Source organism: Felis catus, chromosome A2 (assembly GCF_018350175.1).
Source record: "Felis catus isolate Fca126 chromosome A2, F.catus_Fca126_mat1.0, whole genome shotgun sequence".
Taxonomy (NCBI): Eukaryota; Metazoa; Chordata; class Mammalia; order Carnivora; family Felidae; genus Felis; species Felis catus.
The window spans coordinates 2,456,737-2,594,057 of NC_058369.1; the positions used below are offsets into that span (position 1 = coordinate 2,456,737).

Here is a 137,321-nt window from a genome sequence, read left to right on the forward strand (position 1 = left end):
CGCCCTGCTCCCAGTGATCCCACGCAGTCACTTAACTCCCAGTGTCGACTCTTGCCTGGGCCAGTTATTGCTGGAGAGGTCACAAAGAGATGACTGTTCTGACTCTGTTATCGGGGGGACGTCTATCGGTGGAGCTGCAGGATATGGAAAGAGTCTTTTTTTTTTCTTCCCCTAATTGGTTTTATTGGGATCAACTGCACTTGAACATAAAATTGACCATCTTAACCACTTCCAATGCCCAGTTCAATGGCGTTAAACCATCCCAAGTGCTGTGCAGCCGTCCTTCTCTTGTGAAACTGAACTCTGTCCCCATCGAACGCTGGCTGTCCCCCCCCCCCCCCCCCGGCGCCAACCACTACTTTGAGTCTCTCTCAATTTTAAGGTCGCTCAGTACCAATGCCCAGATCACTCCAGGCTTGGCCAGCAGCCGCCCTGTCAGGCTGGCCCCTGTGTCTCTGACAGGTCCCCGTCCTGACTTCCTGGCACACCATGAACTTCCAGGGTCGCGTGGCACTCTCCCTGCCCCGCTCCCGGAATCAGCCATTTCTCCCAGGAGCCCTGGAGGTGATATTCAAAAGCCAAGATCTGATCTAGGGGCTAGATGTAACTGTTGTTATTGGCTGGTCTCAGAGGACAGAGTTATGAAATGGATTTTTGTCTAAATCATCACGGGGCCCGGGGCGCCAGGGTGGCTCAGTAGGTTAAGCATCCGACTCTTGGTTTCGGCTCAGGTCATGATCTCACCGTTCGTGAGTTCAAGCCCCACATTGGGCTCTGTGCTGGTGGTGTGGAGGCTGCGTGGGATTCTCTCTCTCTGTCTCGCTCAAGATAAAGAAACTTAAAGAAATGAAATAAAGTAAATTGTCATGGTCCTCGCTGATACTTTCCCTCCGGGGCTGTTTTGTGTGCTCTCCTATCCACGTTGACGTCTTATATGCTCCTCTGTGAACACCTGCTTTTTTTTTTTAATGTTTATTTATTCTTGAGACAGAGACAGAGTGTGAACAGGGGAGGGGCAGAGAGAGAGGGAGACACAGAATCGGAAACAGACTCCAGGCTCCGAGCCGTCAGCACAGAGCCCGACACGGGGCTCGAACTCACGGACCGTGAGGTCATGACCTGAGCCGAAGTCGGACGCTCGACTGACTGAGCCACCCGGGCGCCCCAAGACCTGCTTCTTACTAACATCAGTACCCTTGCCACTTTGCTCAGTCCCATAATACACATGAGACTTTCAGAATGACTATACCCTGCCAGTCCTGAAAACAAATGTACTAAACAACATCTTTTTTTTTTTTTTTTTTTTTTTTTGGTCAGTTCCTTTTGTCTTTAGAAAAAGTGCCGAGCCCAAAGGTTGCACAGGCTGGTTCTCTATTTCTGGGCGGTCATGGTTTTCATCTGAAACACAGTTCGTTTCACCTGTTTTCTGCTTCCGATCCACATCCTGGAGCTCCCCCCCCCCCACCCTTGTTGAGTTAATTTCATTGTAAACTACGGCACCTATTCTCAGAGCTTGAAAACTATGAGGAATGCCCATAGGGTGTCAGTCCCACCGCTGTCCATTTATTTCAACTCTACCCGCCCCCCTACCCCCCGCAGGGAACCAATTTCACGGGTTCCTGGTTTATCTGTCCCGGGTGGCTTTTGCAAAAGCGAGCAGATCGGGGCCTTATTTCCCCTTCTTTGCTTTGCAGAAGGTAGCACCCTACGTATAGCCTTTTGTATCCCCTGCCCCCGCCCCCACCCCCTTAACCATACGTCCTGGAGGCCACGCCCATCCACTCACTCACCGTTCATAGCCGTGTGGCACTCCAGGCTACCTGCAGCGTCGCTCCTCGGCCTCTCTCCTGGGTGCAGACGTTGGGGCTGCTTCTAATATTTTGCATTTACCAACAACAATGAATAACCATTTGCATGCATACTTTGGGCAGGTTTCTAGAGGGGGGTTGGCTCTTTTGTAGCATGGGGATAATCCTGAGATTAAATAAGGTATGGTGTGCATAGGGCCTTCCACTAGGCGGCAGGTAATTCGCGGCAGAAGGTCATTGTTGGATAGCTTGGCCTTGTGAGTCAAACTCTGCTCTCTTATACCGTTTACTTTGGTCCCGAATTCACTCTCTGAGACCGGGGTCCGAGTTGCAGCTGGAGTGGGGCTTAGGCGGAGGCCCGGCTCAACTAGCATTGGGGCTCAGCTTGAGATCAGAGTTCAGTTCTGGGCCAGGTGTCAGCCAGAGTCAGGGTTGTGGTCAGTCTATGGTCACCCACTCAGCCAAGGTCAGGGTTCAGCCAGGGATCAGGGATCAGTCTAGGATTAGGGCTGAGCCTGGGCTCAGGGCTCAGTCCAGGATCAGGGCTCAGTCTGGGATCAGGGCTCGGTCCAAGATCAGGGTTAAGCCCAGGATCATGGCTGAGCCTGGGCTCAGGGCTCAATTTGGCTTTAGGGCTGAGCCTGAGATCAGGGCGCAGTCCGGGATCAGGGCTGAGACTTGGATCAGGGTTTGGTCTAGGATCAGGGCTCAGGGCAGGATTAAGGTTCAGTCCAGGATCAGGGCTCAGTGCAGGATCAGGGACCATTTCAAGGTCCCGGCTCAGCATCAGGACACACAGCATGTCTCTGTGAATGTGCCTGAGTTCGGTGGTTCCTTGTGAAGTTGAGGCTGAGGCTCAGTGCTCAGCTCTTCGGGGGTGCTCCCTGGCGTGTCCCCCTGCCCCAGCCTCACACCCCCACTGCCTGGGCAGCCCTTGTTCCCACAACCTCCTCCTCAGACCTGTTTCTGCTTGGTCACCTCCAGTGAGAAGATGCTCCTGAGTCCCCAGGCAGCACCTCTGTCTGCGGCTCCCAGTACCTGCCCTGCTCCCAGGGCTGAACACTGAACAAAGGGAAGGGGTGCAGGCTGGTCGCCCTCGGCCCCAGTCTCGTGACCGCCGAGTCTTATGGGGATGTTGGCGCCCCTCGTAGCTACGCCTCCCCGACTCGGATTCCGCAGGACCAGCTAGACTCGTGCCCCAACCCCCGCCCCTCCCCCACCTCGTGCACATGCTCAGTCCTCAGCATCTCCAGGTGAGTCGGCCTGAGTGGGTCAGGATAGACGTGAGGGGGTGAGCTCCCACTTTTCCTATGAGCCCCGCCCCTCCCCATGCAGGGGTGAGGGGAGCAGCCCCAGCTCAGGCACAGGAGAGCCAATCCCGAGGGTCCTGGCTGAGACCTACGCGTGCGCCTGTCTGGGTGTTTACCTCCCGCTGCGTGTTCTCCTGGGCGACTGGGGACGGCTGGCCTCAGTTTCCCCTTCTGTGGACCGCGTACCACAGGCCGGGCCTGGCTCTGTCATGGGAACAAAATGTGCCTATGCCTTCCAGGAGGTATCTGGGGGCGCTCCTGTGTGCGCAGCCGCTTAACACACTCATTAAGCACCTACTGTGTGCCAGGCAGGCTTGGAGCGGTTGAGGAGCATGACGGGGTCCTGGAGGGGGTAGCTTGGCCGGGGGGGGGGGGGGCAGGGGAGCCACCCAGCCCGGGAAAGGGGCCCATTTCCCCTCCCCTCTGGGGCCCTCGCCCCTCCCTGGGCTCTCGGGGGGGTGGGGCGCACCACCGGGGGGGGGGCACAGATAGGGTCTCGCGGCGGGGGGCAACCGCAGCACCCTCCCGGAGCCGGGGTGGGAGCCGACCGTTGGGATGCCCCTCCCTGTCCCCGGCCTCACCCGCGGCCTGGGGCGGGGGGTACCTCGAACATAACAGGAAATTTCAAACAACAGGAAACCGAGGCCCGGCGAGTGGCTCCACCCTGCCCCGGGGGTGAGCCACCCCGGGGCCTCAGTCCGTCCCAGGGGACCGCCATGAACGGCTCGGGGTCCCCGGCCGAGGCCCCCGAGTCCTGCCAGCAGCTGGCGGCCGGCGGGCACAGCCGGCTCATCGCCCTGCACTACAACCACTCGGGCCGGCTGGCGGGGCGCGGCGGGCCCGAGGAGGGCGGCCTGGGGGTCCTGCGGGGGCTCTTCGTGGCCGTGAGCTGCCTGGTGGTGCTGGAGAACCTACTGGTGCTGCTGGCCATCGTGAGCCGCATGCGGTCCCGGCGCTGGGTGTACTACTGCCTGGTCAACATCACGCTCAGCGACCTGCTCACCGGCGCGGCCTACCTGGCCAACGTCCTGCTGTCGGGGGCCCGCACCTTCCTCCTGGCGCCCACCGAGTGGTTCCTGCGCGAGGGCCTGCTGTTCATGGCGCTGGCCGCCTCCACCTTCAGCCTGCTCTTCACGGCGGCCGAGCGCTTCGCCACCATGGTGCGGCCGGTGGCCAAGAGCGGGGCCGGCAAGACGGGCCGCGTCTACGGCTTCATCGGGCTGTGCTGGCTGCTGGCCGTCCTCCTGGGCCTGCTGCCGCTGCTCGGCTGGAACTGCGTGTGCTCCTTCCGGCGCTGCTCCAGCCTGCTCCCGCTCTACGCCAAGGAGTACATCCTCTTCTGCGTGGCGGTCTTCGCCTGCATCCTGGCCGCCATCATGGTGCTCTACGGGGCCATCTTCCGGGTGGTGCAGGCCAACGGGCAGAAGGCCTCCCGGGTGCTGGCCCGCCGCAAGGCCCGCCGGCTGCTCGAGACGGTGCTCATGATCCTGGCGGCCTTCCTGGTGTGCTGGGGCCCGCTCTTCGGCCTGCTGCTGGCCGACGTCTTCAGCTCCAACGACTGGGCGCAGGAGTACCTGCGGGGCATGGACTGGATCCTGGCGCTGGCCGTGCTCAACTCCGCGGTCAACCCCCTCATCTACTCCTTCCGCAGCCGCGAGGTGTGCCAGGCCGTGCTGGGCTTTCTCTGCTGCGGGTGTCTCAGGCTGGGCCTGCGGGGGCCCGGGGACTGCCTGGCCAAGGCCGCCGAGGCCCACTCTGAGGCCTCCACCACGGACAGCTCGCTGAGGCCCAGGGACAGCTTTCGGGGCTCCCGGTCGCTCAGCTTTCGGATGCGAGAGCCCCTGTCCAGCATCTCCAGCGTGCGGAGCATCTGAGCCGGTGCCCGCGCGGGTGCTTCTCTGGGCCCGCGGGACACCCGGGCGGGGTGGGCCGGCGGGGGGCGGGGGAGGGGGGTGCCGGGAGTGCGCAGGGAGCAGGGGGTCCTGACGGAGAGGCGGGAACAGGGCGGCCAGCGGGGGTGCGTCCGGAGGCCCCGTGGTCGTCCCCACGGCGCCTGGGCCTGCTGATGCCGAGCAGGTGTCCCGTGGCCTCCCTGGAGGAGGTGACTGCTCACGGGGGCGGGGAGGGTCCCGGAGAGGGCATGAGCGTCTCTGCTGTGTATGCCCCCAGCTCCCGGGTGATTCTGGGGAGTCCCAGCCCCCCCTCCCCCCGCCGGCCTCGGGGGGGGGGGGCTCCCGGGCATCGAGGGGGCGGCTGCGGGGCTGATGTCCTGGCAACACGTAAGCTCAGTGATGGTTTGTCCTGGCCTCCCTCTCATCCATGCATGGGCAGAGGGACGACGGCGCGGGGCTGTGGGCCGGCCGGCGGCGTGCGAGGAGGTGTGCCCGCGGCCAGGGAGGGCCGTGGGGCTGTGTGGATATGGGGTGTGGTTGTGCGGGCGAGCGGCAGGGTGTGGATGAGAGTGTGTGTGAGGGAGGGAGGCGGGCACAGACCGGGGCGTGCCGACAGTGTGGGCTGGCCTGTCTGCTCGTGCACAGACCCCTCCGTGTGTGTGTGTGTGTGTGTGTGTGCACGCATGAGAGCCTCTGGGGCTGCCAGGTGGGGCCCCCGCCCCTCCCGCTCACTTCCCCTTTCCCTGCCCCATCCCTCATCTTGGGCCCCCCCAGTCTCTTCCCCGCCTCTGGCCTCTGCCCCCTGTGGGGGCCCCATCTGGGGGCTAACCTGGCCCTCCCGACCTCAGGGAATTGCCCACTCCTCTAGAGTTCCCGTTATTTATTACTATTAGTTTTTAAAGTTTACTTCTCTCATAGTTATGCAGCCCTAATAGCTTTCTCTTTTCCATCTTCTGACTTTTTTATTTTAAAGTAGGCTCCACGCCCAGCATGGAACCTAACGGGGGGCTCGAACCCGTGACCCCGAGATCCAGACCTGCGCTGAGATCAAGGGCCGGATGTTCAACCGACCGAGCCACGCGGGCGCCCCTGGGGTTCCCTTTAGCACTAACTGCCTTGTCCTTCCCTCCTGTGACATGGGCCCATCACGGATGGGACCCTGGGAGGAGGCGCTCGCCAGGGCACGCGTGGTAGGAAGGCGCGGCCCATTCCGGGAGCCCCCGTGGCTGTTGAGCACTTGGTAAGTGGTCAGCGCCACGGGCAACCGAACTCAGTTTGGGTTTGAACAGCCCGTGACACCGCAGCCAGCACATTGGACAGCACAGGGCTACGGCCCTCAACGCGGGCCACTTTCAGCTGGCCGGAAGTTCCCTCTCTCTCCCTCCTTCCAGGCAAGCCCCTGCCTGCAAATCTTCCTGCCTCTGTCTTGCCACGTGCCTGGGGGCAGCCCCTGCCTGCCGCGTGGGCACAGGACAGCTCTTCTCCGACCTCGGTTTCCCCTGTGCACGAGGAGGGGTGAGGCGACTGGAAACCTCGCCGCACCGCCCCGTGCGCCACGGCTAGCCGAGGGGCGGCTGTTTACAGTTAACGAAAATGAAACGAAATTTTGAAATTCACTTTCTCGGTGCCTCGGTCAGCTGGAGGTGCCGCGTCTCAGTGGCACAGCCTGAGGGGCTTTATAGACACTCGTCCCCTCGTGGTTCTGGAGGCTGGAAAGCTGCGACCAAGATGCCTCTGGGGCTCCGAGGTGGAATCCGTACCATGCTCTCTCCTAGATTCTGGTGGTTTGCTGGAATCTTCCGTGTCCCCCCGGCCCGTGGAAGCGTCCTCCCGAGCTCTGCCTCCACGTGGCGCTCTCCCTGGGCGTCCGTGCCCAAATGCCTTCTTTCTCTAAGGACACCGAGCGACCTCATTTTTAACGTGATCACCTCTGTAAAGACGCTGTCTCCAAACACAGTCTCATTCTGAGGACTCAGACGTGAGCTCTGAGGGGGACGCAGTTCAGCCCACAACGTCTGGTTGCGCCAGGCACGTTTTAAGCACTCCATAGTGACGTGTGGCTTGTGGCCACTGTCCGGGGTGGTGTAGACGCAGGACATTTCCATCATCACAGAGATTTCTGTTGCACAGAAACTCCAGGCATGTGTCCAGGTGCACAATAAACTGGGATATTCTTATATCTTTCCGACTCTTATTGTCACGTTTATGGGTGACGGCAGCAACCTGGCTGGCTGATGGCAGGGTCTTGGTGGAATCTGCGGTGAGTGGAGCCTGGGCCATCCACCTTGAACCCGCGAGCCCGTGCTCTGGGCCCGCGTGAGCCGGCCCCACTGCCCCTTCGGGTCTCAGCTTTAGGACCGCCTCCTCCAGGGAGTCTGCCCTGATTTCCCCTCCTGCCTAGGTCGCCTCTCAGCTCCCACAGCTGCTTGCGCGTCCCACACTGACGGCGGCTGTGCCCGCTTCTGGTCACTCATCCGTCTCCTCCCCTGGACTGTCAGCTCTGGGGGGGGGGGGGGCGGAGACGGTGGCAGTGTCTGGGTCACTGGTGTGACCAGAGCTCCGAGAGAACTGGGCCCGACAGCACGCCTCCCTCGGAGCCTCAGAAACCTCTTCCTCTCCCTCTCCCCCACCCCAGGCCTCCCCCCTGACTGTCCCCAAGACAGCAGTACTGTCCCCAAGAATCCCGACTTCTGCCGCCTGTAACCTGCTATCAGTTTCCGGCTTTGCCACACACCACGGGCCTCGGTTTCCTCCTGGAAAACGATCATGTTCGTGTTTTTACATGAACGGCAGTAGGAACAAAGCCTCATATATATTACTCAGTGCCTGACACGCTGCTCTCCTCCCTCGTTCACCAGCTCGCTGGGCCCTCAGAAGCCCTCTAGGAGGCAAACGCCACCATCAGCCCCATTTTACAGATGGAGAAACTGAGGACCAGAGAGCTTAGGGGATGTACCCAAGGCCACACGCCTCAGAAGGGGCAGAGCTGGGGTGGCAGGCAGCTGGCGTCTCGATCCCTGCTTGTTAGGGATTACTTGAACCTCTCCATTTCCCAGGCGGGAAAACCATGGCTCAGGGGAGGAGGCGGCGTGAGCCGCTCCAGGGCCCGGGCCTCGTCACCCGAGCCAAGTTCAGGCCCCTTTCTCCGGCTGTCTCTGGGTGAGTGTGTGCGTGTCTTGTGCGTTCATAGCCTGACCCGGAAGAACGGGGGCACATGGCAGAAGCAGGGACGAAAGGCACATGGGCCAGAATGAGTTTCGGGGTGGGGGGGGGCATTGGAGCTCTCACTTCCCATTCATTCCACTCATTCATTCATTCATTCACTTAACCAGTGTGTCAGGCTCTACTCTGGGCATTGGGGTTCCGCCCACAGACACCCTGGTGCCTGCCCCCACAAAGGTCCCACTCTGGTTAGGGGTGACAAACGCCAGGCAGGAAGGTGTTAGCCTTGCAGGAGGGTGGGGTGGAGGGATAGGAGAGGCAGCAGTCGGGAGGCTGCACGAGCTGGTGCATTCGCACATCAGCGCTTACTGAACCCTTAATGTGTGCTGAGCTCTTTCTGAGTCAGTTCCCCTGGGGACCATCTTACTGAATTCTTACCCCTGGCGGGGGGGGGGGGGGTGGCTGGGAAAAGGGCATCTGATTATTTGTCATCATATCGGGTGGCTGAGGAAACTGAGGTTCTGCCAGGTGAAGCAATTTGCCCAAGGTCACACAGCTGGGAAGGGTGGGTCGGCACTGAGACTTGATTCCAGAATTCTATCAGTCAGCACACAGGTCACCTCGCACCTGGGGCAGAACGGGGGGTCCCCCAAGTCCTTCAGGAGCCGTATTGAAGCCTGGATGTCAACTCACTGGGGGGCAGGGCCTTCTTGTTCGGCACCCTGTGGCCTCAGTCTTCCCATCTGTACCCTCACACAGGGGGTATGAGTTATGGATGTTCCTTAAGACCCCTCGCAGGCAGACAGTGCGATCTTAAGGTTGCCAGATTCGAAAAAAGCAAATACGGGACACCCAGTTAAATATATGAACAACGAACTTCAAAAGAATTTTTTTTTTTACTATGAATATGCCCCAAATACGAATAAGCCTAAGTAGAAATCATCCTATCACCGACCCTGCACAAACTCCAGGCTCCAGACTACAAGTCCCATAACCCACTGCACCATCCCTTTAGGAAACTTCTATCATGATTTCTTTCTTCTTGTTTCATTCATTCATCCCCAAACGGTATAGCCAACCCACTGTATGCCAGGCCTCGCACTAAATTCTGGGGATACATCAACGCACGAAGCGGACAAAAGTCTTTGCCCTCGCGGAGTCTAACATCTATGTGTCTTGGTTGTTTCAACGGATTTTTCTGACTTCTGCCAGGAAGACTACAGCTCCCATGAGCCCTGCGCCTGTTTGACCGGACTACAGTTCCCAGGAGACTGCGCGCACTGGGCTGGCCCCTCTCGTCTCTTATTCCAACTTCCTTCCGGGTCGGAAGGTCACGTCCTGCCCCGCGGCTCTCACCGCCCCCCTCGTCCCCCCACAAAAGACAGGGTTGGAGAAAGTTCGACCGCAAATAGTTGTTTTAAAGTCTCCGTATTTCGGGACTCGGAGTTGACGTGACACGCCATCAGTTCTAGCCCAATGGTCCACCGCGGCGTCCTCCGTTGGGAAGTAACAGACTGGGCCTACCACTCCCAGGAGGCTCCGCGCGCTCCAGGAGGACTACAACTCCCCGGAGGCAGCGCGGCGAGCGGGGCGGCCCGTGGCGGTGCCCGCAGGACCCCGGAGCAGGCGCGGGCTGCCCGGCGCGGCGCCCGCAGGACCCCGGCGGCTACCCATGCTGAGGTGAGTCCGCGGGAGCCGCCGCCGCCGCTGCCGCCGCCGCCGCTGCCGCTGCCGCTGTCCCGTCCCCGCCGCCGCCGCCCCGCGCGGCCCCGCCGCCGGCCAGGATGCTGGAAGAAGCGGGCGAGGTGCTGGAGAACATGCTGAAGGCGTCGTGCCTGCCGCTCGGCTTCATCGTCTTCCTGCCCGCCGTGCTGCTGCTCGTGGCGCCGCCGCTGCCGGCCGCCGACGCGGCGCACGAGTTCACCGTGTACCGCATGCAGCAGTACGACCTGCAGGGGCAGCCCTACGGTGCGTGCACCCCGGCCTCGCCGGGCTCCCCGGAGCCCGGGCACCCGCCGCGCCGGCCTGGCCAGCTGCAGTGCAGCCCGCAGACCTCGCTTAGGCCACCCGACCCTTAGCCTTAGCCGAGCCGCAGAGGAGTCAGAGCCTGCGTACGGACCCCTGCGTGGCGCCCAGCTCTGTCCGTCCCGCGCCCCTGGAGCCCTCAGCGCGGCCTCCCCTGGCCCCTGGCAAGGGCAGCGGGCCCCAGAACCCGGGGCTCCGACCCTCAGGCCAAGCTCCCTCTGCTCCTGGACCCTCGGATTCCCAGCTGGGCCGGAGTCGCACTGCCGAGGCCCCCTTCCCGGGACACCACCCCGGTGCCCATCCTCACTGGGCCGTGTCCCGGTGCCCAGAGCTCCCGCTTTGGGGGCGGATTTGGAGGTGAGCCTCCTGGCTTGGTTTCTGCCAGGCGGAGCTCCTCGATGGGCAGTTCCAACCAGCCCTGACCCTGCCCGGCCCAGGTACCCCCACTGTTTTCTGCTCAGTGCCAGTATTGTCCCCTCGGGTCTCAGGAGCTCTGATCTCTAACCCAGACCTGGCCTCACGTCCAGGCCCATCTCTCCAGCCTCTCAGGGCCCAGCTCATGAGCCAGATTCCTTAGCCAAGGCCCCCGGCCCCCACTCCCTCCCATTTCAGTCCCCATGCCTGTGGGCTAGTGGGGTCCCTTAGACCCCGTGTCTTGTCCCTTCCTTCGGAGCACACACCCCACCCCTTCGCCCAGCCTCCTCACCCTGGTCCCCCACTTGCTCCCTCTGTCCAGGAATCCTGGATTGCCTCTGACCCTACTGGGTCCTCTGTCCCAGGCCTCCTGGCCCTGAACGAGCACAGCTCTTTGGTTCCCCCTCCTGCCCCTTCTCCTTCCTCTCAAGGTCCTGATCCCAGCCCCTAAGCCTCAATTCTAAATTCCCTCCTCTCTACTGGACTATAGCTGTATCTGGTGTTCCAGAACCTTCTGGCCTCTGGGTTTTTCTTCCAGCTTGGTGCCTTAGGCCCCTGCAAGTGCAAGTCTGATCTCTCCATAAAGAGCTTCTTCCCCCGTTCTGGTTGTCCTCGCCTCTGACCCAGTCTCCTGTTGGACTGGCTCCTCCTGCTAGAACATCTCAGTCCTAGCCTGAGCCCCATGGATCCCCAGCCAGGCCCTTGGGGAACCCCGGGCCCTGCAGACATGTCCAGACATCCTCTCAGATCCGTCCTTACCCCAAAGTTAGGCCATTTGTGTTTAGAACAGTGGCTGTCAACCCAGGGGACGCTGGGTGATGACTTTGTGGTTGCCCCAAGTGGGGGTGCCCCTGGCATCCAGTGGGTGAGGCCAGGGATGCGACTCACCGCCCCTCAGTGCCCAGAGCGCACGCCCCCACCCCCAGAGAACGACCCTGCCCTGCATGTCTTCGGTGCCAGGGGGCTGACCTGAGTGGGTTGGGGTGATGATCTTGACCTGAGGCCCCAGGCTCTGGAGGGGTGGGACGGAAGGCCAGGAGCCCCTGATGCCCTGGGCATGTTTTCGTGGAATGTTACACGTTCGCGTGGGTGAAGGGCCTTTACCAGCGTTGTCCAGTGGAACTTTCTGTCTTGTGTGTCTTTGTTGTTTATCGTGGGGGCCACGAGCCACAGGTGGCCACTGGGCACTGGAGATGTGGTCCAGGCAAGGGAGGACGGGAGTTTGTAGTGTTGTGTCAGTTGTAATAAACCGAGTCAGCCAAGGGTGGCTGGCGGCTGCCGGAGGAACCTGTGCTCCAGAAGGCGCAGAGCCTGGAACCTGAGACACCCGGGTGCCGGGTGGATCTCCGTCCGCCTCTCTCTTCCTCTTTCCTCCCTTCCCTGGGTCCATCGCCCCTCCTCCTCCTGGGATTCCCTCCCATTCCTTCTCGTGGCTTGACATCTTCCCCCGTGTGGCGTCCGTAAAGACCTTGGGCTCTGGGGGGGTGCCCCCCGTCTCAGCCGAGAGCTTCTGGCGTGCAGCCCAAGGAGGCAGAGGCCCGGTGCGTGGGGGTCACACACCCTCTTGACCCCGTGCCCCTCACACCGGGCTGTGTCCACCCGGGGAGACGCTGGAGGGATTGTCGGTGCCGTTGTTCTGGTGGGACCGGAGGGAGCCCTGGCCCGCTGGCGGCCAGCGTGGTCTCTGAGCGCCGGCCTGCAGGTCATCGCCGGTTGCCGTCTCCCCAGTGTCTTCAGCACCCCCTCCGTGCCTGCGGGCTCCCCGCCTCCTGGTGCAAACCTCGCTCGAGTCTGCCTCCTTTCCCCACTTCCTGTTCTCTCCTCTTGAGAAATGCAGGCCGGCCGGCCGGCTGCTGGGAAGGAAAGGGGTGTGCTCTTTGTGCCCAAGTGCCAGCTGGGCTGAGGGTAATCCCGTCAGGTGCAAGGCCATGGGTGTGACCCCGCCACCGCCTCCTGGAAGACTGGCCCTCCCGAGGTGACAGGTCGCTTTAACAGCCCTTGTGTGTGCGCCTTGCTGCGCGTAGCGGCCTGCTCATACCTGCCTCACTTGATCCCCTAGGCTGAGGGGAGGCCCCGGGAGAGGTGGCGATGTGAGCACCCCTGTCAGGCCCCTCCACCCCTCGTGGTAAATAAAGTTTTATTGGGACACAGCCGTGGCCGCTGGTTGGCGTGCAGAACTGAGTACTTGAGGCGGGGCTGGCGTGGCCCGCAAGGTGAGAGGCTTGGCCTCCTGGCCCTTGATAGAGCAGTCTGCGACCCCTGCTCGGGCCTGGTCCTGTCGAGAGAACTGGCGGCTTCCGTCCCACCCGGTCTTGGCACCCGCCGAGCCTGACCTCTTCCTGTCCAGGGTCCGTGGGGGGGGCAGCTGCACCAGCCACAGCTTTATGTCGGCAAAGAGGGTCTCTGCCCCTGGGGCCCTCGGGGTCCGGGGGGCGGTTGGGGGCCCGTGTCCACCCGTCTCTGCTCTCCCCGCTTCCCTTCTGGGATCCTCCCCCTGTAGCTGATTTGAAGGACTCCGGGAGGCCGAGTGTGGGGCACGGGGGAGGGGCCTTCCCGGACTCCCAGCGCTTCGAGGACGTCCTGAAGGTCTTGCTGCCCTCGCCCTGCCCGGCCCTCCTGGGGCTCCCACGGCCAGTCTGAGTCAGGGAAAAGGCCCCTGGAGGGAGCACCCCACCCCCGGCCCTGGGGACGTGGGTCACCTTCGTGCCTTGGTCACAGGCCCCCTGCTCCCAAGATGGCCTTCCCTTTCCCACCTGGGACGCTGTCCCCTTTCCCCTGACCAGCCCCTTCCCTGGTCTGCCTGCCTTCTCCGGAGGCCGAGTTCCTGGAAAGCAGAGGTGGGGGCCGGGGGGCTGGCTCTGAGCTTGAGGCGTTCGTAGCCGAGCGTCCGTGTGGACACCTGCCCCCGCGGCTCTGACCTTCGGATGGCAAGGCCGGGCTCCCCGTCATGACTTTGAGCATCCACTGTCCGGGTCTGGGATGGGAGGCCCCGGGGCCACATCCAGCCTACCCCCCACCCCCGCCCCGCCCCGCATGTAACATGGTTGCTTGTTTTGGGCAGCCCGGGTTGGTCTGCAGCTCTTGAGGCGTTTTCCAATCGTTGCTTCTGTTTGCTGTTTGAGCGATTTGATGTAAAAATTGGGATTTTTTCTGGAGAGCTGCCTAAGTCCCCCTTCCCACCGTGCTTGGGAGGCAAACGGCCCCTGAGGGCCTGCCATGCACCACGCATGGGGACAGTGCCGCCGTGGGAAGTTACGTAGATGTTAGCGCTTGTCCACGTGCAGGCATTTAGCGTCCGTGTGGCTTCTGGCCGGTTTTCTCCAGTGCGGCCCTCTCAGGGCTCAGGGCTCAGGTGCCTGTGTCTGGGGGAGACCCCTGTTGACCCCAGAAAAGCTCTCCACCATCCTGGTTCCAACCCACCTCTTCTTGGATGGAGGGTGGGGCGGGGGGGATTTCAGTTGCCTGGAAGCTCCGTCTCTAGCTCTCTCCCTGATTTTCTGGAACTTTCTTCAGCTCTCAGAAGAGAGTGAGAGATGGCCCTGGGCTGTAGAGCGGAGGCTCCGATCTGGGGCAGTCCGGCCCCGCAGGGACTCTGGGCCGTGTCTGGGGACACCTGAGCCCCTGGCGCTGAGTGGGTGTGTCCAGGAATGCTGCTCCATCCCCCACGGCACCCAGGGAGGAGGGCCTTAGCTCTTAAGTGGTCCTTAGGGGCCCTGTGACGCACCGGGGTTTGAGTGGGTGCCGCGCCTGTGGGCGGTGAGGCGCAGGCCTTGGCGGACGTGCCTGTGGCCGCTGTGGGACACGTAGGGGGTGAGACCGTGGGGGTCCTCGAGTCCGTGGCTTCCAGGTGGGGGTCCCGGTGCCCCACTGAGGGAGGCCCTGCCCGCCCTCCTGCAGGCACTCGGAACGCAGTGCTCAACACAGAGGCCCGCACCATCGACGCGGACGTGCTGAGTCGCCGCTGCGTGCTCATGCGGCTGCTGGACTTCTCCTACGAGCAGTACCAGAAGGCCCTGAGGCAGTCGGCCGGCGCCGTGGTCATCATCCTGCCGCGAGCCATGGCCGCCGTGCCCCAGGACGTCATCCGGGTGAGTGCCCCCCTCGCCTTCCACACAGGCTTGGGTCCAGAAACTTCCGCAGGAAAAAGATCACTGGGTTCGGAGAGAGCTGTGTGACCTTGGGCCAGGTGTCTGCCCCTGCCGTGCCCTCCGCCCTTCAGAGAGTGGGCTGCCGCCTGTTTGCCTCTTCGTCGTGGCCCCTGCCACCCCAGGGTGATCCTGTCCTTAAGGGGACACACCTGTGATTGGGGAGCCCCTGGCATCCGGGGGGTGGGCTGGGGATGCTGCTCCCACCCCGACAGTGCCGAGGCGGCGACCTGCTTTGAATTAACGGGGTCTCACAGGCCCCCGTGAAACTCCACGGATGAAGAGGCTTTTGCGGATGAGATGCGGGGGTGGGGCTGTGGAGGGGGCTCAGCCTTACCGAAGCCTAGCTCGGGGGTGGGCGGGGGCTGCAGATCGGCAGAGTCTCGGCCTCCGGCCCCAGGACCGTGGCACGGCCGGTGCGCCTCGTGTGCGGGCACCTTGTGCTCACTGTGTGCGGGTCCCTGCCGTCAGCCTAGGGTGCCGACATCTGAGGATGTGATGGTCGTTGGGGCTGGGGCCGGCCCAGTGACGCCAGGTCTGACCCCAGACCTGGCCGGCTCCCTCTCTGTCCTCCCAGCCTACTTTCTCCCCGGCGGGTACCGCCTGGGCGCCCCATGGCGTTGCCACCCTCTCTCAGCCCTCCGTCCTTGTCCCGTCTGTGCCCACCTCCCATCCCATCCTGTCCTCTCCGGTGTGATCCTCGCCTTATCAGCCAGCCTCATGGGAGGCTGCCTGTGCTCCCGGGACGGCCACTGACCCCTGCCCCTGCCCCCCGCCCCCCCTGCAGGCCAGAAGCCCCCTAAACAAGCCTCTCCTCCACAGCAATTCATGGAGACCGAGCCTGAGATGCTGGCCATGGAGACCGTGGTCCCTGTGTACTTTGCCGTGGAGGACGAGGCCCTGCTGTCTATCTACGAGCAGACGCAGGCCGCGTCCGCCGCCCAGGGCTCCGCCTCCGCTGCCGAAGGTAGGCTTGGGCTGCAGGACGGGGCTGACGTGTGGGGTCCTGGCCTGTTGAGGGGCCGCGTCTCACAGCGAGCGCACGGCCCTGCACGCACCGGCTGTGCCACAGACCTGGGGCTGGAGGCCAAGACCCTGCCGTTCCGTTCCCTGCCCCCCCCCCCCCCCCCGCCCCTGGTTCCTGTGCAAACAGAAGCCGGAGAACCACTGACTCGGGGAGGCGTTTCCCGTGTTCAGCCTCTGATGGCTTCTGGGAAACACAGACACCTGTTCCACCTGCCGAGGATTCTGTCCGTGCCACCATATCATGCTGGAGTCTGTCGGGAAGGGGTGGCAGCGTCCTTGGGGAGGGAGGAAACGCGTCCTTCTGTTCCGTGGATCAGGGGCGTCCACGAGCTTGGAGCGGGGCAGGTGGCCGTCGAGAGAGAGCTAGCAGAAGCAGTCAGAGACGCCGGGGAGGGGACCTGCCTGATACTCCCTTCTCACGCGTGCGAGTGGTGGGTGTGACCGGTGCCAGGGCACGAGTGTCTTCCCTGCCAGGCTCTTTGCCCTGCCCAGTCCTCACGCCGCGCCCCGGTTCACGGGGGCGGTCCCGTGTCCAGCTGGCCTTAGACCGAACCCCTGCCGTCTGGGGTGTTGGGGCGACAAGGATGCCGCCTCTGGTTCGGGAGCCCCCCAGGGGCTTGGGCTGACGCTCCCCAACCTGTCCTCAGTGCTGCTCCACACCGCCACTGCCAACGGCTTCCAGATGGTCACCAGCGGGGTCCAGAGCAAGGCCGTGAGTGACTGGCTCATCACCAGTGTGGAGGTGAGTATCTGGCCCTGCCTGCCACACTAAGACCTGGGGAGGGGGGCATCCTGGCTGTCTGAGCTCAGCCCCACCTGTTCCCCACGGAGGGAGCCTCTGATAGGGAAATCGGGTCAGATCTCCCCACCAGCCCATCTCCTGCCTTCCATTGCCAGCCCCAGCCATTCATCAAGTCTCTTCATCCTGCCTCAGGACCTTTGCACTGGCTGTCCCTGCCTCGCAGAGAGCTCCCCTTCCCGCTGCGGCCTTTTCTTTTCATATCATGCTACCTCCAAGGCTGCATCCTCAGAACTTTCTGGGGACACACACCCCCTGTTGTCCACAGCTCAGCCGAGCTGGGAGAGAGCTGAGCTCTGGGTGTTGAAGTAGGCAATTAAAGCGGCAGGCCAAACCTGAAAGAGTTCAGCCCGTCATCACCTCCTGTGGGGGTGGAAGCAAGCGTGTAGGCCGGAGGAAACCCTGACTCGGCTGCTCTGTTCTCCCCCGTGTCAAGGGTCAGCTCTGTCGGCAGCTGTGGGGGGCCTGGACGGAAAGCTCCGGCAGTTGTGTGGACCCAGGGTGGGGAGGGGGCGAGGGGGAGGGCTGGCAGCGGAAAAGCACAAAGTGGGGACTGTCTTCTTTTCATGGTGTCATCGTGTCCGTCGTGTCCCCCACCCCAGTGAGGAGGTCTCCCTGGAGACCGCCTGGGGGACCCTCACAGAGGCCCCAGAAACAAAGGCACAGGGCAAGTGCACGGCCAGGGGCTGAGTGTCCGATGGCAGCCCGTCGGCCTGAGAAACCACATACAGTTTCAACCCGGAGCCGGAGTCGTCCCGTGGCGGGCCTGACCCAGGCCTGGCTTTACCTCGTGTCCAGGGATCGTCCCATCTGACACGCTCGGAGCCTGCGTGTCACTCTTTTCTCTCCTACCGGCCCCAGCGCCGGAGGAGCTGAGACCGTGTCATCTCGGCCTGTGTGGTGTCCTGGGAGCCTGACCAGGCGCCTGTGCACAGCAGGCCCTCAGCGAGCACTTGAGCTGAGGTGCTGGTCGCCCCGGCCTCTGTTTGGGCCAGGCGGGCCTGAGTCCCCAGTGGCTGGCTCACACCAGACGGCGCTGGGCTACTCGGCCAGCCCCTGGTGCCGGCGTGCGGGCTCCGTGCGAGTTGGGGTGCGGCTAGCCCTCCCCTCTCCAGAACTAAGCGAGTCCGCCTCGGGAGTTTAAGCTTTCTCCGTGAGCACTCTGAGCCCTGCTGTGTGCGGGAGGCAGCAGTGGGCGGGATGCCCTTCCTTCCTGGAAGAACTCCCCTGCAGTCGGGGGAGGTCCGAGGGTGACAGGCGGGCACTTCGGCCCAGCGGGAGACGGGCTCTGCCGGGGCAGTCACGCCTGCAAACAATGGCTCATCCCAGTCCGCGCAGGGACCCTCGGGGACGCCAGACTGGCAGGTCTACAGCGGTGAGGGGAGTCGGGGCCCCGGGCGGGGTGGGCCGCCCGCAGGGACCGGGTGCAGGGGGCTGGGCAGGGTGGCCGGTGGGGCTGGGCAGGCCGATGCAGGACGTGGGGACGGCGCTGCCCCGTCGAAGCAGTGGATGAAATTAGAAGAGGAATAGCGCCAAAACCGTGTGACGCATCGCGGCAGGGCCCTTGCCATCGGGCTCCCGGAGGTGGGGCCGAGCAGCAGCCGGTCCGGGTACCAGGGGGTTAATAGCAGCGGGGCCGCCCGGGGTCTGGTGGGTTCTTGCCTTTCAGGAGTCTCTTTCAGCCTGCCAGCCTGGCCGTCCTGGCCCGTGGTTCTAGAAACCTCTGCAGTGCCCTGAGCCCTCTGCCATCCCTGTTATCTGGGTCGGAGCGGGGGGCATGGAGGAAGCGGGGGCGCTCGGCTGCCCCCCTACTCTCCCTGGCCTCCGTTGGCTCACGCAGCCGGTGCTGGGATCAGCCTGTCTTGAGAGGCCCGAGCCCGTGCGGTCGGCAGTGTGCCCGTGGTCTCGGGCGGGGACCCACACCCGAGCTGTGGTCCCGGCTCTCGGCCGGCTCCCCGTGGACGGCAGCCAGGAGGGCTCGCCAGCGGCCGCTTCCCATCTGACGTGGCTAAGGCCCTCGCAGAGCTCGCCCTCTAGCTGGCAGGATCAGAAAAACGGCCTCAGCCGTGTGCTGGCAGAGACCCTGGGCCACCCCGTCCGACCTCTCTGCACCCCGGGACTAGCCTTGGACGGGAGGAGTGGAGGCGGAGGCCTTTGCTGACAAGAGGTGGTTCTGCGTTGTCACCCCCGTGACTTCAGCGAGGGCCAGTCCACACGTGCTGGGTCTCCAGCTGGGGCGCCGGGACCTGGACCCCGGACCCCGATGGGCTCCTGTGGCCGCGTTCTGAACTGGCTGCCTCTCATCAGCAGAGCTCTGCTCCCGCCCTGACGGTGGCTCGGGGCTCAGCCTTCGAAAGATGGGTCGGGTCTCCAGTCGGGGAAGCACGACAGAGCAGTGGTCGGCGTGCCACGGCCCTCGTGACTTCTTGTGTAAATAAAGTTTTATTGGCGCCCGGCCACAGCCATTGGTTCACGTATTGTCCGTGACGGAGCCGGCAGGGCTCGAGAGACTGCCCCACCCCACGGGGCAGCCGGAACTGTTTCTGGCCGTTGGGCCCCCCCCTGCCAGCATGCCCTTCACAGACTGTCTCTCTCTCTGCAGGGGCGGCTGACCGGGCTGGGTGGAGAAGACCTTCCCACCATCGTCATCGTGGCCCATTACGATGCCTTCGGAGTGGCCCCTGTACGTATGCGGGCACTTTGGGGAGGGACCCGGGCATCCCCACCCCCAGCCCTGCTCCAGCCTAGCTCAGAGGTGGAGCGTTTCTGTGCAGTGTGGCTGGGGTCACAGCAGCGGCACCCGCCCTCTGAGGCCCAGGAGGATCCCTGGCACGGGTGGCATCGTGGAGCAGACACGGGCTAATCTGAGGCAGGTCTTGCGGCCAGGGTCCCGCAAGAGATGGGTGGCCGGAAATCGAGCCCAGGGTGTCTGTGCCAGGGTCCTCAGGACCCCTGCCAGGAGCAGGGATGTGTGCAAAGATCCCCAGGGGTGGGGGTGTGCTGGGAGGACCCCAAGGCCGTGGTTTTTATAAGGGATGAGAAGCAAATAATATCAGGGCATAGGCACGGGGTGGGGGACAGCACAGGGACACCAGGCTAAGCTTCCAGAATCGTCTCCTGGGGTATCCCCTAGGACGAGCTTGATCCCCCCCCCCCCAAAACGACACGTGACCACACGTGAGGTGTGGTCTCCAGGGGGCGTAGAGACCCAGCGCCCAGGTTCTCACCGGGGGTCGGTCAGCAGGCCCCTCTGCCGGGCTCGGGCGGAGACCCCAGACCCCAGGAGGGGAGCGGGTCCTCGGCGCAAACCTCGTGTCTGCACAGACAGCTCCGGGACACGAGCCCCCGGCAGGTGAGGCTGGTGGGAGCCCCCTGGTCCAGTTTCAGACACCGCTGAGGGCCAGCCTCGCCAGCAGTCCTCTGAGGAGGGAAGTGTCGGGCCTGCTGAGTTCTGCTGCCCTGCAGGCCTCCCCCACCCCCTCACCCCCTGCTGAGCTGTCTGAGCCCCCTGCACAGTGAGGTCACGGTCACTGCTCACTCTCACCGGCTTGTAAACAGTGCCTGTGGCTTCATCAGGAAAGTCTTGCCTTGAAAGAAAAACTGTCCAAACCGAAGAGGTTGCCAGTGGCAGCCCGGCGTGAGGTCCTGGCCGTGTGACCATGGCAATGGTGAGCAGCCGTTCCAAGGGCCACCCCACCTGGGAGGCCAGCGGTCCCGGATGCCTGGACCCACCGGGGCCCAGAGGCAAGGCCTGAGCTGTCCCCTCAGGATGCTCAGCCTCCTCGTCATTTTCCCTCCCGCCTCATCTGCAGCCTTTTAGATTATTTTGTTTTTAATCCCCCGCCCCCTGCCGTGAAGTCTGCCTGCCTGCCTTCCGTGAGATGTAATTCATTTAAAAATTGTTCTTTTAAAGCAAATGTTTTAGTACAGAGTAGGACACTCAGAGCTGTGAAACCATCACCGTCTACTTCCAGAACATTCTGTCACCCCAAAAGTAGCCCCATCCCCATCAGCGGTCACTCCCCGTCGCTCCCCAGATCCCACGAGCCCCCTTCCTGTCTGTGGATGAGCCTGTTCTAGACGTTTCACACACGTGGACTCACACGCCATGTGGCCTCTGGTATCTGGTTCCTTCCCTGAGCGTCATGTTACCTTTTTCCCTGAATTTTAACGTATCAATATGTGATATGTTGGCTACAGACTGTAACCTGGGGGGTCCCCGAGCCCTATTATAGAATTCGATTTTTTTTCTTATTACCATGTTGTTGGGAGTGTTCCTTCAGATTACAGAATGCGGATGAGTCGGGGGCTTTCACAGCTTGGCGGGGGGGGGGGGGGCGCCTGCACCGCCCTCCTGCCCCCCAGTAGCACAGGGTGGGGGGGCAGGAAGGGGGGCTGCGTTCCTGGGGCAGGTGCTCGGACCAGGCCGCCCCCGTGGGGCAGAGTCTTGGCGAGCAGGGCTGGAGCCGGGGAGCGAGGCGTGGCCCAGAGGCAGGGTGCCGGGCTCCGGCTGCCAGGGCAGGGGTGGCGAAGTGACCTCCGGCCTCGTGTCCCTCCTGCCCGCAGTGGCTGTCACACGGTGCGGACTCGAACGGGAGCGGCATCTCTGTGCTGCTGGAGCTCGCCCGCCTCTTCTCCAGGCTCTACACCTACAAGCGCACCCACGCCGCGTACGTGACAGCTGGGCGGGGGGGGGGGGGGGAGGGGGGCCGCGCACGCCCCCAGGAGTAACTGCACCGAGGTCCCCCGGGCGCCGGGCCTGGAGCTGAGCCCCACCCGGGTCCTGCACCCCAGGGACACCGGGTCCCGTCTGGGGCCGTCTGGCACTGAGTGGGTGGGTCCGGGGATGCTGCTCGCCCCCCACGGAGCCCGGGTCGCCCCACAGAGCGTCCACGGTGCTGGGACAGGGACACCCTGCTCTGAGGGGCCAGGGCTCAGTGCCTGTGGGAGACCAGCTCCTCCTCGGGGGCCCGGTCTCACCTCCACAGCCGACACCCGCTCTCCCCATGCTGCCAGGTACAACCTCCTGTTCTTTGCTTCTGGAGGGGGCAAGTTCAACTACCAGGGAACGAAGCGCTGGCTGGAAGATAACCTGGACCACACGGGTGAGCGGCCCCGGGGGGCTGGGGCCGGGGCCACAGAGGGCCCCCCTTTCTTGCCCCCCCCAACCGCTCTTGCTGCCACGCAGACTCCAGCCTGCTCCAGGACAACGTGGCCTTCGTCCTGTGCCTGGACACCGTGGGCCGCGGGGACAGCCTGCACCTGCACGTGTCCAAGCCGCCCAGGGAGGGGACGCTGCAGCACGCCTTCCTGCGGGAGCTGGAGACGGTAGGTGCCAGAGCGCGTGCCAGCTGCTGCCCGGGATCTCTGGCCCCGCGCGCGCGCGTTGCCTCGCGGTCGCGTCCAGCAGGCTGGTGATCAGGCGCTTGGTACGTGCTGGCGCCCGAGGACTAGGGACTCGGGAACCCTCTTGGCCCCCAAGGCCCTGCGTGAACGTCGGTGGTCTGAGCTGGCGCGGGCCCCCCTCGCGGAGACGGGCGGCATCCGGGGCGGGGGTGTCGCCCTGATGGGCCCCGCCCCCGCACAGGTGGCCACCCACCAGTTCCCGGAGGTGCGGTTCTCGATGGTGCACAAGAAAATCAACCTGGCGGAGGACATCCTGGCCTGGGAGCACGAGCGCTTTGCCATCCGCCGGCTGCCTGCCTTCACCCTGTCCCATCTGGAGAGCCACCGCGACGGCCAGCGCAGCAGCATCATGGATGTGAGGTGAGTGTGGGCGCGGCTGCGAAGCCTCCCCTCCGTCCATGCCCGGTTGTGAGCGATCTTTGAGGGGCGACAGTGTAGGTGCAGGTGCCCGGATGGAGGGAGTGAACCCAAAACGTGGGTGGTCGGGAAGGGGCCAGCGTTGGCTGAGGACCCCAGGAACAGTGGGGGGCCGGGGGCCTGGGGTCGGATTACTGAGTGTCCCTCATTAGCGATGGGGAGGCTGCATGAGTGGTTTGGGGTCCCCTGGCCCCCACATGTGATGTCCAGACCCCACGCGTGACTTTCAGACGCCGGGCACCTCTGTGTACCCTGCTTCCCACATGCTGCAGCATCTGTCCCTGGGCCTTTGCACGGCCGTGCTGAGGCCTGGCGAGTGGTGCCCTGTCTCGTGTCTCCTTGGGGAGCCCTCCCCACCCCTTTCTTCCTCACCATCTGTCTTCAAGACCCTGTGCACCTCTGGCTTCTGCCATTTTATGACTTCACTTCTCGTTCGTGGCTCCCTGTGGCCTGTCGGCCCTCAGTGGGGCCAGGGTTTTATGGTGGCCTTGGGGCTGGGCCCAGCCCTGTTGCTGAACATGTCTGCTGGGGGATGAGAAGCTGGTCCTCGAGGAGGCTCTGCCAGGCAGTGGGTGAGGCCTAGAGAGAGAGCAGGTGTGGGCAGGGTGTTGACTGTTCCTGGGGCATCAGGGAGGCTTCCTGGAGGAGGCGGTGCTACAGTCGGGCGTCTGGAGAAGGGCGTTAGGGGCCGAGAGAGCGGGAGGGAAGGGGCTGGGCCCTGGCTAATCCCTCCGCCTTCCCGGGGGGCCCGGCGCTGCACACACTCGGCTGGGTGGTGTTTTGCACCAGAGATCCTTTTCCGGGTCTGTGTGTTGCCTGCGCGGCCTCAGGAGGGTGTCTCTGGGTGTCTGTGCGATTTCCCCCCTTCGTGTAAGGACCCAGGGCTCATCCCCTCCAGCGCGACCTCGCCTTCACTGGTCACGTCCGTGGAGGCCCCGCTTCTCAGGCAGGGCCTGTCCCCAGGCTCTGGGTGGGCGTGAATGTGGGGACATGTTCACCCGGCCCAGGACATCGCATCAGTGATGTCCGCCACAACCGCGGGGGCGGGTCCCCCCTGAACACCCCCGCGTTCCCGATGAGGAAACTGAGGCCCAGAGCCGCTCACCATTCCAGGCAGATGCTGGGGAGGCGCCCGCCCTGCCCGAGGTGGCGTCTGTGGCTTTTTTTGTTTGTATCATCGTCGGAAATACGACCACTGTTTTTCTGGCGGTTTTAACTGAGGCTGATTCCAGACACATCCGTGCGCTTTCTTCACACCTGCCCTAAGGTCCCGGGTCGACTCTAAAACCCTGACCCGCAACACCAGGCTCATCGCGGAGGCCCTGACCCGAGTCATCTACAACCTGACCGAGAAGGTGAGCCCCCACCGCGCCCGCCAGCTCCCGGCCCGCCCCCGCCGGGCGGCCAGACTCAAGGTGCGTCCGCCCCCCCCACTGTCTCCACAGGGCACCCCCCCAGACATGCCGGTCTTCACGGAGCAGATGGTAAGGGCCGGGCTGGGGGCGGGGCTGGGGGCGGAGGAGGGGGCGGGGCCGGCGGGGGGCGGGGCGGGGCCGGAGGGGGCGGGGGCGGGATCCCGTGACCGCGGCCCCGCCCCGCAGCAGATCCAGCAGGAGCAGCTGGACTCCGTGATGGACTGGCTCACCAACCAGCCCCGCGCGGCCCAGCTGGTGGACAAGGACGGCACGTTCCTCAGCACCCTGGAGCACTACCTGAGCCGCTACCTGAAGGAGGTGAAGCAGCACCACATCAAGGCGGACAAACGGTGAGGCGCCGTCTACCCGCCCCCCCCCACCCCCGCCCGACAGCCGCGTGGGCTGTGGCTCCCCGCTCAGCAGGCACCCGGGGGCTTCCAGAGCAGATGGAAACAGTGGACGGAAGTAAAACAGGGAGTTCAAAGTACAGGTGTCCCGTTAAATGTGATTCCATGTAAATGCTTATTTACATGTTCTTGTTTAGCGTAAGTATGTCTCCTGTACTGTTTGGGATATACTTATACTGACGGCCGATTTTTCTTTATTTAAAATCCGAAGGTAACTGATGTCCTGTGTTTAATTGGGCAGCCTTGTATGCCCCCCCCACCCCCCCCCACCCCCCGCCCTCTGGTCCCTTCATGCTCTGGTATCTAGTGACTCGTACCCCCGGTCCCCGGTCTGCCCTCAGGATGCTCCTCCCCACCACGGGCCAGCTGGGTTTTGTCTTTTTTTCTGCTGCTCAGAGCCCCCCACGTGGGCCAAGCTAGCACCTCAGGGCCTTGTGGCCGGAGGGAACCTGCAGGAGATCTCCCCACACTGCTTGGTGCCCTTTGCCGGCTTTTTATCTTCTCCCGACTCATGGTGTGCCTGAGAGTCAGAGCCCTTGGGCGGAAGAAGAAACCGAGGCTCAGAGTGGACCCACGGCTGTGGAGCCAGGGCCTCTGATTCCCAGACCACCTTGCCCTCTCTCTATGGAAATGCTTTCCAGACCAGTAAATTCTTAGCAGTCACCCTACTCCGTTTTTAAAGAGTGTTCTGACGCCCAGAAAAGCAATAGGAAAGAGGTTACTTCAGGACAAAGAATAGTTCTTCCCCAGGAGGGTGAGTGGCAGCTTTGCCCAAGCACACACGCACGCACGCACGCACGCACGCACGCACGTGCTCCCTCCCCCGTTCTGGGCCCACGGGCCCTCCAGGCGGTCTGGTTTCTGGGCGACACAGAACGTGGCCCCGCTGCTGGGTGACCCCGCTGAGGAAGTGCTCTCTCCTCAGGGACCCCGAGTTTGTCTTCTATGACCAGCTGAAGCAGGTGATGAATGCCTACAGGTGAGCCTCCCTGGGTCACTGCCCGTGGCGTGCGGTCCAGGGACACGGAGGCAGCCCGCACCCTCCCCTGACCCTGCCGACGCCCCGGTCTCCCTCAGGGTCAAGCCAGCCATCTTCGACCTGCTGTTGGCCGTCTGCATCGGCGCCTACCTCGGGATGGCCTACACGGCGGTCCAGGTGAGCCGGGGGAGGGCCGGGAGGGGGCTCACCCAGCCAGGTGCGTGCTCACCCCCACCCTGCCTAGCAGGACGTGACCCCCAGGCAGCCCTTGGGCCCAGCTCTCACTCACGCCCCCCACGCCGCCCCTATAGCACTTCGACCTCCTGTACAGAACCGTTCAGAGACTGCTCGTGAAGGCCAAGACGCAGTGACGCCCCCGCCTGCCACCCCTCCCCACGCCACAGCCGGCCGGCACCCCGAATTACAGAGCTTTTCGTGTTGCTCTTGAGGACTTGGGGGGTTCTTTCTCTTTTCTGTCCCGTGAACTCTATGGGAGGAGCATTTGGTGGAGGCCCCGGGGCCGGGCCCTGGACTTGGGGACAAGTCTGCGGACGAGCCCCCCGCCCCGGAGGCGACCCCCCAGCCCTCAGGGTTCACGGGCTGCAGGATGACCAGAAAGGCGCCCGGCACGTCCCTCCTTTTGCCCGCGACGCTGACCGGCGACTGCAGGCTGAGGGGCAGGGGGCCGCCCCTCTCTGGCCCTGTCTGGCCTCACGCCGCCCCGTCCGCCTGGTGATGTGGGTGCTCAGCCTCTTGTCTGCCGGGCAGCACCAGCCCATCCCTCGGAGACTGGGTCCCCCGCCCTGGCCTCTCGCCTCGGGTGCGGCCTTGGAACACGTGTCCCCCGAGCCCCTGGCTTGTCACAGCCTCTGCCCTCCCGCCGTGCCCAGGGCACTTGAGCCTGTCCCTCGGGGACCCGGCTGCCCCGACGCCCCTGGGGCGGGAGACAGGCGTGGAGAGAGGAGGCACCCTAGCCCTCTGCCCCTTCCCTTGGGCTCTCTGGGCCTCGGTCTCCTCACCTGTGGAGTGGAGGCTGTGTTCTGGGGGCAGCCGGTGCCCCCGAGTCTGAGGACGGCATCCAGGCTGGGGATCGAGGAGAGCGTTTGCTGGAGGAGACGTGGCTGCCCTTCCCAGGACCTGGGACCTGGAGAGGAAGGTCTGGGCCTGAACCCCACAAATCAGGCTCCTTGTAAGGGAAGGGTGTGGAGGGGGCCTCCAGTGCTGCTGAGATTGATCTCAGGGAGACCCAGGCGAACCGATTCATTAGCAATATAATCAGTGAGGTGTTCTGTGCCGAGGGGAGGGTCAGGATGAGGGAGGCTCTGGGCACCTGCCTCAGCCCCCAGGGAGGCCTTAACGGAGGGTCTGGAGAGCAGGGGGACCGCTCCCTCCCACGTGCCCCCCCCCCCCAGCCCCAGCCCTCCCCAGAAGCCAGCTCACCACCCACTGCAGGGACGGGCTCCCGGGGGCTGTGTCTCCGTGTCCACCTTGGGCCTCCTGCCTTCGCCAAGCCAGACCGTCCCTGTCCCAGCCCCCCAGGCACAGGGAGGGGCAGGTGTGGGGTCTACAGGCTCTCCTGCCTCTGCCCCCCTCCCCCCCACCTTGCCCTGCTGGGTGGCCTGTCTCCCCCAGAGACTGTTTACCGAGTGCCCAGCCAGCCCGGCCACCTCTGGGGGCAGGACTCGAGGACCGGTGTTGGCCCGTCTTCCTCACGTGTGCCTGCCCAGCGGGTGTCCCTCCTGCTGGGGCGGCCGTCAGGACTGCTAACTGTTCAGAGCTCAGGCTGGTTGGGGACGGACTTGGACGATCAGAAAATAAAGCCATATCGAATGATCCGCCTCTCGTGTCCTGTCCGGGAGCCGCTTCTAGGGTGTTTTGTGCTCCTTGAGGGGCCTGGGGCCAGGGGAGCGGGGTCGGTCCTTCCTGCCCCCCAGCTGCCAGCTGAGGGTGGAAACCCACTCGCTGTCCAGTGGGATCACGGGGTGTGTTTGATTCCTGGGGCAGCTGTACCCCGACCGGGCACCCTGAGCAAGTTTCTGGTCTCCCAGCTCTGGAGGCCAGAAGTCAGGGGCAGGGCGTGGGCAGGGCTGGCTCCTGGGTCCCCGGCAGTCTCTTCCTGGCTCTCTCGGGTCCCTCGGCTCGTGGGCGTGTGGCTCCAGCTTCGCGCCTGCACTTTCCGTCTGCTTCTCTCCCGCTCTCAGGCCGCCACCCCCGGGGCAGCACCACAACCTCTCTGCTGATAAATATGCAAAGACCCTCTTTCCAGAGAAGGTCACGTGCTGAGGCTCCCGTGGGTGTGAATGGGGCTGGGGGGGGGGGAGGGGGCTGTATGCAGGCTGCCCCCATCATCCCGCCTCCCCTGACCCCCAGTCCCAAACCAGTCTCCAGGGCCGTCCGGGCCGGAGTACAGCCACTGCGGCGCTCGGGCGCAACGCTCCACTTCGGGTTTACAGGGCCCAGGTCTCTGCTTCAGGCCTGGGAGCTCCCGCCAGGTGCCTGCCCCCCAGGCTTACCCTGCTCGGCTCCACCCAGATCTGTCGGCCGGTTAACGGCGTCCGTGTGACCTCTGTGGTGGTCAGTGAGAACAAACAAGGTGTTCTCTCAGGGGCTGGTGTTCTGGATGTGGGAGAGGACAGCCTGCGCGCGGTGTCAGAGCTCCGAGCCGCCGGCAGGTGGTGTAGACGGGCTGCGGGGAGTCCCGGAGGGGGATCCTTCGCCTGGTGGCGTGCTCGCGGGCGCCCTTGCGTGGCCGCTGAGGGGAGGACGAGGGCGGGAGGCGTCCAGGACCCGAGGGCCGCGCAGGTCCAGGCGGAAGGATGGGCGGGGCGGGGCGGGGGAGGGGGAGGGGGAGGGGATACCGGCGCCCGAGGGGAGGGGCCACCGCCGTGGTGGGCTGGGCCTGGAGCGGGGACTGGCCGCGTTTCCCCAGGGACCCCCGGCCCCAGTGTCGGGACCGTCTCCCTTCCCTTCGCCCCGCCCCCCACGGGCCCAGGTAAAACTCCCCACGGTTCAGAGGGAGAAGCCAGACGGTCGTCTACTCGTGTTAACGTACACGGATTTTTCCTTTTCCTCTTTACACACAAAGTTCCACGGCCTGGAAACGGGAAAACGGGGGCGCCCGGGTGGGGTAGCGCGGTCGGTTGAGCGTCCGACTTGAGCTCAGGTCATGATCGCACGGTTCGTGGGTTCCGGCCACGCGTCAGGCTCTGTGCTGACAGCTCACCTTCAGATCTGTGTCCCGCTCCCTCCCCGCCCCTCCCCTGCTTGTGCTCTCTCTCTCTCAAAAATCAACATAAATAAGTAATTAACTTTAAAAAGAAACCAGGAAAACAAGCCACCAATCACTGTAGCTGGACTTTTTTTCCATCCTGTTTCCTAGAGTGTGTGGTGTATATGAAACCCCATTTTGAAAATCGCGTAAGTTTTAAGTACGGTTGACCCTTGACATGGGTGTTAGGGACACTGTCGAAAATCCGCATACAACTTTTGACTTCCCAGAGCTTGACAACTGATAGCCTCCGCTCGACCAGAAGCCTGAGCAATGATGCCAGCAGCCGATGAGCACAAGTTGGTGTGTTACGAGTTACCGGCTGTGATATGTGTGTTACGTGTGTTCCCTGCTGTGATGTGTATGTGTTAGCCGTGTTCCCTGCTGCGATGTCTGTACATTATGCGTGTTACCTGCTCTGATCTCTGTATGTTTTGTGTGTTACTTGCTCTGACCTCTGTATGTTATGCGTGTTATCTGCTCTGACCCCTGTACGTTATGCGTGTTACGTGCTGTGATCTTTGTATGTTATGCGTGTTACTTGCTCTGATCTCTGTCTGTTATGTGTGTTACCTGCTCTGATCTCTGTGTGTTATTTGTGTTACCTCCTCTGATCTCTGTATGTTACGCGTTACCTGCTCTGATCTCTGTATGTCATGTGTTTTATCTGCTGTATTCTCAAAGTAAGCTGGGGAAAGAAAGTTAACTCTAATCACGGTCACGAGGAAGAGGAAACAGATCCCAGCGCTGTGCTGTAAAAGTTGCACGTGCAAGGGGACCCACTTGGTTCAAACCGTGTTGTTCAAGGCTCAGCCTTGTTTCTCTTTGGACAGCTCTGTAGGCGCTGGGTGTGAAGTGTGGTGTGAGGTACGAAGATGCGGTGTCGACACCAACTCACGTGTGAACCTACGAGTGCTCTGGAATGATCCCTCACTCTCCGTCGCCACCCCTCTCAGGGCCCTCTTCGTCCCCGGGTGACTGCCGATCATGTCACTGGGGACTAGTGTCATTAGGCTGTGGAGTCAACCAGTACCTGCCCACCTGCCATGTGTCAGGTGCCACGCTGGGCTGGGGGAGACACGGAGGGGAGACACTCTCCCAGCCACCCTGAGGCTCGCTGTCTGCTGGGAAGACGGGTGACTAAGGAAAGAATACATGGGGACTGGATGGTGAGAGGCCCTAAACTAGGCCTTTGAGTAAAGTCGGAATGACAAGGATTAAGCCATGTGGAAATTAGGGACGGTGGTCCAGGCATCGGGCACAGCCTGTGCAAAGGCCCCGGGGCAGGACGGTGCCTGGTGTGTGGGAGGAGCAGTGTGAGCCATGGGGAGAGAGGGAGGCGGGGAGGGCCCTGCGGGGCCTCCAGGGAATCGGCAGGGCCTCTGCCTCTTACTCCCAACGTGATGGGGAATGTGGGGAGGAGGTGGGCCGAGGAGAGGAGGGATGGGGCCCGGCTTGCATTTGGAAAGGTCACTGGCTCCCAGAGGATGGTCGGGAAGGTGACTTTGTTCCGTGGGGCTCCTCGGTGTGGATAAGTGAAGTGTCATTAGCCCTGGGCAGCGGCAGCAAATGATTTGGGCGAAGGTGAAATCCAACAAGCATCCTGCAGCCTCCGTGAGGACCCCACGGGGGTCACACGTAGCTTTGACCTCTACCCCAGGGGCCTTTGTTTTGAGGCAGTAAAACACAAGTGAACCTCCTTCCAAGCCACCTCGGTCTCCCTGGAGTCACCGTCCCCAGCCTGTATCCTTCCTGTTCTTTAGAAAGCATTCTTACATGCATCCTTACAAACCCGGACACTTTTCAGCAGTGTTGTGTGTGCGGCTTCAACATTTTACACCAACAGCATCAAAGTGTCCTGGTCTGGCGTCCTCTAACACACGCACGTCCCTTTTTTGTCGCCGTCCAATATTCCGTCCCGGGAAGGTGCCTGGAGTGACCCACTTTCCTGCTGACGGACGCCTAGCTTTCCCCAACCTTCGGCCATCACAAACCTTCCCGGGTGCCTTTCGGAGCCCTGGGGGGAACACGTGCACCCGGAGGTCAGCACGCTGGGGCCCGTGGCCTAGTCCGGCTACCCGTGATCGTAAATAAAGTTTCACTTGCACGTGGCCACGCTCAGCTCACTACGTATCAGGGGCACTCCCAAGGGCGGAGCTGAGTGGGGAGTGGGGGGACCCTGTGCCCCCCCCAAGCCCAAGATGTTTGCCCCCCAGCCCTCTCCAGGAAGAGCCTGCGATCCCCCACCTCCACTCTGGCTTTCCTCTCTTAGTGGAGAGACTGTCCAGAGAGCCGTGGTTGTTTGGCACTGAGCACACACTCGCCGCCTCTGAGAGACGCTCCTGCTTCTGATCCGTCCGGAGGCCCGGGGAGGGGTGAGCCAGCTGCTGAGGACACATGGTTCCAAGGGGCTGCAGAAATGTCTCCACCCGTCGTGGCTCAGGACTCCAGGGGCCGGCCCGAGGACCAGAGAGATCTCTGGGAAGAAGGCATGAGAGAGAGAGAGAGACAGAGAGAGAGGCTCATGGCGGGCACGGCTCTAAAGGGACAGATGGGGGTGCTAACCCCGTGCTTCCCAAACATTTGCTTTCTGTTTCCTAACTTTAAAAAAAATTTTTTTTTAATGTTTATTTATTTTTGAGGGAGACAGCCTGTGAGCAGGGGAGGGGCAGAGAGAGAGAGACACAGAATCCGAAGCAGGCTCCAGGCTCCGAGCCGTCAGCACAGAGCCTGACGCGGGGCTCGAACTCACAAACCGTGAGATCATGACCTGAGCCGAAGTCGGACGCTCAACTGACCGAGCCACCCAGGCGCCCCTGTTTCCTAACTTTTTATCTGGACACCATTTCAGATTTACGGAAACGTTCTAGAAACACCCGGAAGTTTTCAAAGCCTCCGTGCAGTCTGCAAACGCTGACATTTCACATCTGCTTCCTGCGTTTCTCCCTCTCCCTGTCTGTCCCCTCACCCCGCTCCTAAACCCACACGCGTTTCCTAAAGTGCCCTCCTCACAGAGCACCCGCCCAGCTCAGGAAGCAGACACCAATACAGATGACAGACTGACTCCAGCATTGGTCATTGTCCCCAACAGCATCCTCCGTGGTAAAGAACGTTCCAGATCACGCCCGCCTTCCGGGATTCTGTCTCTCTAGCCTCCTTTACCCCTGGAGCATTCTCCACCTTTGTGTCTTAGGATCTTGACACTTTCAGGGGGCCTGGCCACTCTTCTGTAGAACAGCCCCCACAGTCCTGGCTTTCTGGTGTGTCCACAGGATGGGGTTCAGCTTCTGTGTTGGGGGAGGGCACGGGGATACCACAGACAGAAGTGAAACCCGGGTGCCATGTCCCGCCCGGGGCGTGAACCCTGGTGGCGTGGCTAATGTGGCATCTGGGGTTTCTTCCCTTGGTGACCCCTAAGTTGTGGGGAGGTTCTGTGTGCAGACCCCGGTGCTCCTCAAAGGCCACCCTCCGGTCTGGGTGACACTCTGATGGCCACGGAGGGCGGGTGCCCCTCACCCCATCCCTCCTACATTTTTTTTTTTTGCTTTGTATTTTTTAAGTAAACCTTTAAAAAATTTATTGTTTTAATTTACATCCAAGTTAGTTAGCATCTAGTGCAACGATGATTTCAGGAGTAGATTCCTTAATGCCCCTCCCCCATTTAGCCCATCCCCCCACCCACCACCCCTCCAATAACCCTCAGTTTGTTCTGCATATTTATGAGTCTCTTCTGTTTTGTCCCTTTCTTGTTTTTATGTTATTTTTGTTTCCCTTCCCTTATGTTCACCTGTTTTGTCTCTTAAAGTCCTTATATGAGTGAAGTCCTATGATATTTGTCTTTCTCTGACTAATTTCACTTAGCATAATCCTCTCCAGTTCCATCCACGTAGTTGCAAATGGCAAGATTTCGTTCTTTTGATTGCCGAGTAATACTCCATTGTGTGTGTGTGTGTGTGTGTGTGTGTGTGTGTGTGTGTATACCACATCTTCTTTCTCCATTCATCCATCGATGGCCATTTGGGCTCTTTCCAGACTTTGGCTCTTGTCGATAGTGCTGCTATAAACACTGGGGTGCATGTGTCCCTTCGAAACAGCACACCTGTATCCCTTGGGTAAATGCCTCGTAGTGCAATGGCTGGGTCGTAGGGTAGTTCCATTTTTAATTATCTGAGGAACCTCCACACTGTATTCCAGAGTGGCTGCACCAGTTTGCATTCCCAACAGTAGTGAAAAAGAGATCCTCTCTCTCCGCATCCTCGCCAACATCTGTTGTTGCCTGAGTTGTTACTGTTGGCCACTCTGACAGGTGTGAGGGGGTATCTCATGGTGGTTTTGATTTGTGTTTCCCTGATGAGGAGTGATGTTGAGCATTTTGTCATGTGTCGGTCAGCCATCTGGATGTCTTCTTTGGAGAAGTGTCTATTCATGTCTTTCGCCCATTTCTTCACTGGATTATTTGTGTTTTGGATGTTGAGTTTGATAAGTTCTGTATAGATTTTGGATACCAGCCCTTTATCTGACGTGTCATCTGCAAATATCTTCTCCCATTCCGTCGGTTGCCTTTTAGTTTTGCTGATTGTTTCCTTCCCTGTGCAGAAGCTTTTTATTTTCATGAGGTCCCAGTAGTTCATTTCTGCTTTGTTTCCCTTGCCTCCAGACACGTGTTGAGTAAGAAGTTGCTGTGGCCGAGATCAAAGAGGTTTTTTGCCTGCTTTCTCCCCAGATTTTGATGGCTTACCACAAAACTCACCCTTTTAAAGCGTCCTTGGCCGTGGTTTGTAGTACATGCACAGAGTTGTGCATCCGTCACGCCTAATTCCAGAATATTCCATCACCCTAAAAGACACTGGTCCCCATCGACAGTCCCTCCGCCAGCCTCTGGTAGCCACGGTCCGCTGTCTGTCTCTGGATTTGCTGTTCTGAACATTTCACACGCACGGAATCCTACAGGAGACGACCCCAACCCGTTCTGACAGGCACTCAGTCCCATGGAGGGCTCCCCTCGCTCTCAGCCTCAAATTCCCACAGGAAGAATTCACTGACCCTCCGGGGCAGGTGTCCATGCCTGGCCACATGCGCGGTGGCCGGAGGGCAGAGCCCCACCCGGGGAGGCGGAGGGAGGCCATGCCCCCTCCTCCCAGGCTCACTGGGCCGAGCGGAGTTTGTTGAGAGGGGGCATCGAGAGGTTGACCCAAGGAGGAATCATTTTCCATCCCAGGGGCCACAGGGCAGGGATCAGGGACTTGGGAGAACCCCAGCGGAGATCGGGGTTCCCACAGGAGGGAAGGGGTAGCTCCTTCCCAGCACAAGGGAGGACGGTTGAGGTGGGTCGGTGAGGACCAGAGACCTCTGCTCTGTGTGGATGTGTGGAGGCAGGAGGCATCTGGGATGAGTAGAGGTGCGACGTATGTGCCCAGCGGACACATCACCAGCCCCTAGATCCTCTGGAATGTGCTAGAAGAGTGGTGGGCAGCCTGAGCAGTGAGGGGCTGGAGGGCGTGGAGGGCAGAGCAGGGCCAAGAGGCATCAGGGTCCAAAGGGACACGTTCAAGCTGACCATCACCCAGGGAGGCACTCAGGCTGGCCGTTCAGAGACCACCAAAGGGCAGAGGCCCCACTCTGCCCGTGCCCGCTGACCCGCCATTTCCCTCCACGAGCAGGGTCAGAACCCACATTTTGGGCAGGATGCCCAGGTGGGCACACGCCCTTTCCAGGAAAGACTCCGCCTTAGCCGACAGGAGCAGATTGTCCTGCGGGCCCCCGAGACACACGGCCCTGGAGGGGGGCTGTGTGGTGAGGAATGCGGGTGGCACCTGGGGCCGAGCCAGAAAGCGTGGACGGCAAAGCCCCGAGCGTGGAGAGACCTTGCGCTCTGGATGCCGCCAGGCTGAGCCCTCGATTGCAGCTTCGTGGGACTGGGGAGCGAACCCAGTCGCTCGCTGTGCTCCAATTACTGGCCCAGGGAAGCCACGAGCAGGAGACACGTGTTCCGGGCCAGTGAGTTGGTTGTAAGTTGTTACACAGCTGTAGCTAGCTGATACAATGGTCGCTGGTGTCGATCCCGCTCTTGGCCTCGGCATTATTCCCTGGGCTTGGCTTTCCTGCCCCCAGAACGTTCCTGCTGTGCCTCCCAAGTCCTTCTTGACGTCTCCTTACCGTTTACAAAGTGCCCCCTTCCAGTTGCTCTCGGGAAGGATCCTAAGCAGAGGTGGGGGGCAGTTCTCAGGGCACACACGGCCTGGAGGGGGTGCCCAGGGCCGCCTCCTCCATGCTCGGGGAGGAAGGGGTTTTGACACAGGAAAGTCAGTCCCAGGGGCTTCCCACCAGCCAGGGGAAGGATGGCAAGAATCAGGATTTAAGTAAATTTGCAGGGAGTGTAGAAACTCGGTGTTTCTTGGGCACCGTTATTTCGGGACTGGGGGGCTCACCCCACTCCCCACCCGTGGTATCACTTGAGCCTCACAGATTCCCTTCACAGAACTGTCACTGCCCCTCCCCACGATTTATTGATGATGGAGCTGGGGCCCAGAGAGTTGAGGTGACTCACCCAAGGCCACACAGTGCAAACCGCTTTTTATTAGGGTTAGAGCCCTGTCCCCTAAAGCAGGGTTTCCCAAAATGGGGGGGAAACCCCACTGGGATTTTCAGAGATGGATGGAAAAACCGTAGCGCGAGAAAGGCCCACCTTTTCCAAGCCCACTTGCTCTTCCATTTAAGTCAGAGGAAGTTTCTCCAGGGCTAACGGGTCTGTAACGGTTCTCACGCAGAGTGAAAGCGTCAGTGTCCAGTTGAAACCTTCTACCCGCATATCTAATAAACCGTGTTTCTTTTATTTTTTAATTTTTATTTTATTTTTATTTAAAAAATGTTTAATGTTTATTTTTGAGAGAGAGAGAGAGAGACAGTGTGAGCAAAGTGGGGGCGGGTCGGGGGGAGGGAGAGGGAGACACAGAATCCGAAGCAGGCTCCAGGCCCTGAGCTGTCAGCACAGAGCCCGACGCGGGGCTCGAACCCACGAGCTGTGAAATCATGACCTGAGCTGAAGTCAGACGCTTAACCGACTGAGCCCCCCAGGTGCCCCTGAACCTCGTTCCTTTCAAAGGCAACAATGTAAATTTGCCTTTAAGATAAATTTATTTAAGGTTTTTTTTTTTTTTCAAGAGGCGACTGGTAACAAGGAAAATGTCACATAAATAGTGCTTGTGCATCTCACACCCACCAGGGTGGCGACTACTTAAAAAAAAAAAAAAAGAGGAAATAAGAGAATAACAGGTGTCAGCGAGGATGGGGGGGAGATCGGAGCCCTCGCTCCCGGCTGGGGGAACGTGAGACGAGGCAGCCGCGGTGGAAAAGTCTGGCGGGTCCTCACAACGTTAAAGATAGAGTCGCCATCGGACCCATCGATTCGGCTTCCGGGTTTATACCCCAAAGAGCCGATTGCTGGGCCGTGAACGGATGCTTTGCACACCCCTGTTCCCAGCAGAGGACTCACAATGGCCGGGAGGCTGAGGCCACCCAGATGTCCACGGCACGTCGGTCCACACGATGCCATGATGAGGACATTCTGACACCTGTCTTGGCAGGCACGGGTCCCCAAGACCGGGGAGCCAAGGGACTTGCTGGAAGCCTCCCCCCAACCCCCAACTCCCCCCCCCACCCCGGGCTCTGCTCCCGCCGCCCCCCCCTCACCCCTGCTTCTTCAGTACCGTCCCAACCGGGAGGATGCTGATGGTGACCGGGTCTCCCAAATTGGAGCATCGGCCGTGTGGGCTCCAGATGTTTCCAGGTGCACAGGCTGCTTTGTGACCCCACCCGGGTCAGGGAATGAGCTCCAGGGACGGGTATCGTTCAGACGGTGGGATGCTGGGTCTAACGTCCCCAAGGTCAGTCTGGAGCGGGGCTGGGCTCTCTCTGGCGCCTTCCCCACCCCTTTGTTTGGGGCAGAGGTAAGAGAGTGAGGAAAAGGCATCTCTGGCTCCCGGGGGGGCCTGCTGGGTTTAATTTCTGTCCCTTCCCCCCTCTCCTGGCACATCAGAGGCCCACAGGGCTCCGGGCATCAGGCTCAGATCTCCATGGAGACGGTGCCTGCCTCCAGCTCGGCTCCGGGAGCCCATCCTGGGGCTGAGCGGGACAGGGAGGGGGGGGGGGCTGGTCAGGACCAAGGGCTGGAGGCTGTAAGAGGACCCGTGACCCCTCCCACCCCCGCTTCCTAGCCAAGCCTGATGTCCTGCTCCAGTCTGGGGGCGGGCAGGTCCCTGCCAGTAATAGTCCTGACAACAGCCGTTTATGGAGGGGCGGGGGGGTGGGGCTGAGAATGTCCCAGGCGCTGTACGGAGCCTCACCCATGAGCTCGCTGAATCCACGCCAGGGACCTCACCCCGTTCGCTCTGGGTTCAAATCCCGGCGCTCTTTGTGCGTGGCCTTGCACCAGCGGCTCGACCTCCCTGAGCCTCAGTTTCCCTTTTACGGCTGCTCTGAGGGTTGGTTGTGCAGGGAGGGACTGGGGTGAGCTCGCCTGCGGAGCGGTTTAAGGGGGTGCAGGAAACTCAGTCATCAAGATGGGGATCCTTTTCATGCAATTTTAAAAATCAACACTGATGAACAACAAATCCGTAACGAACAGAATGTCAACATTTTATTTTATTTTTTAATGATTTATTTTGAGAGAGAGAGCGTGCGCGGGAGGGGCAGAGAGGAAGGGAGAGAGAGAGAGAGAGAGAGAGAGAATCCCAAGCAGGCTCCGTGCTGTCAGCACAGAGCCCGATACGGGGCTCGATCCCACAAACCTCAAGACTATGACCTGAGCTGAAATCAAGAGTCAGACGCTTAACCGACTGAACCATCCAGGTGCCCCGAATGTCGACATTTTCAATAGAATCAGTATTGCTGATTTTTTCCTTTGGCTCAGCGTGACATTGTCACTGATACCGTCTTGGTTTTGAAATAACATTTTAAATTTAAAATGAATAAAAATACAATAAATTAAAAATTAAAATCAGGGATCAGTAACACTGCCATGCTGAGTCAACGGGAAAACTCAGGAATACTAATTCTGCCTTTATTTAAATTTTTGATATCGTGTCCCTTGTATTTTTTGCGTTTTGATCTTTTAAACATTACACTAAGTGTTTTTTTTTTTAAGTTTATTTATCTAATTCATTTTGAAGTCATCTCTACACCCGACGTGGGGCTCGAACTCACAACCCCGAGGTCAAGAGTCACGTCGTCTACTGACTCTGACTACAGTCTGTGAGAATCTGTCTATGTGTACCCACCCAAGGGGTTGTTGTGTGGATTAAATGAGTTTGTACATGTCGAACACCTAGCACAGAGCCTGGCACCTGGAGAGAACTATGTGGTTTATTAATAAACAATTAAATATATGGCATATTAGAATTAAGTTAAAATGGGTGTAAATGCTATGGAGGAAAAAGCAAGCCTGAGGAAGCGTGTGATGGGGGCCGAACGACTTTAGATAAGGTGGAGAGAGAAGGTGACGAGGAATGAAAGAGTGAGCCATGCACCATCTGGGAGAGGGCACGCCAGACAGAGGGCACAGCCTGTGCAAAGGCCCTGGGGCAGCACTGGGCCTGGCGTGTGGGAGGAACAGCCAGGAGGCCCATGTGGCTGGAGCAAAATGGGCAAGGGGGAGAGAGGGAGGAGGGAAAGGCAGGGAGGGGACGGGGCAGGTCCTGCAGGGCCTTGTGGGCTGTGGAGATGACTCTGGCTTTCATCTGGGGACATCTTTGAAGACTTTTAAGGCAGGGTGTCATGATGCCCATAGAGCACTCGGTCCAAATTTGTGTCACTATCCTTTGAAAAATTTTGAATAGTATGTGCACACACAGCAAGTGTGAGGGGAAAAAAATGTTATTTCTGGTTACCGTTAATAAAAACACAACGGTTGCTATTTCTTCTTCTTTTTTTTTTTTTAAATCTTTGTTCTTTGGGGTTTTTTTGTTTTGTTTTGTTTTTTTGGTTTTTGGGAGGTTTTTGCTGCCAAATCCCTGGAGGACGATTGCTATTTCTACTCAGTAAGCTATAGACTTAAAAGTCCCGAACACAGTGCCTCGCCCATGGTAGTATCGAAGTGTTCCTTTTTGGATAAATTCCTCGTAGTGCTGTTGCTGGGTCATAGGGTAGCTCTATTTTTAGTCTTTTGAGGAACCTCCTCACCGTTTTCCAGAGTGGCCGCACCAGTTTGCATTCCCACCAGGAGTGCAGAAGAGATCCCCTTTCTCCGCGTCCTCGCCAGCATCTGTTGTTGCCTGAGCTGTTAATTTTAGCCACTCTGACCCGCGTGAGGTGGCATCTCAATGTGGTTTTGATTTGTGTTTCCCTGATGAGGAGTGGCGTTGAGCATCTTTTCATGTGCCTGTTGGCCATCCGGATGTCTTCTTTAGAAAAGTGTCTATGCATGTCTTCTGCCCATTTCTTCCCTGGATTATTGGTTTCTTGGGTGTTGAGCTTGGTAAGTTCTTTATAGAATTTGGATACTAGCCCTTTATCTGATATATGTCATTTGCAAATACACCCAGAGGATACAGGGGTGCTCATTCACAGGGGCACATGCACCCCAGTGTTTATAGCAGCACTATCGACAATAGCCACAGTAGGGAAGGAGCCCGAATGTCCATCAACAGATGAATGGCTAAAGAAGATGTGGTGTATATTCTACAAGGGAATATTACTCAGCAAAGAAAAAGAATGAAATCTTGCCATTTGCGCAACGTGGATGGAACCGGAGGGTATTCTGCTAAGCGGAATAAGCCAGTAAGAGAAAGACAGATAGACGTTTGCACTTATGTGTGGAACTTGAGAAACTTAGCAGGAGACCATGCGGGAGGGGAAGGAAAAAAAAAAAACAGATACGAACTGAGAGGGAGTCAAACCATAAGAGACTCTGAAATACGGAGAACAAACTGAGGATTGATGGGGGAGAGGGGGAAGTGGGTGATGGGCATCGAGGAGGACGCTGCTTGGGATGAGCACCGGGTGCTGGATGTAAGGGATGACTCATGGGAATCTACTCCCAAAGCCTAGCGCACACTGTATACGTGGTGTGTTAGCTAACTTGACAATAATTTTATACATATATATAAATATAAATATATAGAAAATTTATATATATATAAATTTTTTAATTCATATATGTGTGTATATACGTATATGTATAGATACATAGATGCATGTATACATGCATAGACGCATAGATGCATAGATACATAGATGCATCTATCCATATATGCATCTATGTATATATACATGCATCTATGCGTCTATGCATCTATACATCTATGGATCTATGCGTCTATGCATCTATCCCTGTATCCATAGATGTATATATACATATATATGCATGTACGTATATATATATATACACATATATATATGTATATATATATATACACATATATATATATATATACATATATATATATAGTGTTTCTTTATGTTTTGCTGCGGGTATTATTACTTTCATTACTATTATTAGCATGATCCTCTTAACTATCACCACCGTTACCGAGTTAACGCGCTTACCAGCGCCGAGGACGGGGTAAACGCCCAGGAGGCACCCCACAGGACCGCGCGCCACCCTTAGCGTTCTTCCTGTTGGTGGCGGTGGGGGCCGCGGGGGGTGCCCCTGGGCGCCGGCCGGGCACCCCCCACACCCCCACCCCCACCCCCACCCCCCACCCTCGGCCTCGGTCCCCCCGCCCGCTCGGGGCGCGGGAGGCGCCGCCGCGTCGACGCGCGCTCCGGCCGCCAGGGGCCGCTGCGGAGCCGCCCTTTTGTGGTCCTGATGCTGGAGCGAGCGGGCGCGCGGAGGAGGAGGGAGGAGGGCGCGGGGACGGGGCGGGAGGGAGGCGGGAGGCGGCGTCCGTCGCTCCAGCTGCGAGTCCGCCCGCCGCCCGCCGCCCGCCGCCGCCGCCGCCGCCGCCGCCGCCGCCGGCTCGGTCCCGCGCCCGCCGCCCGCCCGCGCCCGCCATGGCCCGCCTGACGGAGAGCGAGGCGCGCCGGCAGCAGCAGCAGCTCCTGCAGACGCGGCCCTCGCCCGTGGGCAGCAGCGGGCCCGAGCCCCCCGGGGGGCAGCCCGACGGCATGAAGGACCTGGACGCCATCAAGCTCTTCGTGGGCCAGATCCCGCGCAACCTGGACGAGAAGGACCTCAAGCCGCTCTTCGAGCAGTTCGGCCGCATCTACGAGCTCACGGTGCTCAAAGACCCCTACACGGGCATGCACAAAGGTGGGCGCCCCGGCCCCCTCCCCGCCCTCCCCTCTCCTCCCTCGGCCTCCCCACCCCACCTTCCGGCATCTTCTCTCCCCCAGCCCTCCCCTCCTCACCTCCTCCCTCCGCTCGCCGCCGCCACAGCATCATTGCTCTCCCCCTTTTCCACCTACCCCTCCTCCCCCCTCTGGGGGTGCAGCTGACAGATTCGAGCTGGCCCCCTCCCCTCCTCCGCCCCCTCTCCCTCCCTCCCCACCTTCCGGCATCCTCTCTCTCTCTCTCTCTCTCTCCCTCTCCCTCTCCCTCTCTCTTTCCTTTTCTCTCCTCTCCCATCTCCCTCTACCTCCCATCCTCTCCCCCCCCAGCATCCTTCTCTCTCTCTCTCTCTCTCTCTCTCTCTCTCTCTCTCTCTCTCCCTCTCTGCCTCTCCCTCCCATTCCCCCTGGACCCCCACCCCTTCCTCCCTCCCTCACCCACTCTTTCCTGCCCCTTTGCTGGAGGAGCTGCCCGGACCTCACCACCCCTCCCTGCCCACCCCCTCATTCATTCGGCCTCCCCAGGCCCCGTCGGGGAAGTTTGCACCTCTGGACTCCATTGCTTTGGTCATTTTCACAAAGCCAGGCCAGCGGGGCAGGTCCGGCCAGCCGCAGGGGACACGGATGCCCAGGACCCCGGGCTAATCGGTAACTACAAAGAAAGCGGGGTGGGGGTATCAGGGAGCTGAGCCAGGCTAGTGGGGGGGTGGGCGCCAGCCTCCCCAGCCCTGGGTGGTTAAAATGCTATGATTTGCCCTCCCCCCCCACCCCCGCCGCCCATCCTCTCTGTTTGGATCAGCATCCCCCCTCCATTGCTCTGCCCTCCCCCTCCCTGCCTCCACCTTTGGCTCAAGTTAAAACTGGCCTAGCCTGTTAGCAATGTGTTGAGGTCTGAGGCCAAAGACGATGCGCCTGGACCGTCCATCTGGCAGAGCCCAGATCCTAAGGTGGACGGGGAGGCGTGGGCGACCCGGGAGCACAGTGGGGGAGGCAGGAGGGGTGGGGAGGCCTGCCCACCTCCCTCCCACCTGATTCTCCCTCAGATGGGATGCTGGGAGGAGGCGCCCAGGGACTGGGGCCCCAGCCCTGGGCTCAGATCATGGGCCCAGTGTCTGAATGACGGTGGCTTTGACGGCTCTCCCGTCAGGTGTCGGTGACCGAGGGTGGGGACAGTGAAGGCTTTGTGCTGGACACCCCTGGCAGGACCCTGGAGGCTCCTTGGGGATGGAGCGGGGCTCATGACCTATTTCAGACCCCGTTGTGCCCCTTCTTCTCTGTGGCTGCCATGGGAAGCATGAATACATGTTTGTTGGATGGATGGATGGATGGATGGATGGATGAATGAATGAGTGAATGAATGAATGAATGAATGGGTGGATGATGGACCCGGGCGGGCCATAGGGAGAGTCTGGTGGGATGGACCCAGGGCCTGTCACTGTAGCTAGACCCTCCAGCTGGTATCCTAGGGGGAGGAAAGAAACCCCTCCCATCCCCCACCTCTTTTCAAATCCAACCATCACCAAAAAAAAAAAAGGGGGGGGGAGGGAGCTTGGGAAATCGAATTCCTCTGTGTGAACTAGGAGGGCAGAGGGCTCCCATTTGCCCATGAGTCAAGCTCAGGGGTCCATGGCTGCATGGAGGGCGCTTTGCACAAGCCCCCCGCCCCCGGTACGGCCGAAGGGCCCATTTCTAGAAAGATTCTGATGGGGGCTGGAGGGGGTGTCCACGTGCCCCCCCCAAATGTTGAACTGATAGGCTGTTGGTGGGCTCTGAGTGAGGAAGCTGATGGGGTGCAGGGGGTGCACACACTGGGTGGCCCTCCTCCCTTTGCTCATTTTTAAATCTCCCCTGGACACCCCCCACCCCCACCAGGGGAAGGGACGGACTGTGGCTGGGTTTCCGCCTGGGCTGGAGCCTCAGTTTCCCCCACTGTCGGCAAAGCAGGGCCTCTTGAATGTCGGGTTATTTTTTTTCTGGCCGGGGATTGTTAGGCTTAGGGGCGTCTCGGGGTCTTTCCCAGAAGGGTGACAGTTAGGCAGCTGGGTGTCCGTGACACCCAGCTCCCACCCTCCACTTCCCAGGGGCCCCCGGCTGCAGGGGGTGGGGAGGGGGACGTCTCCTCCCGCCCATCCTCCAACACCGGATCTCTCTCCTGACACCCCCTGTGCTGGGCCTGGCTGGGCCTCACCTGTGGGAGGGAGCTGGAGGTGAGGGGGTCTCAAGGACCAGCAGCTAGGATGATGGCTCCGCTGTGTGACCTTTGGCCAGTGGCTGCCCCTCTCTGGGTCTCAGCCAAAGGGAGGTGCAGTGATGAATGGGAAGTACAGGGGGTGTTCAGGCGCCTCCTGCCAACACTTCCCTGGTTTCATTTCTGGGGAGCCAATGGGCACAGGATGCCTGCTGTTGGCGCTGGCTGAGAGCAGCGAGGGCTGGGGGTGTGGCCCCGGCGGGGGTGAGGGGGGGGGGAGATTCCCCCCTCCCAGCCCCAGAGCCTTCTGGGCTCCCGGATGCCAGGGGATCCCATGACGACGGACGCCAGGGGTGCTAAAAGGGACAGCAGCATGGGTCATCATCATCCCTGTCCTGACCATCATCTCACCCTTAACTGTCATACCTGGGGCCTGTTCAGTCCCCCACCGAAGGGATAGCCACTGGGGTGGGCTTGCGAGCATCAGCGTATTTCACATGGAAGGGAAACTGAGGCCGGGAGGAGTCAGTACTGGCTCCCAAACACCCACCAGAGCCTGGGCCCTCACTGTCTCCCACCTGTGTCCCCTCCAACCCAGGGAATACAAAAGTACATCTGTGTGATGGAGGGGTGACAGGTTCCCCCCCCAGCCAAGAGTCGGGCCCCCCTCAAAGATGGTGTTGGGGAGGAAGGGGCTGTGGCATGAGGCACCCCGATGCCTGATGGCCTGTGGGGCCCCCGTGAGACCGAGTGACAGGTGGGAGGTCCAGCCGTGCCGGGGGAGAGGGGGGGCTCTGGGAGCTGAGTGTCGGGGTAGGGGGCAGGATGGGAAAGACAGGGTCCTCAGCAACAGGGCAGGCCCTTGGGCGCTGGCTTGTTTTGTTTTTAAGATAAGGGATGGAGACAGACAGAGAAATGATTTAGAGACACAAGGAGAGACCACGAGAGACACAGCAAGAGCAGGAAAGGAGACAGACACACAGACAGAGAGAGAAACCGAGGCAAGTGGAGCCCCCCCCCACACCACACACACCCAGGGAGAGGCAGGGAGGGGGAGTCAGGGAGAGCCACGGAGAAGGGGGAGCAGGGAGGCCGCAAGGCCGCTTCCTCACTCAGACCAGAAAGGGAGCCCAGCCAAGAGCTCGGGCCGAACTGGGGGGCTCCCACCAGCCGGTGTCCCCATGTCCCCCCACCTGGCTCCGGCCAGGGGACAGCTCCCGCAGAGGGGGCCCGCGGGGGTGCCTGGCGTGGCCGGGCTGTCCCTCTCTCTCCCGATGGGGGCCGAAGGAGCGTCGATGCCCACCCCGGCCCGGGGCAGGCTCCCACGATAGGGCTCCAGGGCTCGGCAGCCACCGCCGAGAGGCCCCCCATTTATGGTAATCACATATGCATTTGCATGTTAATGACAATATTTGTCTTAAAGCGGAGGTTGTGAGGGGGGCCGGTGCAGGTGGGGGGGCCGGGTGGAGGCCTGTGGTTTCCATGGGAGCCCCAGCTGCTCACTCCTCGGCAGGAGGGGAGGCTGGAGCACGCTGAGCTCTGAGGCGTGAGATTCCGAGGGTGACGCGCCAGCCCCAGGGAGATGGAGGGCTGCCTGGCGGGGGCACCGAGGGAGGAGTTGTGAGCACGGCGCGTGGGGGGGGCGGTGCTGGGGGCCGGCCGCCAGGGCCGGCTGCCTGACTCTGAGCTGGGCGTGCCCCTCCCCGTGCCTCAGTTTCCCCAGCTGCCCATTCTTCCCCGATTTAACAGGGGCCTTACAGGCCATACTGTGACATCATGTCTGCCCTCCTTCGGGCAGAGAGTGTTGACTAAGCACCTACTGTGTGCAGCGTTCATGGGGAGATGGGAATCCGTGCAACCAGGCATCCCTGTGGATTCACGATGGGTTGAACAAGACACGAATCCATCTCCCCATATAACCAGCATTTATTGAGCACTTGCTGTGTGCCAGGCGCCGTTCCAGACCCAGGATATGATGTTGGGCATCACAGATTACCCTCCCCGGCCAAGACCTGACCTGCCTTCAAAGCCCAGTCTGGTAGGAGGGACTCAGTGAGGAAGGAGGAGGTTAAAGGCATTGATGTTCAGGCTGCGATGGTGGGAACACAGCCCAGAGGAGCCCCTGCAGGTGTGGAGACCAGGAGGGCTTCCTGGAGGAGGTGGTCAGTATAAAAGAGCAGTTCTGAGCTTGGCATTGAGATGATCTGGTTTCTCTAATCTTACTGGCAGACCGTGCTCTCGCCTACAGGGCCTACAGGGTCGGGAGACAGCGGGGCTTTCACTCTCAGAGCAGTGGGGAAGGGGAGGACCGCGAGCCGGGCACAGAGTACATGCTTGGTCAGGAGGAGCTGGGCTTATCGTGGGACTGGGCTGACGCCTACAGGGTGAGAAGGATCCGTTGGTGGGGACAGGTGTTCCTGGCACAGAGAAAAGCATGTGCAAAGGCCCAGAGCAGTGCTACCTCTGGAAACTTCTGGCGAGGGGGGTGGGGGGCTTGCCCTGGTGAGAAAGGAACAAAGGGTCTTGGGAGCCCCAGCGTCCCCTTCTGTTGTGGGACTTACCCGGGGGGGGCTCTTCTGAGAGGCTCTGGCACTTGGGGTGTCTGACACAGGCTCCTGTCTCCCTCTTTCACCCCTGACATTGGCAGATGAGAGCCTGGCCACTAGGCAGGGCCATGCCTACGCGCCCATTCGTTCGTTCGGCCAACGCTTCCTGAAAGCCTTTTGGGGCCGCTACTGGGCACGAGAAATGTGAAGGTCTCTGATGGCAAGGCAGAGCTAGGCACTAGCACTCAGAGTGATGGTCAGGGCTGGGTCGGAGGGAGGGAGGCAAGGTTGAGGGAACCGGACAGGAATCTGGGGCTCTGCCTGGGAACTCCGGCGGCGTGGACGAGGGGCTGTAGAACCGAGGCTTTGAAAGGAGAACAGGAGCCTGCCCGGTGAAGGAAGCGCTTCGTTTGTTTATTCGCCGAAACAAGTACTGTGTTCCTGGCCCTGGGATGGGCATGGCTGCGAGTCAGCTAGGCAGACGTCCTCATGCATGTGGGCAGAGGGAGCTGGGTTTACAGAGGCCTGGAGGTGTGGAGGGCACACCTGGAGGAGGGAAGGAATTAGGTGGGACCTGGGAGGTGAAGCCAGAGGTGAAGCCAGAGGGTCAGCATGGGCTGAACCCCAGAGGGCCTGTGATCCTAGACTGAGGGCACTGGGGAGCCATGGAAGAATTTAGAGCAAGGGAGGAATTCAGACTTGGGTGGAAAGGGCGCTTCATGTCTGTTCACCTGCCATTGCCAGCCCCTTTCCAGCCTCCCAGCCTCATTCAGGATATGCCTGCTTCTTACGCAGAAGGATGGAAAACGAGGAAGCTTCCCCTTGGGGTGAGCCCACACTGTGGGGAAACTAGAAATGCAAAGAAGCAGACCTGTGTTCTCAGGGGACCAAGTTCCCCTCCCTCACATGGATCACATGATGAGTTGGGGCTCAGAGAGGCGTAGCGCTCAGCCCCAAGTCACACAGCAATATAGCTAGGCGTTCCACCTCCCAGACTGAGTCTTGACCCACTTTGGAAGAGGAGTAGAGGAGGCAAAGAAAGAGATGTGATTGTGGAGGTGAAGATTCAGGGTGAGAGCCATCAAGGGAGACTGGCTGTCCTTGGACTGAAGGCGACCAGTGCCAGAGGAAGGGGCTGCTGGGTTGGGAAGACACTGACCTGGCAATAGTCCTGTTGGCCTGGGGTCATAGGGATTTCACTGATATGTAAGCTCTGTGGGGGCAGGGACTGTGTCTTGTTTGTCATTTGGAAGTGGAACATGTGGATGGACGAGGGCATGAGGGAATGAGAGGTTGGGGGGTGGGGATGGGGAATGGTCGGATATGGGAGGGTGGGCTGGTTACAATACGGACAGATAGATGGATAAGTGACTAGATGGATGCAAGGATGGATGGAGGGATGGAAGGATGAATGGATGGGTGGATGGATGGATGGATGGATGGATGGATGGATGAGTGGGTAGATGGATGGGTGGATGGAGGGATGGAGGGGTGGATGGATGGAGGAATAGATGGATGGATGGATGGATGGATGGATGGAGGGATGGAGGGATGGATGGGTAGATGGATGGATGGATAGATGGATGGAGGGATGGAAGGATGAATGGATGGATGGATTGATGGGTGGATGGAGGGCTGGATGGATGGATGGATGGAGGGAGGGATTGATGGGTGGATGGGTGGATGGATGGATGGATGGATGGATGGAAGGATGAATGGATGGATGGATTGATGGGTGGATGGAGGGATGGGTTGATGGATGGATGGATGGAGGGAAGGAGGGAGGGATGGGTGGGTGGGCGGATGAATGGGTGGATGGATGGAGGGATGGATGGATGGAGGGATGGAGGGGTGGATGGATGGATGGATGGATGGATGGATGGATGGAGGGATGGATGGGTGGATGGAGGGATGGAGGGGTGGATGGATGGATGGATGGGTGGATGGAGGGATGGATGGAGGAATGGATGGATGGAAGAATGGATGGATGTATGGATGGATGGATGGATGGATGGAGGGAGGGAGGGATGGATGGAGGGATGGATGGGTAGATGGATGGAGGGATGGAGGAATGGATGGATGGATGGATGGATGGATGGATGGAAGGATGAATGGATGGATGGATTGATGGGTGGATGGAGGGCTGGATGGATGGAGGGCTGGATGGATGGAGGGATGGAGGGATGGGTGGGTGGATGGAGGGATGGATGGATGGAGGGATGGAAGGATGAATGGATGGATGGATAGATGGGTGGATGGAGGGATGGGTTGATGGATGGATGGATGGAGGGAAGGAGGGAGGGAGGGATGGGTGGGTGGGCGGATGGATGGGTGGATGGATGGATGGATGGATGGGTGGATAAAGAGATGGATGGGTGAGTGGATGGGTGGATGGAGGGATGGATGGATGAATGGGTCGATGAGTGGATGGAGGGATGGATGGGTGGAAGGATGGATGGATGGTAGAAGGATGGATGAGTCGATGGATGGATGGATAGATAAATGGATGGAGGGAGGGAGGGATTGGTGGATGGATGGGTGGATGGATGGATGAGTGGATGGATGCATGGAGGGAGGGAGGGGTGGATGGATGTATGGATGTATGGATGGGTGGATGGAGGAATGGATGGGTGGGTGTGTAGATGGATGGATGGATGGATGAGTGAATGGATGGATGGAGGGAGGGAGGGGTGGATGGATGTATGGATGTATGGATGGGTGGATGGAGGAATGGATGGGTGGGTGTGTAGATGGATGGATGGATGGATGAGTGAATGGATGGATGGAGGGAGGGAGGGAGGGAGGGATGGATGGATGGGTGGGTGGATGGATGGATAGATGGATGGATAAGTGGATGGAGGGAGGGAGGGATGGATGGATGGATGAGTGGATGGATAGAGGGAGGGAGGAAGGGATGAATAGATAGATGGATGGAGGGATGGATGCATGGATGGATGGGTGGATGGAGGAATGGATGGATGGGTGGATGGAGGAATGGATGGGTGGATGAATGGATGGACAGATGGATGGAGAGAGGGATGGATGGATGGATGAAGAGAGGGATGGATGGAAGAGTGGATGGAGGGAGGGAGGGAGGGAGGGAGGGATGGAGAGATGGATGGATGGATGGGTGGATGGATGGGTGGATGGATGAGTGGATGGAGGGAGGGAGGGAGGGAGGGAGGGAGGAATGGAAGGGTGGATGGAGGGATGCATGGATGGATGGATAGATGGATGGAGGGATGGAGGGAGGGATGGAGAGAGGGAGGGATGGATGGATGGGTGGATGGAGGGATGGACAGATGGACGGATGGATGGATGAAAGACGGAGGGATGGATGGGTGGATGGATACGTTCCCAGCATTTGCCACCTTCCTCCACACGTGATGAAAGGGAATGACCCATCAGGTCTGTGGTCTCACAGGCTTGGTTTCTGTTCCTGGTTGTGTGTGTGTGTGTGTGTGTGTGTGTGTGTGTGTGTTTTGCTTCTCTGTGATCTTGAACAAGCCACCTCATCTTTTCTGAGTCTTGGCTTCTCATTTGTAAAAGAGAAGGAATATTGAAAGCTGTCTTCCAGAGTGGTTGCAGAATTTGGAGTTCACTTACATAATGTGATTAATGCACGTACTCTGAGCGATGTCCTGTTGCAGGTGTCCTCAGTACATGGTCAGGTAGTCAGATAGTCAGCAATTGTTTTCCATATCTCTGTTAGGTGCCAGGCGCTGAACTGGGGTCTAGGGACACAAGCCCTTCCAGGGGAGAGGGGAGCTGATAATAAACTGGGTAACAAACAAGTAAGATTTAGATTGGATTGAGTTGCCATGAAGAATAAAAGTAAGATGTGTGTTGGGAGGTGATAGCTTGGGTGGCCAAAGATGGCCTCTCTGAGCAGGTGACCTGAATGACAGATGAGAAAGCTGTGATTCTGAAGCCAAGGGAAAGGCATTCCAGGAGAGGAAACAGCACATGCCAAGGCCCTGAGGTCGGAATGAGTTTGACCTGTGAGAGGAACAGTGAGGAGGCCTGTGTGGCTGGAGCACAGAGGGCAAGGGGAGAGAGGAAGGAGGGAGGGCAGGGAGGACACAGGGTAGGTCGCTCAGGGTCTCATGCGTCTTGGAGAGGATCGTGGGTTTTACTCCGAGTGAGGTGAGAGCCCTGGAAGGCAGTGGGCAGGGAAAGGACAGCATCCCATACGGAGCTCAGAATCTGGAGAACATGGACTCCGGGTTCTCCGTTTTCTAGATGGGGAAGCTAAGGCACAGAGCGTCCTAGAGTGTGGGATGGAGCTTCCTTCCATCATGGCTGCACCCGGTCCCTCTGAGGGGCTCCTGAGGACAGCAAACTGCCTGGAGGCGTGGCCAGCGCTAGGGGAGAGACTCCTTGTCCCTGACCCTCTGCAGATGATGCCCCCCCCAGCTCTAGGGCTGGGGGCCCTAGAGCAACCTCATGCACAGTGAGAGACAGAGGCTCAGTGAGGGGGGAAGACCTCCCCCAGGACACCTGGCATCATCTAGAGCGACCCGAGGCGGATGGCTGGGGCTGGGGCTCATTTCTTCACCCACCTACTCGCCCCCTCTCTCCACTATTTCCTGAGTCCTGCTACATTCAGGATCGAAAGCTGCCGTGTGTCCGTAGGGAGTCCAGTGCTCTGAGCGGTGGACAGGATGTCTGCGCTGGCCTGGACGGACAGACGGACGGAGGTGATGAGTGGCGGGGGGGGGAGGGGGGGGAGTGGGAAGGGGCAGCGCTGAGGGAGACGTCTGGCGGTTCCTCAGGGACCTTCATGCGGAGTTACCGTGTGACCCGACCGTTCCACTTCTGAGGACAGAGCCGAAGAATTGAAAGTCTCCGAGAGCTGTTTGCACGCCCGTGTTCACAGCAGCACCAAAGTGGGAACGCCCCAAGGGTCCCCTGGTGGATAAGTCAGTACACACAGTGTGGTCCATCCACACGCCGGAATGTGACCCAGCCCCAGGGAGGGAGGACGTCCTGCCACCTGCCACCGCGTGGATGGACCCGGAGGTCACGGTGCGTGGTGGCAGGAGCCAGGCACAGAAGGACACGTCCTGCGTGACCCCACTCCTAGAGGCGTCCCGTCCACAGAGACAGAGAGCAGGGTCCACAGAGACAGAGAGCAGGCGGTGGGAGCCAGGGGTGGGGCAGGGGGCGGGGAGTCCGTGCTTCCTGGGGACGCAGTCTCAGTCTGGGAGATGGAAAGTTCTGGAGACGGGTGGTGGGGGCGGCTGCACGACAGCGTGAGCGTGCCTGATGCCAGTGCACTGAGAGACGGTTAAGGTGGCACATTTTACGTGATGTATATTCTACCGCAATTTGGGGACGCAGCCCCGTCCCCGCCCTGGCCGCCCCTCCTCCCTCTCGCCCCCTCGTTCACTCTGCTGCAGCCACACGGGCCTCCTGGCTGTTCCTCAGGTCGGTCCTTCCCCAGGGCCTTTGCATGCGCTGTCTCTGCTGCCTGGAATGCTGTTCCCCCAAATCTCTGCAGAGTTCACTCTCTCACTTCCTTCAGGTCTTGGCTCAGATGTCACCTACTTGGTGACTGTTCCTCTTCCCCCAGAGACTCACATGCCTCCTTCCTCCTGCCTTTCAACCTTCACCTTCTCAGTGCCGCCTCCCTGCAGAAATGATTTATAATCACAGCCACCCTCCAGCACTCCAGACCCCTCTTCCCTGCTTTCCTTTTTTTCCTGGGAAAATGAAGACTCCTGACACACCATAGATCATAGGTTTTGTGTTTATGCTATCTGTTTTTCCCTCCCCCCACCCTTAGAGTGAATACAGCATTAGGGTGGAGGCTTTTTGCCTTCTGTGTCCACCGCTGTGTCCCCAGGGCCTAGAACAGTGCCTGGGACACAGCAGGTGGGTGGGTGAACAGATGGATGGACCAGTGAGTGGGTGGGTGGATGGATGGATGGACGAACAGATGGGTGGATGAGTGGATGGATGGATGGATGGATGGACAGGTGGATGGGTGAATTGATGTGTGGATAGGTGGCTGGACAGGCGGGTAGATAAATGAATGGAAAACAGATGACGGGATGGACAGGTGGAGGGATAGACGGACGGACAGGTGGATGGGTGGGTGGTTTGTGGATGGACCCGTGGTGCAGCAACAGTGAGAGTCCGTGGGAGGAGTCAAGACGGCTGGGGGCAGGAGACTGAGGGTGTGTCCAGACGAGGCCTGAGAAGCCCCGGTGTGTAAGTCTGGGGCAGAGGAGGTGTCAGCAGTGGAGGCTAAGGAGCCCGGCCAGGGAGGCAGAAGGTCACCCCAGAGATGATGCGCTGGGGTGAGGGGTCCAGGGGTGTGAGCCATGCGCACGAAGTCATGCCCTCTGCACAGGAGCCAGTGGGTTTGCAAGTGAGGGGAGGGGCGATGACTACGGGAGAGGCTGTCCGCCCCACTGTTCTTAGCAAAGTGGGGACAGTCTGGGGCTAAGAGGATGGGGGGAGGAGAGAAGGTGCGGGGGGGGGCAGGCGGTGGGTGAAGGGTGGCCCCACAGCACAAGGAGATGTCTTCCGTAACCCGTAGTGGAGGCTCAGAGAGGTTAAGTGACCCGAGATCACACAGCAGAGAGGGGCACCGGGCAGGGTTTGAGCCCATCTTTAGCCGCTAGATCCCAGAGCCAAGGTTAACGGCCAAGAAGGTGGGCCGCCTGGCATGGAGGGGGCTTGGGAGCAAAGGGATTCGACCTGTTGTGGTGCGGTCCTTGTTGGCGATCAGAGACGAACAAGGGTGTCTTTCCTGCGTCTGTTTCTACGGTACAGCTGGCACATAATAGGTGTTCAGGAAATATCGAATGGCCCCGTGCTGGGCGTGGGGGAGGAAAGGGGAAGGATAAACAGGGATCGAATGTCGCTGCCCTCAGAGAGATTGTCTCGATGTGAGCAGGTCAGTTTGAAAACACATCCATTCAGTCCACAAGTATTCATTGAGCGCCTACTGTGTACCTGGCAACTATTTAGGTCCTGGGAACCCTGGGGGGGAAAAAAAAAACCATGAAAAACTGACTGTCCTTGTGGACAGGACATTTCAGTGGGCTGGGGGAGGCGGGGAGACAGAAATAAATATAATACAGGTACCCTCTGCTCCTGGAAAGTCCGTATTATGCTACTCCCTCTGCTTTCATGAAAGGCCTGCATGAGTACCTTTTTTGGTAACCGAAAGAAATCTGAAGGAAGTTTGTGCTTTTATGAAAAAAGGCAAAACGCTAAAACAGCACTCAGCTCTGGCTTTGCACTCGGGGAAGGCTTAGAGAGGCAGTGCGAGGCCCCAGCAGCGAGGGCAGCCCCACGGAGCGCCTTCCCCGGGACCACACTCGGGCAGGCCTGCAGCCGGAGCTCTGAACTGTGTCTGCAAGCATCCGGGCCTTGCCTCGTTTAATTCTGTGCCTCCGTTAGCAAGATGTGTCCTAACCTATCAGAAAAGCCTAGGAGAGGCCAATTCGGGGGTCTGGGAATGTTCCAAAGTTTTCCACATAAACCAGTGGCAATTGCTTCTTTACGGAAAGTTACGGGGAAGTTTCACAGGAACGCTCTGCTTTCGGACAGCGAGGGAAACCTGTATGCGGCCTGTAAGGGCCCTGGAAAAACAGAGCAGGGTGAGCGGATGGTTGAGGGCCGTCACTTTAAACAGGGTGCTTAAGGAGCCTTCACTAAGGAGGTGCCATCTGAGCCAAGACTTGAAGGAAGGGAGTGAACCGTGCAGAGATCTGGCAGAGCGCATTCTGGAGCAGCCCATGCAAAGGTCCTGGGGCAGGACTGGGCCAGGGTTGGAGGAACAGAGGAGGCATGTGTGGCTGGGAAAGAGTGAACGAGGGGGAGAGAGGAGTAGGGGAGGGCAGGTCCTGCTTGGGGGCCACGGAGAGGACCGAGGCTTTTACCCCCAGGGAGGTGGGAGCCCCTGAAGGCTGGGGGCAGAGGAATGCTCACGGGCGCCCTCTCGTGGGGGGCGTGGCGAAGACGGTGGCGGCAGCAAGGGGGGACCCGGGGCCGGAGGGGACCGCAGCTCCAGGAGGGCGTGGATGGGCACTGGACCAGCCTGGAGGCCGTGAGCTGCCCCCAAGTGCTTGTTGTGCACACAGCGCGCTGGGCGCAGTGCTGGGCTCTGGGGACACGTCGGTGACCTGCACGCTTGGTTCCCACCCGCAGGGAGCTCCCTGTCCTGTGGGGAGAATGAATGACTCCCGACAGGATAGGCGGTGAGCGCCCCGCACAGTCTCGGGAAGAACGGTAGAGCCGCCGGCCGCGTGCGGGGCGGGGGTGGGGGAGGGGAGATGCCGAGCGTGGGGTGCAGGGGAGGGGGACAGGGTGCAGCCAGGCACGTGGCCATGGCCGGTGCCCAGACCTGCCCAGCTCCGCGCAAGCGGCAGAAATCCCAGATTTACCCACGTAAGTGACGACCATGAGCAGTAAGAAGGAAAAAAAACAACAATTTCTGTTGTTCTATTTCATTTTCAAACAAATTTTTCTTTAGGCCCCTTAAGGCCTCTTCCCTGCACTCTGGGATTTTCTGAAACCCAGAAGCTCTTTCCCCCCTCCCCCTCCCCCCCAGCCGCAAACCCTGAGTCTGGGTTCAGCTGAAGGGCTCGTTTCTGATTTGCTGTGTGACCTCAGGAAAGCACTAAGCCTCTCTGAGCCTGGGTTCACGCATCTGTAACACGAGATAAAAATAAATGCCAGGGGGAGTGAGGATTCCAGCTAAGGGGCGGGGGGAGGTCTGACCCAGGACTTGGCTCTGTGTGATGGTGGCACTTCCTTGCGGGGCCTTTTGGGGGATTTTTAGTCAGTCCTGGGGGGGGGGGGAGTCCTTCCCCTGATGCCCCCCAGACCTCCAGGTGGATCTGGGACCCACCTCATTACCTGATCTCCAGATCCTTAATTACATCTGCACAGTCCCTTTTTCCAAGTTGGGTCCCACGCACAGGGTGTGGAATGCACACACGACTTTTCCGGGGGACAAGACAATCCACGACACCCTCCCAGGGACGGCCAGGGCGTCCGAGCCCTGCCTGGAGTGTCCCATCCGTCTTTCCTCTCTGCCCCGCCTGGCCCGGGCTCAGTCTTTGCCCTGCCCCATGTTGCCCTCGGCTCTGCACCCCCCCTTGACTTCTGTCCTGTGCTCTAGTCCTCCCTCTATGCTGACCACACATGGGGGTGCGTCGATGTGCCTCTTCCCAGCCTGGGAGCTGTCAGCGTCACCCATTAGTCTGGGCATTGTCCCCAGAGCACAGAATGAGCAGAGACGGGTTGCAATGGAGGGACCATACAGCCACCTTTGCTCCCTTCCTCAGAGACGGCATTTTCAAGGCCGGAGAGAGGAGTGTCCTTGTGGGCTGGGGAAAGAGCCCTGTGCAAGGGGGTCATGCGGGTATGGGCTCAAGTCCTAGCTCTGTCGCTACCTGTGGGTGACCTGGGCCACTGTGACCCTCAGACTTTTCGTCTGTAAGTTGGGCACTATTCTCGAAGGCTCTGTGGAGTTACCCCAGGGCCCCACGTTTGGGAGGCCTGTATCTTTAGGTAACCCCCTACTGATTCAGTCTATCTGGATACAAACAGTCGGTGTCTACACTAGATTGTAGGTGGAGTACGATTGTCGTTTTGTAGATGCTCTTAAGGCCACCTTTGTCTTAAAATATTAAAGGCTTCGACTTTCAGGGAAGATGGCAGGATTGGGTGCCCCTGTGGTTCCACACCCTGGGGATCAAAGCCTCCAAGCACGGTGGATGGCAGGGAGGCCCATGATGTCATATCCCAGCCCCCCCCTCCCGGGTTCAAATTCCAGCTCAACCCTTACCCACTGCTTCCTGCATGCTCTGCATAATACCCGCCTGGTAGGGCTCCTGCAGAGAGGAGGGGTCCTGGAGCCAAGTTCCCAGGATAATGGCCACCCTGTCGAAGTGCTCTGTGAATCAGCTGTTATGGCTACTACTGTTATCTTTATAAGAGGGACAATATTGGCAGAGGAGGCACAGACTGGAGTTAGTCCTCCGGGGTTCAAATCCCGCCTCTGGCCCCGATGCGCTGTAACCTCAGGCGCATTCCTCACGAGGTGCTGTCTCAGTTTCCCTATCTGTGAAACGGGGATAATAATGAATACAATCATGCCATTCTCTTGGGCTGGTCTGAGGATTCAAAGGGTTGCAATGGGTGGGGAGCCCCTGGAAGATTCCTGGTGCTCCGGGGGGACATCGACTCTTATCATTATTACAGGTTTGAGCCATGAGATCCCCAAAGGCTCAGAACTGAGAGTAGAGAGCAGGGCATCTCAGCATGAGCAGGGATTCTCAGTAGTCTCTGGCAAGGAGGTTTCCTGTCTGGGGAGCCGCTGGTGCTTACCTCCAGAGATGGGGAACTCCCTCCTTTCCCAAAGGAGCCGTGATGAGAAAGATCTAGTTATTAGGAAACTTTCATATATACAGTGATTCCCTCGTTTTGGCCTCTGCTCTGCCCTTGGGCCCAGAGACATCTGCAGGCCTTGACCCCACCCCACCCCCACCCCCCAGATCAACCCTGGTCCAGGCTTTGAAAATGCATGTGGGTGTGAAGGGATGGTCAAGAGCCAAGCATTCTGGGAAGAACGCAGGGCTTGGCCAGCATGGGAGGGAGCTGCTGGACACAAGACCTGGCCCCCTTGTCATTGATGAGGCCGGTGGGGGGTGGGGGGGCGAGGGGGGGCCAGGGCTGGAATTGAGATGAGAGGTTCATCCAGCGTAGGCTTTGCATGGGCTGTGACTTCTGTCAGAAGGTCCCTCTGGGACTAGGATGTAACAGTTGAAATGGGGCTCGTGGCATTTGATCCAGCATTGGATCCTGGCACTATCTGAAAGTTCCTTTCACGGAGAGGCAGGTCAGGTGCCTGTGACCCTCCCCTAGGCCTTGGGGAAAATGTTAGAAAAGATGCGAGCTCGAGGCAGTGTACCCCAGTGGTTAGCACAGCCCATGGGGCCTGGATATTCCATTCCCCATCTGTGTGACCTTGGGCAAGTCACACCCCCACTCTGTGCCCTGGCCCCTCATCTGCAGAATAGGGCAACACTAGCAGCTACTTTGTGGGTTTGTTGTAAGGACTAAGTAGTCGCTACGGAGTACGAGCTTCTTCGGATTAGAAGTCAGTGAGCTTTATTAACATCACTAACAAGTCTGGGCTGACTGGGGATTGTATTAGTTTGCGAGCGCTGCAGAAACAACCTAGCACAAGCCAGGGGGCTTCAAAAACAGAAACGTGTTTGCTCACCTTCCCGGAGGCCAGAAGTCTGCGATCAAGGTGTTGGTTGAGTTGGTTCCTTCTGAGACTAAAGGAGAATCTGGTCTAGGTTAACTAATTTCATCCGCAATGACTGAATTTCCAAAATGGGTCTTATTCTGAGGTCCTGGGGAGTTAGGACAGCAACGTATGAGTTTTGGGGAGGGGAATACAATCCAGCCCTAATAAGAACTGGAAATCAAGGCTGTATTTAGCCAGAAAGGGGTAAACATCACACATTTTCACCAACCAGAACAGAGAAAGAGGCCAGGAAGAGAGCGGGTCAAAAGAACAGGGAAGCGTTTCAGCACCGAGGACAGCGGCACGCAATCCGGTTTGCGTCCCTCTGGCTGCAAACCTTCCAGACCCACAGGCTCATGGCCTTGAAGGTTGCTCGGGGGTCCCACCCTCCCCTCCCAGGACCAGCACACTCCATGTTCTGCAAATGAGGCCCCACGGGCAAGAGAGGACCCAAGGAGGAAGGGTTTTGCCTCTATTTTACATCTCCCTGCCGTCCAATTTCTTTCTGGCTGTGCCTAATTTCTCTCAGGCCCTAGGCTGGTTGTCTTAGCGCCTCTGGTTTCCCGGAAGACCCTGGGGGATTAAATTCAGAAAATAGAAACACCAAAAAAGGAGTAGAAAGACCAGCCATGGGCTGGGAGAAGATGTGTGCATCAGATGTAACCATAAAAGAATACAAAGTATTCTTTATTTACACACCACATAAAGAACTGCTGCAAAGCCACAAGGTGCCCAACTTTATTAATAACTACAGCAATGTATGTTCCAATCTCAATGAAATACAATGATACACCCACCATAATGACTAACATCTAAAAGGCTGGCAAAACCAAGGGTTGGGGAAAACGAAGCATAAATACTGTCAGACCCGTTGGTTGGACAATGCTCTGGCACAACCCACTTTGGCAAACTGTTTGAAAGAATCGATTAAAGCTAAACGTAAGCCTACCTTGTAACCAGCAATTCCATTTCCGGATATGCCTTTGCGCATCAGAATACCTGTGCAAGAACGCTCCACAGCACGTTTATTCATGATAGCCTTTAACAGCGGACAACCCCGACGCCCATCCACAAGAGAATGGATAGCCTTGCTGTATATTCACAGGGCAAAACACTACAAGCCAGGAAAAGGAATTAACCCCCGAAACACACAACCACCTGTTGTTGAGTGGCAGAAGCTAGATACAAAGTGTGCATATGCTATGATTCCATTTATATAAGTTCAAAGGCAGGAAGCACTCAGCTACACTGATTAGTGACCCCCCCCCCCCCGCCCCGGCAGGAAACCAAGTGACGTGATTATCATAAGAGCTAGGTAGCAGTGACTTCTGGGGGAGATTGTCATGGGATGGGAGCACCCGGGCTTCTGGGAGCGTCTGTGTTCTATTCCTCGACCTGGAAAATGGTTACGTGATTTTATAATTATAAAATTATTATATATTACGTGATTTATAATCTAAGTTCTGCACTTTTTTGGCATATATATATATTTTTTTAATGTTTGTTTTTGAGAGAGAGAGAGAGCACAAGTGAGGGAGGGGCAGAGAGAGAGGTAGACACAGAAGCCGAAACAGGCTTCAGGCTCCGAGCTGTCAGCACAGAGCCCGACGTGGGGCTTGAACTCACGAGCTGTGAGATCATGACCTGAGCCGAAGTCAGGAGCTCAACCGATTGAGCCACCCAGGCGCCCCACGGGAGGGGGGTTGTTTTTAATATATCTCCATTACAATTTTTTTTATTGGTAAAATACACATAAGATTAAATTCGCCGTCTTAACCGCGTCTAAGTGCACAGCTCAGTGGCATCAGGCATGCTCACACTGTTGTGTAACCATCCCCACCGTCCGTCGCTGGAATTTCTCATTTTCCCAAATGGAAACTGGCTCCCTGAAGCACGGGGTCCCCGCCCCCGGCCCCACCCCTGGCTCCCACCGTCTACTCTCTGTCTCTGGGGACGGGACTCCTGTAGGGACCCCCTGTGAGTGGGACCAGACAGTCCTTGTCCTTCTGTGTCTGGCCTATTACGCTGAGCATAATAGCATCCTTCAAGGTTCATCCGCGTTGCAGCGGGGGTCAGAATTCCTCGGTTTTTAAGGCAGAATAATATTCCAGCGTATGGATGGACCCCATTGTGTTTCCCGTTCATCTGTTGACGGACACTTGGGTGGTGCCGCCTTTTGGCCGTTGTGAATAATGCTGCTGTGAACATGCGTAATATCTGTTTGAAATATCTGTCGAGTCCCTGCTTTCAATTCTTTTGGGTAGAGACCCAGACGTGCAGTTGCTGGGTCCTACGATAATTCTGTTTAACTTTTCTGAGGAACGCCAAACCGTTTTCCACGGGGGCTGCACCATTTTACGTGCTCACCACGAATGTTTTTTGTACGCTAGAAAGCCCTGCTCCCCAGGGCACCAGAGGACCCCTCGGGCCTGAGGCAGACCCCTCCCCAGCAACCGGCCCAGCCGGTGGGAATGGCAGCGTGGTGACCACATCCCAGAAGGAAGGACGCGCGGCTTTAATTAGCTCCTGCCCGGAGCAAAACTGGGCACCACGGGGCTGTTCCCAGGGGCTCTCTCTGCACAGGGGGCCCTAGGGGTCGGAGGAGGCAGAGAGGCTCCAGGGGGGAGCTGGGGGTGGTGGGCACAGGGTCCACGGCGCCAGAGCAGACGACGAGGGTCTCGTTTCACACGCAGTGAACGTGGGGTCCACAGAGGTTCGAGGCAGAGTCCAGGGCTGAGGCCCGGCCCCCTGGGTCCGTCTCAGGGGACCTGACACCTGCCTGCATCCCACACCCCGCCTCAGGCAGACATCTTTCAAAACACCATTGGTCTATCCCACCGGTCTTTCTCTGGGGGCCTCTCTCCGTCTCTCTCTGTGTCTCTGGTCTCTGCAGTTCTCACGCTTCGCACCCCTCCCCAGCCCCCACCCGGCCCAGGACGGCGTCCAACCAATCACACCCTCGCTCTGGACCACTTCAGGGCTGGCCCGCCCCCTCTCCTCTCCTGATTGGCTCCGCTGCACCACGCCCCCTCTAGCCCCGCCCCCGCCCCACCCATCCTTCCCAGCTCTGGGAGCATCCTCTCGGAGCGGGGAAACTGAGGCCCGGAGAGGGGCGGCGCCCGGCCCAAGGCCACGAAGCAGGTGCGTGGCAGAGCCGCCGTGCTCCTCCTCCCAGTGCTGGAGCACCTTCTGCATCCTTGGGGCTGCAGGTGCACTCCCCACCGTCCTCCCCGGGCAGCCGCGGCCTCACTGCCCCACCGGCCCTCACCCCGCGCTCTGCCTATCTGTTCATCTGGCGTCGGACGCGGGTTTAATTAACAGCTACTCTCCTCTCCCCTTCCCTAGCTCACCGAGGGGGAGGGGCGGCTGGACCACGGCTATTGTCCCCCCCACCCCCCATACCCTTGTCTCAGTGTCCTGTTTGTTTTTGGCTTGTAGTAAGAAAGAACATAAAATCTACCTCGATTTTTCCTTCTTTTCCATTTTTTTTAAAATGTGGTTAAATACAATTAAATTCACCCTCCTCACCCTTTCCAAGCGCACGGCTCAGCGGCATCAGGCACACTCACACTGTCGTGCAGCCGCCCCCACCACCCGTCTCCAGAACTTTCCATCTCCCCAGACTGAGGCTCTGTCCCCATGAAACACGGACTCCCCGCCCCCTGCCCCAGCCCTGGCTCCCACCGTCCACTCTCTGTCCCTGGGGACGGGACTCCTCTGGGGAGCCCCTGTGCGTGGGGTCACGCGGGGCGTGTCCTTCTGTGTCCGGCTCCTGTCACCGCACAGTGTCCTCGGGGTCCGTCCACGTGGTGCCAGGCGGCAGGACGTCCTTCCTTTTCAAAGCGGAATGATATTCCAGGGTGTGGACGGACCACATTGTGTTCGTTTGTCCATTGGTGGACACTTGACTCCCTTCCCCTTTTGGCCGTTGGGATTAATGCTGCTGTGAACTTGGGTCTGCGATCTCCTTTTCTCTTAACGCCCCCATTTGTCTCCCTTCCAGGCTGTGCCTTTCTCACCTACTGTGCCAGGGACTCCGCCATCAAAGCTCAGACTGCCCTGCACGAACAGAAGACCTTGCCCGGGGTGAGTCCTGGGTGCTGTCTGGGGTGTGGGGACGGAGGGGACGCTCTCACCCTGGGGAAGGCTGAGGCCCTGCCTGGGGTCAGCGGTGAGGCCCGGGTGCCTCCGGACTCAGAAAGAGGGATAAGGTGCAGAGGGACAGAAATGACCAGGGAGAGCATTTATTGAGTGCCTACTGCCCGCCATGTTCCCTGCTTCACACCAGGGTGGTTGTGTGTGGTTGTGCAGGTTGCACACGGCACAAAGGCCTGGCCCAGCGTGCAAGTGTCATTGTGCCGAGACCTGAAGGACGAGGAAGCATTAGCAGAGAAAGGGAACAGCATGTGCAGAAGCCTTGAGGCAGGATCGTGCCTGGCACGTTGGAGGAACAGCAAGGGGGCCTGTGCGGCTGGAGCAGAGTGGGCGAGGGAGCCAGGGGGAGGAGGGGAGGGCAGCGAGGGGACGGGGCAAGTCCTAAGGGCCTTGAGGGCCTCCAGGAGGAGCTTAGACGCTGCCTGCTTCTCCATATGAAAAGGAAAGGGATTTTCTTATCCTTCATCCTTAGGAGCAAATAGAGCTACGGCCCCTTGATGAAGGGGGTGTTTGGGCAGCTTTCCACCCCCAAGGGAGGCTAGCCCAGGCTCCGTCTCCGCTGGCTCTCCCTCGTCAGCCCTGCCTTCTGGGGGTGGACAGGAAGCCCCTGTCCCCGGTGCAGGCAGGGTGGTCTGCCTGAGCCAGCTGAGCCCGGTCCCCAGGCAGCGTCTGTTCACGGAAATCGAAGGAAGCACAGTGAGACCCATGGCATCCCACGGGCTCTGGGGTGTTCACCCTTCCTTCTGGGACTCTCGTGGACTCTTCAGCATCAGGGACATTTGGGGGCTGCTTGGGTGACATCTGCAGACACAAGTGCTGGGGATTGGGGTGCAACAGGGCTGACTGGGTGCACCTGCCGGGAACATGCATCATGGCAAGGGTTGACTTGGGTCTGAACAAGCACCAGAAATGGCCCAGGGGGTGGCCTCAACCTCATGGTCAGGAACAAAGTGCCCCTTTTGGGGTGAAGACAAGAGGGGTGGAGGTGATGTGGCAGCAAGCAGTCCTTGCTGAGCAGCAGTGGGCCAGTGACTTAACCTCTCTGATCTTCAGCATTGGAAGAGTACAACGGGGTGGGGTGGAGGGAAGAAACTGTAGAGAAGGGGGTCACGGAAGGCTTCACGGAGGAGGTGACATCCAAGAAAGGATTCACAGTTCTCCCTCCATTGGACCTTCTGCCATCACCTCCCCGAACCAACTGGGGACTGGAGGGCAGGTGCATCCATGCAGGCTGGCCCCCGGGGGCACAGTGGAGTTTCTGTGGACCCCATTAGTTGTCTCCTGTGGCCTAACAATTGTTCCACAACCTGGTGGCTTCAAACAGCCAGCATTAGTGATCCCAGTGGCCGGGGGGCCAGAATTAGGGAATGAGTCTGCCACACGGCCGTGGCTCAGAGTCTCTCCTGACTGTGACTCAGGGATCCGCCTCCGTGCTGGCCCCTGGGGCAGCCGTGGACAAGAGGCCTCAGTTCCTCGCAAGGGGGACAACTTGAGCAGCCTCACAGCATGGCGGCCGGCTTCCCCCAGGGCGCAAGGAGGGCACCACCTCGCGCCTCGTCTTGGAGCGACACGCTGTCTGCCCGCTCCCTTTGGCAGGAACCTCTGGGGACACTGGGCACCTAGAGGAAGAAACCGGTTTCGTAGTGGATTTGTCCAAGGTCGAGCAGCCAGCAAACGGCAGAATGGGGACTTGACGGCCGACCCTGTGCGGGCGCCCAGCCCTTCCGTGTCCGTGGACCGTTTTTTGGCGCGTGGCACCAGGTTCCGGCTGGGGGCTCTGAACCATCTGTCCGGAGAAATCCGTACCCCCCTGGAGATCTGCTAAGATTTCTAGCTGTGCCCCCAGCTCAGTCCTTCTTAGCTCCCTTCTGCTCCTATTTTCCTGGTGGAATCACTGGGAGCCAAAGCCAGCCTCCGTCTCCACTGCCTGAGGCCCTGGGGGCCTGGGAAGCAGCGCCCTCTGTGTTGGGGGCCGAAGCTGGGCTCTGGGCTCCATCAGCAGCCGGGAGGGAAGCCAGAAGAAGGCGGGGGGGGGTGTCTCTCCCTAGAGTGGGGGCCCCTCGAGTCCTCAACACCCATGGGTTCACTCAACAGACATTTACTGAGCACCTGAACGAACAACCCAATGAAAGGACTTCCGGTGGTGAGGACACCACGGAGCCCAGAGGCGACGGGGGCGGGGGGGGGGGACTTTCAGTGCGATTTTCAGACTCAGGATGCGGGTTCCGTTTCGACAGGGAGCTCAGGGACCTTCTCTGAGCATCAGGGGCCAGAGGGACCGCAGGGAGCGGTGGTTGTTCGGGCAAGCGGCTCGGGCAGGGACAGCGCAGGTAGAGATGGGGGTTCGGGATGCTTTTGGAGCAAAGCTTTCTGGGTCGGAGCGAATGGGGGGGGGCGGGTTAGTGACCCGGGGCCACTGTAACAAAGCGCCACGCACTGGGGAGCTGAAAGCGACAGACATTTATGCTGTCACACTTCCGGGAGCCAGAAGTCTGAAAGCGACGTGGCAGGAGGGCCACGCTGTGGGGAACTCTGTTCCACGTCTCTCCAGCTCCCGGTGGCTCTCCAGCTTGTGGACGCATCGCCCCAATCCCTGCCTCTGTGGCCACGTGGCCGCCCTGTGTCGATACGTCTCGCCTCCCCCTCTGCCTTTCTCTTATAAGGACACCTGTCGATGGGTCTAGGGCTCACCCTAAACCTCATCTCGAGATCCGTGACTTACATCCGTAAGGACACCTTTTCCAGATTCAACAGGTTCTGGGGGTTAGGACTTGGACACATCTCAGGGAAGTCCCCGTTCAACCCACTATGACGGGCGAGCACAAAATGAGCAGCGAATGTGTGGCGGCCGGGACAGCATCGCGGTGGCTCTAGGTGGGGGGAGCCGGGGCCCCCGCACTGGTGACCTCGTGCGGCAAACAAGGCGGCTTCTCGGAGGAGAGGGCATTTGAGCCATGTCGTGTCTCGAGAGATGGGGAAGATTGTGGCAGATGGAGACAGGGGTGGCGTGGGGACGGCGTGTGCCGAGCCGGGAGGTGGGAATGTGCCAGGCGGGCTGCTGAGTGACGTCTGGGGACACTTGTGATTGTCATGACTGGGAGATGCTGCTGGCATCCACTGAGCAGGAGAATAAGGAGCAGCGAAGGTTCCAGAGCAGTGCGCATTGATCTAGAACGCGAGCCACATTTAACATTTAAATGTTTCCAGGAGGGGGCGTCTGGGTGGCTCAGTCAGTTCAGTGTCTGACTCTTGATTTGGGCTCAGGTCATGATCTCACAGTTCGTGGGTTCAAGCCCCGCACTGGGCTGCCCACTGAGCATGGGGTCTGCTTGGGATTCTCTCTCTCCCTCTCTGATCCTCTCCCCCCCCAATTAAAAATAAATAAACTTGGGGGGCGCCTGGGTGGCTCAGTCAGTTAAGCATCCGACTTCAGCTCAGGTCGTGATCTCACGGTTCATGGGTTCGAGCCCCGTGTCGGGCTCTGTGCCGACAGCTCGGAGCCTGGAGCCTGCTTCGGATTCTGCGTCTCTCTCTCTCTCTCTGCCCCTCCCCTGCTCGCGCTCTGTCTCTCTCTCTCTCTCTCAAAAATAAATAAACTAAAAAAAAAAAAGGTGTTTTTTAAATGGCATTCTTTGTTACTAAAACAATGAATATATATTTTTTAATGTTTTAATGTTTATTTTTGAGAGAGAGAGAGAGAGAGAGAGAGAGGCAGAGCACAAGCAGGGGAGGGGCAGAGAGACAAGGAGACACAGAATCCGAAGCAGGCTCCAGGCTCCCAGCTGTCAGCACAGAGCCCGACGCGGGGCTCGGACCCACAAACTGTGAGATCATGACCCGAGCTGATCATGATTGGACGCTCAACCAACTGAGCCGCCCAGGTGCCCCTAGAATGTTCTAGGTCAGGGGATAACTACTGTGTTAGGCAGCAGATGTAGAATGTTCTAGACTGGGGGTCACCTCCTCTATTGGAGCGTTCAGACTTAGAATATCCTAGATTAGGAGTGAGCCACTGTTTTGGATAGCACAGATGTAGAATGTTCTAGACCAGGGATCAACTACCACGTTAGACAGGGCATTCTAGACCTAGAATGTTCTAGACCCAGGAACATGATGCAATGTCATCACATATCTAGATTGTGGAGTCTGGGGGTCTCTTTTTGATACGGGCTCGTGGTTGGGGGGGGGAGGATCTCTAGCAGTCCCCAGAAACCATGCCTGTCACGTCCCCATGCCTGAGCCCCCGTCTTCCTGTTGGAGGAGTCACCATCCTGACTTTCACGGTAACCGACCCCTGTTTTTCCTCACGTCCTTCGTGCTTATAAATATATCTCTAGAAGACCGGGTAACCTTTTCCCATTTTGCTTTTTACCTAAAGCGACTGGAATCATATCATATGTAGTCTTTACCCCCTGCACTTTTTTCTGTCACTGACTGTGCTGCTGCTGAGACCCAGCGTCCCCCGTCGGCACCAGGTCTCTCAGCGGCTGGTGCTTTTTCGTGGCCGTGTAGTATTCCACAGCGGGCCCACACAACTTGCCAGTGTCCTGTGGGTGGGCCGTTACCGACGGGAGAGATCTCTACCTTCCAGAGAGATCCTGCCGTGCTTTGTCTCGGATGGACACGTGCCGCGTCTCCTTTGGGCGCCGACTCGGGAGTTCGGACCCCCGAGGACCTAGGCCTGCGGCCTCCGTGGCCGACACCCCCCCCGCCAAGCCACGAAGGGGGTTGACTCGCGGGCGAACCTTCTCCCCCCAGGGCAGCGGTACCGGCAGCCTTTCAGAGCCAGCGCTGACGCCTCGTCCGCGGGTTGCAGGAAGAGTGACGGGGAGGGTGGGGGGGCGCCGGGTCCTGCGCTGGCTCTGTGCTCCAACCCCCCCCCGCCACGCTGCCGCTGCTGCAGCAGACCGGTTCCCATGTCGCGTGTGACAGCGGTGTCCGTGGGGGATGCGGTTTAATCAAATCTCAGCATTCTGGAGTAGGATCCTAAATTAATCACAGAAGCCCAGAATAGGACCCGGAACGGACCGCAGGACCCGGGAGTCCACGCTGGGCAGATGCCGCAGATCGAGCTGATGTTCTCCGCTGGGCCGTCCGACCCCAGGATGGGGTTCCTGGACCTGGAACGGGGGGCCGTGGGGACAGCGGGTCCAGCTGGGTCTCTCGGGGGCCGTGCCATCAGAGACGACACCATCCGTCCTTTCTTCATGAAGGTCTCGAGGGGCGGAGGACACCCCAGTTCTGCCGGCTGCCCCCCTGTTCTTGTGTGCACCCTGGAAAGGGATAGGTTTGTCCGTCTGGCTGCGGATCCCCCCGACGGACCCCTCCTGACACCCCTTCTATGCACACAGGGGTTTCTGAGGTGACCCCCCCCCCCCGCAAGACCCCCTCCCACATCCCACGACTTGGCTCAGAGCCAAGCCGAACCTGAGAAGGCGCAAGGGGCCCCACGGTGGCTTGACCTTCCCAGGCCTCAGTTTCCTCATTTGTGGATGGGACTGCAGAAGTGTTCTGAGGGCCCTGGGCGTGACACCTGCCGGCTGCTGAGCCTGGCGACAGGAGCCTGGCACATCCGCGATGAACGAATGAACGAACGAACGAACGAATGAACGAACTGTCGCAGACAAGTCAAGCCTGAAGGACTCTGGGCCAGTCTCGTCTTCCCCAGCCCGGCTTCTCCCCCTGAAGCGTAGACACAGCTGGGCACAAGCTCTTGACTTACTCCCCGCACGGGGTGCTGGGCCCAGCACGGGTCCAGCTTGCTCTTTGCCCACGGGGACAGGGACTGGGTTTCACTTTCTGCGGAGTCTGGAAGCCATAGGTTTTGTCTCATTTCATTTCACTTGCCATTTGGGGACCCCGGGCCGGGCCTCCGGTGGGGAAGGGGTGCACAGCCCCTCAGCCCCTGCCCCTAGGAAGTCACCCAAGAGGGACAATGTGTGTGTGTGTGTGTGTGTTGGGGCATGTGCCACAATCAAGGTGATGCCTGGACAAAGCATTGAAGCAGATGCACTTGGAGAGGTGGCCTTCAGGGAGAGGTGGCCTCGGAGGGGCCTGTTCGCACTGAGGGTGGGGTGTGTGTGGCGGGGGGTGAGTTGCAGTGATGTCCCGGGGGCATGGGAGGAAGGCAGAGGAGGAAGGCAGAGGAGGAATGCCAGGATGCGACTCCCGGGGCAGTAGGGAGCCACAGCAGCGCCTAGAGCAGGAGAGAGGCTTGCTCTGGGTGTTCGACAGAGGCTGGCGGGGGCCCCCGCGGGAGAAGGGGAGGCTGTAATGGTGGCTTGGGCTCCACCTTGCTTTCTTCTCCTCCATACTACCCAGAAACAACCCGGTTGGGGCCTCTCCCGGGCCCCCACGTCTTCTAAAGGACCGTCTTCGGGGCCCCAGCCCGACTACCAGAGGCGCCTCCTGCAGTCCCTCCCCCAGTGGACTCAGTTTCCCCATCTGTAACACACACAGGTCAGACACAGGGACCCTGGTTTCTCAACGATGTACGACTTGGTTGAAGTCACCCAGCAAAAGCTGGGGGCAGAGCAAGGACTGGACCTCAGCTACGTGATGTATGCCCCCCCCGCCCCCAGAGACACAGACGCCCCCCAGAGCCCCGGCCCACAGGACCCTTGGCTGAAGGGTTGGCTGGATCCTAAGGGGACCCTGAGGAAACCATCAGGCGACCCAGACTCTGCTTCTGACGTTCTCCTCTCCCTTTCTGATTTGCCCATCTGTAAAATGCGAATGTTTCTGTCTCATAAAGTTGTTTGGAGATTGAATGAGTCAGGGGGTGTAGGTATTCCTCCAGCATGAGAAACTGTCTCCCCCCCCCCCCCCACAAAACTCTTACTCATACTTCAAAACCCACTGCACCATTCCATCTCCAGTGTGGCCCCAGTAGCCTTGGGCTCTTCACTGGTCTGAGCTCTGGGGTCTCCAGGAGCCATTGATCCCTAGCTCTGGCTCAATCCTGACCTCTCAGGTCTGGGAGTGCCCGCGTCTGCCTGTGTCTCCCCTTGGGTGGGCCAGATTACTGGGGTCCTCCCTGGGGTTGCAGACTGACTTGGCATGGGGCACGCTGGGAATGTTGTGGAATAAATGAAAGGGGGACGAGATGGGGGAGGGAAGGGACGCAGCGATGGGGAGCCAGAGAAGGTGGAGGAGGGAGGGAGGGCACTAGGCAGAGACCTCGGTGGGACAGATGGAGAGAGGGAGCCGGAAGGAGGTGGGCAGAGCCAGATGGGCGGGCAGGGGCGACAGGAGGGGTGTGGGGAGACCCAGCTCCCCCCCCAACCCCCCCTCCCCCCCGCACGCCTCCTCCCGGCTCCGGCGGGCAACGCCGTCAGGGCCCGGCCTCTGGCGGGCGGATCGTCAGCGCCCGCCGGGCGTCGGGCGCCGGGAGCGAGGCGCGGGGCCGGTGCGTGCGTGCGGCGTGTGCGCGCCTGTGCGCCCGGGGCCGGGCGGGCGGCGGCACGAGGCCAGCCTGGCGCGCGTCTCCAGGCCGGTGGGTAAGGCGGGCCGCGGGGTGAGGACGGCCAGGCCTCAGAGCCTCGGCTTTCGAGTGGGGGACCGGGGAGGAGGGGACTGACTGCCCGCCTGGCTTCTCGGGACCAGACCCAGACCCCCGCGGCTGCCCCGCGCCGAGCTGACCCAGGAGGGGGAAGGGGCCTCCCAGGAGGCGGAAGGTCCCAGGCTCCGCAACCGGGCTGGGGGGTGGGGGGGAGATGGGGCGCAGGTATCCAGGCCACGAGAGTGGGGCGGGGGTGGAGGGTGCGGGGATGGGCACAGGTTCCCTCCCCGTGGCCCCCCCACCTCGCTCCCTCCCTCAGCGCATCCATCTCCAGAAGATTATATTTAAATATCTCTTTTGTGCAAGGCAGGAGCTGGGCTCGCCCCTAAGAGGCGGTTTCCATGGCAACAACAATTGCCAGCTTCCGTGTGGTGAATCAGCGTTGCCATGGCAACCCCATCCTCATCTGCCCAAGGTGCTGGGCGGCAGGGGGGGGGGGGGGGAGGTGAGGGCCAGCGGAGGCGGGGTGGGAGGGGTGGGGGCGAACAGGAGGCTGGAGCTCAGGTGCCCCCTGTCCCCCCACCTCCCTTCACAACCTCAGTCTGCCCGCAGCCCAGAACCTGGTCCCATCTGGTTGAACAAAATCTCCCCTCCTGCCTCCAGCTAGCTGGGTGTGGTACCCAGGTGGAGAGGGCCCGGTGTGTGTGTGTGTGTGTGTGTGTGTGTGTGTGTGTGTGTGGACATGGTGGGGGAAGGGAGAGCCTTTCCCAGGTGGTCAGGGTCCCTCTGAGGATGTGGCTGGGTGGGTGGCAGGAACTGGGGACACTGGAAGGCCTCTCTGCTTCTGGGGCTCCCAAGGCTGAGTTCAAATTGAGGCCGCCCATATGCGCGCAGAATGGGGAGGGGCTCAGAGAGGGTAGGGAAGCTGGAGAGGGGGAGGGGGCGCAGGGAAAGAGGGTGCAGGGTGAGGGAGGGGACTCAGACTGGGGGTGTGGGGCAGTTCGGGGTCTAAGAGAAGGGGAAGGAGATCTGGGGGTTCACCGTTGGAGAGGGGTCTCTACTCACGGGACCGGGTAGAAAGATCCTTAGAGTTGAAGTCTAGGGAGGCTTAGTGCCTTCACTCACCCACCATGACCTTGGACAGACAACCTCTCCCGGCCTCGGTTTTGACATCTGTAAAACCCGGGGAAAGCTGCAGCTCGCTGGGCAGCTGCACAGTGACCAGAGGGCTGACGTCCCCCAAGCACCTTCTCCCAATGGCCATGGGGACTGTCTGACCTTGGAGGGGGTCTGGGACGGGCACGTGTTCCAACCCCAGGCCTGGTGCCCTCCTATGCTGTTGTGTGTTGGCCGCCTCCCCCTGGTCCGTTCAGTTCGGCAAGCTTCTCTGGTTCTCCCTGCTGCCGGGAGAGCCCAAGACCCAGGCACTCGCTGCCCCGAAGCAGAGGGAGGAAGGGTTGCCTGCGTGGGGCTTTTGAGCGGGGTTTTGAAGGATGAGTAAGAGTTCGCCAGAAGCACCAGGCTTGGAGGAGGATCCCGTTCTCAGACCAGTGGAGAAGCAAATGTCACCCACTTCCCACATCCCTTGAGTTGGTTCTCAGAGATCCACATTAGCTCCTCCCCATGGCTGGGTGAGTTTGGGGGTGGGGATTACGGGAGGATTTCTTCCATCGAACATCATTTTCGGTGCTGGAGGTGGAGGACAGGAGGGTCCAGAACACCGAGTCCACATTGAAAGCGGGCCCACTCAGGTACGACAGTCCTCCCAGCCAAGGCTCAGAGAGCTGGCTAAAAGGAGTTGCCTTGGTATCAGTCAGCTGGTGCTCAGTAACAAACCAACCCAACCCTCTTATTTGGTCGTGATTCCACGGGTCGGCGAGCACAGACGGGGCTCAGCTGGGCGGTTCTTCTGCTGGTCGCTCCAGGGCCACTCGTGCCGTGGCAGTCAGTCAGGGCTTGCGGGGCGAGCCGGGAGAGGACCGCCTTCCTCCCACAGGCAGCCTGTCATTGGGCCTCTCAGTGCTTGAGGTCTCCCGTCCTCCTGTCCTGCCTCGGCTTGTCCAGCTGGCAGTGCGCGGGTCCCAAAAGAGGAAGCTGCAAAGTCTCTCGAGGCCGGGGCTTGGAACTCCCCCCACTTCCCCGCCACCACACGCCACTCGCCAGAGCAAGTCACAAGGCCAAGTCCAGATGCAGAGGGTGGGGAAATAGACTCCGGTCTTTGATGAGAGAAACTGCAAGGTCACATCACACACAGGACCAGAGGAGTTGGGCATCTTTCCAAGGAGCATACAGCACTTGGGAAGGCAAGGAGGCTTCCTGCAGCAAGAAATATTGTTACTGGGTTTTGAAGGTAAAGTAGGAGTTTTCCAGGCAGCATGAGTGAAGCCCTGTACCCGGGACCGTGTGTCCGTTGAGTTTGGCTGGTTTGCTGCTGGAAGCTGGTGGGGTGCTGAGCCCGGGGAGGGGGGCAGGGTGCCCGGCGGGGCTCGGACGTAGCCTCCCCCCGCCACGCCGCGCTGCCAGCCTTGACCTCCTCCTCCCCTCTCTCTCCACAGATGGCGCGGCCGATCCAGGTGAAGCCTGCGGACAGTGAAAGCCGCGGAGGTAGTTGTCATCTGTCCGTGGCCACCAGGCCGGGGGTCGGCGGAGGAGCCGGGGAAGGAGGGGAATCTCTGATCAGGAGGATGTAGCCGTCACCTCTCCGCTCACACGCCTAATGGTGGTGGGAGAGGCAGAGTCCCCTAGCTAGGGTACGGGCAGGAGAGCAGGGGGGCTCTGTCCTCTCTTCCAAGCCCAGGAGTCAGGAGTAGGGGGTCTGGCTGGGTCCCGCCGCTGGCCCCTAGAGCTTGAAATACACCCCTCCCCTAGGGTGCAAAACTGGGGGTCTTCTGACGCAGAGGGGATGGGATCCCTGAAGGGGTCCCTGAGGGGAATCGCTTTTTTCCGTGCGTGGGCGTGGGCGTGTGAGCACGCATGCCTTGGCACGCCTGTGTACAGATGTGCGTGAGCACGTGCACATGTGCACGCGCGTTTCTGCGGCCCCTGTGGTGGGGGTGCCTGCCTGCCGGTGCGCGTGTCTGTGCGTGTTCGAGCGTGTGTGCTTGACCTTCGAGGCTGGGCGAGTGGGTTCTCCGGCTGCAGGTCTGGACCGTGTTGGGGACCTGCCCACGGGGGCGTGCTCGGCTGTCCCCAGTGGCATCGGGGCTAGTCATTCTTGGAGAGTTTCCTCCCCGCCCCCCCCCCATCTCAGGTGGACTGGGTGGCGAGCCGGGCAGGGCCGTTAGGACTCCTGTGTGTGTGTAGGAGCCTGGAACAGCCCATCTGGGTTGGGGCCTGTTTTCACACTCTCCAAGCTGGCTGCGAGTGTAGGGCAGGGGTTGGAGAGGGGGTCTGTGTTTCTCCATCTCTCCCCTTGTCTCTCACTCTTTTAGTAATTCTTCCCCTCCTCCTCCCCCTCCTCCCCTTCTCCTCCCCCTCCTCTCCTCCCTCTCCTCCTCTTCCTCCCCTCCCCTCCTCCCCCTCCTCCTCCTCTTCCTCCTCCTCTTCCTCCTCCTCCCCTTCCTCCTCCTTCTCTGCCTCCTTCTCCTCCTCCCCCTTTCCCTCCCCCCTCCTTCCCCTCCTCCTCCCCTCCCCCTCCTCCTCTTCCTCCTCCTTACCTCCCCCTCCTCCCCTTCCTCCTCCTCCCCTTCCTCCTCCTTCTCCGCCTCCTTCCCCTCCTTCCCCTCCTCCCCCTTTCCCTCCCCCCTCCTTCCCCTCCTCCTCCCCTCCCCCTCCTCCTCTTCCTCCTCCCCTCCCCCTCCTCCTCTTCCTCCTCCTCCCCTTCCTCCTCCGCCTCCCCTCCCCATCCTTCTCCTCTCCTCCTCCTCCCCTTCCTCCTCCTTCTCTGCCTCCTTCTTCTCCTTCCCCTCCTCCCCCTTTCCCTGCCCCCTCCTCGTCCCCCCTCCTCTTTCACTTCTTCCTTCCCCTCCTTCTCCTCCTCCCCTTCCCCCTCCCCTTCCTCTCTCTTCTTCTCCTCTTTCTTCCTCTCTCTGTTTCACCCTCTCTCCCTCTCCATACCTCTTTCTCTCTCCTTATCTTTTTCTCTCCTTGTCTCTCTGGTTCTCTCCGTACTCCTCTCTCTGTGTCTCGCTTTGTCTCTTACTGTCTCTCTCTGTCTCTCTCTGTCTCTCTCACCTGTTTCTTTCCCTGACTCTCAGTCTCTCCGCGTCTGTCCCTCCTTCCCTCCCACCCTCATGAGTGACAGCTGCCAGAGAACAGGTTTCCATAGTAACCCAGCTCGGCATCCCTGGGAGACGGAGCTGCCATGTTCCTGATTACAGGGGGGCAGCGCAGTTACCGGAGGGAGCAGGACTCTGGTGCCTCATACGGCAGACGCCGGCCCAGCCAGGCCTGCAGCCAGGCACCCACCCCAACCCCACCAGACGGGGGCTCCGGGCTTCCAGGCACCCGGTCCCGGGCGCACACATGCCCTCACTCATTCGGCAGGCACCTGCCCGGCTCCTTTTGGGGATGCGGGAGCCAGCGGCGCTCACCCCCGACGGGGAAATCTAGGTGGCAGACAGACAGACAGGGGCCCAGGCCAGGCAGTTCTCACGCCAGCACTGTGTGGGGGTGCTCTGAAGGCAAGGAGGGAGAGCATCTTTGCCCGAGGGTGGGAGCAGTGAGCGGTGGCCCTGAGGACTGAAGGGAGGACGTTCCAGGAGGGGCGCACTGCGTGAGCCGAGGCTCCAAGATGCGCCCGAGCAGCGCACGTGGGAGGGGGGACAGACCCGGGGCGGGGAAGCTCGTGGCTGTGTCCTCCCGCGCACAGGCAGAGCAGGGGCCGGCAGTGCTCCCCCCGGGCCCTGCTGCCTCCGTTCGGTTGGCGGGACCGAGAAATTCCCGGAGGCCAGGACTCGGCTGAGGGGGTGTCTCCGCCCACAGGGGACCGGAAGCTGTTTGTGGGGATGCTGAACAAGCAGCAGTCGGAAGAGGACGTGCTGCGGCTGTTCCAGCCCTTTGGGGTCATCGACGAATGCACCGTGCTCCGCGGGCCTGACGGCAGCAGCAAAGGTGACCGGGCGAGCCGGGACTGGCCCTGGGGAGAGGCTGGGCGCGTAGGTGGGGATGGGACTAGCTCCTGGGGGCGGAGCTGGGCACCTGAGGGGGCGGGACTGGCTCCTGGGGGCGGGGCGGAGCACTTGAGGGGGCGGGACTGGCTCAGGGGGCGGGGCCGGGCACGTGGGCGGGCGGAGTTGGCTCCTGGGGCGGGGCCAGGCACGTGAGAGGGCGGGACTGGCTCCTGGGGGCGGGGCAGGGCACTTGAGGAGGTGGGGCTGGGCACTTGAGGGGGCGGGACTGGCTCCGGGGACGGGGCCGGGCACGTGGGGGGGCGGGACTGGCTCCTGGGGGCGGGGCAGGATACTTGAAGGGGTGGGACTGGCTCCAGGCGGCGGGGGTGGAGGAGAGCACGTGAGAGGGCGGGGTTGGTTCCCGGGGGTGGAGCTGGACACTTGAGAACAGGGGACTGGCTCCTGGGGGCGGGGCCAGGCACGTGGGAGGGCGGGGTTAGCTCCTGGGGGTGGGGCCTACAGGTACCTGATGGGCCGGGACTGACTCCTGAAGGCAGTGGGGCAGGGCGTCTGGGGGCGCGGACTGGGTGGCCGGGACTGTCACGTCCCACGGGGTCCTAACTGTGTGCCATGTCCCGATACGCTGCCTGTGTCCACCTGGCTCTGTGGGACAGTTTCCTGTGGACTGTCGGCCTGATCCTGGCTGTACCATCCAGGAAAGACTTTAATGGTCTCCGATGTTTCCCTGTCTGCCCATGTGGCTGTATGTGACTATGGACGCCTGCCTCTCTTAGTCTCTGACTCGTTATGCCTGAGTGTCTAAATGACTATTGCTGTCTGGGTTTTCATGAGTCTGGCGGTGTTTGGTGTTTGTCTGTCTACCTGATTCTACCCGTTTGGTCCATCTGTCTGGCACCAACTCTCGGCCTGCCTGTCTCTGGCTCTTGCAACTTTTACTCTTCTAGGACTGAATGTATCCCATGGTCCCTATTTGCTTGGCGCTCTCTCTTTTTTAAAAAATTGATATCCATATACTGTAAAACTCCCCTTTTTAAAACGTACAGTGAAGTGCTTTTCAGTATATTCAAAAAATTGTGCAACCATTGCCACTCTCTAATTCCAGAACATTCCATTGTCTCACCCCACCTGCCTGGCTCTTCCATAGTACTCTCTCTGGAATTATGTCTAGTGGTCTCTCCTATGACTGTGTGTCTGAATTTACCTATGTCTGGTGGTCCCTGGCTATCTGTCTGCCCGATTTCTGATTCGGTCCTGTGTGACTAGCCAGCTGGGTCTGCCCTGTCTGGTTTCTTTCTTCCTTCCTTCCTTCCTTCCTTCCTTCCTTCCTTCCTTCCTTCCTTCCTTCCTTCCTTCCTTTTCTTTCTTTCTTTCTTCTCTCTTTCTCTTTCTTTCTTTCTTTCTTTCTTTCTTTCTTGTCCCCATCTCTCTAATTCTGGTGACATGGGCATATCTGTCTGGGTCTGAATGTATCTGTGCCTGACTGTACCCACAGGACTGTATCTCTGTGCCTGTGTCTGAAGGTTTGTCACCATCCCTCTGCATATCTGATTTCAGCTCTGGATCTCATGGTGCCAGGGGCTGGCGGGTGTTCTCGAAGCCCGTGCCCTTCCCTTGTTCCAGCGGGCAGGGCCTGCCTCCCCGACTGTGCACCCCTTCGCGACATCCGTCTGACTGTGCGTGTGACAAATAGCTGTGTGGCTGCCTGGCTTTCTGAGTGAATGGACGGCCAACTGGCTGACGTCGACCTCTGTGGCTGGCTGTGTGCTTGTCTCGTTGCCTGATCCTTTATTGTCCAGCTGTCTGTCTGGACACGACTGCTTGTCTCTCTGTTCTGACTGTCTGGCCTTCCGGCTGCCTGTCTGACACTGGCCGTCCGGGGCTCCCGGTCCCCTCTCCTGCGGCCCCTGCCCCCCTCCCCCCCGGAAAGACCCCGTTGCCCTCACGCACTCTCCCTCCTTCTCTTGGGGCAGGCTGTGCCTTTGTGAAGTTCTCCTCCCACACCGAGGCCCAGGCGGCCATCCACGCGCTGCACGGCAGCCAAACCATGCCGGTGAGTAGGACTGTCCCGGGCCCTGGGGCGGGCAGGGGGGAGGGGGGAGGGGGGAGGGGACAGGGACGGAAACGCTCGCGACCGTCCCAGCCGTCCTCGGCCTCTGGCTGGTGGGCCGCGAGGCACAGGCGGAGGAGGAGCGCGTCTCTGATGGCGCCGTGGGCGGGTGCACGCACACGAGGGTGACTGCGCACGCGCGGGGCGTACGAGGACGCGAGCGTGCGAGTGAGTGTGGGGCTGCGCGTGGACTAGCGCGTGTGTGCCTGTTCACGTGTGTGCGAGGGAGAGAATACGTGGGTGTGCGCACATGCCCGTGGGTGTGAGTGCGTGTGTGTGTGCCTGGCAGTGGGTGATTGTTAACGTGCACGTGAGCTGTGTGCGTGTGAGAAGATGTGCGGATAAGTGTGTGTGCTGGCACACGTGTAAGTGTGTCGAGTGGGTGTTTTTGTGCGAGTCGACGGTGCAGTACGTCCGTGGGTGGGGGCACGTGTGTGTATTGAGTGCATGCGTGTGTATGTGTGAGTGTGCCTGGGGGGGCGCGGGGGGGGGCAGGGGCGTATGTGTGCATCTGCAGGAATATGTGAGGGCAAGTGTATGCGTGTGTGTGAGCGTGTAGGTCTGCGTGGGCGGCATTTGTGTGCACGTGTGTGAGTATGCGTGTGTGTGTGTGTGCGTGTGTACGCGTGTGGGTGTACAAGAGGGTGTCCTGGAGGGGTGAGATCCCGAGAGGTGGTTTGGCTTTGTCGAGGCCAGCAGGGGGACGTGTGGGGCGTGGGGGATGACGACACGGATGGGAGGGGCAGCGGAGGAGCAGGGGGGCGGCTGGAGGGGCTGCGGTCCAAAGCTGAGGAGCACGGCTTCTTAGGGCAATGAGAGCCACGGAGAGTTTTGACAGGGGAGGGAAGGCCATTTGGACACGTCCCCTGGGCCAGGGTGGGGATGGGCAGGGGGCAGGACTGGCGCAGGGAGAGGCCGGGGAGGACCAGCCGGGCTCTGGGAGTGGCCCTGCCCTCTAGGAAGCAGGCGCCGGGGGCCACCATCACTGTACGTGAATGTCCAAATCTGCCAGGGGACGACAGGCCTTCCGGAACCAACTCTGCTCTCAGCTGGTCTCAAAATGGGTGTGCGGGGGGCGCCTGGGGGGCTCAGTCGGTTAAGCATCCGACTCTTGATTTCGGCTCAGGTCCGGACCCCAGCGTTCGTGAGTTCGAGCCCCATGTGTGTGCTGTCAGCACAGAGCTGCTTGGGATTCTCTGTCCCCCTCTCTCTGCCCTTCCCCCACTCAGTCTCTCTGTCTCTGTCTCTCTCTCTCTCAAAATAAATAAGTAAACCCCAAAAAACTAGGTGTGAAGGGCAGGGCGGTGTCAGAGCTTCCGGTCCCTTGCCCTCTGGGTACTTGGGCATCAGTTTTAGTCCCTAGGGTGGCAGGATTCATTGAGGCTTTCTCCTGCAGGGAGCTGACCGGTGAGGAGGTGTCTCAGGGAGTGAGCTCGCCATCAAAGGGGGCAACCTCTCTGATGGTCGGTGTCTCACCTGTTCTCAGGTGTGAGTCAGTTATAGATCCCCGTCATTCCTCTCCAGCAGTCGGCTTCTCCACTTTTGAGAGCGTGGCTGATAGTCCGGGTCCTCTCCTGGGCCCCAGACACCACCCCCCGGGCCCAGAGGCCCCACCTGTGCGCACAGGCGGCCGCAGGGTCAAGTGCAAGACCCGGGAAGCCGAGCTCTGAGCTGTTCTCGCCGCGACGTGCGTGTCCCGCGGCGGCGGGCCCGTGGGCGGGATCGAGAGCGCCCGGCATCTACACCGCGCGCGGCCAAGGCCCTGAGGCGTCGTGGTTCCGGGAACCCAGAGTCCTGGCTACCTCCCTCCTTCTTTCCCTCCCTGCCCGCCGCCGCCCCTGCAGGGTGCCTCCTCCAGCCTGGTGGTCAAGTTTGCCGACACGGACAAGGAGCGGACGCTCCGGCGCATGCAGCAGATGGTGGGCCAGCTGGGCATCCTGACGCCGTCCCTCACCCTGCCCTTCAGCCCCTACAGTGCCTACGCCCAGGCCGTGAGTGACCCCGGCAGACGCACTCTGTCTCCCAAGGCCACTCTGGGGCTCAGCTCAGTCTCTCTCTCTCTCTGCGTTCTGTCGAGGGCCGCTGCCTCTCTGCTCCTCTTCCCGTCTCTTGCCCAATCTGTCTGACTCGGGGTCCTATCCCGGCCACGGCCGAGTCCCCAGATCCAGGCTGACTCCTGAGCCCCAGCCCCGGCTGAGCCCTCCAGCCACGAACCGAGCCCCAGGCCCAAGCTGAACCCCCAACTCTGGACTGACACAAGCCCATGCTTAGCTCCAAGAGGAGCCTCTAAATCCAGGCTGACTCCCAACTGAGACCCGACCCTGGCTGACTTCAGTGTTGGCTGATCCCCGATCCGGGACCAAGCCCAAATTCCTGACTCAGCCCTGACCTGAAGACTGAACCCTGATCCTAGACCGACCCTCGATCCCAGGCTGAGCCCCACCATTCCTAACTGAGGCCTGAGCCACGATAGCCAGGCTGACCGCTCCCCCACCCCCGCCAGTTACCAGAGGGCCAGGCCTCCCCCAGGGCGTCATGACCTCAGGGCAGGTGCCACCCCGACTGTGCACGCTGACTCCCTCTCCACCCCCAGCTCATGCAGCAGCAGACAACGGTCCTGTCCACGTCGGGCAGCTACCTGAGCCCTGGCGTGGCCTTCTCACCCTGCCACATCCAGCAGATCGGCGCCGTCAGCCTTAACGGGCTGCCTGCCACACCCATCGCCCCTGCCTCTGGTGAGAGTCCGCCAGGGCCTGCGGATGGTGGGCAGGGCAGGGCGGGGCCGGGGCCAGGGCCAGGCTCAGGCTCCCCATCGCGCTCCTCTGCCCCACAGGACTGCACTCGCCCCCGCTGCTTGGTTCCACTGCCGTGCCCGGGCTCGTGGCTCCCATCACCAATGGCTTCGCGGGTGTCGTGCCCTTCCCTGGGGGGCACCCTGCCCTAGAGACCGTGTATGCCAATGGCCTCGTGCCCTACCCAGGTAACGTGAGTGGTTCCCCCAGGGGCCGAGGAGAGGGGGTGGGGCCGGGAAGGCATCTCCGGGACAAGCGCGAGTTCCTGTGCCCCCTGGTGCCTGGGAAACAGAGGCGGTCTCAGCTGGACGGATGTGAGCGGTGGGCACAGAGAAGGGGGCTGTAGCCGGGTGCGTAAACATGGGAACTTTATACCCAGGCATTTATGGGTGCAGATTCCAGTTTGGCGGCCCTAAATGGTTTCTGTGAGTCTCTGGGCCTCAGTTTGCTCACCCGGAAGATGGGGCAGATAACATCAGACATCTCGTGAGGTTGCACGGACAGTGGAATCAGTATATCAAATGCTGAACGTGTCACCTGTACTGAGAACAGCAGCACCACCAATCTTAGTTATTAATCATTGCTGTTTAGGAAGACATCAGTAGCCTCATTCATTCATTCATTCATTCGTTCGTTCAGTATTAACCATGCCCTGAGCTAGGCTCGGCCCTGCCTTGAAGCAGGGGCCCCATCTTTCGCTTTCTTAGACCACAATCCCCAGGCAAGCATCTGCCAGTATCTGGCAGTCTCTGTGTTTCCACCATTGAGGAGAACTTATTTTTACTTTGAAATGATTGGAGCTCACAGGGAGTTTCAAAAATAGTACAGAGAGGTCCCGGTACCTCCAACCCAGTCCCCCCCCCAACCCCCCACCCCCGCCCACCATGCTAACATCTTACATAACCGCCGCACATTGTTGAAACCAGGAAACTGACGTTGGTGGGGTAAGATGAACTCAACAGGAGTTGGAGATCTTACTCAGAGGGTGCCACTTTGTACGTGCACTCGCTTGTTGTATGTGTGTTGGGGGGGCATTCTGTGCCATTTTATCACAGGTATAGATTTGGGTAACCACCACCACAATCAAGATACAAAACTTCTCCATCAATACAGAGGGATTGGTGCGTGTGACCCCTTTAGGGGCACACCCCACCACCACCCCGTCCTCTAGCAGCCTCTCTCCATTCGAGCAGAATCTTTTTGGCTGAATTTCCCCCCGGAGGCACCAGCTCTAGTGGTCTGGACAACCTCTCCCCTCCCCTTACCTCCACCATGGCCCCCGCCCTGGGGCAGTTGGGTGGTGGGTGGTCACAGCCACATGAGGGATCCAAGGGGTGTCTGATGAGTGACATGTGGGGGTGCGAGAGACGGAAAGGGTTGGGGGTGGGGGGTGATGGGGAGCAGAGGCCTGAAGTCCTGGAGAATCCAGAGAATAAAAGGGAAGAGGGAAAGGGTCCAGATGGGGACAGAGAGATGGGGGTGATGGTTAACCTCTCTGGAGTCCTGTTCGACTTCGCCATTATCTATCTGAGTGGCCCCGTGCCAGTTGCTTCACCTCTCTGAACCTCAGTTTTCCCACCTGTAAAATGGGGGCCACACCTGTAAAAGGTTAATGCGGAGGTGAAGCTGGGGCGGATGTTGCTCTCCTTTTGGCTCCGAAGTTTCGGGGGGTAATTGGAAGACTTCTGCTGCCCCCGTCCCACTCAGTCCCTCCGTTTGCCCCGCAGCTCAGAGCCCGACCGTGGCCGAGACCCTCCATCCTGCCTTCTCCGGAGTCCAGCAGTACACAGGTACGGAGGGCAGTCCAGCCCAGTCCGGGCGTGGCCCCGCCCCTGGGTCCCGGCTTTCCCGCCAGGCCTAGCCACGCCCCTAGCCACACCCCGCCTCTGGCCCCGCCCCTCGGCGGTCGCCCTCTCATTCGGCCTTCCCGCCTGCACCTAGCCACGCCTCCTACTTCTGGCCCCGGCCCAATCCCAGGTCTTGGCCCCGCCCCCTGCAGCTTCTGGTCCCGCCTCTTGGGTCCTGCCAGGGCCCCGCCCTCAGCCGTGGCCCTGCGGTCAAGCTCTGGCCCCACCCACTCGGATCTTCGGTGGCCTTGGCCCCTCCTTCAGGCCCGGCCTCGGCTGTGGCCACGCCCCCTCCCGCTAGGAGGCTTTGCCCCCACGCCGTCGAATCGTGGCTCCGCCCCATTCTTCCCCGTGCCCTGGCCCCTCCCTGGGCCCGCCCCCCCGTCGTGGGCACGCCCCTCTCCGCTCCCAAGGCAACTGTGGCCCCACCCCATCGTGGCCCCGCCCCCGCCCGCCTCGAGCCGCCCCGCCCACCGGCCTTACACCTGCCTCCGCCCTGTGTCTCGCTCCCGGTCTCCGCAGCCATGTACCCCACCGCGGCCATCACGCCCATCGCGCACAGCGTCCCCCAGCCGCCGCCCCTCCTGCAGCAGCAGCAGCGAGAAGGTGAGGGGGCCGCGACCTCCCCCGGGCGCCAGCCCAGCCCTCTGACCGCCCCCTCCACCTCCAGGACCCCGAGAGCTCAGGGAACCGCGGCTTTCTAAGAGTGCGGCCCGCGGGCCAGACAGACCCGGGTTCCTCTTCTGGAATGTGGGAACCGTGCTAGCTTCGACCCCCTAGGACTAGCGGTGACCCTCCTCCCACCCCACCCCCACCAGCCTTCCTCTGCAAGACGGGACGGATGGTTCTCTGAATTTCTGGAAAGGACACTCGTTTCGAGGTGGTGGGGGGCGGTGGTGATGCGGTATCTGGGGTGAGCTGAGGCCTCCCCAGCAAAGTGGAAGGAGGGAGGAGGTGGATTCTGGAGTCAGACAACCGGGGTTAAGATGCACCCGGTTCTGACTGTGACATCATAAGGAAAGCGCCTCGCTGCCCTGTGCCTCAGTTTCCTCACTTGCAGCGGGAGCAGCCATCCGCGTCAAGAGGCGCTACTGGGAAGTAGACGGGGCCCGTCCTGGCACAGAGTGTGGCTCAGCACCCCCAAGGCCCTTTCTCTTGTCATGCAGCTAGTGAGGGTGGGGGAGAGGTGACCGGCTAGAAAAGCCCCCAGACACTCCCATGGCCAGGGGAGTCCCGCAGACTGAGTTCTTTGAGGCCCTGCCCCATTTCTCCCTTGCCCTTGGCCTGTGAATAGCGGGGAGGCATTGCCAGGGTCCAGGCGCTGAGCTTTGGAGGTGAGGCCTAGGCTGAGGGGTCCCCAGCTCTGCCCAGCAGCTGCTGCCCGTTCCCAGATTTTCTATCTCCAGGGGGCTCTGTGGTCAAAGTCACAGACAGGAGGATCTGGCAGTGCCTCCACCTCCGCTATGACTTTCAATAACCTCCCCCCCCCCACCCCCCACCCAGGGAGGGCCGGTGGGAGCTTCAGAGAGGGCCCGGGTGTCTCAGGTCTGATGGCTCGGACCTGGGTGTCTCCCTTCTCCAACTTCCCTCAACCCTGGGCCGAGGAGGTAAACGTTAGTTCAGATGCAGCCAAGCGCGGGTTCTGGAGAGTCTGCCCAGCATGCAGACCCTCGCAACACAATCTACAAGGTTCCTGCTTGAATGGGGTCAGGATGCACCATTCAAAAGCTGTGTCCGTGACACAACAAAACAAAAGACAGAACCCTAAGAGAAATGATAGCACAGCGGTATGCATGTTAGCGGGCTTAAAAAAAATACAATAGAGGTGGCACTTTCTCTTGGAAGAGACCTCACGTTCGTTCACGCGTGGACGTGGACACAGGAAGGGCTGCAGCTGTGAGGTGCTGTTAAGTGACAGAAAGAGGCTTGTCTGAAGTCAGAAGGGGAGTCGGATCCCCAGAGGGGGATGCGTGTGGCTCGCAACACGCTTGGGGGCTGAGAAAGTGGTAGGTGTTGGAGCCACCTGTGTGTCGGGGTGGGGGGTGTGCACACTGTTTTCCCAGGAGGTCCCACTCAGCTGGGTGCGGCTTCTGCATTCACCTCCCACGTCGTAGACATGAGATAGCACACGAGCAAACGTGAAATTTGTGTTACGGTCAAAACCGTGCCACCCGCGTCAGTCGCGATGATCACGTTGGAACACGCTTGTATTTTAAAAACAAGCATGAGTAGAACTCGGGTCCTAATCAGGAAGGAAGGGTTGGATGTGAATGTGTCATCTGGGATTTAACATTTGCCAGGGCGGGGAGTGCTCATTTCCGGGGTGAAGGGAATTCTGGTGGTTTGGGGATTCTCCCTTGGTTTGTGGGGGCTGTGGGGGAAGGGCATCTGTTGGTTTGGGATTAGGGGCAGGTTTGGAGAATGTTCGTGACTCCAGACAATGAAGGTTTTTTAATTGGATTATTATTTACAGATTCTACATGAGTCATGCGTTGGGGATTATTTGGAGAGGGGATGGTTTGGAGAGGTGGCTGTGCCGTTGGTGTATCATTTTAAAATGACCTGGCGGTCTCGGGATATGTGGGTCTGGGGACTAGAGAATTTTCTTTTTTTTATTTTAGTTGATTTTACTTTTGTGTCGTCTGAGTTTCGAAGATGATTCAAGGTTTGGAGGATTAGCCAAAGTTTTGAAAAACATCTAGATATTTGGGGTTTGGGACCAGGAATTGGTTGTCGTACTGTATTCTGTGATCATCGGACTTGTAGGGGAAAAAGAAAATGAACATTTTATTTTAAAACCAGTTTTAGATTTACAGAATTAGTGCAAAGCTAGTACAGGGTGTCCGTCTACCCCCCCCCCCCCAATTCATCTCATGTTGTAAACGGTCTGGAGTTTCAGGGGTTTTTCGGGGGGTTCAGGTTGTCTGGGATTTGGGGATTATCCAGGGTCTGGCATTGAGGGATTTGTCTCAGGTTTGGGGGGAGGGACCGGCTGAATTTTGTAAATTATCCGGGGCCTGAGGGCCACCGGAGGTTCGCAGGCCCCAAGCGTGGGATGAGACAGGCAAACGTAGGCACACGCCGCGCCCCTCCCCGCCATCGCCACGCCCTCCCTCCTGACGTCACGGCGCCGTCCGCCAACAGCTGGAGATGCCGGATGTGGGCTCCGGTCCCGCGCCCCTCCCCCGGGGGGGTCCGCCTCCTCTCCTTGGGGGCTTTATGTCTTTCTCTCCCCCACCTGCAGGTCCCGAAGGCTGTAACCTGTTTATCTACCACCTCCCCCAGGAGTTTGGAGACACGGAGCTGACGCAGATGTTCCTGCCCTTCGGCAATATCATCTCCTCCAAGGTGTTTATGGATCGGGCCACCAACCAGAGCAAATGTTTTGGTGAGTCCCTGTTGCAGGCACCCCCCCCCCCGGCCCGCCCCCGCCCGCCCTGTCCCCCACTCCAAGGAACAGGGGCCAGGGAGGGCGTAGTCAGCCAGGAGACAAGTGTGGTGCAAAGGGATCACATTTGTGAATTAGAGTCAGCACTTATGAAGCACCTACGGTGTGCCAGGCCCCGTGCTGGGTGCGGACACACGGCAGTGAAGGAAACCAACAAAGCTCCTGCCCTCAAAAGCTCGCAGTCCTGCTGCGCCGTCCAACAGAATATTCTCCACCGGCGGGAATGTTGCGCGTCTCTGCCACCCGAGCCTCAGCCACACATGGCTACCGGCCACCTTAAGTGTGGCAGTTCAACCAAAGAACGGAATGTTTAATTAAATCTAAATTTAAATAACCGCCTGTGGTCAGCGATGAGGGCGTTGAAAAGCACAGGTTTCTGGGTAGGAGCTGGAAATAAAGCGGGACATAGGCCAGGGGGCTATAGATGGAATGCAGAACGCCATCAGTAAGGAAGTAGAAACTGATCTGCAGGGGGTGATGTTTCAACTGAGACGCAAATGAGGAGATTTTCCAGCCAAGGGATATGTGGGGTAGAGGGTTCTAGGGAACAGCACATGCAAAGGCCCTGGGGCAGGACCTGTCTGGCATGTTGGAGGAACAGCGAGGGGGAGACCCATGTGGCTGGAGCAGAGTGAGCAAGGGGAAGAGAGGGAGGAGGGGAGGGCAGGGAGGGGACGTCGTGCAAGGCCTTGGGAGGACTTCCTTGTCCCCGGACACAGGAAATTAAGGCTCAGAGAGGCACTGCAACTTGGCCAAGTTCACACAGCAGCAAAGAGACAGAACCTAAATTAGAACCAGTCTGTTTGACCCCAAACTCGGGACTCTTAATCCCACCCTGTGTTATTCAGAAGGCTAACTGTTGCCTATTAAGCACTTCCTGTATATACTCCGTGTCCAACCGTAAAATAGAAGACTTGCCCCCAGAGGTGCCTGGCTGGCTCAGAGGAGCTGCAGCCTGTGACTCTTGATCTCGGGGTTGTGAGTTCAAGCCCCACGTCAGGTGGAGAGATTATGTAAAAATAAAAAATCTCCAAAAAAGAAAAAAGAAGCTTTGCCCCACTATCCCTGGAGGAAAGAGAGGCAGAGTGGCCCAGCAGCCGCACCAGGAAGGACCCTCTGCCAGTGCCTAGGTCCCTCCTCTGCATCCTGCTTCCAGGAGGAAGACAGAAATGGGGGGGGGGGGCACTCAGTCCCTTTCCACAGTGAGGGGTCCTATGCCTTCTCTGAGCCTTAGTTTCCTCATCCGTATGATGGGGGACAGGTGTTAGGGGAGATGATAGATAAGATGTCACCCCTCCCCAACTCCTCATTCCCCCATGGCTCCCCATGGGCCTCAGCAAGACTGGTCAGCCCTGCCCCCAGCTCCGCCTGACCTCCCACCCGGCCTCCTACACGGAGCTCAAGGACCCCCACCTCCAAATGCTTGTGCATGCAGACCCTCGCCCCAGAGGGCCCCCCAGCCCCTGTGGCCTCCACACCATCGAGGACCAAGAGGTGAGGGGCCAGGAGTAGGGCAGGGTGGTCTGGGGGGTGGAAGTTTGAGGAACCCCAGGCTGGAATGTTTCTCATGGCCTCAGGGGAGACGGGGGTAGAGAGACTGTCAGAGACAAAGACAGAGATAGAGAAAGAGGGATAAAAGGCAGAGGGAGGGAGAAAAGGACAGAGAGAAGAGACCCAGGACATTTGCAGAGAGAGAGAGAGAGAGTCCCATGCACGGTCAGGACCCCAGAGGGATAGTGGTCTTGGAGGGGCCACACGGTTAGCATCCGGGGTCTAGATGGAAGCAAGCATTCAGGACAGGGAGGGAGGGAGGATGCGGCCTCACCTGTCCCCACCGCCGGTCGGGAAGTCTCAGCACAGCAGACCCCAGGTAAGGAGCAAGCGTCCCATCCCCAGAAGCAAGTGCAGAGGGGGACAGGACCGGGCCCGGGCTGCTGTGCGTGCCTGGCCAGCCCTCCCCCCCCGGCCCCATCTGCCCCTGCCAGCGCACCCCCCGCCCCGCCCCCAGGACCCCAGGGAAGCCTGGGCTGCCGCCCTGGAGCCAGCAGAGGACGCCCACGTGGCCCACCATCGCGGCTCCGCCCCGGTCTCCACAGGCTTCGTGAGCTTTGACAACCCGGCCAGCGCGCAGACCGCCATCCAGGCCATGAACGGCTTTCAGATCGGCATGAAGAGGCTCAAGGTGCAGCTGAAGCGACCCAAAGACCCGGGACACCCCTACTGACCGCGCCCACAGCCGCCCGGAGGCTGCGGCCTGGCCCAGGTGAGCCGCCAGGCGGCCCCACCCGCCCCCACCCCCGCCCCCCACCCCCCCGTCTTGGCCAAACACCCCCTCGTTCTCCATGCCCTCCCCACCCCCCAGGGGGGATGCCGCTGGAGACCACAAGGAGCCCCCAGGTTGGGATGGTGGGGACGGAGCTAGAGAGTCACCCTCCAATCCCCCCTTTGATCAGGGCTGGGACAGAGGGTGGAACCGGGGTAGAAGGGGGTTGGGGAATCCTTCCAGAAGGTTTTGAAGGATGAACAGAAGTTCACTTGAGAGGCCAGGTTTGGTCTGGGGTGGGGCATGCTGCGAGGGAGGGGCTTCTGTCCTGTCCTGTGACTCTCCCAGCTGGGCCCCTGTCCAAGTTCCTCATTTGGTGTCACCGCGTTCAGTGAGCTGGCGAAAAAGTGGAATGTTTGCCCCGCTCACCAGCATGCCCCCCCCAAAGAGACCCCCCCCCCCAACAAATCCCCAAGAGTGTATTTTGCCACCAGAGAGAACAACTTTATCAACAACTAAGCACCTTCTTTGGGGGAATGAACAGTGAGCCTAAGGGGCCAGTAGGGAAACATAACTGACCACAAGCCTTGATGAGCCTCATCTGTGAAATGGGTTCACGAAAGTCGCCTCCCCAGAAGCAGCAGGGAGGATCCGCTCGGGGATGCGGTGTTTTCCCAGCTGAGCCCAGGACCCGCCACCTGGAAAGCTCTTGATCATTTGTTTTCATTTTGTTTTTGTTTTGTTTTGAATCATGAGCGCCGTCGTCATCAAAGCGCCGCGCCTGGGGTCTGGCGCGAAGTAGATGCTCAGTTAGGGGCTGCGCATGCTTTTCAGACCCTGCCAAATCAGCACGCGCAGAGTCGAAGGTCACGGGATCAGACAACTAACAGGCGACCCATGCACTTTAACACCCTGGGACAGCAAATCCTTTCTGAGCACCTACTATGCGCTAGGCACTGTTTGGGGACAGCGCTCGGGGACACAGCTGTGAATGACCAGAAACGGGGCGGGGGTTGGGGGAGAACTGCCTTTGTGGCAGGGAGCAGGGGAGACAAGATGAGACAAGAATAAACACAACTGTTTGCCCCCGGGGGTTGCCAGATGAGGAAACAGCCTCGGTGGCCAGTCCTTTTCCAAGGCGGACCGCTGGCCTCTGAACCTGAGCAGACAGGGGCCCTGGGGTTCCTGGAACCCAGCCTGGCCAGGGCAAGGGGGCGGGCGGGGGGCGATGTCGTCGGCCTGCATGCCCCCCCATCACCGCACCCTAACGCCCCTCCCTTCTCCGCCAGGTGAGGGGCCTTCCCACCCCAGGAGGGCCTCCCGCTTCCAACCGACCCCGGACTTTTCCGTAAATTACAACCAAGTTTGGACACCAGCCCCACCCCCTCCCGTCTCCCCTTGCCCCCCCCCCCCCGCCCGCTCCCTAATGTGAAACACTACTGCGGGCCACACGGAGTGGGAAGGGGGCTTCGTGGTCCGCCCCAGCTGGGGAGGGGGGCTCCTGAGTTGGGGGCCGAGGGCTTCACTGCCCCCACCCTTGGTGGCTTCCCCAAATTAAATCACAACTTTTCCTATATATATATATATGCATATATATATAGAGCTATAGACAGTATATATATTTTTTGAGTATAGATCATGGGACCAAACTTTTCCGACTTCCTTCCATCCAAGAGAAGGTGACCCTGGCCCGGTCACTCAGCAGGGACATAAGAAGGGCTGAGGATGACCGGGCAGCCCAGTGTGTCCCCACCTCCCGCTGTCATGTCAGACCAGGGCACGGAGAAGCACTGGGAATCATCAGCCAACGCGATATACCTCCAGGACATTGGGCCCCTGCCACCGACGTTCTCGCAGGCCCTTGGGCTCGGCCAGCTCGAGTGTCCCTGGTCTTAGCTGCAGCTTCTGGAACCCCTACCCCCTCCCTCACCCCAGGGCCCTGCCTTCCCCGACGTAGGCAAAGAAGAGACCCCCCTGGCCTCCCACCCCCACCCCCGTCATAGCCTTACTCATGTGACCAATAGCCCTTAGCTTTCCGTCAGGGGCAGACAGGGTCGGGGGAGCCCCCCTGCCCCTCGCGCCCCCTCCCAAGGGCAGGCAGCCGCCCTCCCTGCCTTCGGATCACCAGCCTGGAGTTCACGATCTCATGACCAAGATCGCCACGCGCGTTGGACAAACCCAACCCGCTCTGGCCCAGCACCCCTTTACCAGAGATACCTCTACAAATAATTTTTTTTTTTGAATTTTGGTCTTTCTGAGAAGATACAAAGAAGAAAAGAGAAAAAAAAATGGGGAAAAAAAATCAGACAACAGTGGATTTTTGTTTCCTAGTTGGGGCGGGGAGGGAGGTCTTGTGGGGCGCCTCTGTATAGCTACTCAAACCGCGAAAACCCATCTTGAAGCACAGAGTCAAGTTCGTTGGACGTCCAGTGGGGCCTCTTGCCAAATGAGGCACCAGAGAACTTCATAAGCTCAAGAAAAAAAAAAATTTGTAAAGAAAAAACAGCCTTCCCTTTTGTTTCTACCAAAATGTGTTGACTGACCCAGAAAAAAAAAAAAAAAAAGAAAAAAAAAAAACCACATAGCAAAAAAAAAAAAAAAAAAGGAAAAGAAAAAAAAAATCTTATGACCAACTTGTTTCGATATTCCAGAGTTTGATAATTGTTCCGAGACACTCTAGCGTGCCTGTGTCCTGTGCGTCTGCGTGTGCAAGCGTGTGCTCAGGGGCCACGAGGGGGCCTCGTCCGCGTCCCCGGCACCTGCCCAGCCCCGGCCAGGCCTGCTTGGGAGAGCGTGCTGGCGTGCAGTGGCGTTGTGTCCTTCTGGTCCATGTTTACTGGCTGTAAATACCATTTTTATACTCCACATCGAAGACCTACGTGATTTGTACGATGTACTTTATTTCTGCTACGAGTAATTTCATGAAGTTTCAACTTGCAAACCGACTTTTGGAGACAAATCGCCACACACACACACACACACACACACACACACACACAGAAAAGGAAGACAAGAAAGGAACTTACAGGGAACTTTGGGTGGACTGGGTTTGCATTTCTGGCTGGAGAGGTCCTTGGCACTGTGGTGTGTTTCAGGTGAGAAGCTGCAACCATCATCTTAATGTCCAAACGCCTCTCTTTGGTCTGGAGAAACTGAAAGTTTATTTAATAAAAGTTTTACTTGCTAAAGGACCGGGTCCTCCCTGATTTTCCCTCTCTCGTCCACAAAAGCCCGCGTGCGTCTGGCCCCAGCGAGTTTCCCCGGGGCCAGAGAAAAACCCAGGTTTCAAGTGGGGATGCGGGAGGAGATATTCCAAGAAGGGAGGTCTGCAGAATCCATCTGATTCTCCCAGAAGTTGAGGAAATGGAACCTTTCCTCCTCCAGGAGATCAGGTGCCTGTGTTCGTGGGTTCCCGCGCTCATTCATTCTGCAAACACTGAGCACCTACTGTGTGCCCGTCCCTGTCCTGGCCACCAGGGCTGCCGCAGTAGCAGACCGGAGACCCGGTGGCTCTGGTTTCGGCCCTCGTGGAGGTGGCCCAGCGGAGGAGAGAGACGCTACACAATATGCATTTTCTTTACACGGAAGTAAAACCGGGGCACCTGGGTGGCTCAGTCGGTTGAGCGCCCGACTCTTGGTTTCAACCCAGGTCGTGATCTCATCAAGCCCCGCGTCAGGCTCTGCACTGGCAGCATCGAGACTGCTTGGAATTCTCTCTCTCTCTCTCTCTCTCTCTCTCTCTCTGCCCCTCCCCTTCTCACTCTCGCTCAAAATAACTACATAAACTTAAAAAATAAAATAAATTGAAGTAAAATGTATGGAACATAAAATCCACCATTTTTCCTACTTTAAAGTAAGTTTACAACCCGGCATTAAGTACATTCACAAGGTTGTGCAGGCATGACCTCTAATACCAAGCAAGACATTCTGACCTGCGGAAGCAACCCCATTAACAGTCACCACCCCCCCCCCCCAAGCCCCTGGTTCCCACGAGCCCCCTTCCCGTCCGTGGATGAGCCTGTTGTGGACATTTCACAAATGTGGACTCACACCCCGCGTGGCCTCTCGTGGCCGGTTCTCTCCCTGAGCGTCGTGTGTTCAGGGACCGTCCGTGGGGCGGCGGGTGAGGGCGCCTCGCTCCTGCTCGCGGCCGAGGGATGTGCGCGTGCGCAGTGGACACGTTCATCTGTGGACGGGCGCGTGCGCGGTGGACGCGCGTCGCCATTCGTCCGTCGGAGGCGTGGGGTGTCGCCACCTCTCGGCCGTCGTGAATCGTGCCGCTATGAATACTCGCGCGTGTGCGGGGAAGCTCCTGCTTGAGTCCCCTTGGGTTCAGCGCGGGGACCTGCTGGGTCGCTGGGTGTCGAGGTCTCTGAGGCGCCACCAGGCCAGTCTCCGAGGCGGCCCCGCCAGCCTGGCCCGGGGCTCCGCCTTCTCTGCACCCTCGCCCGCGCCAGTGGCGCGGTAGAGACAAATCCCGCAATTGGACCGAAGCAGCTGAGGATCCAGTGGTGTTCCGGAGGTGAGGCCTGAAGGAGGGGCCTGCCATGCTCCTGGGGAGGCCTCGCGGGGGGGACGCCAGGCTCTGGGACAGGGTCTGGCTGGGCGGGGGCGTGAATAGTGGAGACAGCCACCCCCCCCCCCACTGATGCCCCCACCAATGAGGCACTTAAGACCCTGCCAGGCACCTGGAAGTAGCCTTGTCTTTCAACCTTATCGATAACGCATCCCATTTTGGAGTTGAGGAAATTCAGAAACAGGGAGCACTGCAGAAAGAACGAGGCCCAGTCGGGGCGGGAGCTGGAAAGATGAGTCTGAGTCCGCCTGGAAGGGTTTTCTGGGTGGAAGGAACAGCCTAGGCAAAGGCTCGGAGGCCGAGATGTTGTGGCGGTTGGACGGTGGGCTAAGACTTGACTGCGGCACTGGGTGGAGAATCGGATGCAGAGGCGATACTCAGTTCCAGACAGCCTCTGCTGAGTAAGCATCTACCCAGTGCCAGACCTTGTCCCCATCCTCCCAAGCCCCTGGTCGAGGAGAAAGGTGGGCAAAAAGCAGAACTGCCCATCCCTGCAAGAAAAAGTACTTGCAGAGTGTGCCAAAAGTCGTAACCACGGTGAGGTTAGCAAAGCTGGGCCATCATCTTGAGGGCGGTGAGGAGCCACAAAAGGGCTTTGAGCGGGGGAGAGGCTCTTGATCAGAGTCAGGTATGAGAAGGACACCTGGGTGACCTCCATGCTGCCATGGGATGGAAATCGGCACCCTGGCAGATAACTTGGCAGGATAACATTCCTACCCAGCATTTATTAAGCGCTTACTATTTGCCAAGCATTGTGTCAAGCCTGAGCCATACGCTACAGTAGCCGCTCGCCACACGTGGGCATTTAAATTTATTTAAGATTTATTTATCTTTGAGAGAGAGAGAGCACAAACGGGGGAGGGGCAGAGAGTGATGGGGACAGAAGATCCGAAGCGGGCTCTGTGCTGACCGCAGCGAGCCCAACACGGGGCTCGAACTCTGGAACCCTAAGATCATGACCTGAGCTGAAGTCGGACACTCAACTGACTAAGCCACCCAGGTACCCCTTGGCTATTTAAATTTAAATCAAGGGGCACCTGGATGGCGCAGTTGGTTAAGCATCGGACTCTTGATCTCATCTCTGGTCATGATCTCAGTGTTCATGAGTTCAAGCCCCGCACTGGGTTCTGTACCCACAGCGTGGAGCCTCCCTGGGATTCTGTCTCTCCCTCTCTCTGCCCCTTCCCTGCTTGCATGAGCGCTCTCTCTCTCTCTCTCTCTCTCTCTCTCTCTCTCTCTCTCTCTCTTTCAAAATAAATAAACAAATTTTAAAAAATTAAATTGATTTACCGAATCATAGATTCACTTCTTTAGCCAAGTTAAGCCACATTTCAAGGTCTCAATCGCTCCACGTCTTTCCGGACAGCACTGGGCTGTGTTTTATGTGACTGAACTCACTTCACCTGCCACCACCTTGGGAGGTATGTCCCGATGATAGCCTCATTCTATGAGCTACTAAACTGAGGCCCAGAGAGATTAAGCACCTGCCTGAGGCAGCACAGCAGGAATCGAATCCTGGCTCTCTGGCTGGTCTCTTAACCACTGGGCTATCTCACTTCCGTGTGTAGTGGCTAAAATTCAAATGTATGAGATTGTAATACAAGTCATTATAACACTCCAATTTAAGCTTTGAAGTGTAGCTCAGAGTTGTTGAACGCTTTGGAACCTGCAGCCATACAATACGGCCGTTCCGGCTGGCTGTCTCCATGGAGCGAACAGGGGGATGCTTGGGGCGGCCGAGCCCTGCTGCGATGTCACTGTTCATCCAGGGGCATAGGCAAAGTGACACCCAGGGTGTGTTGGTTCGCTGTCACTCAAAACAAATCTCTCCCCACCCCCAGTTTAGCAATACACATTTATTAGGTCACAGTTTCTGTGGGTCAGGAGTCCAGGAGTAACTTCACTGGGTGGCTCAGGGTCTCCCACGAGGTTGAGGTCAACACAGACCTGCCGGGGCTGCCTTATCTGAAGGCTGGACCGGGGCCGGAAGAGCCGTTCTTGCTGACGCCCTCTCGGGGCTGCTTGTGGGAGGCCTCAGCTCCTCACTACGTGGACCTCTCCGTGGGGCTGCTCGTGACCTGGCAGCCGGCTTCCCTGTGACCTAGAGGAAGAGTGGGGGAGGGGCAGAGAGAGAGGGAGGCACAGAATCCGAAGGAGGCTCCAGGCTCTGAGCTGTCAGCACAGAGCCCGATGTGGAGCTCGAACTCAGAAACTGTGAGATCATGACCTGAGCTGAAGCGGGACACTCAACCGACTGAGCCTCCCAGGCGCCCCTCATTTTAAATACATTTTGTAAAGAATGGAAGAGGCAGGTATGGGAGGCATTTTGGGGAAAGTATCTATGTTTCACATACCTGCTCCACTGCCCTACGGGGACGCCCACATGGCCAAGGCTAGCTGCCCGTGAGGAACTGAGTCCTGCCAATGACCACACGCGGTTGGATGTGGGTCTTTCCACCGTCGAGCCTTCAGATGAGACCCAGCCCCGGCCACCCCATTGACTGCAGCCCATGAGAGGCCTGAACCAGAATTCCGCTGAGCACCCCCAGATTCCTGACCCACAGAAACTTGGGTCATGCGTGGCTTAAGCCACTGAGGTTAAGAGAAGTCACTATGCAGCTATGATAGCTAACACATCAACAAAACCTCATCAAGCACAGCAAAAGCTTCGAAATGCCCAGGATGACCCTCAGAAGAATCTGGAGAGAAAATGATAACATTTTATTGAAAGACATAAACGAGGAGCGCCCGGGTGGCTCAGTCGGTTGAGCGGCCGACTTCGACTCAGGTCATGATCTCGCAGTTCACGGGTTCGAGCCCCACATCAGGCTCTGTGCTGACGGCTCAGAGCCTGGAGCCTGCTTCGGATCCTGTGTCTCCCTCTCTCTCTGGCCCTCCCCTGCTCGCGCTCTGTCTTTCTCCAAAATATAAACATTAAAAAAAATTTTTTTTTAATAAAAATGTAAAAACTACACGTCCTAAAAGCATAGTGGTTAAGGCTGGAGGCCTTCTGCCCAGGGTTTCGATCCCAACTATGACACTTGTCAGACCAGTGGCCAATCCCTCAGCTCAGATCTCTGTGTCCCCCCTCTGCAAAATGAGGCTAATCGGACACCACCTTTTGAGGGTTGTTGTGGGAACGAATGAGTTGATGTTAAGGAAGCCTGGAGCAAGCGCTATGCAGGTGTCAAATCAATCCCTTTGAAGTTTCCTTTCCGAAGGCTTCTTCCCAAGACACCAGCAGGGGGCAGCAGAGACCCACGCCTTCGTCCAGGATTGGCGTCACCACTTTGAAATGCCACCAAGCATTTATTGAGCACCCACTGTGTGCCACGCAGTGCTCCGCGGGCTGCAGGGGGTGGTGAGGGGACCCCTGGACTCTCTGCTGGGTACAAGGGCTACCCTATCCCTTAAAGTCAACGGGATCAGCCCCACCTCCCGCCTCGCCGTGCTCCTCCCCACGTTGACAGTGGTCCAGCTGCCAGCCCTTCTCTCTCCTCCCCGCCCTGGCTTCTGAGATGCCGGGTTGGGATGGAGGCACACATAGTCTCTTGAGCACAGAGAACACCCGTGGCTAAGGTGGACAGGTAGGGATTTCCCAGGTCCTAGTGACGGAACAGGGGGCCCTTGGCCTGGCTGGCCTCAGGACTGCAGAGAGGGCGCAAGCAGGGTGCATGGTGGTCAAACGGGGCTTGCGGGCCCCCCCCCCCAGGACACGGACTGGGACCCTCACCTCTGGGTTCTCAGTACGTGCAAGTCGGGGCCTGCCTGCCCTCGAGCAACCTCTTTCTCTCTCCAAACCTCAGTTTCCTCATCTGCAAAATGGGACTCACGATAGTGCGCCGCATCCAGGACTGTGGAGACCATCAGGGAGATTAATTAAGGCACATAAATAACAGCCGTTGTCAACTTAATGTAAGGTGACAAGGCAAAACAGAACCTCCTTCCAAATCAGGAAAGTGAACTCTCAGACATCAGCCCTGCTGGATTGCCAGCATTTATTGAGCGCCTACTGTATGCTACACGCGGTGTAGGTCCTGGAGGTCCAACAGGAAACAAAATGCACAAAATTTCCAATTGGCACCTCCAGCATCTCGCCCGGCCCCAGCCCCGCCTTCACCCCGCCCCCTCTCTTTCCCCGAGCCTACCAGAGTGAGGTGGAGGTGGAGGTGATCTACATATTCATGATTCACCAGCCAATCCGCAGCCGGAACTCGAGCCAGTCTATCGACCCTGGGTAATTGTGACATCAAGAGTGATGCAGTGACGGGCTCTGGGCTGATGGCTCGGAGCCTGGAGCCTGTTTCCGATTCTGTGTCTCCCTCTCTCTCTGCCCCTCCCCCGTTCATGCTCTGTCTCTCTCTGTCCCAAAAATAAATAAACATTGAAAAAAAAAATTAAAAAAAAAAAGAGTGATGCAGTGAGTGATCCTTAAAGGTACAGTAACCGCCTGTAGAGAAGGGAACCTGCCTCTCTTTGGAGGTCTGTACAGTGCAGGTTGGGGTGTGCCGGGCATAGAGACCGGCTCAGACCAATGGCGCCTGGGTGAAGCCCTGGGATAAGTTTCGAGCGCTCACTCCCTGCCAAGCACTTCACTCCAGCACCGGGTTCGCTGCGTGCAGCCGGAGCTTCAGCACCGGGGGTCGTGGACAGATCCAGGGCCTGGCTGGAGGGTCCTGTGTGGGTGGGTGGATTGTGTGGCGAGGTTCTGGGGACAGGATCCAGAAAGAACCCCAGGCCCTCAGCCAGCCCAACAGGAACAAGGGCCTATTCTTTCTCTGCCTGTCTGCCCTCCATCAAAGCCTCAAATGAGCCCAGCTCTTGATTCAGGAATCTGCCCGACATCTCCAGGCGGATGTTCCTCAGGACGAAACTGATGGAGAAAATAGTGCAGGGGGAGCTGAGTAAAAAGAGGAAGCTTATGTTGGCTTCCAGGCAAACAGTGGTGTGATGAGGCTTAGATGTGGCTTAGATGAGACCAGAGCTCCCCAGAACCCCCCCCCCGGTCAGGATTTGTCACCTTTATCATTTAAATATGACAATAGACAATTATCTAATGTCCATCTCCCCCAACATACTGTGAGCTCCCTGAAGGCAGGCTTGGGGTCTGCCTCAGTCTTGCGGTGTTCCCCGGGGCTCAGTACAGGACCTAGCATACAGAAGGTGCTCAATAAAAGTCTGATGAATGAATAAATGAATGTCTCACGCCCAGAACCCTGGTTAGGAGGCATCTGACATCGCATTGAATCTCACAACAAAGCTGCAAAGAAAACATCATCGCACCCATTTTACAGGTGGGGAAATTGAGACTCAGAGAAGGGAAGAAGTTTGCCTGAACAAAGCCAGGCAGACACAAAAGAGCCCTCTGGTGGTCATGGAAGGTCCCAATCCATGGGAGGTGGCATTTCAGGGGGGTCTGGAAGGGTGAGGGTAAGGGGTCAAGGGCCAGCACAAGGGCTACAGGAAGGCACGAGCAAGCGTTGAGTCATGTGATTGCAAAGGATGAAATCCAGCTGGCCACCCAACGGGAAGGTCATGTGGGGTTCGAGGGTCAGGGGGAAAGTTCCTGAGCTGGTAAGTCTGTCCCGTGCGGAGAAGAGCGCTGTGCGCATCTGATCCCCTGAGACCTGCCCTTGGATCATGCCATCCCTTGGGCAAGGGCAGGACCTGCCTCTTGCTCCAACCAAGAGAATATGGCAAGGGTGATGGTTTCCTTCTCATGGCCAGGCTACTTTCTCCCTCTTGTGTTTTTCCTTCAATTGTCGTAAAGCAAGTGTGACATAAAATTTACCATTTGAACCATTTTTAGGCATACAGCTTAATGGCATTAAGCACTTTCACACAATCTATGATATAAACATTTACTGCTATAATTTTTCACCAAAGTCCTGTTTTGGCTGCATCCCATAAGTGTTGATACATTGTATTTTCATTGAATTAAAAGTAGTTTCTCCGGGCACCTGGGGTGGTGCAGTCAGTTACACATCTGGCTCTTGTTTTCAGCTCAGGTCATGATCTCACAGTTCATGAGTTCGAGCTCCGCATAGGGCTCTGCATTGACAGTGCAGAGTCTGCTTGGGATTCTCTCTCTCCCTTTTTCTCTGCCCCTCCCCAACTCATTCTCTCTCTCTCTCTCTCAAAAATAAATAAATAATTGTATTTGAAAGTATTTTCTCATGTTTTACGCTTTCCTCTTTGATCTGGGTTATTAAGAAGTTGGTTGTTTGGAGAGGGTTTTTTTTTTTTTCCCCACATGTCTTCGTGTTACTGATACATAGTTTTGTTATGGCCTTGAATTCTCTTAAATTTATTAAGGTTCTTTTGATGCCCTATTTTGGTGAATACAATGAAAGAATAGGGTCTCTCTTGGGGAATGGTCCAGATGAACTTGGAAAGGATGCACACTGTCCTGTTGTTGGATAGAATGTTCTGTCCATGTCATTTCAAGCTGGTTGACAGCGTTATCCAGGTCCTCCACAGCCTTGCCGACCTCCTGTCCATTTTCCCCATCAATTGTCGAGGGAATAGTGTGGAGGCCTCCAAGTATAATTGTAGGTTCGCCAAACTCTCCATTAAGCTCTATTCATTTTCATTTCCTGTATTGCAATTGTCCTTTGTGAGATCGTTTGCTGATTGTATGTGTGTAAAAACACACACTTTCAGGATTGGCAGATTGACCCCATCATCAGTGTACATACCTTGCTACCATGTCTGCTTTGTCTGGCTTTAATGTATCCACTCCAGTATATTTTAAATTCGTGTTCTCTCATACATTTCCCCCGTCATTTCACTTTATCTGTCTTTATATTTAAAGTGAGTGTCTTGCTAATCACGAATTTTTCCAGTTGTTTTGTTTGCTGAGAAAGCCTTCCTTTCTCCTTCATTTTCAAATGATACTTTCGTTGGGTATAAAATTCTGGGTTGACAGTCTTTTCCCATCCACAAGATATCAGTCCATTGTCTTCTCGCCTGTGCAGTTTCAGATGAGAAATCTGTGGTGACTCTTATTGATGGTCCTCTGTATGTAATGTGTCTTTTCGTCCTCGGCCGCCTTCAAAATTTTTCTCTGTATCTTTAATTTTATGCTTTTCGAATATGACACCTGAGTATGTGCTTGGGTGGGTATTTATTCTGTTGGTATTTTCTGAGCTATGGGATCTGTGGTTTAATGTCTTTGACTTTTTAAAGTTATTGGCCATTCTCTCTTAAAATACTCTTCAGCCTCTTGTCTTCTTCTTCTGGGATTCTTTTTTTTTTTTTTTTTTTCCTTCTGGGATTCTGATTACACATGTGTTAGATCACTTGCTCCTGTCCCACAGCCCCTGGATGCTCTTGACCTGTCTGTAACACCTCTCCAATGTTTGGTTGTCTTCTTAACGAAGAGAGAGCAGGCTTTAGGCTTGCTCTCAGGTCAGAGTTGGATAAGATTGAGGTGTTTGTTACATTTACCTTTACAGCTGACCTTGACTCACGGCAGCCTGAGTGGTGAGTTATCCTTTTTTCTTTAAATACATCTAAGTCTCGAGGTGCCTGGGTGGCTCAGTCAGTTTGAGTGTACGACTCTTGATTTCAGCTCAGTTTGTGATCCCAGCGTTGTGGGATCAAACCCCCAGTCAGGCTCCATGCTGAGTGTGAATCCTGCTTGTGATTCTCTCTCTCCCTCTGTCCCTCTCCCCTGCTTGCTCTCCCTCTCTCTAAAATGAAAATAAAAAGGGAAGGAAAAATAGATCTACATCTTTTTTTTAATATAAATAGCTTGATCAAAAGAAAAGTGTTTGGGGTGCCTGGGTGGCTCAGTGGGTTAAACGTCTGACTCTTGAGTTCAGCTCAGGTCATGATCTCATGGTTTGTGAGTTCGAGCCCTGCATCAGGTTCTGCACTGACAGCATGGAGCCTGCGTGGGATGCGTGCTCTCTCTCTCTCTCTCTCTCTCCCTCCCTCAAAAATAAATAAAAATGAACTTAAAAAACAAGAAAGAAAAATGTTCAGTGGCGCCTGGGTGGCTCAGTCGGTTAGCACCCAGCTCTTGGTTTTGGCTCAGGTCATGATCTCACGGTTTCTAAGATCGAGCCCTACATTGGGCTCTGTGCTGACAGCCCAGAGCCTGCTTGGGATCCTTTCTCTCCCTTTGTCCCTCCCTTTCTCTCTCTCTCTCTTTCAAAAATAAATACATAAACTTAAAAAAAAAATGTTCAGTTATACGTGGGCAACATGGGGAGAGTAGTCTGTGGATGACAGAAGACAGCAGGGCTTCCCTAAGCTAGCCTGCTCATTTGGCAGCTGGAGAAACTGAGGCACGGAGTGGGCAAAGGCTTGTGGACCTGGGCCCTCTGTCCTTGGTATGGGGGGACAGGTCGTCAGGGCAGGGGAGCTCGCAGAGGCCCAGGCCCTGGCCCAGCTCAGGTGCTGCTGAGGGTCTGGGCCGGTCCTCAGGGGTCTCAATTTCCTTGAGCAGAAACTGTAGCTGAGAAGCCAGGCCCGTGGGGCTGGGAGCGGAGGGTATGTGACCCAGCAGCCCCCCAGCCTGCCGCCGTGGCCGGGGTGTGCCTGTCTCCTGGCCTTCCTGGTTCTTTCTGTGTTTCGGTCTTTCTCTCTGTTTCGTGTTGTCTCTCTGTCTCTCCTCGTCTCTGCCTCTTCCTGTGTGTCTCCCTCTCACTCCGCCCTCTCCTCCGTTCCCCCGTGTGCGTGTCTCTGTTCCTCACCTTCTGTGTCTCTCTCCCCCACTCTCTCTCTCTCTCTGCTTCTCTCGCGCACTCTCTCCCCCCTCCTTGTTTGAAGCCGGCTTTCCACATCTGCCTTCCGCCAAGGCCCGGGCTCTGACCCGCCGTCTGAATGCCTTACTCCGACCGCACATCTGTGGGGTAATTGTCTCCTGCGACCACAAGGTACTGAGGCAAATTATAGTTACGGGCGGGGGCCCGCATGTGGGCGAACCGCGTCCGCTGGGCGGGGCTGCGCTGGCCTCTGCTGGGTGAGACGGCTGGGGCGTGGCCTCGCCTGGCCCCCGGCCCCTCCCCACCCCTCTTGCCAGACCTGCATCTTCTGTGGCAATATGAAAATGCCTTTTGTAACAGTCAGCAGGAAACGCCATTGTTGGCAAAGGCCTGACCCCTTATTTATTCCCTCATTCATCCATTCAACAAATATATTACTGAGCGTCGACTCTGTGCCAGGTGCTGTTCCCGACACTGAGGCCAAAGCCGGGAACAAGACGGGCGAAGGCCCTCGCCCTCCCGGAGCTGACACGCCACTGGGGGTCACAGACAAGAAATAATCGCGACAAAGAACAGCGAAGCTGGGAGGGGGCGCGATTTTAAACGGGGTTGGGGGGGGTCACCTCCCTTTGGAGGTGACGTCTGAGCTGAGGCCCACAGGAGGGGAGGGGAGTTGCTGGGTGGAGGTGCCGCCCTCCCACACCTCGGGGGTGACTGCTTGCCGTGTGTCCCTAGGCTCCTGACCAGACTTCTCTGAGCCTCAGTTTCCCTGTCTGTACAATAGGGACACCCAAAGTCCTGGCCTCACACGGCCCTTGGGAGGGTGTGATCGTCGGCCTGGAGCAGAGCCAGTGGTTAAGAAATGGCTGCTGCGAATGACGAGGGTCCCAATAATTGGGTCTCTGGAAGCAATCGCAGCCCACTGCACGCACGGCCCCCCCGCCTGGGTGATGCCAGAGTCCCGGCGAGGACTCAGCTCCCCGTCCTGTCCTCCACGGGCCCCCAAGCTGGCGCAGATATTCTCAATCTGTGTGCCCGGGGTGGGGCCCGGGGACCGGAGGGAGTGGGTCACAGTGGGCATCGTCTTGCGAAGGAAAATGTGGCTGAGAACCCAGGCCTCTCAGGGTGGGAGTTAAGAGTGTGTGACCCAGACGGTGGGCGGGGCGGGGCTGGGTCTCTCTCTCTCTCTCTCTCTCTCTAACTCTCTCATGAGTGTATCTCTGTCTCTCCCTTTGTTTCTGTATCTCTGTTTCTCTTTGTCTCTAACTTTCACCCTCAGGGGGAGGTGGGGGATGTCGGGCTGGGTTTTGAAGGATGCACAGGAGTCCCTAGGTGATAAAAGAACAAAGGTGTACCAGGCAGAGGGGACGCAGGGAAGCCAGGCCTGGGGACTGAACTGGGGGACACTGGGAACCATGGAGGGTTGCAGGCAGATGAGAGGGCCAGTCAGAGCCCCGTGTGAGGAAGAATGGTCCAGGTCGTTGGGGGACAGAGCAGAGAGGGTGAGCGTGGGCAGCCACGTTCCCCGTGTACGGGCAGCCTTGGTCCCCATGTACGTGCAGCACCTGCTGAACCCCGCCTGCTTCCTGTGCGGGGTCCTGACCGGCACACCGCCAGGCCACCCGGAAACCCGAAGGCAACGCTTTCCAGCCAGCCCCTGTCCCTGCCACATCGGAGCGCCTGGGCAGCCCTCACTGGGAAGTCCTTCCTGCCGTCTGCCTTCAGCCCCCACCCCCCAAACACTCCCAGTGTGGGGCCGGGACAACGGACTTACACAGAACATTGACGGTCTCGTGGAGACGGGGCACACACTCGGAGCTCCATAAATGCACGGCCACGATCAGGCTGTGGAACGGAAGGAACCTCCCAGGCGCGCCTCTTCTCAGGGGCTGGGACAAGGAAGGAAAGGCTGAAATCATGAGAACAGCAGCCCCTTCTCTGAACCCCCAACCTCGGCGATTCTCTGCCCGCTTCCAGACGCTTCCAGGCGGGGAGCCCAGAGAGGGACAGCGACTGGGCCGAGAGAGATCAGAGATCCGCGCAGCCGGAGCTGAACAGCCCTCGCCGCCCCCCAAACCCAGGGCGCACCCTCCTCCCCCACGGCGCCTCCAGCCCCTCAAGACGTGCCCTCCGCCGTCCCACCGCCTCAGGCCTGGGGCCTGTTCCCCGGGCGGCCGGGATGGGGCGGTGGGCGGGTGGGAGGGGGCTCCCCGTGGCCCCGGGCGCTCTGCCCTGACGGAGGCGACGGGGGAGGCAGAGGGGCGGGGGGCAGCCCGGACAAGCCACACACGCCTTCCGGGGGCGGGCGGGGGGTTGGGGGGGGGGGCATATGCCCAGTCGGAGCCTCATTCACAAATCCACGCTCGGGCGGGTCGCCGCCACACGCGCGCGCACACACACGCGCGCACACACACGCGCGCGCGCGGCCTCCTCCGGCTGCGGGTGGCCCCTCGGCGGGGATGGCCCGGCGGGTCTCGGATTAGCGCATCCTCGTCCCCGCCGCCCCGCCCGGCGCCGCCCCCCACCCCCCACCCCCCACCCCGGGGCCGCCGCAGCCTCTTCCGACGCCCCGATGGGAGCCGGCTCCCCTGACCCCCAGCCCCGGCGGCCGGCCCAGCCCGCGCCGCTCTCCGAGTGACGCGCGCCGGCCGCCCTCGCCCCCGGCCGAGCATGGAGGTGCCCGGGCCCCCCGTGTCCAGCAAGCCGGGAGAGACCTCGGTCAAGTGGCAGCTGTGCTACGACGTGACGGCCAAGATGTGGTGGATGGTGAGTGGGGCGCGGGGCGGGGGCGGCGAGGGCCTCCCCGAGACCCGAGACTCTGGGGGCCCGGCGGTCCGGCGCGGCTGCGGCCGGGCCGTCCCGCCCCGGGAGTCCGCAGAAGGGGGCGAGGTGGTCAGAGCGGGGAAACCGAGGCCGGACCACGGAGGGAGCACCCTGCCGGAGTCCGCCACCTGGAAGCGTGGCCGAGGCCGCCCGGAAGGCGCCCGTTTGGTGGCCGCGGAGGGCACGGCGGGCGGCGGGGAGCCAGCCAGGGTGCAGAGCTGGTGTTGGCGCGGCCGTGACTCCTGTCGCCCCGGGGGCCTGTGGCACGAAGTTCTGAGCGCAGAGAGGGCTGGGGGCGGGGGGGACGAGGGGGGCCCCCAGGTGGGTGAACCGAAGGCGACCCTGGCCTCGCTTCTGGGCCCCCCTGACCCCAGGGAGGGAGTGGATGCCTTGCAGCGTCCACCCCTAAGACCCAGCACCCTTCCAGAAGCTTCCAGGCAGTGTGACCAGGACCCGGAGAGGGGATCCAGCCGGGGGAGGGGGGGGGACGGCCAAGGCCATGAGGCCAACACACCACTGCCCGCTCCACCGTCCCGCTCCCCGTCCCCCCAGGAGCTGGCCCATCACCCACAGCCAGACTCTGAAAGCTTCCGTCAGCCATACAGCCCTGGGTTTGAACTGGACGTTCTCTGTGACCTCGGGTCAGTGGCTTCCCCTCTCTGGTTCTCAGGCTCCGCCACTGGGAAAACGGTTTGGGGCCTGGATGTCTCGGGCTTCTCTGCCAGGGCCCTGCCGCTTTCTGGGGAGAGTCGGGACTTGCGGGGGGGAGACGGGGCCTGGTGACCTCCGCGACCCCTCCGAGCCGCTGCCTCTCAGGTCCATCTGACCTGGGCGGGGTTGGGGGCAGTGGGGGCGCCTTCCTCAAGGTCAGGGTGTCGCTATCTTGGGATCCACGAGGGCAGATTTCCCCACACTTCTGGGGAGCGGCACACGTTGGTTTTATGTGTCATTCCCCATTCAGCCAACATTTATTAAACACCTACCGCCTTCCCGTGCTGGGAGCACAGCAGTGACCCAGACAAAGATCCCTGTCCCCTTGGGGCAGTGCAAAGTAAGACAACCACGAATGTAGAAAGGGTTATAAGGATCCGGAGGCGTTCGATAAGACTGGGCAATCCAGGAGGGCTTCACTGAAGAGGTGACCTCTGCTCTGAGACCTGATGAGACCCGAATGAGACAGAATTCATTAGACGAGAAGGGGGACCATCATTCTAGGCAGCAGGAACAGCCCATGCAAAGGCCGTGGGGCAGGCCTGGGCCTGGCCTGTTGAAGGAACAGCAAGGAAGCCCATGTGGCTGGGGGAGAGAGGGAGGAGGGAAGGGCAGGGAGGGAGCAGGCCAGGTTGTGCAGAGCCCTGGGGGCCCAGGGAGGACTTGGGCTTCCACCCCAGGGAGGTGGGAGCCCTGGAGGGCTGTGGGCAGAGGAGGCCTGTTTCACATTTTTAAAAGCTCCCTTGGGCTTCTGTGGGGGAGAAGTCGTCCAGGGCTGACGTGGCAGCCAGAGACCAGGGGGGAGGCTAGGACAGCGTCAGGCCAGTGATGATGGCGACCCGGGGGTGGCGGAAAGAATGGCGGGAACTTCACAATGAACTTGAAAACGCAGATCACGGGGTGATGTGTTCAAAGTCCCCCCTGCAAGTGAAGGGCAGAGCTGGGAACGGGAGAAAAGGCCTGCGGCCCCAGATCAGAGGTGAGGGCAGCGAGTCCCGAGTCCCCCTCGCCCAGCTCCCAGGTCCCCGGAAAGTCACGCTGCACTGGCCTTGTGAGACTGAGAACGTTCTTGTACAAACTTGCGGTGTTATCAACAGAGGTAGGAGGGCCGAGGCAGGGGGGATCGGGAGCCAGGGCAGGTGTCACCCCGGAACATATGCTGAAGAGGAAAGAGGCCGGGGTTCACCGGCCTGCAGGGAAAGATTGAGAGTCAGGGCCTCCGCCCAGAACACAAGCCAGCCGGGCCAATTCTGTCAAATTGGCCACGTTCTCCTCAACCTGCCTCCGGGCTCAGCCCCAAGCTGGGTCATCCGGGAATCCCAAACAAGACCAGCCCCAGCCCCACCCGCGAGGAGCCCCCAAACACAAGAGCCGACCGCCCTTGGGCGCAGGAAGCCGGGCAGGGCCGGCGGGAGGGTCCGCACAACCCAGAGGGCAGAGCTTGGCGTCTGTCGGGCTCAGCTCCACTAGGGTAAAGACTTTCTCCTAAGTGGGTGGAAGGTAGTGAGGCACCTGAGACAGGAGGCAAACAAGCCCCAGCTGGTGGGGATCCCCCCGCTCTGAAGCAGAGTGTCTGGATGATTCTCAAGAGGTCCCCTTATGCTCAGAACATCAAAGCCCCCAAGATGACTGAGGGGCGCAGGCGGGCGTTCAGAATGGGGGCCCGGATGGGAGCGGGATCCCAGCCTCAGCGAGGCTCGGTGTCTCCGAAGTCAGGGGAAGTGGCGGCGCCCGTGGCCCAGAGACGCTCAGGGACCCAGGAAGTGGTCTAATTTTCACTCCTCGTCCAATCAGAAGGAAACCGTGAACATGGCCACTGTGTGTCCCTAGCAATGAATGCAGCCTCGATACGTGAATCATGTCATGTCCGTCGAGGAGTCAGGAGTGTGTCAGACCCTCAAACGTCATCAAGCCGCCAAGTTCATTCAGTCCCTGTTCGTTTGGTCAAAGAGCAGGCAAAGCGGGGCGGGGCGTGAGTAACGGCCTCCTCCCCGCCGAGCGGTGCAGGAAATCCGGTCAGCTGCTGACCCCGGGGACGTGTCTTGCAAACTGTCGAGGGCCGTGCCCGGGTCGCAGCGACGGCAGGACAGACCATGGTTAGACTCCAGGAAGGCTGCCCAGGTCGTGCGGCCCATTCAGTGAGTGCACCAGGACCACCCAGCCCCGCCCTTCCTGGGCCGGGGCACAGGAAACAGTAAGAGAGGAAATGAATAAACGCATGAGATTATTTCAAAGTGGGAGGAGGGCTGGGAGGACGTTGGAAGAGGGTGTTAGAAACTGGGTGAGCCAGGAAGGACTCTCTGAGGAGGTGACATGGCAGCCTGAGTGATCTCGATGGGCCAAAGGTCTGGGGGTGGGGGGGTTGGCAGAGAGCACAGCACGTGCAAAGGCCCTGGGGCACCACCGGGTCAGGTATGTTGGGGAGAACAGCGAGCAGGCCAGTGTGGCTGGACCAGAGTGAAGAGCGAGGGGCAAGGAGGGGTCACGGTAGGTCCTGCAGGCCTTGTGGGCCTCGGGGAGGGCCTGGGCTTTATTCAGAGGGCACTAGGGAGCCCTGGGAGGGCTTTAAGCAGGGGAGGGCCTCCCCCATCTGCCCATCCGTGAGTGCTGCCCGCCACCTCCCCCGTCGTGCGCCCGGCGCTGGGGTGGGGGGTCGGGGGGTGCACGGTCTCCCCAGCCCCCAGCCTGCGCCCGCCCAGCCGCCGCCCACTCTGCCCACATCTGAGGCTCCGAGGAGCCGGACAGTCTGCTGCAAACCACGGAATGTTTCCCGGAGCGCCCGGGCCGGGAATGTCGGCGGCGGGGAGGGAAAGGGCGGGGAGCCCCGGAGAAGAGAGTCGGGGAGACACAGAAGGCAGGACCAGGGTGGGGGGCGGACCCCAGCATCGCTGGGCGCTGGTGGTGTCGACGGTCGGGACCCGCGATGCCCCTCACTTCAGAGACGGGGAAACTGAGGCACGGCGCTGTGAAGGGACTTGTCCACAGAGCTGGGGAGAGGCGGCACCGCGACTCGAACCCGGGCCACCTGGCTGCGGAGCTGGGGCGCCACCGTCAGCCTACAGTGACGGAGTCGGGGTGGTACTTTTCGGTGACCGAACGAATGGACTGCGTCCGTAGGGGAAGGCAACACACAGCCCCCAGTTCAGCCTGGCACGAACCTGAGAGCCGGCGGCATCCATCAGCCCCCGTCCTGCCTTCTAGAAGCCCTTCCTATAGGGCACCCAAATTCTCCTTGCTGCTTTCTTCTCCGGGGCAGACAAATGCAGTGTCAGACCCTCCCCTGGGGGCACCTGGGGCTGCCCCTCCCGGAGAGGGTGGAGCTGGGGCACTGCTCCTTCTAGAAGTCATCAGAGAAGGGCAAGCCAGGACCCAGAGAGTCTGTGCTTCTGGGCCGTGCCCCAGCCCCAGGCCAAGCGCTCACAAGCTGATGACACTGTGCTTCTGTTCACCTTTGTACTCGGTGGCCTTGCAGACCTCCAGGGCTCTGCCTCTGGAGGGCCGAGCAAATGGCAGCGTGGAGGCATCTGGTCCTTTGATAGAAACTCACGGAGCAGGGAGTGCCCCTGGCCAGGGGGTCCCTGGAGGAGGTGGCATTTGAGCCAGGCCTGGAGGGATACTAAGGTTTTCCACACAAAGAGATTGCAGCAGGGCATTCCTGGCGCAAGGAACCGTTCAGACGAAGGTGTGGTCCAGGCGGGAATGTTCTGGGTGCAACAGAGCCGCCATAGGGAGAATGTGAGGCAGGGGTGGGAGGGGACAGTGGTGTGTGGAGCCAGACCTCGGTGGACCTTGAATGCTGAGCTGGGAAGCAGGGCCTTTCTCTCTCTCCAAGGCCATAGGGAGCCATGGCAGATGTTTGAGCGGGAGGGACACGGCCAGACAGAAGGCAGGTGTGGGGATTGGAATGAGGACCAGGAGGGGATGGGAGCAATGCTCTGGAGGGAGAAAAGAAGACCTGAGTCAAGGCCAGGACCAGGGGATGGATGAGGGAGACGCCCCGGCGGGGGAGAATGCACAGAAAATGGGACCAACAGTCCATGGGGAGTGACAGAGAGGCGAGAGACGAGGGTGGCGCTCACATTCCCACCTCAGGGTTGGGGAGCGATGGCGGGATTATCCATGAGATGGGACACTGAGGGAGGAGCAGGCTTGAAGGGGAGGATGCTGAGGCTAGGGACCCTGGGAGATGCTCTGGGGAGGGGGGACGCTGAGTAAGGTGTGGAGAAGTCACCTGGGGCCTAAAATGGTACCTGGTGCGTCTTTCATGATCAATAAATATTTGTCAACGGCATGGAGGGAGGGGTGAATTGAGGGAGGGATGATGAGTGGATGGATGGATGGATGGATGGATGGACAGACGGATGGACGGACGGACGGATGGGTGGATGGATGGATGGATGGACAGATGGACGGATGGATGGATGGATAGATGGGTGGACAGATGGGTGGATAGACAGAGGGATGGATGGATAGATGGACGGATGGGTGGATGGATGGATGGATGGATGGATGGATGGATGGATGGACGGATGGACAGATTGACAGATGGATGGACAGATGGACGGATGGATGAATGGATGGTTAGAGGGATGGATGGATGGATGGGTGGGTGGATGGATCGATGGATGGATGGATAGATGGGTGGACAGATGGGTGGATAGATAGAGGGATGGATGGATAGATGGACGGATGGGTGGATGGATGGATGGATGGACAGATGGACAGATTGACAGATGGATGGACAGATGGACAGATGGATTAATGGATGGTTAGATAGAGGGATGGATGGATGGATGGATGGATGGATAGATGGGTGGACAGATGGGTGGATAGATAGAGGGATGGATGGATGGGTGGGTGGATGGATGGATGGATGGATAGATGGGTGGACAGATGGGTGGATAGAGGGATGGATGGATAGATGGACGGATGGGTGGGTGGATGGATGGATGGATGGATGGATGGATGGATGGACAGATGGGTGGATAGATAGAGGAATGGATGGATAGATGGACGGATGGGTGGGTGGATGGATGGATGGATGGATGCACAGATGGGTGGATAGATAGATGGATGGACAGATGGGTGGTTAGATAGAGGGATGGATGGATGGATGGGTGGACGGATGGATGGACGGATGAGTAGATGGATGGACAGTGGGTGGATAGATAGAGGGATGGATGGATGGACAGATGGACGGATGGGTAGATGGATGGACAGATGGGTGGTGAGATAGAGGGATGGATGGATGGGCGGATGGAAGCCAGAGAAATGGTTGTCCTGAACGTGCGCGGCGAAGAGCTCAGCAGGGCCCTAAGAAGCCCGCACTTCAGGCAGGGGGCATAGACTTGGGGGTCCCAGAAACCAGGCCAGTTGACCTCGCAGCTGTCTCTCAGTGAGGCCCTCCCACCCAAGCCCTTTCCTCTGCCTTCACTCCCCGTAATCGGCTTTGGGATTCGAAGTTCCTCTGCACACATACACATGGCTCAGCTCTGGGGGGCCCACCGCAGACAAATCAGTGGAAAATTAAAATAGTGCCTGTATGCTGGTGATCGGCGGCCTCAGCTGGGCCACTTAATGACCCCTTTCTGGGGATTGTTACCAGCTGGAGGTGGCTGGGGGAGGGGGGTCAGAGCCAAGCCACCCAATCTGAAAGGGAGAGGGAGGGGTGGTCCCTGGGAACAGTGCTGCCGGGAGAGGAAAAGAGCCATGTGGTGGTCGTAACGGGCAGGGGAGGGTCAGGGAAAAACACGCCCCTGCACTCACCCGAGCCCCTGCATCCCTGCGGGTCCTCTCCCAGGGTCTTTCCCTTGCAGTCCCTCCTGCCGGGCCGCTCTTTCTCCCCCAGTTTGCCCCGGGGTAGCTCCAGCTCAGCTTTTAGGTCTCAGGCCCGTGTCACCACCTCCAGGAAGCCCTCCCAGACTAGATGGACTCTTCCAGGCATTTGCTCTGTGATCTTATCTTCCTGGACATGCAGGGGTTAAAAGCAAGACCTCCACTCTGCCAGTCGCCTGCTGTGTGTCCTTGGACAAGTCCCTTCCCTCTCTGTGCCTCAGTTTCCTCATCTAGAAACCAGGATAATGATAATCCCTTCTTCATAAGGCCGCGGAAAGGACTAAGTGAGCTCTTAAGAGGCAACTGGGATCTGTCGAGCATTTATCGTGTGCCACGCAAAGGACTGAGCGTGGCCACCAAACCCCGGCAATCTCATTTTAGGGGTGGGGTCACCGAGGCCCAGTGCCGCCATTGTGCGCCTGGACCAACACAACCTCTTCAGCTCTGAGCCCCAACCCCCCACCCCTCCGCCCCCGGCAGCTCTGGTCCTCACAGGCAGAACTCGCCTCAGCGGCCACCAGAGGGCACCCATGAGCACCCAAGTCAGGTTACCCCCTCCTTCCCTGCTCACCGCCCTCCAGGGCGCCCACCTCCCTCAGGGTAAAAGCCCAAATCCTCCCCATGGCCCCCAAAGTCCTGCACGACCTGCTCTGCCCCCTCCCTAGCCTCCCCTCCTCCCTATCACCCCTGGCTCAATGCTCCAGTCACACGGGCCTCCTCTCGGTTTCTTCAACGGTCCATTCAGGTCCTGCCCCAGGACCTTCGCACGGGCTGTGCCCTCTGTTTCATACACCGTTGGCCAAATTGGTTTCGTCTCATTCCTCTGATCTCAGCTCAGATGGCACCTAGGGAACTCCCCCCACCCTCTCAACTAAAGTAGGTGTTTCTGCTGTTCTGTCTCTGGCCCCTCCCTCATTATTCCCATGAATGCAGTAATCACACTTTGAGATTATACTCTGTGTAGCTCTGTATCCCCTCGCTCGATGGGAGAACGGGAGCAGGATTCTGCCGTGGCCTTCTCTGGGTCCCCGGCACTCAGCATAGGGCATGGCACACAGTAGGTGCTAAATAAACGTTTCCTGGGTAAATGAAGAGACGAATGCATAAATATCACACAAATAGTATGGGGCGAAACGGTTACCTGAGCTCCAATCAATCACCTTCGTTTCCCCCAACCCTGGCTGACTTCGTGATTATTTTCTTTAATTTTTTTTTCAACGTTTTTTATTTATTTTTGGGACAGAGAGAGACAGAGCATGAATGGGGGAGGGGCAGAGAGAGAGGCAGACACAGAATCGGAAACAGGCTCCAGGCTCCGAGCCATCAGCCCAGAACCCGATGCGGGGCTCGAACTCACGGACCGCGAGATCGTGACCTGGCTGAAGTCGGACGCTTAACCGACTGCGCCACCCAGGCGCCCCACGTGATTATTTTCAAATTAGGGCTTCAGGGAGTTCATTTTCCTTATTTTAACTTTCTGAGTTTTTTACATTTTCAATGTGTTTATTTGTTTTTGAGAGAGCACGAGCAGGGGAGGGGCAGAGAGAGAGAGGGAGACACAGAATCCAAAGCAGGCTCCAGGCTCCGAGCTGTCGGCCCAGAGCCCGACGCGGGGCTCGAACTCGTGAACTGCAAGGCCATGGCCTGAGCCGAAGTCGGCCGCTCAACCGACTGAGCCCCCCGGGCGCCCCTTAACTTTCTGTTTTTAAGAACCGGTTCTATAGGGAACGAGACAGATCCAAAGGGCAGAAATAGACCCCAACACATCTGGAGGCTTTTCAGTTAGTGGAAAAATGACAATTTCTTTGATAAATTTTGATAAGACAGCTCTACGGGGGAAAAACCCACAAATGTTCTATTTTAGAATAATTGTATATTTAGAGAAAAGTTGCACAGAGAGCACAGAGACTTCTTATATGCCCTCCACCCTGATTCCCCTAACGTGAAAATCTTTCTTAATGTTACACTTTAGTTTATTGTCCGATACCGAATTATTTGCTTTTTGCCCCCAATTTTTGTGGCTCTGCCTTTGGAGCCGTTTCACAGGGCTCCTGTGGTAGGACAACTTTTGAGCTATTCTTTGAGAAAAAGCCTTAAATTGCTTCCCTATACCATATCATTCACCGATATGCATTACAAATAGGTCAAATATTGGGCGCCTGGGGTGGGAGGCGCTCTGTCGGTTGAGCATCTGACTCTTGGTTTCGGCTCAGGCCATGATCTCATGGTTTGTGAGTTCAAGCCCCGTGTCGGGCTCCATGCTGACAGTGGGGACCCTGCTTGGGATTCTCTGTCTCCCTCTAACTCTGCTCTTCCCCACTCGTTTGTGCTCTCCCCCTTTCTCTCTCTCTCAAAATAAATACATATATATATATATATATATATATATATATATATATATATAATTAAAACATAAAATACTGGAAGAAAATATGAGAGAAACTGTTTATAGAATCAGAATGTGAGGGCCTTTCTAGGCAAGAACAAAGCCCCAGAGACCATGAAAGACTTGGAAGTTTCACTACATAAAATTTAAAATGTTATGCCTGGCAAACAGTCCAGAAAACAAACAAACGTGAGAGAAATATTTGCAACATACTTGCAAAAGATTTTTACAAGGCCACGAATATGTAAAGAGTGCCTACAAATCAACGACAAAACATTAACAGAAAAGATATGCAAAGGACATGAATAGACCACCATAGGAAAGACTTGCAATAGATCAAAGGGAACAAAACCTATGAAAAGGGGTCTGACCTTAGTCACCGGAAGAGACACTCACGTGAAATCAACAATGGATAGCTACCATCCAGATTGCAAACGAGTAACAGTCTTGTGCTCTAGCTGTATAGACATGGGGCACTGGTTCTCAACCAGGAGCGATTTCAGCCCCAGGGGTATTCGGCGATGTCTGCAGACATTTTTGATCATTATAACTCAGGGGAGGAGATGACTGAAATCTAGTTAGGGATACCCCTCAGCACGCTCCAATGCACAGAGGGCCGCCCCCTCAGCAAAGAATGATCCAGCCCAAAGTGTCGATAAGGAAAAAAGCTCTTTTGTGTGCTGTTTTTGAGAGCATACGTCTTTTTTAATTTAATTTAATTTAATTTAATTTAATTTAATTTAATTTTTTTAAATTTACATCCAAGTTAATTAGCATACAGTGCAGCAATGATTTCAGGAGTAGATTCTTTAATGCCCCTCCCCCATTTGGCCCATCCCCCCTCCCACCACCCCTCCAGTAACCCTCTGTTTGTTCTCCATATTTAAGAGTCTCTTATGTGTTGTGCCCCTTTCTGTTTTTATATTATTTTTGCTTCCCTTCCCTTATGTTCATCTGTTTTGTGTCTTAAAGTCCTCATATAAGCGAAGTCATAGGAGTTTTGTCTTTCTCTAATTTCACTTCACATAATCCCCTCCGGTTCCATCCACATAGTTGCAAATGGCAAGATTTCATTCTTTTTGATTGCCGAGTAATACTCCAGTGTGTGTGTGTGTGTGTGTGTGTGTGTGTGTGTGTGTGTGTATTACACATCTTCTTTATCCACTCATCCATCGATGGATGGACATTCGGGCTCTTTCCAGACTTTGGCTATTGTCGATAGTGCTGCTATAAACACTGGGGTGCATGTGTCCCTTCGAAACAGCACATCTGTATCCCGTGGATAAATGCCTAGTAGTGCAATTGCTGGGTCGTAGGGTAGTTCTATTTTTAGTTTTTTGAGGAACCTCCATACTGTTTTCTAGAGTGGCTGCACCAGCTTGCATTCCCAGCAACAATGCAAAAGAGATCCTCTCTCTCCGCATCCTCACCAACATCTGTCGTTGCCTGAGTTGTTACTGTTGGCCATTCTGACAGGTGTGAGGGGGTATCTCATGGTGGTTTTGATTCGTATTTCCCTGATGATGAGTGATGTTGAGCATTTTGTCATGTGTTGATGGCCATCTGGATGTCTTCCTTGGAGAAGTGTCTATTCATGTCTTTCGCCCATTTCTTCACTGGACTATTTGGTTTTTTTGGGTGTTGAGTTTGATAACTTCTTTACAGATTTTGGATACCAACCCTTTATCTGACGTGTCGTTTGCAAATATCTTCTCCCATTCCGTCAGTCGCCTTTTAGTTTCGCCGATTGTTTCCTTCACTGCGCAGAAGCTTTTTATTTTGATGAGGTCCCAGTAGTTCATTTTTGCTTTGGTTTCCCTTGCCTCCGGAGACGTGTTGAGTAAGAAGTTGCTGCGGCCAAAGTCAAAGAGATTTTTGCCTGCTTCCTCCCTGAGGATTTTGATGGCTTCCTGTCTTACGCTTAGGTCTGTCATCCATGTCGAGTTTATTTTTGTGTCTGGTGTGAGAAAGTGGTCCAGGTTCATTCTTCTGCCTGTCGCTGTCCGGTTTTCCCAGCACCGCTTGCTGAAGCGACTGTCTTCCTTCCATGGGATCTTCTTTCCTGCTTTGTCAAAGATGAGTTGGCCATACGATTAGTTGTGGGTCCGTTTCTGGGCTCTCTATCCTGTTCCACTGATCTGAGTGTCTGTTCTTGGGCCAGTGCCATCCTGTCCTGATGACTACAGCTTCGTAATACATCCTGAAGTCCGAGCACACGTCTTGTAGAGGTAACTTGGTAACCTCTGCCCCAGTGTTCAATGCAAACACGTTTTCACGAGATTCCACCTCTTGGAATATATCTTAAATGTCTGCAAAGACACGTGTGTGAGCATATGCCCCTCAAGCTCATTTATAGGGGCAAAGGGCTGGAAATAACCAAAATAAGCCTCAAGGGGAGACGAACTTGAGGAAACCGTGGTCTGTGCTAAACAGCACGGCAGGTCCTCAAAGCCTTCAAAAGAGAATTACTACATATATGGTATATACTGTACCCAGCAATTTCTCTCTGGGTCTTCATCCCCCCAAACCAAAAGCAGGTTCTTGGGGACACACTTCCACACCCATGTTCACAGCAGTGTGATTTACAATCTGCGGACGCCGGAGTATCAGCCAGCCTCAGGAAGGAGGGACGTCCTGCCACCTGCCACCACGTGGATGGATCTGGAGGTCACTGCGCGTGGTGACAGGAGCCGGACGCAGAAGGACACGTCCTGCGTGACCCCGCCCACAGGGGGTCCCCCAGAGGAGTCCCGCTCACAGAGACAGAGAGTCGATGGCAGGGGGCAGGGAGTCCGTGCTTCACGCGGGGGGGGGGGGGGGGACGGAGTCTCGGTTTGGGGAGATGGAAAGTTCTGGAGACGGACGGCGGGGGCGGCGGCGCGGCAGCGCGAGCGCGCCTGATGCCGCTGAGCTGCGCAGTTAAAAGTGGTTACGATGGTAAGTCATAGATCATGTATAGTTCACCACAATTTTAAAAAACAACTGTCGTGCACCCATGCAACGCGCCCCTGCAGCGGTGAGCACGCTCCGGATCTTTCTAGCTGTCTAAGGGCTGCAGTGCTCCCAGTGCCCACGAGAGGGCAGCACGCGACCAGCAGACCCGCCTTCGTGCTCGGCTCCAGGGCTTGTTTGGGTGGTGGTGTTCTGTTCCTTTTTGTGTTCTTTTCCTATGTATTTTCTATCCTTTCTTCTCTTTACCCCATTTTTATCCTTTATCCCATTACCTTCCCTCCACGGACAAACGTCTCCAGCGTTCAGTGTGCGGAGGCGCCTGGGTGGCCCGTCGGTCGGGCACCCAGCTCTTGGCCTAGGCTCTGCTCATGATCTCACAGTTCGTGGGTTCGAGCCCTGCGTTGGGCTCTGCGCTGGCAGTGTGGAGCCTGCTTGGGATTCTCTGAACGGATGTTGTGGTCTTGAGTCTGAAGTGTGTAGGGCAGCCTGGGAAAGCTGGGAATTCAGGCGGGATTTCTTTACGGTCTTGAGGCAGAATTCCTTCTTCCCCAGGAACCCGGTCTTTGCCCTTAAGTTCTTCAACTGATTGGGTGAGGCCCACCCACATCACAGAGGCCCATGTCCTTCACTGAAAGCAACGGATTGTGGGGCGCCCGGGTGGCTCAGTCGGTGAAGTCATGATCTCACGGTTTGTGAGTTCGAGCCCCGCGTCGGGCTCTGGGCTGACGGAGCGGAGCCTGCTTCGGATTCTGTGTCTCCCCCTCTCTCTCTGCCCCTCCCCTGCTCATGCTGTCTCTGTCTCAAAAATAAATAAATGTAAAAAAAAATTTTTTTTTTTTTAAGCAACAGATTGTAACCGCGTCGCCACAGGTGTTTGACCGAACGGCCGGGCACCACAGCCCGGCCAGGCGGACACATGAAACCTGACCAGCACAGGCTGGATGCGATCCACGGGCCGCGACGTGCCCACCCCTGTATATCCGTTTCCCGGAGCCGCTGCCACAAAGCGCCCCAAACTGGGCCCCTTGGGGACCAGAAAGGGAGTGACCCGTGGTTCTGAGGCTTCCAGCCCTCAGTCAGGTGTCCGCCCGGGGGTCTCATGAGCGCCGTCAGAGGGGATCAGCTCCAGACCTCTCTGCCTGGCCTGTAGATGCCCGCCTCCGAGTCCCCGCGGTGTTCTCCCTCCTGCACCTCTCTGCCCACCTTTGCGGGGCACGAGACACCAGGAGTTCGGCTCAGGGCCACCCCGACGATCTCGGTTGTAGCTTGATCACGTCTGCAAAGCCCCTGTCCCCATTGGGGCTCCGAAATATGAGTTTGGCAGGGGTGGGGGACACAATTGGCCTCCCAACACCCTGTGGTAAATGCGGTTGGCCCTTTCTCCCCGCTGTGTAGTATTCCCTCGTGTGAACGTACCTCCCCTTTTCATCTGTCCTGAGGTGGGTGGGCCCCCCCAGGCTGTTTCCAGGGTGGGGTTCTCCCCACAGCCGCCGGTTTCCCCCGAGGCCGTTGATAGAACCCCTGTGTTCCCCGCACGGGCTGCAGAGCTCGGGTCGCCCTGGGGGGTCTATTTGATTCCCGTAAGCATTTTGTCACCCCCTCCCCCCCCCGCCCCGCTCCAGGATGCCATCTGTGAGGCCGGGACTCTCCTACTGCGCGGTTGACAGGTGGGGAAACTGAGGCTCGGGGGAGGACAGTACTCCGAGTCGGGGAGGGGGAGGGTGGAGGCAGGATCGGAAGCTGGGACAGAGTGACATGTTTTCGGTGGTTTGATCTCTCTCCGCTAGTCTAAGGCAGGAGTCGGACCCCTTCTCTGTCAAGGGGCCAGATAGGCAGTAATTTCGGCTTTGTGTGCGGGTTGTGGTTGCCATGGCAACACAAAAGTGGCCACACGATCGCATGTGAACAAATGGGCCTGGCCACGTACCGATAAAACTTTATTTGTGAAATCAAGTGATCGGCCAGACTTGGGCCCTGGACTCCAGTTTGCTGAGCACTAGTCTAAATGTGTATGAAGCTCCTCACTGGGTACTGAGCCCTGTTCCAGGCACTGGAGATCGGGCACGACAGATCCAGATCTGTGTGACCACGACAGACACGACAGACACGTAAACAGATGGGATAACATCAGACAGGCACGAGGCTGGGGAATAAAGCAGGATGGGAGGAGGGGGGCAAGGGGGAGGGGAGAAGGGAGGGCCGGAGAGAATGTTCCTGAAAGATGAGCAGAAGGCAGCCTTGAAGACACTGGGGAAGGTGTTTCAAGCAGAGGGCACAGCCCGTGCAAAGGTCCTGGGGCGGGACCGGGCCTGGCGTGATGGAAGAAGAGCCAGGAGGCCCGTGTGGCTGGAGCAGAGGGAGCTCCGGGGCGCGAGGGAGGAGGAGAGGGCAGGGAGGGGAGGGGGCAGGCCGTGTGGGGTCTTGTGGGCCACGGGGAGAGGAGATCCGATTGTATCCGAAGGGCAATGAGGAGCCATGGAGAACTTAAGAGGCATGTTTCACGGATGGGGTGGGGTGGAGGCAGGGGTGAAACCCAGGAGGCCAGGGAGGGGCTGGAGCAGCGTCCAGCGGGCACATGGCTTCGTTTCCAGCCCCTCCATAGAGTGGAGGTCATGGCACCCACTTACACAGCAAAGCAAGAGGCCACGGGGTGTCCCCGGCCGACGCAGACGCCAAAGGGTGGGAGCAGGAACCGCGCAGCGGCGCCCGGGGACACAGGGGATGAAGCAGCCAGCGGGGGAACCCCGAAGGTTGAAAGGGCCTGGGCAGGACCCTGTCCCGCCGACCTCCCTTCCCGCTCTCGGGTTCTGTGCCAGCCACGGGGAGGGCCCCAGAAGAGGCTGCCCTCCCCCCACCCCGGGGTCCCGCTATTGTCAGGGGCAGGGTTTGGAGTCTGGAGACAGGTGGCCGAGAGGGGACCAAACGGATGGTGGGGTGGAGCGCTCGGGGCAGGGGCGGGGGCACCCTGTGGGACCGTCCGGGGCGTATCTGGGGTCAGGGAGCCTCTGCTGTCCCCTCCCCGCTTCCAGGAACGCCAGACACCTGCCGGGGCCAGGCTAGGAGCCGGGACAGAGTGACTTCCGGCCACTCCCTCGCCCGGTCCAGCTCCCGGCTGGCAGAGGGGAGGCCGTGACCTTTCTCCCAGATCCGGGAGCTGAGTAATGGTGACCGGAAGAGTAACTCAGCCAGCCGGGTGGCTGCAGAGCGCCCTCGGGAAGGAGGGTGCACGGGCTCGGTCCCCAGCCCCGCTGCTGGAGGCGAGGGCCGTGGGACCCGGCTGAGGGTCCTCCTGGAGCACAGGCCATGCCCCACGCCGCACCCACACTCCTCGCGGCGACACTGGCCACTCCCCGCGCCCGAGCTCCCCGCAAGGCTGATGGGAGGGTGCAGAAAGAGCCCCAGGCACCCCTGGCTGCCCCCCACCCCTGCTCCTCACACCTTGCTCCTGTGTCCAGGAGGAGGAAGTCAGCACCTTGGCCAGGAGCCTGCACATCAGGGGGTTCTGGGTTTAACCCCCCAGCTCTGTGGCTGTGTTGCTGGGTGACCTTGAGCAGGTGACCCCCTTCTTGAGGCTCGGTTTTCCTCCTCTGGAAAATGGGAACTGTGAACCGGGCTCCATGAGGCCCCCGTGCGGTAGGGGCCTGCCACTGCAGAGCGTGGTCCTGAGTGGCTATCCAACACACACGAACGGATGGGCCGCTCGCTCCCAAAAGCCGCGCGGGAGGGGTGGGGGGGGTCCCCTGGGTGCCGGGTCCTGTTCTGGACGCTGATGACAGCGGCCAGCGGGACACGCGGACGAGCGCAGTGGCCAGGAATGCTGAGCACCGCTCAGCGAACAGGCACGATCCTCGCATTTGGCACCGTTGTGACCGCGGCTGCTGGTACCCGACTAACCCAGCCCTCCAAAGCGTGCGATTATTTAGCGCCGACTGTGGACCGCGCTCCGGCCGCGGAAGGCGGCAGGCCCGCTTCCCGGAGGACGAAGTGAGGTCTCGGGTCGGTGCGAGGCTGCAAGCCGGTTGTGCAGGCAGGGCCTGGGAGCCATCTGCCAGGTGGCGTGCTTCCGGGACCCCACCCCCTCCCCGGGCAGAACTGGCACCCTCCCAGCGGCACCTGGCCCTCCACCCCAGCTCCCCCAAGCGGGGGTCGAGTGGGCGGTGGGCCCACAGGGCTGCCTGGGGAGCGCCAGCGCCTAATCCTGGCTCAGGAGGACACGTTGTACCAGGGATTATATAAGCCGGCCTCTCCCTTTGTTTGTTTAATTCTTTCAGGCCTCCCCCCCTCCCCTGCCCCGCCGCCCCTCCCATCCTGCCACTCTTCAATCACCCTGTTCGTGGGGGGCTGGGGGTGGGGTACTTGGGGCCTGGCCTCTTAAAGGAGGAGGGTCTGCAGCCCAACCCACACTCCTGCCTGCGCCCTGACCACCCCCTTCCCTCCCCATGAAGACCCAAGCGGGGCCTCTGACCCCCGGAGACCAACCAGGTCCAGCTGGGGTAAGGGGTGGGGGCTGGGTAGGCTGCTGGAACATATCTGAGAGAGGGGCGCATGAGGGCCCAGAGCGAGGGCACCAAAGTCAGGCTCTGGCCCCGCTCCGACCCTGGCCGTGACTCTGCATCCAGAAAATAGGGGTCGCGAGGGTCCCGACCTCCAGGCCGTTGAGGAGACCATGCAAGGACCGTGCGTGGCGTGGACTAAGTGCTCACTTAGCACAGGCTGTTCGCTCTTATTATGAACCCCCAGAGTGCTGACGCCACCCCCCCACATGCACCCCGGGGGGGGGGGGCGCTCGACCCCGGTGGTCCTCGCCAGGACTCGGGGTTTCCATCTGCGGAGGGGGGAGGCCGGCACCAAGCCCCCCACGGCACAGCTTCCGGGCAGTTGTCTCCAGGGAGGTCTGGGCTCAGGTCTCCACCAGCTGCGCCATCCAGGCCACTCGGCCACCCGGTGTCCCTGTCTGCGACGCGGGGATCGTGCTGACACCCCCTTCCCCTCGGGGCTCCCCGAGAGGGTTAACCGCATTCAACCGTAGAAGGTGCCGAGAGCGAGCGCTGGACACTTACGCACATGCGCCAAATAAAAGGAAGCTAGACCCGAAACGTAAGTAAATAAACCAGCCCCATTGGCCAGGCGGGCAAACCGAGGCCGCGGCTCACGTGGATGCCAAGGGCGGGGCTGGGAGCTGGGAACCTAAGCCGGCTGCCTCCGCCCCCACCCCCACCCCCCACCCCCGTGGTGCCCAGTGCAGGGCTGGAGGCACGGAGCCAGGGGGTCTGGCCCCAGCTGGCCGGATTCAGACCCCTGCGCGGTGGCCTCGAGCCAGTAACCAGGCTGGGTCACATGGGACCCGGATGGGCGGTGGTGTCGGGGTGCCCGCCCCCCCCCCCGGCCGCCCCGCCCCTCGGCACAGCCGGAAGTCGCAGTGCCAACGAATCTCTCCCTCCGTAACCCGCTTCCTGCCGTTAGGGACCTACCTTGGCTGCCCGCCCCCACCCCCTCCCCTGCACCCCGGTCCCCGCGGGGGGCAGGGGGCTCGAGTCCTTCACCCTGACGCCCCCACCCCAGGGGAGGCAGCCCCCCAGGTGGAACAGCCGCCTCGCCGTGTCCAGGGGCCCGCCAGGCTCCCCTCCTGCCACTCGGCGGGGACACGGCTGGCTGGCCGCCTTCTCCTTGCGGCAGGAAGGGCAAGGGCGAGGGGCAGGGAGCCCCCCTGCGCAGATCCAGAGAAGCCCTGTCTGTGCCCCAGAAGGGAAGCGAACCTTTCTTTCAGAGCGGCTGCGGGGGGCGGGGCGGGGGGGGGTGATGCCCTCGGGCTCCTAAGAGGCCAACCCGGCCCTGCCAAGGACGACAGCCGCAACCATCCCGGGGCTGTGCCCATTTTACAGATGGGGAAGCAGGCACGGAGCGAGCATGCTGCCTGCCCCAGGCCACGCGGTCTGTAAGCAGCAGCAGGCTTTGAACCCCCGAAGGCCCGGCTGCCGCGGTCACGGGTGGGGAGGGGGGGGGGCAGGGAAGGAGGCTTTGGCGGGGGCTCTGAGGGGCCAGAAGCCACACCGGCAGCCCCCACCCCACGTTTCTGCCCCAAAGCGGATGGCCTTCTCTTCCCTGCGGCGACCCCTGCCGGGCTCGTGAGTGAGCTCCTGCTGGACAGATGGGGAAACTGAGGCCAGGAAACCGGAAGCAGCTCGTCCCCGGTTCCCACACAACAGGGGGAGATGCCCAATTTGGGTCCCCAGGCCCCGCATCTTCCAGCGGCTCCCTCCCTGAGAGATCCTGGCACGCCCGGGCCTCAGTTTCCCCATCTGAAGGGGGGTGATGCCAGGGAGATGTGGGCGGGACTCCGAGGCGGGCCCCGGGCCGGCGAGTGTGGGCAGGCCCTAGAGTGCCAGGCGGTGCCCGCGCCCACGCCCAGGCGCCCACGCCCCGGCGAGAAGGGGCTGGGCGAGGCCTCTCCCTGCCTCCCCCCTCCTCCTCGAGGTCTGGGCTTGACTCCGGCCCGGCCGCACACTCCACTCCACCGCCTTCTAGATGTCCCCGAACGTGCCAGGCTCCGCCCCGGCTCGGGACCTGTGGGAAGTCGCACAGCCCCGCTCAGCCAGGCTCCAAAGCCGCAGCGTCTGGAGACTTTCAAAGAATTCAGGGCGCCGGCTCTCTGCCGGCCAGGAGTCCCGCCACCCACGGGCGAGCGGCCACACCTGCCTGGGCCGCCATCTGCCAACCTCTTCCAGAAGTGGCATCACTCAACCCGCACTTTGCTCCGCGTCACTTTCAAGGGTGTGAAACGTGTCCGGAGGGGGAGGGAAACTGGGCAGATTTCCTGCTCCACTGAGCTCCAAGCCCGGGAAGTCCCGCCAACGGTCTAGCCCCGGTCTCTCCTGCCACTCGGCCGCCCCTCCCAGCTGTTTGGGGGGGGGGGCACAGCGTGTGGAGCCCAGAGAAGCCCTGGGAACCTGCCTGTTGCACGAGGCCCCGGAGGCCTGGAACACAAAAGCGCGCCCCTCTGGGCCTCAGTTCCCCACCTGCGAAATGGGGCGATAGGGCCACCTCCCTCACGGGGCGGCTTCGAGGGTCCGTGCAGTGAAGGGTGTCAGGGATGGGGCACAGGGTTTATGCCAGCACCGGCCGTTGGGATTCCTGTTATGACGCGAGTGAATAAGTGAGTCCGTCTACACCCCATGCGGCGCCGCGCGGTGCATTCAACCACCACCAGAGCCCGGGCTGACTAACGAGAACAGGCACAGGCTGTGGACGCGGGGAACGGCCCCCGGGTGGGCCAACAGGCGGCGCTGTTCCAGACAAGCGAGGGGGGGCTGGGCCCCGGGAGCACGTACCGCGCATGCTCTCGGGCCAGCCGGGGCGGTCGGGGGGGGGGGGGCGGGGGCGCGTACAGCGGTCACCGGGAAAGGGACCGAGCCCCGGGCGGGAGCCGGCCTTGAGGTGGCCTCAGGTGCAAAGTGTGACCCTGGGCGGGTGCCACGGTGTGTGCATCTGTGAAATGGGTGCGTAGGAACGGCTGCGTCGGACCCGGCACACAGTAGGTGCGCAATAAACGTCCAGTCTCAGGAGCACCCAGGGCAGCGGGGTCGGCGTGTGAGGCTCAGAGAGCCGGCCCCTGCCGCGGCCTCGGGCCTCCGCGCCGTGCGGGGCTCCGGGCCCGCCCCGGGGGGGGGGGGGGCTGAGCAGTCCGCACCCCGGCCGTGCCTGGGTTCCAGGAACCGGCAGAAGGAGCCCAGGGCAGGCCGCTGTTGCAACATCGGAGGGCGGCGTGCCGGCGTGCCCGGGCAGGGCCGCCGCCTCGGCCCGCGGGCACCGCCAGGAGAGAAAAAGCAACTCAGAAGTGGGCACCGGGACAGGCGGTGGAATCCCGGGCAGGGCACGGCCGGGCGAGAGGGCGGGCCCGGGTGGAGACTGCGCCCCGCCGCGCGGCCTATCCGGGGAAGCTGGGTACGTCCTGGCCAATGGGAGGCCCCGACGAGTCAGGCCACACCCCCAGGGGGAGCCCATTGGCCCGAGGAAAGCGTTAGGGGTGGGTCCCTCAGGTCCCTCTAATCCGGCGCCTCGCTCCCTTGCAGCGGTCCTTCTGCTGGGGCTTCCTAATATGGGGGCGCCGGGGGTTGCTCTGAGGGGGCGCGCTCAGGCCTCGTCTGTGCTCAGACATGCGTCCCTGGGCTCCTCTCACCTTATCAGAGCCAGAGCGGTGCTTAGAAGTTCAGTAAGTCATTCGGAAGCCACGTGAGAGACTGAGCGGGTCCGGGCAGAAGGCAGAGCCCGTGCAAAGGTCCTGGGGCAGCGCCGGGCCTGGCGTGTGGGAGCAACGGCCAGGAGGCCCGGGTGCTGGAGCCGAGTGAGCGAGGGGCGGCCAAGGAGGGGACGGGGCGGGTCCTCCCGTCGGCTGCGGAGAGGACAAAAGGAAGCCATGGAGGGCTTTAGACAGTGGGGAGATGTGACGTGCCACCTAGAGGCTGTGCGCTTTGGGGCAAAGTCCTCTCCCTCTCTGGGCCACAGGCTCAGCCATCACACGGGGGAGCGACAATACCTCCTTGGGGAGCGATGCGAAGAGAGGCCCCAGCGAGGCGGGTGCACAGCCTTCGTGGGCTCCAGCTCTCATTAGCCCCCACCCGAAAGAGGGCACGCCCCTGGGTCGTGGGTCGTGGTCCCCGGGCTCCCGCCCTCGCCGCCACAGTCCGTCCTCCGCACGGCGGCCACCAGAGGGCGCCCCTGAGCACCCGAGTCAGGCCCGCCCTTCCCTGCCCACAGCCCTCCAGGGCTCCCACCTCTCTGGGAGTTAAAAAAAAAAACAAAACCCAAGTCCTCGCCCACGGCCGCCAGCGCCCTGCACGACCTGCTCCTGTCCCCTCCCTGGCCTCGCCCCCTCCCTCGCTCACTCTGCGCCAGCTACACACGCCTTCTTGCTGTTCCTCCCAGGTGCCAGGCCCATTCCTGCCCCCGGACCTTTGCATGGACTATTCGCTCTGCCCCCCCCCCCCCCCCCCCGCCAGACATCCACATGCCTCCTCCCTCACGTCCTTCAGGTCTCAGCTCCTTCAAGTTGTACCCCCAAGCCTGACCCCGCCCCCCACCTCCCCTCCCTCTCTCCCCCAGCATAGTGTTTCTCAGCGACCCCGCCACCCAGCACACGGTTCATTCCACTTCTGGATCTCACTTACCATCTGTCTCCCCCACTGGATCACCAGCTCCATGAGGGCACAAAGTTTGACTCTGTGTTCCCTGCTGTATGCTCGGTGCCCGGAACAGCCCTTGGCACACAGCAAGTGCTCACCAAATGTTGATGAATGAATTCGTGAAAGATGACTAGAATTATCCTTAGGCTGCCCCTCCCCCAACCCCCAGCTCGCCTCTGTTCCCCTTCCCGTCCTCCCCCACTCACCGCCCCCCCCCAGCCTTAGGGGAGGGAACCCCAGGGGTTCATTGGGCTACAAGAGGGAGGAGCAGACCTGGCAAGGAGAACCCGGCGGGGCGGGGTGGGTGGGGGGGGCAGTCCATGTGATTTGTTTGAATTAGAGGTGGGGAGTAAGGGAAGCAGCCCGGGGTTGTGTTTGTGGGAAGGTTCTGTGGCCTGGCGAGGCCTTGCCAAGCAAGCGGCCGGCTGTTGGACCTCGGTTCTGGCCAGTGCCCGAAGCCATCCATCCCGGTCCCCGGGGAGCAGAGGAGACGGGTCCATGTGGGCGTGTGGAGGCAAGTGTAGGGGTCTCGAAACCCTACCCAGCCCAGAGGCCCAGCTCGGACCAAGGGGGTTAGGTGGCTGAGGCCCGGGCCAGCCCTCTCCTCCCCCTCCGCTTCGGGCCCAGGCTTCCTGCCCCTGAGCTCCAGAGTCTCTCTGCCAACGAAACCCCAGCCAGCGCTGAGGTTCTCAATGACGAACAGATGGTCTTAGGTCGAGGAGGGGTGGGGTGTGGAGCTGAGCCCCGGAGGGGACCAGGGGTCTCTGGAGCGGCCTTGCTGCCCTCCTAGGGGGAAACCGAGGCAGGGAGTCCCTCCATGCCTCTGTGCCCAGGGTGGGGGGCACCGTCCGCAGAGGGTCCCCTGGTTTGCCCACGTTGCACTTGGCAGAGGACAGCATGGGGGAGGGCGGAGACCCGGGCCCTCTGCCAGGTCAGATTCCTCCCGGCAGCGGTTGGGGGGGGGGGGGGGGAGGGAGAGGTTTTTTTTTTTTTTTTTTCCAACAGAATCAAAAGGAGGAGAGAGCTGTTGGCAGGAAGGAGGGATTGGAAGGAAGCCTAGGCTGGGCTCACCCTGAAAATCACACTCCCGGCCTCACGCCTGGCGGCTGGGAGTGGGGGTGGCGGGAAGGGAGTTGGGAGCCTCTCATCATGCACCGCAAACCTGCATCTTCCAGAAAAGGGGGCAGCCTGCTCAAAGGACAGCAGACACGGCCTTCGGGCCCCCCCCCCCACCTCCCCCCCCCCGCGGCTACGGCCCCTCCCCCACTGGTTACTCAACATGCTGCCTCCACACCTTTGCTTGGGCTGTTCCCTCCCCCTGGGACGCCCTTTCCCTCCATGGCAGAATCTGTCTCCCCAGGCCACCTTGGATCTGGTCTTCCTGGACCTCCAGGAAGGGGTGCCAGGTGCACACCTGAGGCCAAAACACACAAATCAGGAGTAACACTGACCTTGTCTTTATGGAAACACAAGGATTCTCAGGGCGCCTGGGTGGCTCAGTCGGTTAAGTGTCGACTTCGCCTTCGGCTCAGGTCATGATCTCGTGGTTCGTGGGCTCGAGCCCCGCGTCGGGCTCTGTGCTGACAGCTCAGAGCCTGGACCCTGCCTCGGCTTCTGTGTCTCCCTCTCTCTCTGCCCCTCCCCTGCTCGCTCGTGCGCACTCTCTCTCTCTCTCTCTCAAAAGATAAACATTAAGACGAATTAAAGAAACAAACACGTTGGTTCTGTTGGTTGTGGATTGTTTGAGTCTCGACAAGATTGTGTGATGAGATTAGTTATCTTGAGGACTGGGTTTTGGGTGCCCCCCTCCCTGCAATGTTACGGCCCCCCATTAAGTGCCTCACCCTCTTTTGGTTCTCAGGATCTGGAGCCTCGGGGAGGGCTCGGACAAGGCCAGGAATACAAAGAGGCCGGAAGTCTGGCCCTCGCCCCTGGAGACAGACCCCAGAGAGGCAACAGCAGTGATAAAGGGGGCCCTGGGCACACCTAGGCTGGTTGTTGGGTCCCTGGGCACAGAGCGTGCGGGGACATCCACGCCTGCCGGGTCCCGGAGCCTGCCCGAGGGAACGTGACCCCAGCAGACCTGGTCACAGCAGCTTACCCGCCGTGTGACCCTGGGCAAGTCACTTCCTTCTCCCAGCCTGAGTACTGCCTCTGGCGAGAAGAGCAGGCTAATGAGGGTTCCCCTGCCTGCCCCCAGGCCTGGTTTTGCACCAAATGGGATAATAGCCGGAAACGGCTGCCCACACAATGGAAGCCGCTATTAGGGCTTCAGGGCCACCTGCGGGCCTCAATTTCCTCATCTATAAAATGGGCATAATGATACCTGCTACTGTTTAACCTCCAGGGCTCCCGAGGATTCAAAGGGTGATTCTGAGATGTTGCAGAGGGAACATCTGAAGGCTGAACAAGTTCTGCTAAGGTGGGGACAGTGGTTTCTGTTGCAAAGTCTGGACACCCTGACCCCCTGCAACACTGGGGGAGAAAAGCATGGCAAAAAAAAAAAAATCAGGGGCGCCTGGGTGGCGCAGTCGGTTAAGCGTCCGACTTCAGCCAGGTCACGATCTCGCGGTCCGTGAGTTCGAGCCCCGCGTCGGGCTCTGGGCTGATGGCTCGGAGCCTGGAGCCTGTTTCCGATTCTGTGTCTCCCTCTCTCTCTGCCCCTCCCCCGTTCATGCTCTGTCTCTCTCTGTCCCAAAAATAAATTAAAAACGTTGAAAAAAATTTTTAAAAAAATCATCTAATACCATTGTTGCGATTGTGATCTCTTTCTTCATGGTCTGTCCCCCCTCTGCCCCCACCCTTGTTTTTTCCTGGCCTATTTCACAGCCAAGAGCCACAAGGTAAGACTGTCCGGGGGTTAGGCTGATGGCCCCTGTGAGCCATCAGTTTAAAGACTGTCCAGCTTTAAACCCCAGACTTACCCCCTATTGGCTGTGTGACCTTGGGCAACTCTCTCAACCTCTCTGTGTCTCAGTTTCCCCATCTATACAATCAGAATGATGACAGGGGAGCCTGGGTGGCTCAGTTAGTTGGGCGTCCCACGCGGTGTCACGGTCGGTTGTGGGACTGAGCCCTGTGGTGGGCTCCATGATGGGCGTGGGGCCTGCTAGGGATTCTCTCTCTCCTCTTCCTCTGCCCCTGCCCCACTCAAGTGCTCTCTCTTTCTCAAAAAGAAATAGAATGATGACAGTGTCTTTCACATGGAACAGTAGCGATGAGTTAACATGGGGATCAGCAAACTACATTCCAGGGGCCAGATTTGTGCGTGTGCAGCAGGCTCCCCACTCGGGGCTCGATCTCATGGCCGAGAGATCACTCACGACCTGAGCCGAAACCAAAAGTCGGAGGCTTAACCCACTGAGCCACCGAGGCACCACTGGTCTTACGTTTTCTAACGGTTGGAAGAAATCCAAAGAATAAGATTTCGGGACAGGTGAAAGTTATGTGACATTTACACGTCGGTGTTCATAAATAAAGTTTTATTGGTACACAGCCCGTCTGTTCACATGCTGTCCCTGGTGGCTTTTGGCTTTCAAGCGACAAGGGCAGAGCTGAGTAGGTGCATCAGGGACCATCTGGTTGGCAACGCTGAAAATATTTACTCTCTGCCTCTTTACAGAAGTTTTTGACCCCTGAGTAACTTTGAATAGTGCGGGACACAAAGGGAGCTTGGTGCACTTGTACTCGAGATCATGACCTGAGCCGAAGTCGGACGCCCAACCGACTGGGCCCCCCAGGTGCCCCTGTCTTCACATAACAGACCCTTCTCCATGATTTGCTGCCCGCTGGGTCCTGTTCTAGGCACTTGGCAAGCGTGAACCTGCTCGATCCTTGCTACAGCTACTCCGATCCCGCTTTACAGACGGGTAAACTGAGGCTCGGAGGGTTGAGGCGACTGGCCCAGTGTCACGCTGCCAGAATATGAACCCAGGCTGGGTGGCTCCTGTCTGTGGCTTGCCTGCTTCCGTATTCCTGGGAGGTAGAGACCCAGAAGGCAAATCCTTGTGTCAAAGGGAGACAGGATGGGAAGATTCTGGCTGCTCCCCGGCAAGTTGCTGCCCGTGGGTGCACATGGAGATCACTCAGGGCCAGCGTGGGGTTTGATGCTGCAAACCTAACTTCGGCCTCCCGAGGGCAGGCCCGGGAGTCTGACTTTTGCTGGGAGAATTGGCCATCCCCGCCAGATAGGGGAGCAAGGATCCCTGCTCACAACCCAGACGCAGCGGCTGTGCCCCGGGCCCCCGAGCTGTTTGTCTCTCCTGGGCCTGGGGGGCGTGGCCAGCAGGGTTCTGCTTATCTAGCTCCCCTGCCCTTGACCCCTCATGTGCCCACTGCCTCCCCCCCCCACCTGCCCTGTCTGAAAGGATGCCTCCACACTTCCCACTTGTTCAGGCTCGACCCCCCCCAATGGGAGGCAACTAGAACCCACCCCCCCACCAGATCCCTGCCGGTGGGCGTGTCAAACGGTGCCACCACTTTGGAAAACAGTTCGGCACGTTCTTGAGAGGACACACGCCCGCCCCCATGGGATGCAGCCTTTCTTCTCCTCCTGGGTCTTCACCCAGGGGCAGGGAGAGCCAGATAAACCAGGGTGACCTATCCAGACGGCGGGACCCTAGCCAGCGATAAAAAGGCACAGGTGACCGAATGGCCGAACCCCAAAATAACTATGCTGAGCGGGGCGCCCGGACGGCTCAGTTGGTTGAGCGTCCCTTTGGCTCAGGTCATGATCTCAGGGGGCGAGGGTTCGAGCCCCACATCGGGCTCTCTGCAGTAGGGCGGAGCCTGCTTCCGATGCTCCGTCCCTCTCTCTCTCTGCCCCTCCCCTGCTCGTTCTCTCTCTCTCTCTCTCTCAAAATAAGTAAATAAGAGGGGACTTTACAAGGCCTTTGATCCCTCTGAAACTTTCATTCATGCAACAAATATTTCTTGACCACCTACTATGTAGCGGGAGCTGTTCTCTGTGCCCGGGACGGAGCAGTGAATCCCCACACCCCCTGCGTGGGGCCACATCTCCCTGTGGCACATGGCTCTGGGCTGGTGCTCCCGCCGTTCGCTTGGGCTCCAGATGCTAGGATGAGTTCAATCCCAGTCCGCCCCACGACTTACCGTCATCATTGCTCCATTTATCAGTAAATTTTACAGTCGGCTCATGGAATAAACGCCCGCCAAGTGAACACCACCTGGATAAACAGAATTTTAGCAATAACCCCATCCTGCTCTCTGACTCCTCTCCCTGAAGTAACCCCACCCCGCAATCTGGAATTGATCCCTTCCCCCGCTTAAAGATCACTGTGTCTCAAATGGTTGTGACCCCCAAAATATCATTTCCATTTCAAGTATCATAACTTCATAAAGAGGCTGTCATGCTGGGGCACCCGGGGGGGCTCGGTCGGTTGAGCGTCCGCCTCTCGGTTTCGGCTCAGATTATGATCTCACGGTTCATGGGATCAAGCCCTGTGTCGGGCTCTACACTAGTCGTGTGGGGCCTGCTTGGGATTCTCTCTCTTCCTCTCTCTCTCTCTGCCCTTCCCCCACTCATGGGCGCTCCTTCTCTCTCTCTCTCTCTCAAAATAAATAAATAAACATTTTTAAAAAGATAAACATTTAAAAAGAGAGAGACTATCACGCTACGTGTAACACTGGGGGACTTCTTGCCACACCCAATGTCACATTGGGGTGGGAACACGGCTGGGCTGCTGATTAATGCGCCTGTAGGTGAATTTCCCACAGTGCACCTCTCCCTTCTCCCAGCGATGGGCACTTGGCTTGCTTCTGGGTTTTTGCCTTCTATCGCAGGGCAGTGAGGACTGCTCCCGGAGGCAGCGAGCAAGGGCTTCTTGTGGATACGCACCTGGGAGAGGAAAGGCCACGTTATGTGGCACATGAATATTCAGTGTTGTGATGCATGTCCGTCCGTTTTCCAAAGTGGTTGCAGAGTGGAAGAGGTCCGTGTACTCACAGGCTCTTGGGCGTTTGGTATTGTTGGGCACTTTAAAGGTTGTTTGTTTTGGGGCGCCTGGGTGGCGCAGTCGGTTAAGCGTCCGACTTCAGCCAGGTCACGATCTCGCGGTCCGGGAGTTCGAGCCCCGCGTCAGGCTCTGGGCTGATGGCTCAGAGCCTGGAGCCTGTTTCCGATTCTGTGTCTCCCTCTCTCTCTGCCCCTCCCCCGTTCATGCTCTGTCTCTCTCTGTCCCAAAAATAAGTAAACATTGAAACAAAAATTAATTAAAAAAAAATAAATAAATTTTTAAAAAAAGTTGATGAGAGATGATTAGGAAATAAAAAATCTAAAACAGCTCCAGCGTGCATATAATGAAAAAAGGGCTGAGAAACGCCGTATGGCCATTTTCACAAGCATACCGCAATGGCATCTTCAGGGGCACGGATACGTCGTAGAAGCTCGAGATAGACTCCCAGAAGTTAGACCATAAGGTCGAACCTTGTCTTAGGCCTCCGCCGCGCACGCCAAACGGCTCTCCCAATTCATACCCACGTTCACCTCCAAGCAGTTTATGAAAATGCTTGTTTCACCACATCCTCACCAGCACTAGCTTTTATCAGTTTAAACATCTTTACCTACTTTCTTTGATGAGTGCCAAAGCATATGGTGTTTTCTTCCTGTTTGCTATCCTCTCTTTGGTCTGCGTAAGGCTGGGCACTTTTCATGCGTTGACGAATCCCTTCCGTCTCCCAGGAACGAAACAGAGTGAGAGAACTTCAGGCCAAACATCTGGAGGAAGGGGGGGGCTTTGCTCCACAGTGGCAGAAACTCAGCTCAGCTGTGTCCTACGGTTATACAGGAAGCAGGAGGTGATGGTCTGAGACATTCTCAGCCTATTCAGATCACAGAAGAAGCTGAAATGATGCGATTCAGTCAGGAAAGCATCCTCTGGGCTAGCTGGGTGACCTCAGGGACCTATCTAAACCTCTCTGAGCCTCAGTTTCCTTATAAAACGGAGATGGAGTTATAGGGCTGCTACGAAGGTAACTGAGCAGGCTCACATGCAGCACTGTTCCCACAGCCCAGGGGTGGCCTCCTGGGGGAAATGATGGGTGGGGGCTCCGTCGGTGCCGCCCCCGGTTGTCCCCTGGGCCCCAACCCCTGGGATCTGGCTGCTATCAACCCATTCCCCCCCTTCCTCTCAGGTACCTAAGAGGGAGGGACAGAGGACTCAAGCTGGGGATTAACAGAGGCAGATTAGAGATGAGGAAGGAGGGTGGAGAGGGGGAGAGAGACGCAAGGTGGGTGGGGGAAGGGGTCGCTATCCCCTTAACCCTTCCCTTGCCAGAACTAGAATAGGCACCCCCTTTCCTCCGGCCTCAGGTTTGTGAGAGGCAAGGCCACCTGCACAGCGTTCCCCTCCCCCCAGCGGAGCGCCCTGGAGAAGGCGCCAGGATTAGGGTCCTCGGGCTCCCGACATGCTGGTTGACCAGGGGGAAATGAGGTGCCCTCTCTGGGCCTCAGTTTTCCCTTCTGAAAACCTACGAGAGTGTGCAGATGGGATGAGACCTCAGGCCTCAGAGTGGGTGCTCCCGGCCGGGTGGAGATCCGCTACGTGTGGGCCGAGGCTTCCTGAGCACCTACTATGTAGGCAGGGTAGTGTCACATCTCGTTTGCTCGAGATTTCCCAGCCTCTGGGATGCCCAGCGGCGCGCACAGAACCGCAGAGTCAACTTCCAGAAGCCCCCAGAGTCAGCCATGGCTCCAGAAGGGCGGCCCAGGGCCCGATTCTGGTCGTGAGATGCCGCCTGCCCCCACCCTCAACCCTGGCGTCCTCCCTGGGGGAGCTGGGAACCACTTCCCCAAAGGGGTCCCTGAACCCCGGAGCCCCCAGTGCGGGGGAACTGGGGTCGCAGGCACGGGGAAACCCGGACCGAAGGATGATAACAGAATCTTCTCCACCCACCGGGCTCGGGCAAGACCCCTCCCGTCTTCCCCCAGCTGCGCCAGACGCAGAGCCGGGGAAGGGGGGGAAGGGGGCGGCGCCTGCTCTGCGGCGGCCGGAGGAGGGGGACTGCGGGAGAGCGCTGAGGGGTGGGGGGGCGCTGCGGCACCGCGTCCCAGCTCTCCGCTGCCCGCTCGGCAGGGGCGGGGGGCTGACCCTCCTCGGCCCCGCCCCTCCCCCTCCCCCCCCCCCCCCCCGCTGCAGAGGCACCACCATTAATCCTGACCCGGGGAGGGGGCGCCCGCTCACCCCCACCTGTGCAGCGGCCGCGCGCGCTCCCCGCCCCCCCCCGCCCCGCTGGAGCCCCTGCGGGTCCCGCAGGGGACCCCCGCCCCCCAGGTCTGTCGTCCTCGGTGTCCGAGTCTCTGTCTGCGTCCCCATCTGTCCCGTCTCCCCCCGCTCTGCGTGCCTGTTGTGACTGCGTGTATCCGGGACACCTGCACTCGCTGGTCTGGGTGGCTGGCGCAATCGCCGGGGGGGGGGGGGGGGAAGGGGTCCTGGGGGTGGGGGTGCAGGTCAGTCCGAGGCCCGGAGTGTCTTCCTAGGGTTGTCAACCTGGGCGAGCGTCCAGGTGACACCCTACAGGCTGTCTGTGTACGGGACAGCGTGGCGGCTGTGGCTGTCTGGGTGCCACCCGCAGGCTGTGAATATGTGAGTCCCCGAGCGTCTGGCTGGGTGACACCCGCAGGCTGTGTGAGTCTGTGTTCGTGGCAGCCCGCAGGGGCTGTGCGTCCGAGACACCGCATCGGCTGCCAGCGCGGGTCCCCGTGTGTCTGGATGGCACCGCAGGCTGTGTGTGTCGTGACGAGTGTGTGGGTCTGCGCGCGTCGGTGTGCGTGGCGTGTCCGCGTCGGAGTCGAGGAGGCCCGGGCCGCGAGTGTCCCCGAGCCCTCTACGCGCGCGCGTGTATGTGTGTGTGTGTGTGTGTGCGCGCGAGCGCGCGCGCGCCGCGGCGAAGGTGGGTCCGCGTCCTCCGCAGCCCGCCCGACCCGGGCCCCGCGACCCGCCGCGGCGGCCGCTTGCTCGGCCTCCCCTCGCGCGGGGCCGGGCCGGGGATGGAGCCGCAGCCGGAGCCGCCGCAGCCGGGGCCCGGGCGCGGAGCGGCCTGAGGCGCGGGCGGCGCGCGGGGCCGGGGGGAGGGCGGGCCGAGGGGAGGGTCCTGCGGGCCGGGGGGGCGGGCGCGGCGCGCCCCCCTCCCTCGCGCGCTCGCTCCCTCCCCCGCGCGCCCTCCCTCGCCGCCTCCTCCCGCCGCCTCCGGCCCCCCCTCGCCGGGGACCGAGCGCGCTCGCTCCGGCGCCGGCCTCGCCTCCTCGCAGCAGCGCCATGGTACGTCGCCGCCCCCACTTTCGTTTTCGCCCGGGGAGTTTTTGGGGTGGTGCGTGGGCTCCCGGCGAAAGTTGCAAGGTCTGGGGGGGCGGGGGGCGGGGGCCGCCCGGGGGAGGGGCTCGAGGCGGGGACCCCCCCCCACCGCCCGCCGCCGCGGGACCCCCGCCCGCCGATCCGCCCCCCCCCCTCGCGGCTGGGGGCGGAGCTGGCGCGCGGGGCGCAGCGGGGGACCCCAAGTGGGGGGCCCCGGGCTGGCGCAGCGGAGTTGGCGATGAGGGCGGGGCTCCCGGGAGAGGGTCCCCCCCCACCACCCCACACGCGCACACACACACACATACACACACACACACACACACACACACACACGCCAGACCCGGCTCCCGCCTTCTCCCTGGCCCGGCCGCAGGCGGGAGGGTGCGGCCCGGAGCGCACGACCCCCGAGCGCGCAGCCCGCGGGGGAGAGCGGGCCGAGGAGGGGGCGCCCGCCCCGGCCGTGCGGGGCGGGGGTCGCGGCGGCCCCCGCGGGGCGCCCCGGGCCGGGCGAGCGCCGCGCGCCAGCTAGCGGAAAATGGCCGCTGCGGAGAGGGGCGGAGAGCGCGCAGCGGCCGCCGCCGGGCGCCTTGAACTTGGAGCCCGGCGGGCGGCCGCGCCGGGCGCCGCGCGGGGGCCGCCCCCCGGCCTGCTCCTGCGGTGCCCGAGCCCCGCCCCCGGGCCGACCCCGGCCCCTCCACGGCGCGCGCCGGGTCCCAGCCGGGAGGGGTCACCGGGTCTCGGCCCGGCGCGCCCCAGGCCCGCCAGCGTCGGTGGCTGCGCTCGAGGGTTCCGGTGTCCAGTCCGAGGGCGTCGGGGGCAATCCGGCGCTCGAGGGGTGCGTGCGGGGGCTTCTGTGCTCCGGGACGGGTCAGCACGGAAGCCGGGAGTGCGTCCGCGTGTCTGTATGGCTGGGTAGTCCCGCCTCTGTGCAGGGGTCCGTGGGTCTCGAGGCGTCGAGTCCTCTCCTTTATGTGTCTGTGTGTGTCTGCGCATCCACGTGGCTGTGCGTGTTGTGTTGCGTCCGTGTTGGAGCATTGTGCGGCTGAGGGGTAGTGTGTGCGTGTCTGGGTAACCGTGCGTCCCTGTGGGAAGGTGTCGTGAAGCCGTACGGCGGAGTGTGTGTCCCCGAGGGCCGCGATGTCCCTGGGTGACCCGTGGGGTGTCCCCAAGTGAATGTGTGGCGGTTAGGGGGTTGCCGGTGAGTGGGGAACTTCTGTCATGTGGCTGCGTCCCCGGGGACACTTGGGTGTCTCTGTGAGCGTGTGATTAGCGTTGAGTGACTATTCCTGGGGATGGGTCTACACTCTCCCTCGCCCCCCCCCCCCCACTTCCTTTTTTCCTGTAACCGGGATTGCTGAGTGAGGGACGGGTGTTTCCTCTACAGGCCAAAGCCCTGTCCCCCCATCTCACCCCACACACACGGTCCCCTCCACTTCCCCCTGACTCAGGGTACGCCACACGCTGTCCCCAGGTGGTCCTGGCTTGCGATTCGGCGCGAGGTGGCGCCGGGACACGATCACACGGTGGCGGCGGCGCCTTCTCCCGCCAGGGGCTGCGCGTGCGCGGGGACCTGCCCCGGAGGGAGGCGGGGCGGCGGGGGTCCCCCGACTCCGCGGGCGGAGGAGGTCCCGAGGGATGGCCGGTTACAGAAGCGAAGCGCGCTGGGCCAGGTCGGGCTCAGGAGAGTTGGCCAAGGACACCCCCTGATCCCCCTATGCTGGGAGCCACCCCCCCCACTCCGGCCCTGCCTCCGTGCACTTGCCCCCTACTAGGCCAGACCTGACGGGCACAAAGTGTTGTTTTCTCCCCTACAGGGGAATCCCCGCCGCACCCCCACCCCCACACCAGGGAACTTTATATAATTTTCTAAATATAAAAGCACCAAGGCCAGACCGGAGTCTCTGCCTTGTTTCTTTGAACCTGCATCCCATTTGGGGGGGGCGGGGCTGTTTGGGAAGGGGTGAAAGGGCTCCCCCATCAGGGTCACATAGTCTGGTCACCTTCCCACCCGCTGCCAGTCAAGCCGGGTCCTCCCCCTCCCCTGCGCTCTCGCTGCCGGCCCCCAGACACGACACTCCCGGGGACACCTGGTCTGCCCTGCCCGACACCAGCCTGTCCCACGGGTCGCCTGGTGCAGTGGGACACATCTGTGCAGGACCATTCGCACGCCCACGCCCCCCACAGCCTGTCACGGTACACAGTTGGCGGCCGCGGGTGTACATGACCCCCAGGCACCCAGAAAAGCACGCGCAGACCCACACTGACCCTCGCGGGCACAGGCACCTGTGCTTGGGAGGGTCGAGGGACAAACCGCCCCGCCTCCCCCCACCTCCAGGCGGAGCACCGGGCTGGCCCTGGGGAGGGGTTGATGGGGCAACCATGGGGGAGGAGCTCAGGTGTTGGTGTGCCTCGGGCCACTGCACACGTGTGTGTGTGTGTGTGTGTGTGTGTGTGATACGTGAGAACCTGTGTGGCACGGCGTTCTGTGTCTGTGTCCTAGCCTACCTTCACGTGAGCCCAAAGACCTTAACATCCCTCCTAGGACCTCAGTTTCTTCTCCGAAAAGGGGGACACACACGGGCCGAGGAGGGTGACCCTGTCGTAGGTGTGCGTGGCCAAGGCCTGGCGCGGTGCTGGGCCCTCTGTTCTCTGGGTGTGGTAGCCGTGGAGTTACCTCGTGGACCCCGATGGTCCCTGCCTGAGCTGCTCTGTGAATTCCACTCCCTCTTTAAAAAGTTTGCTTTTAGTTCCACAAACCATCGCTGGGCATCTCAAGAGGATACACAAGTGTCCCAAGTAATAAACCAGCCTTCCTCACCATCCCTCCCTGTGCGGGACCCCACTCCGGGGAAGAAGCTAGATTTGCGTTCAGCCCCGCCTGACCCGTTGCACAGGTGAACAAACACATAGTCTCATAAACGGATGCTGACCTATTTTTAAAAAACAATCCCAAATGGGGTGTTGAGTCTACCTGGCGGCATTTACAGCCGGGGTGGGGGGTGGGGGGAGGTCTGACCCGGGACTGCTGTGCCCCAGGAGACGCTGGACAATGTCTGGGGACATCCGGGGTCGTCGGGACTGGGGGAGCACGCTCAGTCCGGAGCTGGCCCGAATTGTTGGCGTTAGTGTTAGAGACTGGCACAGAGCGGCGGTCCACAGACTTGGGCATCCGTGTCAGGGACAGAAGACTATAGATGGATTATAAGGAGGGCGCGTCATTTCATTTTTTAGCCACCGAGCTAAATTGTGCTCCAGAGGGCCAGGAGCTAGACCTGCCCCCCTCCCCTTCTGGGCCTTGGAACAGACAGGTCCAAATGCACCGACTGCTTTGGAAAGAAACTCAGGGCGAGCACTTGCTGGCTCACCAGGGTAGTTCCTACCCTTCGCCCTTTTTCACTGAGGGCAAAGCGGAGGGACACATGGGAGTTTAGCTGCTGCCCCAGGAGACGCAGACCTGGCCGCGACCCTGCACGGTAGCTGGCCTGCTGTGGACCTACTGGGAGCACTGCAGGACCCCTCCGACCCGAACCAGAATATAGAGACATGTAACAGTTCGCTGGTGTCTGTGAACTGGCAGAAGGTTCTACCGTCTTCCGCCACTAATGGCGTCAACGGTGGTCACACAGGTAACCCCAGGACCCCTATCTCGCCAGCCGTCCTCCATGCGTCCTGTACTGCTGCCATTGTACAGATGTGGAAACTGAGGTTCCCAGAGGGGTAGTCTTGTGCTCTCCAGAGTTCACCTTGGAAAGGAGCTCAGGTTGCTGGCAGGGCTGGGAGGAGGGGAGCCAGCTGGGAGGACTCTCTGAAGTCAAGTGTAACTTTTAAACGTCTGTGACTTGGGGATTCTGGGCTCTATGCGTTCCTAGCCACTTTAAAATAATAAAATATTGCTTTATGTTAGGTTGGCATTCGGATTCCTAGACGCCTGCCCTCCCTCCCCCTTCATCCTGGGGTTTTAACACCGCCCCCCCCCAGCCGCACAAGGCGTTTTTAAATAAAATATTTGCGAAGTGCTCATGATGTGCTAAGCACTGTTTGTTTGCATGACAGACGCCCGCCTGCAGCGGTGGCCCCGGGAACAGGCGTTCTGTAGGAACCCTCCTCCCTCCTAGTCCAGCGCCGGGACCCTGGGCGAGTGGCTTCCTTCCTCTGGGCCTCAGTTTCCTCCCCTGTAACACGGGACGATAATAGGGTTCCTGGTACCTTCCATGTCCCTGGGCACAGGACAGCTGCCCCAAGTTGGCTGGAGGGTAGCATTTGGAGTCAGGACACTGGGAGAGACAAGTCAAAAGCACCAGGCTTTCTAAGAATGTTTCAGTGCACATTGGGTAGAGAGAGGTTCAGGCTAAGTGTCGATATGCTTATGCCCATGGACCCCATGGGGGAGGGGCGGTGTTAGTGCAGTTTACAGGGGACAACGCCAAGGGGCAGAGCGACACCTCGCCCTAGTCTGTGGAGTGGGAATAGGAGTTTCAGCCGTGGAGGCTGGGAGGATTCAGGGGGTGAATGGAGAAGGGTTGAGGTCATGGTCATCAGGTGCCCTAGGGGCTGACACTGGAGGAGGGCAGGTCTGTGTCCAGCTACTCCAGAAGGAGAACAAGGGAGCTTTAGGGATGTAGGGGCTGAGGCCAGGTGGTCTGGCTCCAAGCCACTCACTGTGCCTCAGTTTCCAGATCCGTGAAATGGGCACACGGCTGGAGTGCCAGGAGAAATTGCTGGGCACCCAGAGAAGAGGCTGCAAGGGTCCGTCTGGCCAGCCTTACGTTCTGGACACATCCTTCTGGGATGTTGAGGAGACTAATGGGCGATGCCAACCCCTCCCCCCCCTCCGCCCCCCCCCCCCACAGTTCCCCTTTGGTGCTAACTGGAAAGGTGAGAGCAGATTCCTGGAGGC

At 59.5% G+C, this 137,321-nt stretch overlaps 4 protein-coding genes and 2 long non-coding RNA genes across 18 annotated transcripts in view; 4 read left to right on the forward strand and 2 right to left on the reverse strand.

Moving 5' to 3' along the window:
• Positions 1 to 3,700: 3,700 nt before the first annotated feature.
• Positions 3,701 to 7,189, forward strand: S1PR4 (sphingosine-1-phosphate receptor 4). 2 transcript variants are annotated; one of them, XM_045043452.1, is made up of 2 exons: positions 3,701 to 4,776; positions 5,987 to 7,189. In XM_045043452.1, the coding sequence occupies exons 1-2, from the start codon at positions 3,835 to 3,837 to the stop codon at positions 6,029 to 6,031; spliced, it is 987 nt and encodes a 328-aa protein (XP_044899387.1). In that variant the 5' UTR covers positions 3,701 to 3,834; the 3' UTR covers positions 6,032 to 7,189. The 2 variants fall into 2 exon arrangements, with proteins under 2 accessions (XP_044899387.1, XP_044899386.1); XM_045043451.1 differs by having other exon boundaries at positions 3,704 to 4,996.
• Positions 7,190 to 9,845: 2,656 nt separating this feature from the next.
• On the forward strand, positions 9,846 to 27,038 carry NCLN (nicalin). 4 transcript variants are annotated; one of them, XM_045043440.1, is made up of 15 exons: positions 9,846 to 10,140; positions 14,509 to 14,699; positions 15,579 to 15,723; positions 16,430 to 16,524; positions 19,184 to 19,264; positions 21,148 to 21,251; positions 21,598 to 21,686; positions 21,770 to 21,909; positions 22,169 to 22,347; positions 23,672 to 23,759; positions 23,850 to 23,888; positions 24,009 to 24,169; positions 25,152 to 25,205; positions 25,304 to 25,382; positions 25,537 to 27,038. In XM_045043440.1, exons 1-15 carry the CDS (start codon positions 9,957 to 9,959, stop codon positions 25,651 to 25,653), a joined length of 1,746 nt encoding a protein of 581 aa, XP_044899375.1. In that variant the 5' UTR covers positions 9,846 to 9,956; the 3' UTR covers positions 25,654 to 27,038. The 4 variants fall into 4 exon arrangements, with proteins under 4 accessions (XP_044899375.1, XP_044899369.1, XP_023099407.2 ...); XM_045043434.1 differs by having other exon boundaries at positions 9,848 to 10,140; positions 24,006 to 24,169; XM_023243639.2 differs by having other exon boundaries at positions 9,852 to 10,140; positions 25,517 to 27,038.
• A 13,411-nt stretch (positions 27,039 to 40,449) lies between these two features.
• Positions 40,450 to 89,125, forward strand: CELF5 (CUGBP Elav-like family member 5). Of its 6 annotated transcripts, none has more exons than XM_023243647.2 (13): positions 40,450 to 40,720; positions 60,756 to 60,838; positions 70,964 to 71,015; positions 73,332 to 73,460; positions 75,451 to 75,530; positions 77,432 to 77,578; positions 78,181 to 78,322; positions 78,421 to 78,567; positions 80,107 to 80,169; positions 80,749 to 80,832; positions 83,471 to 83,614; positions 85,771 to 85,937; positions 87,227 to 89,125. In XM_023243647.2, exons 1-12 carry the CDS (start codon positions 40,462 to 40,464, stop codon positions 85,896 to 85,898), a joined length of 1,458 nt encoding a protein of 485 aa, XP_023099415.1. In that variant the 5' UTR covers positions 40,450 to 40,461; the 3' UTR covers positions 85,899 to 85,937; positions 87,227 to 89,125. The 6 variants fall into 6 exon arrangements, with proteins under 6 accessions (XP_023099415.1, XP_023099417.1, XP_023099422.1 ...); XM_023243649.2 differs by having other exon boundaries at positions 87,573 to 89,125; XM_023243654.2 differs by having other exon boundaries at positions 70,964 to 71,012.
• Positions 89,126 to 121,178: 32,053 nt separating this feature from the next.
• Positions 121,179 to 123,270, reverse strand: LOC123381722. The gene is made up of 2 exons (XR_006589071.1): positions 123,099 to 123,270; positions 121,179 to 122,323 (listed from the first exon to the last, which is right to left on the reverse strand). It is a non-coding gene; the product is annotated as an uncharacterized LOC123381722 (long non-coding RNA).
• Positions 123,271 to 126,578: 3,308 nt separating this feature from the next.
• Positions 126,579 to 129,248, reverse strand: LOC102900426. The gene is made up of 3 exons (XR_439624.4): positions 128,971 to 129,248; positions 128,226 to 128,299; positions 126,579 to 127,088 (listed from the first exon to the last, which is right to left on the reverse strand). It is a non-coding gene; the product is annotated as an uncharacterized LOC102900426 (long non-coding RNA).
• Positions 129,249 to 131,797: 2,549 nt separating this feature from the next.
• Positions 131,798 to 137,321, forward strand: part of NFIC (nuclear factor I C) — a 64,021-nt gene continuing 58,497 nt past the window's right edge. Inside the window, exon 1 of one of the 4 annotated variants that reach the window (XM_045043479.1) lies at positions 131,798 to 132,391. In XM_045043479.1, the coding sequence (XP_044899414.1) occupies positions 131,843 to 132,391 (549 nt within the window). In that variant the 5' untranslated portion in view covers positions 131,798 to 131,842. Of the gene's footprint in view, positions 132,392 to 132,944; positions 133,260 to 137,321 lie in introns of those variants that run through there. The other 3 variants (XM_045043480.1, XM_045043491.1, XM_045043489.1) reach the window with 3 other exon arrangements.

What these genes read in the sequence shown, in the direction of transcription:
- S1PR4 (XM_045043451.1), top strand. Translation starts at nt 3,835, where the DNA reads ATGAACGGCTCGGGGTCCCCGGCCGAGGCCCCCGAGTCCTGCCAGCAG.
- NCLN (XM_045043434.1), top strand. Translation starts at nt 9,957, where the DNA reads ATGCTGGAAGAAGCGGGCGAGGTGCTGGAGAACATGCTGAAGGCGTCG. An exon ending in CTCCGCCTCCGCTGCCGAAG is followed by an intron (nt 15,724 to 16,429) that starts GTAGGCTTGGGC and finishes ACCTGTCCTCAG; the next exon opens with TGCTGCTCCACACCGCCACT. An exon ending in TGGCCTACACGGCGGTCCAG is followed by an intron (nt 25,383 to 25,536) that starts GTGAGCCGGGGG and finishes CCTCCTGTACAG; the next exon opens with AACCGTTCAGAGACTGCTCG.
- CELF5 (XM_023243647.2), top strand. Translation starts at nt 40,462, where the DNA reads ATGGCCCGCCTGACGGAGAGCGAGGCGCGCCGGCAGCAGCAGCAGCTC. An exon ending in CTACACGGGCATGCACAAAG is followed by an intron (nt 40,721 to 60,755) that starts GTGGGCGCCCCG and finishes TCTCCCTTCCAG; the next exon opens with GCTGTGCCTTTCTCACCTAC. An exon ending in CGGAGTCCAGCAGTACACAG is followed by an intron (nt 80,170 to 80,748) that starts GTACGGAGGGCA and finishes CGGTCTCCGCAG; the next exon opens with CCATGTACCCCACCGCGGCC.